The 101,770-nt window shown below is 53.0% G+C and overlaps 3 protein-coding genes across 20 annotated transcripts; all 3 read left to right on the top strand.

Moving 5' to 3' along the window:
* The first annotated feature begins 684 nt into the window (after window positions 1–684).
* On the top strand, window positions 685–10,949 carry Epn3 (epsin 3). 4 transcript variants are annotated; one of them, XM_006247201.5, is made up of 10 exons: window positions 685–1,095; window positions 4,075–4,754; window positions 5,612–5,730; window positions 6,441–6,521; window positions 6,714–6,842; window positions 7,676–7,763; window positions 8,181–8,450; window positions 8,578–8,694; window positions 8,787–9,020; window positions 9,111–10,949. In XM_006247201.5, the coding sequence occupies exons 2-10, from the start codon at window positions 4,214–4,216 to the stop codon at window positions 9,437–9,439; spliced, it is 1,908 nt and encodes a 635-aa protein (XP_006247263.1). In that variant the 5' UTR covers window positions 685–1,095; window positions 4,075–4,213; the 3' UTR covers window positions 9,440–10,949. The 4 variants fall into 4 exon arrangements, with proteins under 4 accessions (XP_006247263.1, XP_006247265.1, XP_006247264.1 ...); XM_006247202.5 differs by lacking the exon at window positions 685–1,095 and adding an exon at window positions 2,334–2,589; XM_006247203.5 differs by lacking the exon at window positions 6,441–6,521 and having other exon boundaries at window positions 688–1,095.
* A 3,505-nt stretch (window positions 10,950–14,454) lies between these two features.
* Spata20 (spermatogenesis associated 20) lies at window positions 14,455–22,399 on the top strand. Of its 2 annotated transcripts, none has more exons than XM_006247200.4 (16): window positions 14,455–14,616; window positions 15,804–15,983; window positions 16,083–16,147; window positions 16,258–16,412; window positions 16,487–16,630; window positions 16,744–16,945; window positions 17,311–17,441; window positions 17,529–17,633; window positions 17,848–17,922; window positions 18,020–18,229; window positions 18,312–18,504; window positions 18,735–18,903; window positions 19,157–19,368; window positions 20,390–20,589; window positions 21,825–21,905; window positions 22,078–22,399. In XM_006247200.4, the coding sequence occupies exons 2-16, from the start codon at window positions 15,859–15,861 to the stop codon at window positions 22,246–22,248; spliced, it is 2,238 nt and encodes a 745-aa protein (XP_006247262.1). In that variant the 5' UTR covers window positions 14,455–14,616; window positions 15,804–15,858; the 3' UTR covers window positions 22,249–22,399.
* Window positions 22,400–26,879: 4,480 nt separating this feature from the next.
* On the top strand, window positions 26,880–94,920 carry Cacna1g (calcium voltage-gated channel subunit alpha1 G). 14 transcript variants are annotated; one of them, XM_008767986.4, is made up of 38 exons: window positions 26,880–27,898; window positions 34,857–34,968; window positions 35,159–35,292; window positions 35,618–35,715; window positions 37,619–37,778; window positions 38,857–39,157; window positions 39,323–39,415; window positions 41,218–42,001; window positions 43,724–44,103; window positions 58,372–58,523; window positions 59,208–59,393; window positions 59,486–59,600; window positions 59,681–59,836; window positions 62,824–62,892; window positions 64,495–64,579; window positions 64,659–64,855; window positions 69,469–69,900; window positions 70,795–70,895; window positions 71,010–71,133; window positions 72,871–72,939; window positions 73,119–73,303; window positions 74,204–74,330; window positions 75,869–75,994; window positions 76,851–76,940; window positions 77,407–77,599; window positions 79,845–79,898; window positions 84,526–84,677; window positions 85,398–85,507; window positions 86,221–86,354; window positions 86,605–86,675; window positions 86,772–86,850; window positions 86,949–87,070; window positions 87,374–87,727; window positions 88,421–88,564; window positions 90,204–90,338; window positions 91,740–91,917; window positions 92,155–92,324; window positions 93,457–94,920. In XM_008767986.4, exons 1-38 carry the CDS (start codon window positions 27,657–27,659, stop codon window positions 94,186–94,188), a joined length of 7,146 nt encoding a protein of 2,381 aa, XP_008766208.2. In that variant the 5' UTR covers window positions 26,880–27,656; the 3' UTR covers window positions 94,189–94,920. The 14 variants fall into 14 exon arrangements, with proteins under 14 accessions (XP_008766208.2, XP_008766207.2, XP_008766209.2 ...); XM_008767985.4 differs by having other exon boundaries at window positions 77,407–77,620; XM_008767987.4 differs by lacking the exon at window positions 79,845–79,898 and having other exon boundaries at window positions 77,407–77,620.
* The last annotated feature ends 6,850 nt before the right edge of the window (window positions 94,921–101,770 follow it).

Raw genomic sequence — 101,770 nt, 5'->3', positions numbered from 1 at the left:
ACCCACCCCAGGTCTGAAGAAAACCAAACTAAAGCACATCTATTTGCAGTGCTCCAAGAAACTCCCACAAGTACAATTTTCCTCTCCCCATTCATTCCCTTTTGGGACCCTTGTTCTAAGTCAGAAGTTTTGAGGCTTTGGTCTGCTAGATCCCTTCCTCAGGTCAACCGGTGAGGCCAAACTGTGCAATGGGGGGAGGGGGGGCGCCACAACGTTTCCAAACAAAAAACGGCCTGAAGATTCCCTGCTCCTTCCTGGAACAAAGGCATGTGGGACTGTGGAGTAGGTGAAGGGTAACAGCAGGGAAAAAGAATGCACTGCCTGCTTAGATCATCCTGGGGTTTGTTGTAACAACTGCAAAAACTGCTAGGCTGAGGGTCTCTGGGAGCAATGGAGGAGTAAGGGCAGCCAGTAGCTTGGGAGTAACCAGAAGCCAGAATTCATACTGAGCTCCTGAGCTTTCAGCACTTTGCAAGTGAGATAGGGAAGGAGGTTCAGGCCAGGCATGATCCTCCCGTACGTAGTAGGAGAGGCAGAGTCCTCAGGCCCCCAAGACCAGCCCCAGGGAATGTTCTGTCTTCTACTTTAATGTCCTCCTGACTTGGAGGGTTAGGGCTGGTAACCCTCTCCCACTTCTAGCTGAGGCAGGGGAAAGGTTAACTCACTGCAGGGTGGTTGTGGATGAGCTCCAACTCTGTACCCCCTGGGGTCACCGGCTGACAAACAGGCCAGCCTCCTCCCCTGAAGGCACCGCCCGGCAGACTGCAGGAAGGGGTTAAACACGCCCGCCCGCCCGTCATCCTGTGTCCTGTTACTGCTGAGGCAGACCTGCCTGGCCAGCTGAACAACTTTCCTCCCGAGAGTGCTGGCCGGCAGGAGTCGAAGAGGCAGCCGCCAGAGGCTGAGCTGCAAACCGCTGGGGGACCCTGCGGTCCTTCAGAGAGCTCTGTGCCTCTCGGTCGAGGGTGGGGCTCCCGGGACCAGGGTCTATGGTGGATGGCTCTGGAGCTGCTCCTGAAGCGGTGCCATCTCCCTACAAGTCAGAGGGTCACTGCAGAGGCTGCTGGGGCTGGGGCGAGGGAGCCCACTCTGGAGGTAAGCTCCCTCCCGCGCCGCGGTGGCGCCCTGCATGAAGGCGGGGGCTAGCGTGGGCTTAGGACTTAGTCTCTTTCCCAACCTTTAGAGGGAGTAAGGCAAGGCTGTGAAGGCACCTGGAGGCTTCTAACCTGCAACTTCTCTACCTTCCTATCCCCCAGAAAGGGGACTCAGGGCCACCTGGAGATTCCTGGTAGCATTTCTCTCAAATCCTGGTATATCTCTGTATTTGCACCTTTAACCTCAGAATGACCCTTTAGTCCACTGCTCCCCAGGACACAGCCAACTCAGGTCTGATGAAGCCACAGCCTAGGACTAGCTAATATCCAGTCCCCTATTCCCTCTAGCAGCAGGAAGGACACTGCCACTCCTCCATTGCTTACTCTGGACCTGATGGGGACAGAGGATGGGGAGGGGCGCTGGCTGATGGGGTGCACACATACTTTGGCAAATTCGTGCATGTGATTGGTTCTTTCCGTCTCTCTGAACCTCCACCCTGGGGATGCCATCTGCTTCCTCAGTGCTGACTTTTAGGAATCTCTCCATCCCCCACGCTGGCACCCTTCTGGATTTGTGTCCTGAGAAATCCCACTGCTCCAAATCTCTTTGGGAACCTGCGTGTAGGTGGGAGTCTATACTCTGTGCCCGTTCCCCCCTCCCAGACCACTCCTCTGCTAGTAACCTCCTGCCTTCTTTCCATCTCTGAAGTAGCCTCCCCAGGTCCTGGCTGGCTTCTCAGTGTCCTTCCCTCCACCTGGCAGGGTCTGGCTCAAGGTCACTGCAGTAATTCCATACCGGCTGCCCAGGGCTGCCGCTGCCGCACTGCCTTATCGACAGCTGGGTTTGTGTTTCACTCCTTTTTATCCCTGGGCATATTGTGTTCAATAAAACCTTCTGCTTGTAACACCACTGGCAGGGCTCCCAGCCGCGCCTCCTGCCTTCCTTCCCTCCCAACTTAGGCTTCAAGCATGCTCTGGGACCTCACCCTGGTTTTCTTCCTCCTTAGTGTGTCCCTACTGGGTTAAACTCCACGAGAGTCTACGAATGGCCAGGGTGGAGTCTCAGGCATCTCCCTGTGTATTCTTCCCTCAGTTCTAGCAAAGGTGTGTCCACAGTGTCCACCTTGCTCCTAGAACAAAAACCCAGGTAGGGCCGTGGAACCTACACAAACGGTCCCTTTGCCATGGAGGCTGGTTGTATCCACCCTGGCGAAGTAGGAAGGCCTAGGAAGCCAGGCCCAGGTAGGGTTCTGGTGGAGTCAGGATGTCTGATCTGACTGGTTCTGCCAATTCCAGCGGCCAGCAGGGAGGAGCGAGCACACCAGGGCAGGCTTCATGCACAATTATTCCCCATCTTGACTCTGCCACTGCCAGCCCGCCCTCCCACTGGGGAGGTGAACACAGGCCTGAGTCATTAACGAGGGGGAGGGCAGGAGTTTAACAAGTTGTGGCTGTGGCATTCCCACAGAAGGCCAGCTGGACAGAAAGACGGAAGGTAGGCAACACTATGGGCCAGTGGGGATCCAATTTCCACACAATCTCATCCTTCCTTTGGCTCAAGATTGGGACCTGTGAAGACTTGTGGGTACTTTGAACTGAGTTGATCTTGTGTGCTGTAAAGACAAACGACCTATATTCGTCCTCCACTCAGGAGGCTGGGACAGCCAAGGCCCAACAGGGTAGGGGCTGGAGGGTGATCTGGGCAGGGTATTATATGGGTATAATCTGGGCAGGCTGACAGGAGGTGAGGAGGTCATGGAGAAAGGGGAGTCTATGCTGATCCAGCTTCTGTGTGTGTGTGTGTGTGTGTGTGTGTGTGTGTGTGTGTGTGTACATGTATTCATGTGCAAAACTCTATTAGTGCCATGTGATGGCAGAGGGCTCCCACTTTGGGTTTCTGGTAAGCACACCCTCTCTCTCCAGGGGGGCTCTTCTCCACTTTCTGACACTGTGAAAAGACATGTGACGATCCTCCTTCTGAGTCTGCCTCTATTGGCTATCAGAGGTCTTCTGTACGCCTAAGGTCTCAGTTTGCTTGGACTGCCCCTGCCCTCAGGGAACTTCCATTCTGCCTGAAAAGGCGGTTCTGAGACAAGTAATTAGATGAATTAATTAGCAAACAAGGTGACACTGACAATAAGTATTGAATTAGTCTCAAGGAGACCTAGGTGTTGTCAAGGCTCGGCCCTGCCACCTACTAGGCCCGTGACATAGGCGGGTCACAGCAGCCCTGTGTGTGTGCCAGCAAGGGGTGGCTGAGTCTCTGGAGAGAAGCGGCCTTCAAGGCATGCTCCTTCCCTGGGCTGTCTGATCAGGCCACACACTCCTGGCCTTGCTGGTCCCCTCCATCTTGATTTTCCCATTGTACCTCTCCCCGAGTGCCGCCTCCTTTAGGAGGTATCCCAGTTTGTCCCTTGCTTGTGCCTTATTGTTCCTGAGCATCTGTGTTCTGTCTCTAGGATGTGGCTGCTCCACAGGCAGATCGTGGGAGTCAGAAAGGACTCCCAGGACATGAGTGTTGAATGAATTAAATTATGAAAGGTGACCATCTGAGGAAAAAAAGGATGAAGGGCTAAACTGGAAAAGCTGTAGCACACATGGAGGGGGAGACAAGTATACGCGGGAGGGAGAGTGACAGTCCTAGTGTCACTCTATGGTCCTCGAAGTCACACATTCAGACCTTCAGGTGGAGGGAGGAATGCCCCTACTTAGCAGCTCTGTGATCTGGGGGCATCGCTGACAGATCATCTGAGTCCCACTGTCCCCATATGTGGCTAGAGAGAGGGGTTGATGTCTTGGTCTGGTGGTTGTATAAGATAAGCATGGCAAACAGTGTCCATTGGATCATGAGTGCAATACGAGAAACAAAAGTTGGCCAAAAGCTGTCCCTGGTAGCGAGGACACTCTGGCTGTGCCATGCTTGACAGAGTAGACAGTAAGGAAGCCGCTGACCCTGAATTCTAGATCCTCTCTTTTGCAGCCCCATGTGGAATCCAAGGACACAGCCGCCCTGCTGAAAGCAAGGCGGCCCATCCTTCGAGACCGTGACTTCAAGACGGTGGCGCTCGGCCCTCTACCTCCGACGGGGGCGGGGGCCGCCCACCTCCAAGTCCCCAACTATGACAACCTCTGCGCTCCGACGCCAGGTGAAGAACATTGTTCACAACTACTCTGAGGCCGAGATCAAGGTCCGTGAAGCCACCAGCAATGACCCCTGGGGCCCACCCAGTTCGCTCATGTCAGAGATTGCTGACCTGACCTTCAACACAGTGGCCTTTGCCGAGGTTATGGGTATGGTGTGGCGGCGGCTCAACGACAGTGGTAAGAACTGGCGGCATGTATACAAGGCTCTGACACTGTTGGACTACCTGCTCAAGACGGGCTCGGAGCGAGTGGCACACCAGTGCCGTGAGAACCTCTACACCATCCAGACTCTCAAGGACTTCCAGTATATTGACCGCGATGGCAAGGACCAAGGCGTCAATGTTCGTGAGAAGGTCAAACAGGTGATGGCCCTTCTCAAGGACGAGGAGCGCCTGCGACAAGAGCGAACCCATGCTCTCAAGACCAAAGAGCGAATGGCTCTGGAAGGCATGGGCATTGGCAGCGGGCAGCTGGGCTTCAGCCGCAGATCTCGGGGCTCCCCCTCTTCTTACACATGTGAGTAGGCCCTGATGGGATGGCTTGGAGAGTGTGGTGGTGGTGATAGGCCAGCTGTAGTCATGACTCTGCAACCAGGAGCCTCAAGATAGTTCCTTACCTCAAAAGGTGATTGGATCCATTCAGATAAATAATGTAATGTGAAAAGCTGTGGAGAGGGTGGCTTGGAGGTCAAAATGCAGGCTCTGGAGTTGCATACCATTCATTCTGTTCCTTCCAAGCCGAGTGGCTTGGGCAACCAGCTCCATAGAGATACACCTCCCTCCCTGTATTGTATGATTTGAGGAATGAATGAGAGACAACCTGAATGCCCTTGACCTTTCTACTCAGAGACCCAAGGTTCTGTAAACCCCTGCCACTCGAGGGAATTGTCCTTGAAAACAAGGGTGGACGATGTTGAAACCTTTGTCCTGATGGCTCCCCAAAAGTGGTGGAGGCCTTTGTGACCTGAGGAACAACAGAAAGGCTCTCCTTCCATAAAGCCCATGATGGCCTGCTTGGAGCTCCGAGGCTGTGATTTTGTTTGATTAGTAGATCCCTTCCTCCTAATCCCTGTGGCCCCAAACAGGCTAGGGTCTTATTGGAACTGCTCAAGAGCTGAAGTCAGGGACCTGCATTAAGTCCTGACTTGGGACTATTGCCAGGTCCCCTGAGATGGTGTCTACTCCTTGTCAAGGTGGCCCTGGCATCTAGCAGTGCAGTGGAAAAGTCCACAAAGGGGTGTCCAGTGTACTGCCTGGCTCACGAGTGCCTGAAAAGCCACTCTCCTCTGGCTCACTCTGTGAGCCCCAGCTTCCCAGCAGGCAGAGAGGGGAGCGTGGGTACTGGTGTGCTCACAGACCCCACACTTCTTGCAGCTGCATCCTCGTCCCCGCGCTATGCCTCAGACTTGGAGCAGGCAAGGCCCCAGACTTCTGGAGAAGAGGAGCTGCAGCTACAGCTGGCCTTGGCCATGAGCCGTGAAGAAGCTGAAAAGGTGAGATCTGAGACTGTCCAGGGCACCTATGGAGGAAGGAAAGGAGGCTGGTGTCCACTAGCCTCCATTTGGGCTCTCTACCCTGGACCTGGAGACCCACTCTAGCTCCCAAGACAGCACAGAGCCTGTTGGTGTTCCTGGTCTGTCCCAGTCACAGACCCAACCTTTGGTGTTCTCAAGCAGGACCCAAAAGGGCGGTGTGTAGGGGATCTATGGTGTATCTTAGGGGCCTGCTATCTCTTGGTTTGGGAGAAGTGTGGGCTGCCGACACCTTCTGAGAAAACACTGTGTCGATTGCTCCTTCCCGCCAGCCGTCTTTTGGAAGGACAGGGACAACACCTCTGATACCTCATTGTCCTTGCTATTACCTCGATGGATCCAGATAGAGCAGGCAGGAAACATGTATGTCTCTTACATGGATGGGCTATGGAAGTTCTCAGGGTACCCAGAAGAAAAAGATAGGTGAGACCTGAGACTGTACAGGGTGGCTGTTGAAGGAAGGAAAGGACTTCAGTGCTCACTAGCCTCCATTTGGGAGGCTGATTCTTAAGCTGCACTTCAGACCCAGGCAGGGAAACAGCCACCCTTTCAAAGCCCCTTGAGCAAGGGGCATTTCCGTCACCATGCCACGACCGGCAGGACTGTGCTGGCACTCTAGCCCTCGGGTGAGAGCACTGTTGCAAGTTCACTCCTCTCTTCCTCCCTCACAGCCAGTCCCCCCAGCCTCCCACAGAGACGAGGACCTGCAATTGCAGTTGGCTCTGAGCCTGAGCCGGCAAGAGCATGAGAAGGTAGTCGTAGAGAGGCCGAGTCACCTGGGCCATAGGTGCTGACCATGATTTGGTGCTGGTGAAGGCATTGGTGGCAGTTCTAGGGGGCACTAATCACTTCTCTGCTGCTGCTGCGCTCACCCGGGTACCTCCCACCTGCTCTCTGCTGACCCCAGTCAGCGGTTCCTTCATACCTTACCTGTCGTTCTGCAGGGGGGGAGATCCTGGAAGGGAGATGACTTTCCAGTGGCCAATGGCGCGGAACCTGCTGGCCAACGTCGACGGGACAGAGAGCCCGAGAGAGAAGAGAGAAAGGAGGAGGAGAAGCTGAAAACTAGCCAGGTAGAGAGTGGGTTGGGGATTGGGGCTGCCCGGGACTGGCATACCTAAGCTGGCACCTGTGCAGTGTGCAGAGCAGAGCTTTCTACAAACGCTAAATGGGGAGTGAAGGTAGCAGAGCACGGCAGGGGCTGGGGACTGAGCTGAAACAAAGGGCACGTCAGAGTCGCGGTGGACACTCCTTGGTCCACCTGCCACTTAGTGGCTTGGGACACTACTGGCCTCAGTTTCCCTTTTTGCACAGTAGGTGTTTTGGACAGTTCCAGCTCTCCTCTTGTAGAATCATATGATGCTGTGAGTCTGGCCCTAGGAGCTGGTTCAGCACATGATGCTAAAAATATCTCAAGTTCTCTGGGAAGGGGAGCAGGTGGCCACTGAAAACAAGACAGCCTTGCATGCTATTCATGCTGCCCCTGGGGTACTTCTCCATCCTTCTTCTCTGTGTCTATGGTGGCCATTTTCTCTTGGGTACTAGCTAAGGAAAAAAGTCATTGAAAAAAAGATCTGTCTTGACTACCCCTTTCTGTTGGCCTGGGATCTATCCCAGCTCTGTGTCCCTGGCTATATAACTTCAGGCAAATCGCCTCCCCTATCTGGCCTTCAACTAGTTGGTTCATCTGTAAAATGAACTACCTCACAAGAGTGTTATGAAATGGGGCACTAGATGGATGAGGAAATGTTTTATAAATAGGAAATGCTGATCAGAGGTGAAGGGTCATTAAAAGATGCTTGTGGAATGAAGGAGGGGCATGAGCTGGCTCCTGGCCACAGGTCAGGCCTCCCCTCCCTTCAGGCCCCACCCACTTCTGAGCCATGGCTGCCTCTCCACTCCACAGTCCTCCATCCTGGACTTGGCTGATGTCTTCGCACCTGCCCCGGCCCTGCCTTCCACACACTGCTCTGCTGACCCATGGGACATCCCAGGTGGGCATGCAGGGTTCCCAGATTGGCCCCTAAGAACCCTGCTTCCTCCCAGCCACTTGCTGGCAAACTGCCTCCTCTCCATCACTTAGGATCACTGTGCTGCCTCTAGAATGGGATTTTTGAAGTAAGGGCCAGGGGAGCCCACCTGCAGATCTTAGCTCATGAGAGGCTCAGCAGAAGGCCAGGCTGCCCTCACTGGCTAGGCAAGCCCTGACTGAACCTACATTCCCAGGATTGCAGATCCAGGCTCCTGGCCTCGTTAAACATGGGCTTGAGAGTGCTGCTTCCTCAAGTCAGCATCCCATGTGTGAAGCGGGTACCACATCACCCAACCTGGTCTGGGCAAGTGGGAAGGCCCTTGAACGAAGGGTGGGGAGGGTTGGGATAATAAATGTGCTATCTTTCTCTCCTTTCCAGGTCTCAGGCCGAACACAGAGCCAAGTGGCTCCTCTTGGGGACCCTCTGCAGACCCCTGGTCTCCAGTGCCCTCTGGGAATGCCCTGTCCCGAAGCCAGCCTTGGGATTTACTTCCTACTCTTTCTTCCTCTGAGCCCTGGGGCAGGACCCCAGTGCTGCCTTCTGGACCCCCCATCACAGACCCCTGGGCACCAAGCTCCCCTACCCCAAAACTCCCCAGCACTGGAGTGGACCCTTGGGGGGCCTCTGTGGAGACGTCTAACACCTCTGGTAAGTGGAGGGCTTACGGGGGTAGGAAGCTGGGGACTTCCCTTTCCCTCCAATCCAATTACAGTGAGACCATTTCCCAGACGCATCCTTATCCTTTCTTCTAGCTCACTCCCTTTCTTCTGGCTAGCTCTAGGTGGTGCCTCGCCCTTCGACCCATTTGCCAAACCTCTAGAATCCACAGAACCCATGGAGAGCCGGGACAGTGCCCAAGCCCTGCCCAAGGGAAAGTCCCCCAGCCCTGTGGGTGAGCAAGAGGCCGGGGAATACAGTTGCTTGGTCCAGGGGCGCCTCTGCCCTCTTCCTTCCTCACCGCTGAACTGATCAACTCTCTTCTAGAGCTAGACCCATTTGGAGACTCCAGCCCCAGTTGCAAACAAAATGGTGTGAAGGAGACTGAAGCTCTTGACCTGGGTGTGCTAGGAGAGGCGCTAACGCAGCAGCCAGGAAAGGAAGCGCGCCCCTGCCGGACTCCAGAGTCCTTCCTGGGCCCCTCTGCCTCTTCTTTGGTCAACTTGGACTCACTAGTCAAGGCACCCCTGGCTGCAAGGACCCGGAACCCCTTCTTGACAGGTAGAACACCCTGGCCTGGTGTCTGGGACCCCACGGGGCCGCCCCTCTCCCGCCATTGCCAAGTCCCTATACTTTATCCTCTGTCCTCAGGTCTGAGTGCTCCGTCCCCCACTAATCCGTTTGGCGCAGGCGAACAGGGCAGGCCGACCCTGAACCAGATGCGCACCGGCTCCCCTGCGCTGGGCCTGCCGCCGGGAGGACCCGTCGGGGTGCCTTTGGGCTCAATGACCTACAGCGCCTCCCTGCCCCTTCCGCTCAGCAGCGTGCCGGTCGGCGCGACCCTCCCCGCCTCGGTCAGCGTCTTCCCACAAGCGGGAGCCTTCGCCCCGCCGCCGGCGAGCCTGCCTCAGCCGTTGCTGCCCACGTCAGACCCGGTGGGGCCATTGCCCCCGCAGGCTGGCACTAATCCCTTCCTCTGAGACGCTTCAGCGCCTGCGCGCGAGGCCCCGCCTCCTCGAGGGCGGATCCTGCAAGTTGAGCATTGGATCTGTGGACCCCTGACAGATCCTGAAACCAAGCTAGGGACTGACTGCATCTTGGGATCGAGGACTACGCCCGCCTAATAAAGACTGGAATCTACGTCCTCAGCTCTTACCAATGGACTTTTTGAGGGGTGTGGCAGCTGGATCCGGACCCCAGCACCTATTATTACCTGCTGAGACAGAAACTCCTTGACAGTCTGAATTCCCTCAGAGTCCTCTTAACCCCCATTCCCCTCTCTTGTTGGCCTGGTGCCCTCCTCCTACTCTCTCATTCATTCAGGCATTCGTCCATCACACGCGAAATATTCCTAAAGTAAGGGGTGACAACATTTGCTCATTCTTTGACGCGCTATGCACCTTAGGCAGAGAATTTCACCCAATCATATTGCAAGGAGCCTCGGCGTTAACTTCAGCGTTTGTAAGGCCCTACCTATGCTGAATATGCAGTGCTTGTCCAAAACTGGGTTAAGAATTTCAAAACAGAGTTGATAAATCTGGCGACACATAAGGGTGATCCCAGCATTTAAGGGGGTGGAGGTAAGAGGATCCTGAGTTCAAGGCCAGCCTGGGCTCAATATTTTTTTTTAAAGATAAGGCAGAAGAATAATAAACTAAAGGTCCAAACTTCCCAGGTAAGGTAGCACAGGCCTTTCTTACTACTCCTGTTTAATGGCCAACGGAGGCTTTCAAGAGGTACAGTGACATGTTCTAAGTCACAAAGCTGGAGTAACATGGGTCTGGGATTCAGAGTCAGACAGTATGGCTCCCTGGGGAGGATCAGGTTTAATTCAGCAAACACTGACTAGGCTGTCTTGGACAAAATGCTGGGTTCACCCAGGATGACTGAACCCACACCTTCCAGGAGCTAGGAAGACAAAACGGTAGTAGACAAGCCAGTAGCACTGAATATAGTTGTGGCACAGCCAGCCACGGGAAATATCTTATGTCTGACTGAATCATCTTAAATTCAACTCTGCCCCTGTCCCTTTCCTGAGGGCTGAAAAGACCAACCTTGGCCATCAGAAGTCTTGATCTCTGTGGGGTTATTGCAGGGTTTAGGAAACCAAATGCAGACAGCACCTGGATTTCTGCCTTGAGGGTTACCATGGCTACCCATGTGTGCTCAGGACCCAGGATCTGACCTGGCAGACAGCCTAGTCTGGCTTTGCTCTCTTTGGGGTCACCACGAGCATGTGGACTTCCTCAGCCTGAAGCACCATAGCTGGGGAGAGGTGGCCCAGTGTCACTGTCCTTCCTAGGTACATGGGCAGGAGCTGTTGTGGTTGTACGGGGGCGAGGCAGCCACAGGGCTGCTGCAGGTAGGAGGGGCAAGAGCAGCTGCTTAAAAGCTGGGCCTGCCAAACTCTGCTCCAGGGCTGAACTTAATGATAATCGCTTGGTAATGAGTGGTTAGTCGCTCTTGAGTAAATGACTTCACCTCTCTGTGTCTATGCCTCTGTTTCCTTCTTTGCAAGAATTCCTTCCTTGTTGGGTTGCTATGTGGATGCTCCCATGACAGTTGAGCATCCATCCCTGTCTGCCCTCTGCTCCACCGAAACCCGGAAGGTTCAATACTCCTTGGCCCCAGGGCTCTGCTGCCCCATACCTCTGCCCCTCCTCCCCCGAGCCCCGAAGAACAGGTTGGTGGCCTTGCTTCCTGAAGTTATAAGGCTTACCTTCCTCCCAAGACTGGCACGCTGTTCTGCCCTGTCTGGGGCAACCACTCCCCATTCCCAGCATGCTTTCCTCATGGCTCAGCTCTCACCCCAGTTCCACATTAACTCCCTGATCCCGGATCTCTCATCCATCTCCATCCATGTCTGCCATCACCCCAAACCCTTGGCACTCACGACAGGGCTCTCTGTCTCCCCTGGGAACTGCTTTCCTGGCACTAGAACATGTCCTTTTTTTTTTAAGATTTATTTATTTATTTCAAGTATGTGGGTACACTGTAGCTGTCTTCAGACACACCAGGAGAGGGGATCGGATACCATTACAGATGGTTGTGAGCCACCATGTGGTTGCTGGGAATTGAACTCAGGACCTCTGGGAGAGCAGTCAGTGCTCTTAACCGCTGAGCCATCTCTCCAGCCCTAGAACATGTCTTATACCCCCAAGCCTGTGCCCTTATCCTCAGACTCCGTGTTAGGAGTCCCATCTCTCTTCTAGGCCTTCAATTCACTTTCTTCCAGGCAGATCCTGCTTGCCAACATACAGCCTCCTTGGCTTCATCTGTCTCAAAACCAAAGCCATTGTTTCCTTCTTTCCCATTTCTCAATGGTGGGCCGCCTGTTCTCAGCTTGGTATCGCTAGGACTACACTCACCAGGTCCAGCCCAGGGTCTGCTAAAGCCAGAGAACATTTGACTTCTCTGTAGGCACTTCATTATGTGTGTGTGTGTGTGTGTGTGTGTGTGTGTGTGTGTGTGTGTGTGTGTGGTCTGTGGGTGGAGTTCAGAGGACAACTTCACATTCATTCCTCAGGTACCTTTCACATTTTGAGACAGGGTTTATTTTTTTCGTTTAACATTTCATTATTTTATGTACATTGGTGTTGTGCCTGCATATGTTCGAGCACTACGTGCATGAGTTACAGTTGTGAGCCACCATTGGCCAGGGGCAGGATTTAATGAATCCTCTGGAAGAACAATCAGCCCTCTCAACCAGCAGACCATCTCTGTAGCCCAAGAAAAGATTTCCTCTTGGCGTGGAACTTTGCCAGGTAGACCAAGCTAGAAGGCCACTGAACTCCAGGCATCCAGTCTACCTCTGCCTCCTGCCTCATCACTGCTGCGGTTATGCTGTTGCTTTTGTTTTCTGTAGGTTTGTGGGGATGGAACTCGAACCCTCACATTCATGAAATGAGCACTTTTATTGACTGAGTCCATCCTTCCCCCCGACCCCCTTATTTTAGATGAGGTCTTTCTTTGCAGCTCAAATTGACCTTGAACTCGTGCTCTTTCAGTCTCAGCCTCTAGCTTCATATCTCCTTAGCTCAGCACCGAGATGTACAGGTATGCGCCACCATGCCTAGCTGCTCTTAAGATCCCTGTAGCTCTGCTTCTAGGATGCTACAGTGTCTGAATTTATGCATGGGTCCTGCCTGCCTATGCTGTCATGATTCAAGGAGTATGGACCTGAGCTCTCTTCTCTCAATATGCTGCTTTGTCAAAAGCTCTCCACATAGAAAATCCTTTTCTCTTTCCCAACAGCCTCCCTTCTGTTCATCAAGCCCTTACTCCTTCCATTCTGCATGCAGGTATTCAGACCGACAGACCCAAAAAAGACCTCTGGACCTCCTATGGCTCCATCTTCTTCAGAGCAAGGCCTTACCCTTTTATGTTAACTGACACCCCTCTCCTCAAGGTTCCCTTCCTCTGCAGTTTTACCCCTATCCCCCAGTAAGACAGGAGGCTCCCTGTCTCTCCTGTGTGCTGCCATGACCCCTTCGTTAAACCTGCTTCCATTCTTTCCCCGTTTCCAGACCTAAGAGGCTACTATCCTGATTAAAATGGTCTGGGCAGCAGTGGCGCACACCTTTGATCCCAGCACTCGGGAGACAGGGACAGTAGATCTCTGTGAGTTCAAGGCCAGCCTGGTCTGCAGAGCAGGTTCCAGGACAGCCAGGGCTACACAGAGAAACCCTGTCTTGGAGGAGGGGGAGGGCCCAAAAACAAACAAACAATACACCAGGCAGGCAAGCTCCTCAGCAGCCTCCTCCCTATGTCATTAGGAGCTCTCCTGCTGAGGCATGTGTAGCATGTATAAGGCCCTGGATTGCATCCCCAGCAATGCCTCCTCCTCAGAGTTCACCCCCTGTCCCAGACCTAGTCCTGCCCACTCCTCTAACTTCCATGGCCGGCTAGTTTTATGTCAACTTGACACAAGCTAGACTGATTTGGAAGCAGGGAGCTTAGCTGAGAAAATGTGTCCTCATCAGACTGACTTGTGGGCAAGCCTGGGGTGCATTTTCTTCACTGATGATTGATGTTTGAGGGTGATCAGTGCCTGCCACCCCTGGGTTAGTGGTCCTATGTACTAGAAGGCAGGCTGAGCAAGACATGGAGAGCATTCCTCCGTGGCTTCTGCTGCAGTTCCTGCCTTGAATTTCAGCCCCGACTTCCCCTTTGATGATGGACACAGGACTGTGATGGGGAAGTATAAGGTGAAATAAACTCCTTTCTCCCCAAGTTGCTTTTTGGTCATCGTGTTTCATCACGGCAATAGCAAGCCACGCCAGCTCCTATCCACATTCATTAGCTATCCTTTCACTCTACCCTCCAGCTGTGCTAGCCTTCTACTGTTCTTCAGTCCCAAATCCCTCACCTGCTACAGGACCTTTACACAAGCTGTTCCTTCTGCTGCTTCTCTCACTTCCTGCAAGTTCTCTCTCATTCTTTATAGCTACCCCTCAAATAGAACTTCCTATGCAGAGCTTTTCCCCCATGTCCCTTTTACAGGATCAAGTCTCTTGCTAGATTATACCCGTTCACGGTACTTGTCACAGTGTGTAGACAATTCCCTAGTTGTGAGTAAAGGGTAGGGAGGAGCGTATTGGTGTTCAATGCTTGGCATAGTAGTAGACAGCAGAGGACACTAGGCACTGGCTGAGTAAAATGAATGAACCAAGCAAATAGAGCATGAAGTAAGGACACATTGGCTCAGTGTCATCATTCAGAAGGCTTCCTGGAGTGGGTGGGTTCTAAGGAGGGCCTTGAGAGCGGTAGGCTGAATTAAGCAAATCCTGGCCGAGCAAATCCTTCAACGGGAGCCTCATTTCCCGCTTGTAAAAGGGAAAAGAGCTAGCGAAAGTATTGGATGCTGTGAGGGTCCCTCTTCTTGCCAGCACTTTAAATGGAACCCAGTTTATTTTGCTCGAATTTTAGGCGCTGAGACGGTTGGATCTTCAAAGGCACGGCAGTATTTCCGCGCTCTACCGCCGAGCGGCGCTCGGAGACCAGCCACAGGGCCAGAGACTTGGCGAAGACCCGGCTCCGGGTCCGCCCTTTGAAGCCTATAGCCCGATTTGGAGCAGTCGTACTGAGAGTGTGGGACTGTCTGGGCCCCAACCTCCGGTCACCCCACTGTGGGGTTGGGCCCTCCCGTTAGCCGAAGGTATGGGCTAGTCACTACAATATGCCTGGCGCCTGCGGGGGGTTGGGGAGGGTCTTTCAGGCACGGTGCCATGTCTGCTTGGATCCCTCTGCATGAAGGCTCCTTTTCTTCCCCCTCCCTTCTTATCTGCTGCAGTATTGCCAGATCAGGCTAGCTCTTTGACTACCTTAACACTACCTCCAGAAAGCCTTTCTAGAATGACGTGTTGTCCACAGACCCCTCTCTTGAAGCACCTTGCATCCTGTTAGAGTCTCATGTTGCTGCACTGGCCTGTTATTATTTAGCTGAGTTCCCAGGTTGAACTCCCTAAGACAGGCCTATTTGATTCTGAGTGTTCCCCCTTTCCCTCTTTTCTTTTTCTTCTTCTTCTTCTTCTTCTTCTTCTTCTTCTTCTTCTTCTTCTTCTTCTTCTTCTTCTTCTTCTTCTTCTTCTTTTCTTCTTCTTCTTCTTCTTCTTCTTCTTCTTCTTCTTCTTCTTCTTCTTCTTCTTCTTCTTCTTCTTCTTCTTTTCTTCTTCTTCTCCTTCTCCTCCTCCTCCTCCTCCCCCTCCTCCCCCTCCCCCTCCTCCTCCCCCACCCTCTTCTTTCTCATCTCTCTTCCCCTCTTTCCCTCTCTCTCCCCTCCCGTGTGTGTGTGTGTGTGTGTGTGTGTGTGTGTGTGTGTGTGTGTGTCACAAGACTTGGTCCTTCAGAGTGCTCCATTTGGAGCTCTTGGCTAAGTAGTTCCTGCCTACTTCTGGCTGTTCCTCACCTGGTCCAGTCCTGGACCCAATTCCTTTTGATCTATCTAGACACTGGCAGTAGCCACTCCCTTTCCAGGTTACCCTCATGCATACTAGGGATGCCTGCAGTGCAACCAATCCAGGGAGGGGCCCTCCGTGGGTGATAGAACAGAGCTGGATGGACCATTCTACTCATTATGACCCTCTCTGACCTCACAGATACCCTTCCTACCGCCAAGTCCGAGAAGCTGGGGGAGACTAACCTGGCAGGGAGCCCCCAATGAGCCACCATTCCCCACCACCCCCAAAACATAAGGGGGAGCACAAAGGCCACGGTCTCCCCCGTGGTTCAGAAAGGTGGGCTGGACTGGGAGTGGAAATCTTTGAGTTTGGGTGACCATTAAGCTGATTTGGGAAGGTAAAGGGGAAGTGGTCTTCATTCGTGTGACCTATCTGCCCACATTAGGGGCAGCTCCTCCCGGGACAAGGACCGAAGTGCTTCAGTTAGTAATTCTGTGCCCATGCCTGCTGGAGGAAAGGCAAGTCGGACTAACTGTCCTCCACCTGCACCTCAGAAGACTGCCAATCGACTGATCAATGAGAAGTCTCCATACCTCTTACAACATGCCCACAACCCGGTGGATTGGTGAGCGCTATCCCAGGGTTTCCCTTGAAGCATCTGGGGTCCCTAATCTTCCAAGACTCCCTAGGCTACTGAGTGACGTCTTCTTCATGTTGGGTCTAGGTACCCCTGGGGACAGGAAGCCTTCGACAAGGCCAAAAAAGAAAACAAACCAATTTTTCTCTCAGGTATACACCCACTGTTACCGGGATGGGGTTTGGGGACAGGCAGGGGGTTGGGGCGAGTCCTTTGGGTCCCGGGGTCCTCTTTCTGCCCTCCTGTCCCTTTTCTATCCTAGTGGGGTACTCCACCTGTCACTGGTGCCACATGATGGAGGAAGAATCCTTCCAGAATGAAGAGATAGGGCACCTGCTCAACGAGAACTTCGTCTCCGTGATGGTGGACAGAGAGGAGAGGCCAGACGTGGACAAAGTGTACATGACTTTTGTGCAGGTGAGACAGCCCTGTGATGGTCTTGTCACACCTGTGCATGGCAGCTCCCCTGATCCTGGCCCTCCCTCTTTCAGGCCACCAGTAGTGGAGGAGGCTGGCCAATGAATGTGTGGCTGACCCCCAGCCTCCAGCCATTTGTTGGGGGCACCTACTTCCCACCAGAGGATGGTTTGACTCGAGTTGGCTTCCGAACAGTGTTGATGAGAATCTGTGATCAGGTGGGTGGATGCCAGGGAGAAAAGGTACCAAAGTGCAGGCTGAGGGACTATGGGGAGCCCCCCCACCCCACCCCATGTGTACTGACCTCCACATGTGTGCTCACCTCCTCTAGTGGAAACAGAACAAGAACACCCTTCTGGAAAACAGCCAGCGTGTCACCACAGCCCTGCTGGCCCGATCTGAGATCAGCGTGGGTGACAGACAGCTTCCGCCCTCCGCTGCCACCATGAATAGCCGCTGCTTCCAGCAGTTGGATGAGGGATATGATGAGGAGTATGGTGGCTTTGCTGAGGCCCCTAAGTTTCCCACACCTGGTCAGTGACCTCTGGCCCTGCCCTATCTAATGACCATCTAACTTAGTTAAGTGACCCAGTGCCTTTGGTCTCTCTCTCTCTCTTTTTTTTTTTTTCTTTTTTTGGGTTCTTTTTTTCGGAGCTGGGGACCAAACCCAGGGCCTTGCGCTTCCTAGGCAAGCGCTCTACCACTGAGCTAAATCCCCAACCCCATCTTTGTTCTCTCTTGTATGGCTGGGTTGCTCTCTGGTCCCCTGTGGGCCAATGGTATTCTGACCTCTGACTCAGACAATGGCCTGTGTCCTCTAAGTGGATGGTAGAAGTTCCCATCTTCCAATCTGACAGATACTGCCTGGCCCTCTTACCCTCTCCTTCCTGCTCCACAGTGATTCTGAACTTCCTGTTCTCCTATTGGCTCAGTCATCGGGTCACCCAGGATGGCTCCCGAGCTCAGCAGATGGCTTTGCACACCCTGAAGATGATGGCCAACGGAGGCATCCGGGATCATGTGGGGCAGGTGAGGGCAGGCCAGGTTCCCTGGAGGGGCAGCAGGCCTAGTAACAGAGACTGAGATCAGACTAGCCTAACATCCTGCCTGGCCCAGGGCTTTCACCGCTACTCCACGGACCGACAGTGGCACATTCCTCACTTTGAGAAGATGCTGTATGACCAGGCACAGCTCTCGGTGGTCTACTGCCAAGCCTTCCAGGTGACTTTTGCCCCTAACCTTAACCCTGGCTGCCAATCCCAAGGTCTTCCAGGTAACTGTGACTTCCTCTTAATTTCAGTCCAGAATTCCTTCTCACGCTCTAGACACCTGGGCTTCCCTACGCCCCACCCACTTTCCTGGGAGAGTATCCTCTATGAATCTGAGCCCCACCTCCCCGCCAGTGACCTTAACTTACAATCTCCACCCCCCTCAGATCTCTGGCGATGAATTCTTCTCCGATGTTGCCAAAGGCATCCTGCAGTATGTGACCCGGAATCTGAGCCATCGGGTGTGTGTCCAGTGAGGCAGGCATACCTGGGTGCAGGAGGGCTTGAGGTCTCCATTGCCTTTAAGATGATGACTAGCCAACTCTCCTATCCTCACAGTCCGGAGGCTTCTACAGTGCAGAGGATGCTGATTCTCCCCCAGAGCGGGGCGTGAAGCCCCAAGAGGGTGCTTTGTATTTGTGGACAGTCAAAGAGGTTCAACAGCTGCTCCCAGAGCCGGTGGGGGGCGCCAGCGAGCCTCTGACCTCAGGCCAGCTCCTAATGAAGCATTACGGACTCAGTGAGGCAGGCAATATCAACCCCACTCAGGTGAGGACTTTTACAGACCCAGAGAAGGACCCCAGGCCCACCAAGTACACGGGCTCCTTCTGACCACGGCTGTTTCCCTCAGGATGTCAACGGGGAGATGCACGGTCAGAATGTTCTGACCGTGCGGTACTCACTAGAGCTGACGGCCGCCCGCTATGGCCTGGAGGTGGAAGCTGTGAGGGCGTTGCTCAACACAGGGCTGGAGAAGCTCTTCCAGGCCCGGAAACATAGACCGAAAGCACACCTGGACAACAAGATGCTGGCTGCCTGGAACGGTGGGGTGACCCTCTCTGAACCTTAATTCTACTGGCCACGCCCCTTCTGTCTCCCCCCTCCTTTCTTCATAGGCCTTTTCAATTTTGATTTAGAAACAAATAAATGGAGATTTAGAGAATAATTCGCCTGGGCTTGGCACTTGGAGCCACCGGGTGGGGTGGAGTGGGGTGTGTTGCCCCAGAAGAGCTCTGGTTGACCTCTTAACACCTCTGACCTCTCATTCCTCCAGGCTTGATGGTGTCTGGTTTTGCCGTGGCGGGGTCTGTCCTAGGTATGGAAAAGTTAGTCACCCAGGCCACCAACGGTGCCAAATTCCTCAAGCGGCACATGTTTGATGTGTCCAGCGGCCGCCTGAAGAGGACATGCTATGCTGGCGCTGGAGGAACCGTGGAGCAAAGGTGGGAGGTGGGGGATGGGCAGACCAAGAGGCCGTTTCCTTGTGTGATTCTAGCCCTGTTCTGCCCTTTCAGTTGACTGCTCAGTCACTACTCTGCTCCCTTAACACTCTTGGGCCCATTGGCTCTTTTGGGAAATAGGCTAATGTAGCCACAGGAGAAGTGGGTATTGAGGATTAACGGAAAGAAAGCACGAGAAGTTTCTTCTTGCTTTCCTGGGCCTGTCCTCAGACTTCCTTCTCTCCTGTACCCTTAGCAATCCGCCATGCTGGGGTTTTCTGGAGGACTATGCCTTTGTGGTGCGGGGCCTGCTGGACCTGTATGAGGCCTCACAGGAGAGCTCTTGGCTTGAGTGGGCTCTGCGTCTGCAGGACATACAGGACAAACTCTTCTGGGACTCCCACGGTGGTGGCTACTTCTGCAGTGAGGCTGAGCTGGGGACAGACCTGCCTCTTCGTTTGAAGGATGGTCAGTGCTGGCCTTGGGCCCTTGGTTCGGGCTGGCGGCAGGGCATTGCAGAGGAAAATACTTGTGTAGTGTTAGAGTAAACAGCTCACGTGGGGCTGCTAGCTTCATGTCTTTATTCTATGTGACTTTGGAGGTCTCCTGATACTTCTGAACCCGCTTTCTAATATACAAATGAGGGCTAGAAGCACTCAGAGTTCCTCAGAGTTAATGGAGATGTCCTTGTAGTTTTCCTGTGAGCACGCAGGGGTATCCGAAATCCACAGATTTAATTTGTTAGGCAAGAATGACTTGGTCTCTGCCTGAAGGAAGCTTACAACATGTGGTGGAGATAGTGCAAAATGTTTCGTCACTAGAGCTTTGAGAATACAGTAAACCTGTGACAGGTGTCAGCCAAGAGGATCTGTGCTGTCGGGGAGGCACTTGGAAGAGACTTAGGCAGAGGAGACAGTTTAATGAGAGAGCCCTAGGGGTTAGGTGAGTGTGGAAAACAGAGAGACCAGAGAGGAGGTGCACATGCTGGGATAAGGAAGAGAGAGCTTAGGGCACTGAGAGGGTCTGACTTGCTCTGGCTTGGATGTAAAGCGGCCATTCTGACTGTTGTAGAGATGAACGGAAACTGGGAAATCAGGGTGACCCATTAAGAGAATGCTGACTTTTAGGCTTGGGAGGTACTGTTGAAAGCAGCCAGGGGTAGCCCATGAGATGGGGGACAGGAAAGGATTGGGAGCTGTTCAGGCAGTAGGCCAGCAGGATGTGTAGAGGAAATAGAAGAGGGGAGGGATTTGGGTGATGCCTCTCTGGCCCTGGCAGTCGGTAGTTAGACAAAGGCATCAGCCGTGAGGTAGGGAACCTGGATACCCACGGCTCCACGGCTTAGCAGGAGAGAGGGGCTTGTGAAAAAAAAATCAGACCATATGAACTTCCTCATCTTATCCCTGGACCCCAAAACCCAGATTCAGTCTCAGACAGGGCCCTGAAGCCCAACAACTATCCCTGTATACCTCCTCCTATGCCCTTGCAGACCAGGATGGCGCAGAACCCAGTGCCAACTCCGTGTCGGCCCACAACCTCCTCCGGTTACACGGCTTAACCGGCCACAAGGATTGGATGGACAAGTGTGTGTGCCTGTTGACAGCCTTCTCGGAGCGCATGCGCCGAGTCCCGGTGGCCTTGCCTGAGATGGTCCGTGCCCTCTCAGCTCAACAGCAGACTCTGAAGCAGGTAGGGAGGAGATAAAATGTGCACTGAGACCAGGCCAGGAGGGAGGCTGGTGATGGAACAAGCTATAGTAGCCATGAATGGAGCTCCAGGGCTGCTACCAAAGCTCACTTATACGTATGCAGGGGTCTCCGCTCTGGGGGGTGGAGGTGTCTGTGGGAGGGTGGTGTCAGGGGAGACAGCCTGTGAGGGCTTGTCATTGGGCTGTTTGCATATAAAGGCAAAATGGAGAGGCTAAAAGATGGGTTCCTGATGGTCTGGCGGCTGGTGAAGTGTTTCTCTGTAAAGTTCTGCATGTCAACCTGATTATTTCTGTCCCTTTGTGGTTTATTGCTATGTCAACTCTTTTGTACACACACACACACACACACACACACACACACACACACACTCACACACATACTTTTTCTGGTTTATGTGCTGGTATGGACTAGAGGATTTGCCTGTGAATATTTGTGTGTTCCTCTGTGGGTGTATGTTTGCATGTGTTTATATGTGTGATGTCTGCTATGTGTGCATGTAACTATGCCTATTTGTGTGTTGTGTGCCATGCAGTGTAGCAAGTCTTCTGGACACCCCGACCTGTATTTGTATGTCCACTGCAGTGTATGACATTGCCACTAATGTGCATTCCTGGTGTGTGTGTGTGTGTGTGTGTGTGTGTGTGTGTGTGTCTGTGTGTGTGTGTCTGTGTGTGTGTCTGTGTGTGTGTGTATTGTGTATGTCTGTGTGTGTGTGTGTCTGTGTGTGTGTATTGTGTATGTCTGTGTGTGTGTGTCTGTGTGTGTGTGTCTGTGTGTGTATTGTGTATGTCTGTGTGTGTGTGTATCTGTGTCTGTGTGTGTCTGTGTGTGTGTCTGTGTGTGTCTGTGTGTGTGTCTGTCTGTGTGTGTGTCTGTGTGTGTGTGTCTGTGTGTGTGTATCTGTGTCTGTGTGTGTGTATCTGTGTCTGTGTGTGTGTCTGTGTGTGTGTCTGTGTGTGTCTGTGTGTGTGTGTCTGTGTGTGTGTGTGTCTGTGTGTGTGTGTGTCTGTGTGTGTGTCTGTGTGTGTGTGTGTGTGTGTGTGTTTTGTGTGTTTGCACTTGTGGAGCTTTAAATCTGTTGAATCCTCCTGATAGCTGAGGTGAGTCTCTTCCCTTTTTAGGAATTCTGGGTGGGTGGAGGATGGGGAAGGTCTGGCAGGTTTGGGGACTAGCTTCTCTCTTCCTGACACTGGATGACTTTCCTATACTGGACAGATCGTGATCTGTGGAGACCCTCAGGCCAAGGACACCAAGGCCCTGCTGCAATGTGTCCACTCCATCTACATTCCTAATAAGGTGCCCACCCCTGCAACCTTGTGTTCACTCTCTACCTCCCTCATTGTGTCTCCCTACTCAGCTCCCCACATCCTTCCTTTTGGAGGTTTGGGGGATAGGTCACTTCCCGCTGGGCTCTGCAATGACCAGTACCCTGTCCCAGGTGACACTTTGTGCTCTGCCAATATCCCAGGTGCTCATTCTGGCTGATGGAGACCCATCAAGCTTCCTGTCCCGTCAGCTTCCCTTCCTGAGCAACCTTCGACGAGTAGAAGACCGGGCCACGGTCTACATATTTGAGAACCAAGCCTGCTCCATGCCTATCACGGATCCCTGTGAACTACGAAAGCTGCTACACCAATGACTGCCCAGAACTCTCCAAGCTGGGCCAGAGGCTATGCCAAATCTATAGCCACCCCTGGGAACCCTGCCTCCAGATGATCACAGCCATCGTTGTGGCTCCCCCATGGACACCTTACTCACCATGAAATAAACCTAACAGTGTCCCGTGGTGACTTCCTCTTGTGAGGGCCTGATGACAGCCGCCTGGGACCAGCCTTCCCATGAGAGTCCACAGGTGACTCTTTTCTCTCCTCTCCTTGCCCTGTTGCCTTCCATCTGGTCACCAGGCTAATCTTGCCTCTGTCCACGATTAGTCAGTTGTCCAAAACCCAGGATCAGAACCAGGGTAAGGACACGGTGTGTACTAGCTCAGGAATGGTAAGGCCCTGCTAGGAAATGACCTGCCATCTTTTCCCTTGCCTCTTTGTTTAAAGCTAAGGAAGGGACAGGGGCTCAGTATAGACTTTAATGTTTAGCAGAAAGATATGTAATTAACATTAATTAATGTTTCCATGCAATGTAGTATATGCTGTGGAAACCGCAAGTACCAGGACTAAGACTTTTCTTTGAGGTTCCCATCCAACCCCAGCATCACTTCAGGAGCTCACACTCTGCCTCTTCCTGCAGGATGGTCTGGGAAAGGGCTCTCTTGCATGTGGAACATCTGTTGTGTTGGAAGTCCTTCCCCAGATCCACTTGACTCCTGCTACAGAGGAAGCTGGCACCTTCCTGGGACCTCCTCCTGCCCTTTGAATGTTGGGAGATGCTCTTAAATCTCACCCTTGGCAGATGAATCTCCACATAGCTGTCATCCAGGAAGGGTGGAGCTTGGAGAGATGCTTGGAATGAGAAGGTGCAGAACAATAGGGTTGTGAGGTTGCACAGAAACTGTCTTTTTGAGATCTACTGAGCCTGAGCATCCTGCTAACCTCCAAGTCAAACAACACAGATAGCCAGAGGAAGCTTCCAGAGAGACAAAGAAGAATGGATGGGTTGGGGTGGGGGTACTGCTAAGGAGATGTCAGTAGAAGGGAGGAAGGGAGCAGAAAGGAGAACTGGAGACACGAGATTGTCACACATACACATCTACCCATGGTCACTGGGACCGGAGTTGTCTCAGTCTGGGCAGCAGGCCCTTGGTGCAAGCCACCAGCCCATCTGGAGGGGATTAGCACTCTGGCCAATGAGGTCAGCTGGCCTCTTTCTTACTGGAGCCCACTCAACCTTGCCAGCAAGTCAAAGCCTGGACACGTGGAGCCTGGCTTGGGGGCAGCAGGAAGGGAAAGTACAGCATGGTGAGACACAGGTGGCCATTTTGGCAACCCTAACACTATATTTGGAACGGTCTGGGCAGTTCATGTAGCCCTCTTGCCTGTGGTCTCACCGACCCTCACGAATGAAATGGTGAAGCAGGGACCTTTAGCCTACTAGGGATGGCTGTTGGAGGGCCAGAGTTCGTAGGAGTCTAGCCTGACACCCCTCAGCGTACCAGGTTCTCCCTGGGACCTTCAGAATGACGACAAAGATCACTGAGGCTGCTTCTTGCCAGGAGGTGGAGACAGGGCTATGAAGGAGAGTGCATTTGGTGTTTTCCTCCACCTGCCTGCCTTTTGCATCTCTCATTTCCCTTCCACTATCAGTCAGGAACAGGGCTGTGATATCTTGTAAATAGATTCAGAAGAAGGGATTACTTCTCCCAGGTAGGCTGGGCTAACATGACCCTTACTGGATATGGAATTGATTTAAAAGTCCCACAACATCTCTTCCTCTTGGCAAGTGCCACTTTACCCTCCTCCTCTGTGTCCTCTCTCCTGTCAGCAGGGCTGTATTAGAGCATCTAGGGCCTAGGGTCTTCTTGGTTTGGGGATTATCATTTCATTTCCCTGAGCCCCAGATTCTTTAACTGAGAAAGGGAAGTTTCATTTGATTCCCAGAGATATGGAGGTGACCAAATGGAATGGTTGCAGCGACCCCAAGTAAAGAGTACCACAAATGGGTGATTGATTTTGTTCTTAAGGGAACCAGTAGTCAGCATGAGAGGGGCAAAAGCCAGAAGGCTGCAGGGGCCTGGAGGGGCTTGCTCAGCAAGGCACATCAAAGATTCTCCAGCAAACTTGGAAGAGAGTTTGGATCATATAGGTCTAACTTGGTGGGAAAACAGAGGCACAAATAAAGGAATTTTTTTTCCTTCCTCTCCCACTTCCTGGTCATTCATCTAAAAAACTTTTTTTTTCACTACGTGCCCACTATGGATCAAACACTAGGCTAGGACATGCAGCAGGGAATACAGCCTAGGGCAGAGAGAAGTCTGTGCTCATCTCCCCTGCCCAGGCTTCGTACTGTGTGGTTTCCCACCTTCGACTGGTTCAGTACTGTCTTCAGTATCTCTGAACCCATCGGCCACTGCTAACGACCCCCAGAAAGGAAGCCAGCAGGAAGGGGTGCCTTGGAGTACTGGGGTGCAAAGCTTCCTATCTTCTCTTGCCTTCGTCCTCCCTCCTCCCACTCAGGTAGCAGATAGGGTCCCCTGATGCCCTAGGCTGTCCTAGATGGCAGATTTTCCTAAGGTTGCAAATCCAAGGAAGTAGGTCTCGATTTTTCCAGCTGGTGTCTGCCTGTCTCTTTTCTTGGTATGTTCCAGAACAGGGCAAGCCTGAGGATGAAGAGATGGACCACCCTGACCACTGGAGAACTGTGGGGCAGGGCAAGCCTCTGGTCTCACATAGTCCTCTGCTTTAGAGACTGGGTTATAAGAGTTTCTACCTCAGGCTGCCAACCCTAAGGCTTCAAGATGGTGGTCAGAAGAGCAAGCCCATGTGCTAGACTGAGGATACACAGGAGGGAGAGAAGATGTCAGATTCTAAAAGCAAGCCATACATAGTTCCTCTATCCCAGAAAAGGACTCTGAGTTCAAGATTGGCGCCTCACACTCAGAATGAGAGCAGAGACTCTCTCCAGGAGAAACAGGCACTTAGGGGATACGCTCATTAGCATGAAATGCAAACAGGACTGGCCTCATTTGCACAACTCAACGCTGGGATTTGGCAAAAGGGCAACCAGGAAGGTGACAGCACAGCAGCAGCTCTGCCCTCTTCACCCCATCTTGGCAACTGGCCAGAGTGGGAGCTGACACGGCCCCAAACCCAAGTCATGGTGCCAGGAGGCCTCTGGAGGATGTGTGGGTGGTGCAACTTTTGTCAGGGAAGAACGCCTGGTAATCAGGGGCTGCAGGAGGTGATCCGGTCCATCCCTCAGCTTTTCCGCAGTGGCTTGTGCCATTCCTGAAGTCTACCAGGACTACGGATCCTGTCGTTCTGTCGTATACATCCTACGCAGATTGTAGAGACATTTTCCCTGCGTCTAACATAAACGCTTCCCCCCCCTCCCCTCCCCATCACGTTCAGAACTCCAGTGGCGCTTGCAAGGCTCTCTGGCACCCACAGCCTTTGGAGACTGTAAGGGAAATAGAATCGACTGAGCCCCTGAACATAGTGAGATGAGGCTGGGCGAAAACCAGGGTCTCCATTTGCGTGTGCCTGCCTGGGAGACACACAAGAGTCAGCACCACTCCCAGTACAGTGTGAAGAGTAACTCCAGGAAGAATATCTCCCTCTCTCTCTCTCTCTCTCTCTCTCTCTCTCTCTCTCTCTCTCTCTCTGATACTTCTCTTAAGGCATATTGGGAATCAAGGGGAGAAACTGAGGCACAGAGTGGAGTTTTGCAGGACGAAGTTAGTAAAGCTCAGCTCTATGTGTCATTCCTTCCAAACACTCGAGGTCCACAGTGGCCTTCGCAGGCTGCTGCCACGTTGGGGCTGCAGGTTATCCAGGCTCTGCAGTCTGGTGTCATGCCTGGAAGCTATGCTTTCCCCATGAAGCCCCTGAAGGGAGTCTCCAACCTTCAGAGATCTCTAGAAGCAGATGATGCTCACACCATCAGTGAGAAGACCTCCGGGTTAGGGTTAGGCAGGGTCAACGTCTTAGAAGTGGACCAAGGATCTGGACCAGCAAACACTCCCAGACCACGCCCACCCCTACCTTTCTAGCCACGCCTACTCTTCCCAAACAGACCCCTTCCAGCCTGAAACACCTGACTCTTCTTCCCTTTCGCCAGTCTGACTCCCAGGTTCAAGCAGGAGGTAGGTTATTAAGCAGGTGGAGAGTCGGATTTAGCTGTGGGGTCCCGGTAACACCCCTAACTCCTGTGATTCCTGTCTTCCTTCTTTTCCAGTCCTGCTTAGACTAAGGTTCTGACTTCTGGCTGCTGTCCAATTTGAGGGTCCTGGACAAAAGATGTCAGAGGCCGGTTGGGCTACCCCAGGACTCGACGCCAAATACTTTGATTTCTCGAGGCTCCCTCCCAGGGGAGTCCCAAAGACCCCAGAGGCCAATAGGAAAGTGGGTTCGGTCTGGACAGTCGTCCGATTGGCCCCAGCCTTCGGGTGCGAACCCAGGGGCAAGAGGAGGGTAGAAAGGCGGTCCTGGTTTTGGGGTGGGAACCGGATTCCAGCTGTGGTTCTCTCCCCCGGTACTCCCTCCCGCACTGGCACGGCGGCCGACCAATGGAAGGGCGGCTCTGGACCGGTGATGCACGGCGATTGGCTGTGAGGTTGGCTGGGGAAAGGCGGGGCCGAGGCTTGAAGTTGGAGTGAGGGATCCAGCTGTGGTGTGCGCCGGGCTCCTCGCCGCCGCTTTCGCTCGTTCTCTCGCTCCGCGTCTCGGCCGGAGGAGGAGGCAGTGGCGCCGGCGACAGCTACGGCAACGGCAGCCACGGCGGCGGCGGCGGCAGCGGCGACATCTCCGCCTCCACCCCCGCCCGGGACGGCCCCCCACGGTCTCCCCGCCCCTCCCGGTCCTTTAGCCCGCCGAGGGGCGGAGGAAGGAGTCGGCCCCCACCCCCTCCAAACCCACCCCCAAAGAGATCCCTCCTCCCCTCCCCCCCCCCGCCGTCTCTGGCGCGGAGCCGGGACGATGCTGACCCCTTAGATCCTGCTCCAGCTGCGCCGAGGGAAGAGGGGGCGCCCCTCCCCGGACCCCCGCCCTCCATCGGGTGGCCCCTTTTTTTTCTCTTCCTCTCGGGGGCTGCTTCGCCGAAGGTAGCGCCTGTTCGGGCAACCGGAGCCTGGGCGCGAAGCGAAGAAGCCGGAACAAAGTGAGGGGAAGCCGGCCGGCTAGTCGGGGAGCCCCCGGGAACCCAGGGGAAGCGGGACTCTAGCCAGGCGGGGCTTCCCTGAGACCCGGCGCCCCGCGGGCAGCATGCCCCTGAGGGCAGGGGGAGCTGAGCTGAACTGGCCCTCCTGGGGACTCAGCAAGCTCTCTAGAGCCCCCCACATGCTCCCCCACCGGGGTCCCCCGGTTGCGTGAGGACACCTCCTCTGAGGGGCTCCGCTCGCCCCTCTTCGGACCCCCCGGGGCCCCGGCTGGCCAGAGGATGGACGAGGAGGAGGATGGAGCGGGCGCCGAGGAGTCGGGACAGCCCCGTAGCTTCACGCAGCTCAACGACCTGTCCGGGGCCGGGGGCCGGCAGGGGCCGGGGTCGACGGAAAAGGACCCGGGCAGCGCGGACTCCGAGGCGGAGGGGCTGCCGTACCCGGCGCTAGCCCCGGTGGTTTTCTTCTACTTGAGCCAGGACAGCCGCCCGCGGAGCTGGTGTCTCCGCACGGTCTGTAACCCATATCCTTCGGGGCACCGCGATGGGCCGGACTAGGGGGGTCCACAGGGGGGCGGGCCGTGTCGCCAGAGGGGACCGAAAGCTAGGTGAGTTGGAGAAGTGAGCCTAGACTGTGAACAGTTGAGTGGGAGACTGCTAAGGAGGGGAGGGGGCGTCTGAGTAGAAGCGGAGACTGGTGGGTACCCCAGACGAGCCCCACCTCCGAATACACACACCTCAGTCATCCTTGAGCGGGGGTGAGGGGTGGAGGGTTTAAATCCAAGCTAGGAAAAGAGAGGAGAGGTGACCCTCTGGTAAGCAGCTGGATGCTCTACAGATGTGGGCAGAGGAGGGTCGTCATCCTCCAGATGTGGGCAGCTTCAGGAGCCTGGGCTTTCTACTCCGCCAGCCCGCCCGCCGGCGGGTTAGCGAGCTGGGTTTGGTTTTCGAGTTTGGGGGCAGGGGTGGAGAGGAAGCTGCGGGGACGGAGGAGGGGAGACCGCAATCTCCTGGGGTTTCCTTATGCCCCCGCCCCAAAGTTTGCGGCGGATTCTAGGGTCCAGTCCCCCTACCTAGTCCTTAAGGCTGAGGTTTTTACTGACCTAGCGGGAAACAGGGGTGGGGGCAGGTCCTACCCCCCAACACCCTCCCAATCCGCGGGTTGGAGGCACAACAAGGAGATTTCGGCGGCGGCTGATGTCAGGGGTGCAGAATGAGAACAAGATGTGGTGAAGGGGGAGCTGTCTACCCCCAGAGCTGGACTGGAGCCCCTTTCAGAGAGAGCCCAATGCGGCCAGCGCCCTCCCCACCTCAATTCTTTATCTGATGTTGAGTGCTAAGGTTGGGTTGGGGAGTTTTGTGCTGGATTTTTTTCTAGTGTGTGTGGGGGGGGGTACTGACAAAAGCTCCGGCAAGTGGGGGATGGGATTAAGCTCGTCCACACTACGCCTCCCCTTTCACAAATCAGAGTGTTCCGGCTGATGGCAGACCAGGTATGGGAAACCGCAGTCGACTGAAAGTGTTGGGGGGACCGGGAGACTGCCAGTGTGTGTTCATTAAGGAGGGCTGAGGTCGAGCTCCCCAAGCCTACTCTGTGGATGGGTTTTGGGAGCGCATGCCCAACATTCCAGGCAGATGAATTGTGATCCTCACCCTCACCTCTGCTTAGCCTGGCGTGGTCAGGGAACCCCTGGTCCTCTTAAAAACCCTTACCATAAAGCACTCACTGGTTTGACTGACGCCCATCTCTGGGGTACCAGAAAGGTGGGGGCTGGCTGTATGGCTATCCCAGTGCTGATAGCCTCTTCTGATTCTCTTCCTCTAGCCCAGAGAATTCTCTGGGAGACCCCAGGTTTACCCTGTAGCCTCGGAGAGCCCAAGTCCGGCTCTGCTTTGGAGCACAGGGGCAGGGGAGAGCTTGATGCTGCCCTCTGCAGCCGCTGCCTCTAGTGCGCAAAGCAGGATATAAGCTGAGTCCCCCCCACCCCCTGCTCCACACTCCTCCAGTCCTGAGAAGCTCCCCTCATCACCCCTCCCAATCCTTTGCCCCTAGAGCCTAGGGGCTCTGAGGACTGTGGTCTCCCTAACTGCTATCTTGAATTATGAGTCTCTGTCCCAGGGTCTCCTTCTCTGTGGCAGAGATGGAGATGAGAAAAGAAGCCCTCATCTCCACTCCTAAGCACATTATGAATGGGAAACCCCTAGCAGTCCCTACCTTCTCCTTCTCAGGAGTCCTAGGGGTAACCTCTCCCTTCAAATACCCCCTAAAAACAGACCTCTGGCAAGCATCTCTGCCCACTTGCCCTATCTCCAGGTGGAGGATCTGGAGGTACTTTCCTGGAAGGAAATAAGTGACCAGGCTTGCACGAGGGAAAGAGGTGGGAGTCTGGTGTTAATCTTGAGATTGGGGGGCAGGCCCAATCTGGGGAGTCATGTGTGGTCCTGGGTGTGTGCCATCTATGTCCCTAAATCTAGACTAGCTAGTTGAATATGCCGAGAACAATTTCTTGGTAAAGGGGGCTACCTGGACTTTTACCCCCATTTTCCCATCCGACCCAAGTCACAAGGACAAGTATATTTCCACCACCAGAGAAGGACTCTGAACTGCCCCCTGAGCCTTAGCCCTCTCCTTCCTCTCTTTTGGGTATCTATAAGACTTCTGTTGGCTTCAGGAGTTCCCAATGTAGGTCACGAAGACATTGGTCCTGAGGGGCCTGACAGGCTTCCCCTCCTCAATTAACTGAAGCAGTTAGCCTTTTTCTCGACATACTTTTCTTGGCCCCTTCCTCTTGCGGCCTCATTAAAAGGCCAGATTTCCTAGAGTGGAGATCTAGGTGTAGGTAGGATGTGTGTGTGTGTGTGTGTGTGTGTGTGTGTGTGTGTGTGTGTGTGTGTTGTGGAGGGAGGAAGAAGGAAGGACACAAAAGTCTATGTTCCTCTACTGGGGTGATCAGGGACATGGGCCCAACCAGCTCCCTGGCAAGCCACTGCTTCCCAGGTTACAGGGACCGCTGGCCTTTGCAGTGTGTTTCTTACAGTGTGAGGGCGTGCGTTTCCCCTCCCGGGAAGGAGTTCCTGAGCATTCCCTCTCGGGTTGTTGTGTCACATCTGGAAGTTTGTGTAGGAGTTTCTCCAAGCTCAGAGCCCAGCACAGCTTTTTCTCATTTGGAAATCACAGGCTGGCATTTGGGATGGAGGAGTGGGAGGGGGGCCAGAGAAGGAGAGGGGAGCCTGCCAGGAGTTGGGGGAAGGAGGGGGGGGAGGCCTGAGAGACAGGAGTCCTAATGGCTTCCAGAAGTGAATGTGAGTGCGGGACTATGCGTCACTGTGTGTGTCCAAGTGTGTGTCTCTAGAAGGGAGGAGGCCCTAGGAATTCCTGTAGTCTCCCTTGCCATTGTCCCAGTGCCCCAAGGCTTCCGATTCTTCCCAAGGGAGGGTTCTCCATTGGGTTCCCAGAGGGGGGGCACATAAGAGGGTTGCTTGAATCTCATATGTTCCCTCATCCGTCCCATTTCCAAATCCTCGACCATCCAGAGAAGGTTCTGGGGAGAAGAGCTGGGGCAGAGAACTGAGTAGAACTGGGGTGGGGGCAGAGGATCTTGGGTAATCTGTCCCAGATTCTCCTTTCTTCTGGGTCATATAGACTCCTCTGCACGTACTCTGTTCCACTGCTGGGGGACTCCCCATCACCCCTAGTGCCAGTTGGAGTCATTCCTGGGATTACCCCTCCACCCTGGCCCCCCTTCTGCTGCTCCCGCCCCAGCTCTCACCCCGCCCAGCCTGCCTTAGCTGGGATGGTGACAGACACACTGCTCACACATGCGCGCCCAGACACACACACACACACACACACACACACACACACACACACACACACACCAGTCACAGAGTTTGAATCAGATTTCTGGCCTATTTCCCCTCCCAAAGATTCCAGTGGCCCTTTCTCATGTGTCTCTGTGTCTCCTGTCTCTGTCTCTGGGTGGGGCTGGCTGCCTTTTGGGCAGGCTTCAGTTTTCAGTTCATTTGGAACCCTCTTTCCCCACACACCCACACACCGGAGCTGGGGGCGCATAGGGAAACAGGGTAGTTAGTGGGATGGGGCCATTGTTGGGGATTCCCCTTTTCTGAAGAAAAATAAATGAGCACAGGCCCTCAAACTAAACCCCTGGACGTTTTCCGCCCTAGGGAGCATGAGATCCCATAGACTACCAATCTCTTGGTGGGGTGGGTGAAGCAAGGACCTGTGCCCCATCCCCCAACTCTTACTAGAAGGCCAGAATCCCTGGGTCCAGGCCAATTTCCTCCTCAGTTTTCCTTAGTCTCACATTTCCAGACTTCTGGGAGGGAGAGAGGCCTGCTTGCCGTCTGGGTTCACACCCTGGGCCCAGGGCCTTAGATTTCTAGTTGCCAATAATCTAGGCAAAAGCTCTATCTAGATAAAAACCTATGGAGAAGACTCATTTGTGGATATAACATGCTCTATTTCCCTCTCTTTCCCAGGAAAGAGAGGAGGGGGAGGGATGGTAGAGAGGTCTGCTTCTGCCATTCTCTCTTTCTCTGCTTTTGATGGTGGGTTGTGGGGAGGAGAAAGATCCTCCCCTCTCCTGCTCCCACCCTTTGGGATCCACTCCAGCCCGGACAGTCACCATAGCAACAGTAGACATGTGACCGCACAGGTCTCTCATAGTCACTATGGCAACCAGTGTCCCCCGTTCCCTTGGTTACCATGGGGATCTGTCACATGGTTTTTCCCCCAACCTGATAACCTGTGGGTCTCCCTGCTTCTCTTTCCTTGCATAAGGACAAGAGAGCAGTCTGGGCAAGGGGAGAGAATGTGTAAGGGGGTGGGGGGTGTCTCTTCAATCACCATGGCAACAAATCCACACCACCTGGTGACACATTCTCCTGTTGTTATGGCAACAGAAGAACATCACACAGTGACATACTGCCATGTTGCCAAGGAAACAAGCCCCACCCTGGGAAGGGTGAAAGATCCCCCCCTTTAGATATTCCTCTACTCAGGTTGTTCTAGATTTGCCTGTCCTTTCATACTTATCTACAGTGAAGGGGAAGCCAGAGTACAAGGAATGTGCCTGGGTGCAGGCTGGATTGCCAAGGAACCTGGAGAAGGGGATTTGGTTAAGAGCCAGATATGGGGTTGTCTGGGGGCAGGTTCTGACTATCAGAGGTCCCAGACTGAGTCTTTCTGGGACAGAAGGGGGACGCAGTTCTTCCAAAGGTCAATTCTGTTCCCCCTTACATCACTGTCATGAATCTGTCACTATTCAGGGAAACATCAGGAAAACATGAATGGGGAGGCACATCTGGCTTCTAGATAGGCAGATGACTGACTGACAGGCACAGTGGCTCATTCATTTATTCCTGCTGGGCACTGGCCATTTGCTCGGGACTGCATGTCACTCTGGGCTTTGTCGCTGCTGTTAAGGATGTAGTAGAGTACCCTTACCTGCCAGGAGCCATAACTAGCACCGGAGAAGAGCCATGAACATGGATGACTTAACTAGGTAGAGTCACTGTCACTGGATGTCCAAATAGATACCCTGGAGCCCTTCTCCCCCAACGTTGTTCTCAAGGGCCTGCCCCTCCTAGGCCCTGTCTGTCCTGCAGAGGAGAATGGGCTAGCTTGGGGAAAACAGACTAGTTATTAAGGGTAATTGTGTCCTTTCCTTTCCAAGTGGTGGCTTCCTCCCTTTCCCCCCTTTTTCCAGAGTGACCCCTGGCTGACCCCCATTCTGGAGAGAGATCTATTGGCTACACTCAGGGCTACAGTCAGGAAAACAGCCCTGTAGAAACACTTTCATTTACTCTGCTCACCTACTAAGCCTCTAAACCTGGCATTTTATTTTATTTTATTTTATTTTATTTTATTTTATTTTATTTTATTTTTACCCTTTTTTTTTCTTTTGGTGTTTTGAGACACAGCCCAGCCCTGGCTGTCCTGGAACTCGCTCTGTAGAGGAGGCTGGCTTTGCACTCCAAGATCTGCCTGCCTCAGCCTCCCAGGTGCTGGGATTAAAGGTGTGCATCATACTCTCGTTCTTTTGAAGGATGGATAGTAGGAAAACTGAAACATCTTAGGACTTCTAGGGTGCTAGGCGAGTGGTGATGGGGATGTGAACCCAAGAGAAATGAGCCTGGCTAAAAAGAAGGGGGAAGGCTTCGAGGTGGCTGAGGGAGAAGTCAGGGTTGGAGATTCAGCACAGAGGTGGGTATACTGGAAGGCAACCTGCAGGCCCAGTTTTAGTTCTCTGAACTTCCCTGATCATCTCCTCATTCCCAGTCCAGAAGAAGGCAAAGACAGGAACAGCCCAAGGGTTCTAGGCACCGAGTAGAGGGCCGGCAATAGACAGCCACAACCCCTTCCTCCTTCTTTTCTAGACTCTACTCGTCTCTGGTTACTTTGTTCTTTCTACCTCACCCCTATTTTTCCATGAGGAAACTAGGCTGTCTGGTTGTATATCAGTGGGGTTCAGGGCCTAGAACCTTCTTTATCCAGAGGGATCTTGTATAGTCTCATGCCAATGGGCTGAAGGTCAGCCACTCAACAGAGCTCATGTAGAAAGGCCCAGGATTTAGAAAGAACTTCCTCTGCTCCTAGCTGCTTGGGTTTAGAAGGTACGAGAGATATGGTGGCAGGCCAGCCTCATGTATGATCCTACTGTCCGCTCTGTATAGCTAAAGCTTGTACCAGCCCAGGCTCTGGCATGGGGAGTAGTTTTGATCCAAAAGGCATGAATGTGACAAAAGGCTGAGGACTTTGAGAAGCTGGTGGTTGAAGAGAGAGCCTGGGGCTCCCCTGAAGTGTTGGGGATAGGGGAGGGGGGCTGAAGATGTAGGCTTCCTTGTCTGGTACCAAGGCTCTCATGAGCCCCTGCCTATCTGAGTGTTTGTAGTGTAAGGAAGGTGACAGAATAGACCACAAGTTTGGAAGCCTCAGGCTCATCCTGGCATCTTGAGCGATTCTGGCACATGACTTGGCTTCAGCTCTCTGGGTCTTGCTGTCCTTGGGTTGTGGGGAATAAAATGATCCACCCTGGATGCCTCACGGGGCTGTTGTGAGCAGCCTTTGTCGTCGTCGTGGCATTGTGCGAAAGTGCGTGGTAAACTGTAAGGCAGGCTTAATCCGACTGTAGGTTTGTGTAACACATTCGCATACATTATCTCACTTGCTTCTCACATCTATCCGGTGAGTGAGGAGGATGAGATTCACAGCAAACTCACGGAGCCTGGCATTTCCACACGCACCATCGATGCTGTTCCCGACACGGCTTGTGCAAACCGCCAGGGGAGTCATGGCTTCCTCCACCTTACAAATGAGGAAGACGGGATTGGAGGGATAAAAGACCTTCCATCTCACCTCTTGTGTTTCCAAAATCTCTCAGGGGGTTAATGCACAGGTAGAAGCATTAGTATTCTCCGACAGCTCAGGCTCTGGATAACTGTTTCCTTGACGCCCGATACGTGGTTCGAGCGAGTCAGTATGCTGGTCATTCTTCTCAACTGTGTGACTCTGGGTATGTTCAGGCCGTGTGAGGACATTGCCTGTGACTCCCAGCGCTGCCGGATCCTGCAGGTGAGTGTGTGTGTGTGTGTGTGTGTGTGTGTGTGTGTGTGTGCGCGCATGCGCGCGCGCGTGCATGTGTGTTTCTTAGATCTTAATACCCTGAACTATGTTCTACCAGAAGCCCAACTGGTGGGCTCTGGGTGGGAGGGGTGTCCCCCCCAATCTCCTCAGTTTCTTCAGCCCCTCCTTTCCACTGTAGGCCTTCGATGACTTCATCTTTGCCTTCTTTGCTGTGGAAATGGTGGTGAAGATGGTGGCCTTGGGCATCTTTGGGAAGAAATGTTACCTGGGAGACACTTGGAACCGGCTTGACTTTTTCATTGTCATTGCAGGGTGAGGGCTTTGGCTAGGGCAGAAGAGTAGTGGGTTGATCTCCTGCCTCTCTGGCTGTCCAGTCAGCCAAGGCTGCCTGCTTGCAGTGACCTGGCCTTTCCTCCGAATCTCAGTCTTCCTTTGGGGTCAGAGGAGACTGTCATTGCTTGGGGTGGGGGTGAGGGTCCTTGCCCCTTAGACAGAGCTGATCTTCAGCCTCCCTTGGCAGAGGAGAGGGGAGAGTCCTAGGTCATTCTGCCACCTCACAGCACAATTCTTCACTGGCTTCTTTCACATGAACTTGGCCTCAAACTCAAAGGGCCTCCTTCCTGGCCCCTCCCCACAGGATGCTGGAGTATTCGCTGGACCTGCAGAACGTCAGCTTCTCCGCAGTCAGGACAGTCCGTGTGCTGCGACCGCTCAGGGCCATTAACCGGGTGCCCAGTGAGTGACCCCTTAGCCCTCACCCCTGGACACAAGGCCCTCAGAGGAAATGTGGCACAGGCATCATGACCTAACAATTTGAAGCTGAGACAGAGAAGGGCGCAGTAAGGACCCAGTTGGAGCCCCTAGCCCTGGTGGGAAAATCTCCCCTCCCAGTCATTTCAGCCAGTCATGCTTTAGACAGAATCTTAGAAACACCTCAGATGACCCCTTTCTAGGGTAATAAAGATGGGCGGGGACCAGTGGATCCACTGTCAGACCCGCAGGAGGGGACACAAAGTGCTAGTGGCTGTCTCTCAAGACAAGGCCACTCCATGCCTTACACTCCAGTCGTAGTTGCATTCCCCCCTCCCCCAACCCCTTTCCAACTCTTGCAGTGATCGCTGGGACCATTATCTAAATTAAACCGCATTGGTTTCTGGAGCCAGCAAAGGTTTGGCAGCTTCAGCTCCCTTGCTGTCCTGCCCCTCCTCCTTTGCAGGCCCCCTTTGCAATTCCTCAACCTATACATGCTGCAGAGGGTCCCCACCGGGGCCTCAGGAGGGAGGAGGGGGCACTATGCCTGACTTTATGCCTGATGTTGCAGCAGCCATGTGTGTGTGTGTGTGTGTGTGTGTGTGTGTGTGTGTGTGTGTGTGTTGCAGATATCTCTGGGAGGGCAGAACTGCTGAGTGAGTCTGGGGTGGGGCAGGATGTGTGGCGCTAACGGGGATCCAGAAGAGGGGCGTGGCTGGCCTCCTCTCCCAGGTGACAGCCACTAGATTTATAGACCTCAGACTAACCACTGCTGTAATTCCCTTAATGCAAGCCCTGAGGAATTGATCTCAGTTGGATCTCTGAGGAGCTGAAGGGGGGTGGGAAGAACTGAAAAGAAGGAGGGCCGGCTACAACAAGGTGGCTGTGGCCATCAAGAAGGTTAACCAGTTGCTGGTGTGCTGTCGTTTAGACCTTTTGCCCTGGAGAGAGCAGGGCCCACACAGGCTACTTTGGAGGTCAAATAGGCCACTAGAGATCCACCAGTTTGACCAGGGCTTAGGCGCTCTGAGTCTTCTGAAGGCTAGTTCAAGTATTCGGGCTATTGAGTACCAGAACTGAAGTGAGGTGAGTGGGTCCCTAACAGGCTTTTATTTGGAGTTGGGGGTACGTAGTGGCCTTGACCCTGGAGGCAGGGAATACTCCCAAAGAGATAGAGTTATGTATGTCTCTTCAGACCCCGATTTCAAGATCAGGACCCGGCAGGAAACAGAGACACAGAGAACACAGATGCGGGCCTAGGGGATGGGGGTGGGCTCAGAAGCCTGGTTAAGTGCTGGTCATCTTGTCTGCCTCTAGCCTGCCTCTAGGTCCCAGCTTAGTTCCCCCAGTGGCCCTCTAGGGGCATCATTTAGGAAGGTCAGGTGACTGTGTCTGGTGAGAGAAGGAAGTGGGAGGTGTGTGTGTGTGTGTGTGTGTGTGTGTGTGTGGTGTGTGCGTGCCAGCCAGTGCCTTTTGGAGCAGGATTTGGAAGCACATAAACCTAAATTTAAGTCCTGGCGCCTACATTGAGCAGTTCTCATCCTGAGCAACTCACGTCACTTCTGCGAGCCCCAGGCTTCTCATCTGTAAATTGGGGGTGATAACAACAGCCCCGTGGACAGTGGGAGGATGAGGTGGGACTCAGAACTTGGGAGGGCTTTGGAAAGCACGGTTTCTCCAGCTAGGTGGTGGTGGTAACATACGACAATTAATATAGATGGACCAGTGCTGCCCAGGAGGGTTAGGGGTGTCCGCCAGTCTCCTCTACAGCTTAAACTGAGCCTTTGCGTCACACCAGGGGAGCGTCTTGGGGAGGGCTGACAGCCTGTGCCACTCAGCCGAGCTGGGACACACTGGAGCCCGCAGCATGGCCCCTGTGCTCCCACAGGCATGCGCATTCTCGTCACATTACTGCTGGACACCTTGCCTATGCTGGGCAACGTCCTGCTGCTCTGTTTCTTCGTCTTTTTCATCTTTGGCATCGTGGGCGTCCAGCTGTGGGCAGGACTGCTTCGCAACCGATGCTTCCTCCCCGAGAACTTCAGCCTGTGAGTGCTGGGGCCGGTGGGTGACGGACTGGGGGGCTGTGGGCCTCTCGTAGCCCCTGGCTTCCTGTAGCCATGGATACACGCGGTCTCAGAGCTGTCATTTGGCACTCACCGGAACAACCTGGGGCGTTTTAAAGTCCCGATGCCCAGGTGCCCTTCCAGAGGTGCCCCGTTGCCTTGACCTGGGGTTCAACTTGGAGTTAGGCATTTTTAAAGTGCCCCTTCCCCTGATCCCCAGAAGCCAGCCACATAGTGCATGTCTTTAATCTCAGAACTCTGCAGACAGAGTTGGGTGGATCTCTGTGAGTTTCGGGTTGGCTTAGTTTACATAGTTCCGGGCCAGTCAAAAATATTTAAGTGAGACCTTATTACTACATAAGTGAGACCTTGCCTTAAAAGAGAGAGAGAGAGAGAAAGGAAGGAAGGAAGGAAGGAAGAGGGAGAGGAAGGGGAAGGGAAAGAGGAAGGGAGGGAAGGAGAGAGGAAGGGAAGGAGGGAGGGAGGGAAGGAGAGAGGGAGGGAAGGAGAGAGGGAGGGAAGGAGGGAGGGAAGAAGCAGCAGGCTCCTTAAGGGCTGGGGATATAACTCGGTTGGTAGGGTGCTTACCTAGTATGCATGAAGTCCTAACTTTTATCCCCAGCACTGCATAAACCGGTGTTGTGGTTCATACCTGTAGTCCCAGAACTCAGGAGCCAAAGACGGGAGGATCATAAATTCACAATCATTTGGCTATATAGAGTTTGAGGCTAGACTGGGGATACGTGAGACTACCTAACAAAGAAGGAAGGGGTGGATGGAAAAATAAACTTCCCTGTGATCTTGACTTGCAACAAAGTTGGAAAACCACCTCCCTAGAATTCAGGACCTCTGGACTCTGGAGTTCCTGAGCAAGGCCTCATATCCTCCCAGCCCTCCCATCCCTACCCACAAACCCCTGCTCTGTCCAATCCCCTCTCCCGAGGTGGGTCTGACCTACCCTCTGTGTGCCTTAGTGCAACCACAACAGCTTTCTCTTCCTTGGTGTCTCTATGGCGGATCCTACTCCCCAGCCTTACCTCTGTCTCCCATCCCCCTGCAGCCCCCTGAGCGTGGACCTGGAGCCTTATTACCAGACAGAGAATGAGGACGAGAGCCCCTTCATCTGCTCTCAGCCTCGGGAGAATGGCATGAGATCCTGCAGGAGTGTGCCCACACTGCGTGGGGAAGGCGGTGGTGGCCCACCCTGCAGTCTGGACTATGAGACCTATAACAGTTCCAGCAACACCACCTGTGTCAACTGGAACCAGTACTATACCAACTGCTCTGCGGGCGAGCACAACCCCTTCAAAGGCGCCATCAACTTTGACAACATTGGCTATGCCTGGATCGCCATCTTCCAGGTGGGGCCACGTGGGCCCTGGGGCATTGCCCAGAACAGTCACAGGACACTGTACAACCTGGGAGTGCTCATCCTCGGGGTTAGGGTGGTGGCTAGGGTAGTGAGACAGAAGGGAGGAGGCCTTAGTGGTGCCAGCCAGGGTCAGCCGTCTCTCTTGCCTCCACAGGTCATCACACTGGAGGGCTGGGTCGACATCATGTACTTCGTAATGGACGCTCACTCCTTCTACAACTTCATCTACTTCATTCTTCTCATCATCGTGAGTGACTCCTCCAGCCTTCATGGGAGTTGGGGGGGGTCATGGGGACAAAGGTGGAGGCAGAGAATAGATGGGAAGTCCCATAGGGGTGGCAGCCTCTGCCATACTGTGGGAAGGATGACGGGTAAGTCAGGAGAAATCCAAGACCAAAAAGCCAGACTCTACCACCCGCTACTGTTAGGACATTTTGTAAGTCGTCCTCTTTGAGGCCCCCATTCCCACTGACAGCTTCAGACTCTTCACTGGTACAGTGGGGAAACCCACTCTGCTAACCATCGTGTCCCTTAGGGAAGCTCAGAAATGGCCAAGTATAGATCTGTCTTTATGAGCCCTAGGGGACCACTGTCGGTATTCGGTTGGAGAAGAGAAAGACATTCGACACCCTGAAATGCTTACAAGCAAGGAATCATGCACCCCAAATTCCAATCAGTATTGAGAAATACTGAGAGGTCTCTCCTTCCTTCCAGCTCTGAAATGCCAGGGCATTATGAAGGCAGAAGACAGGCCAAAGCAGCATCATTTAATCACTTTAATCACTACCAGTCATAGAAGATGCTTTCATGGCTACCACTTACAGCTGATATTTATTGAGCACTTACTGTGTGCCAGCTGCTGCTTTCTGCACTTCCTGGGGGCTGGGTGTTTCGTCCTCACCCTGATCTTGTTGCCACCTTTGTTTTTCAAGCAAGGAAAACCACTGTCCCTCATTTATCTGTCCCCACCATGTGCTTTGTCCAAGCCGTGGATCAGTCTTGCCAGGAAGGGTTGTCAGTGCTAGTGTGGCTGTTCTTCCTCGTACTCCTGTGAGGTGGGCGCTTCAAGGACTCTGGCTTCTAAGCGAGAACTCAGAGCTCTAGAGGGTTGGCCACTGGCCCGAGACTTTGTAGGAAGTTGGGACGAGAGCTGAGATGTCAGCTCCAGGTTACCATCTCCAAGTCTGTGTCACCAAGAGGCCAATGCAGAGCCAGGCGGAGGGTCAGCCACTGAGAGGAAGAGCCAAGCTTGGCTGAGGACCTGTACCATCCCTGACCATTACCACAGGGGTGAAGCAGGTACCTCAGGCAAGTAAACTTCTTCATCTGGTAAATCGTTGCTGTCCTCAGGAGTGCTTGGGTGGGGGAGGGGTAGACAGGGACATCAGGGGCCTACTTTCCACCCTCCCACACACCTCCTGAAAATTCTTCCCAAACAGCTCTCTGGAATCACACTAGTGAGGCTAATTATCATAATTACTAGGACATGAGCTAGAGGGGGGGAAAGAAGTCCGCTTCGTTAGCACAAATATTTATTTCCATCATTTAGGCTTGTTGTCTAAACAATAGGTTACCCAGGGTTCTGGGGGAAACCGAGGCATAGAGATGGAGACGGGGGAAGGATGGGCAAGGCAGAATGACGGGCTTGCCAGTCTGTCAGGCCCTTCTTTTCAGACGAGGGTATTGTTCTGTGGGTAAGAGTCCCACCCGAGGTCATGAAGCAAGAATGGATACCAGTGGGAGAGTCATAAGAAATCTCAAAGGGTTAATCCAAGATGAAGGCTATGTGTTCCCAGTATGGCACCCATTTCTACAGCATTCTCTCTTAACGGGAACTGGGGAGATGCCTTAGGGTCTTCATGCATACACATTTAAAGGCAGGGAACTGGAGGATATCGGCAAAGTACGCTATCCCAGCAATAGTAGGGATAAGGCCTGGACTGTTGCAAACCCCATGCTTGGCCCCCAAGGACTCCACTGATTGTGGCAGCTGGCATGGAGTTTCTCTTTTCTTCAGGACATCTCCTCTTTCTGTCCCCACCCCTGCAGGTGGGCTCCTTCTTCATGATCAACCTGTGCCTGGTGGTGATTGCCACGCAGTTCTCCGAGACCAAACAGCGGGAGAGTCAGCTGATGCGGGAGCAGCGTGTACGATTCCTGTCCAATGCTAGCACCCTGGCAAGCTTCTCTGAGCCAGGCAGCTGCTATGAGGAGCTACTCAAGTACCTGGTGTACATCCTCCGAAAAGCAGCCCGAAGGCTGGCCCAGGTCTCTAGGGCTATAGGCGTGCGGGCTGGGCTGCTCAGCAGCCCAGTGGCCCGTAGTGGGCAGGAGCCCCAGCCCAGTGGCAGCTGCACTCGCTCACACCGTCGTCTGTCTGTCCACCACCTGGTCCACCACCATCACCACCACCATCACCACTACCACCTGGGTAATGGGACGCTCAGAGTTCCCCGGGCCAGCCCAGAGATCCAGGACAGGGATGCCAATGGGTCTCGCCGGCTCATGCTACCACCACCCTCTACACCCACTCCCTCTGGGGGCCCTCCGAGGGGTGCGGAGTCTGTACACAGCTTCTACCATGCTGACTGCCACTTGGAGCCAGTCCGTTGCCAGGCACCCCCTCCCAGATGCCCATCGGAGGCATCTGGTAGGACTGTGGGTAGTGGGAAGGTGTACCCCACTGTGCATACCAGCCCTCCACCAGAGATACTGAAGGATAAAGCACTAGTGGAGGTGGCCCCCAGCCCTGGGCCCCCCACCCTCACCAGCTTCAACATCCCACCTGGGCCCTTCAGCTCCATGCACAAGCTCCTGGAGACACAGAGTACGGGTGAGAGCGTGGGTGGGTGTGCTGGGACCCCACAGTTGGAGGCTGGGTGGTAACTTAGAAGACTAGGAGTCCGAGGACCCAGAGCCTAGGGTCCAGTTTCCAAGTCCTCACACTGCCTCTTGTAGCCCTGGCATCTTCCACCAATCCCGTTACTTCCCTTTGAGGCCTACTTACTTCATCCGTTCAAATGGGAATTACGAAGATTGTATATATTAGGGATAATGAGAGCGGTCACACTTGCACACCTACCATGGGCTGCACTCTATGCCTCTGGCCATAACACCTAACCACTGCTGCCTGATGGAATGCCTGTCACATGCTTTGCAGGCAAGATCTGCTTGAGTCCCCTGGACAGGTTGGTAATAAGCTTACAGGCAACCTTGCCGAATGCACAAGAGAAAAGGTGGCTAGCAGTGTGAGCTCAGGACCATCTGATTCTGTAGCCCACCCCGTGTCCTTTGTCCCAAGGCTTGGGGGCGGGGGAGGGGAGATGGTGAGTGCCTGTGACAGACTGGAGCCTCACAAGGTGACGGCTGTGAACAGAGAGACCTGACGCAGGAGCAGCCAGTGCTGAGAGCAGCTAGCCTGTGGGTAGAGCTTCTGCGACCTGGGGGAGTAGTGATGCTTGCCGCTTGTGGGCGGGCTACCCGGGCAGACATAGCCTGGGGCCTTGTGTTTCAGGGAGGATGTGGTGACAGAAGGTAATGGGATAAGTGAGATGTCCCCTGGGTCCAGAAAATGTCACCACAGAACACAGAGAGAAAGGTTTTTATGCTAGCTCTCCCACTGCCCTGCCTTGGGTCGTGGGCTGGTCACATCCTACACACAGGCTTCCACTTTCCACTGTATAGTAGGTGAGACCATCACTACTGTGGGAGCTGACTGATGTCCTGTGGTATTCAGATGTCATTCCGTGCCTACTAGGGTCAGGTCTTGAGCCAAGGGCCTCCTCACATTTCCTTTATCTGTGTGGTCTCAGAGGTGCCACTCATTTCTTATATTCTGTGACGAAAACAGGAGTTAGATGGAAAGGGGATGCATCGGGGCATGTCCCTGTGTGTATTCAGAACACTTTTGATATATGTATGTGTGCTAGTGTGCGTGAAGGAAGGGGAGACTCCATGTGGGCATGTGTATATGAGGTTACAAGTGTCTGATTTACATGCATTTGGGTATGGTGCTCCTTCCTGGTGTGTACATATGCACATATGTGCGTGGGTCTGGTATAATAACTTTGGATGGCACCAATGTGCTTGGGTACATGTGTTTGGAGTTTGTTGTGGTGTACAAATAGCATGGGCCCACTATACACGCGCAAAGTATGTGCATGTAGTGTGTGCGTCTATGTATCTGGTATGTGTGATAAGACGTGTGGGTGTGTGGGGTGGGTGGGTCCCAACGATCCCCTGGGAAATGCTACTCAGCACTGTGTGGGTGCAGACCTGCACTGCAGGGAAGGGGAGATGGTCTAGGTTCCTAGCAGAAAGCTGTAAAGAACCGCAGAGGACATGGTGGCTACCTCTCTCTCAATCCTAGGATCCTTAGAAGTGACCATCAATAGGGTGCTATTGACATTGGGGTATTTTGTTATTCAGAAACGCCCCCATTCCCTAAGTGCCTAGCACACCTATCACAGGAGCCCCAGCCTCCCTCCTGCAGGGTCTACATCCTCTTGGGACAGGCAGCTCCCATGAGCCTCTAACGCCTACTCTTTTGTTCCAGGAGCCTGCCATAGCTCCTGCAAAATCTCCAGCCCTTGCTCCAAGGCAGACAGTGGAGCCTGCGGGCCGGACAGTTGTCCCTACTGTGCCCGGACAGGAGCAGGAGAGCCAGAGTCCGCTGACCATGTCATGCCTGACTCAGACAGCGAGGCTGTGTATGAGTTCACACAGGACGCTCAGCACAGTGACCTCCGGGATCCCCACAGCCGGCGGCGACAGCGGAGCCTGGGCCCAGATGCAGAGCCTAGTTCTGTGCTGGCTTTCTGGAGGCTGATCTGTGACACATTCCGGAAGATCGTAGATAGCAAATACTTTGGCCGGGGAATCATGATCGCCATCCTGGTCAATACACTCAGCATGGGCATCGAGTACCACGAGCAGGTAGGGATGCGGCCCAGGCTGGCTCTGAACAACCGCTTCTTCCCCTAGGGTTGGCTCCTCTTTGTGACCGGGAGAAGGGGATGGAGAGATGAAGTGATGGGTGGGGTCTCTAGAGGGTGAGCACGGTGATGGTCACCTGCTTTCTGAATGTGGTGGTTGCCCGGGCAGGCACAGCTATGTCCTGTCTGGGAAGGCTTCTCAGAAGAGGGAGGCTCGATGTGCATACGTAATGAGTCTTGGGTCTCTTGGTCTCTTCTCTTGGAGAAGGCAAGGCAGGCAAGGGGTATGTTATCTCAGTAAGTAAAGGGTGACTAACAGGCAGGAGGACCATGCAAATAGAAGTGAGGAATGGATGGTATTGAACAGCCAGGGAGAATATCAGGGTGCAGCAGACAAGGCAGTCTTGGCTTGGCCTCAGGTCAGAACCTTGCTGTAAACCAGGGTGGCTCTAGCCGGGCAGCTTGAAATCAGTGAGTCTGAGGAACTGCTCCAAGGAGGAGGGTGTTTAGTCAGGAGAAGAGGAGGCTCAGCGGGGACGGTGAGCTGTCTTCAAATATTTGGAGGACTGTCATGTGGAAGAGGGACGCTTGTTCTGTGAGTTGATGGCTGCCAGCCACAGTACTTTGGCGGAGAGAGGAAGCTACCACTGAGCTGTACAGGTGGAATGTGTGGTCGAGTCACGGGAACCGCGCCGGGCTGCACGCATATGCAGGGCCGTCTGAAGAAGTCAGCCAGTAGTGCTGCATGTAGGGCCTCTTGTGTTATTGCCTCTTAATGCTGTTTGTCTGGAAACCACCCCGAGGTAGCAGCGAGGGAACTGACCACCAGAATCTCACCTTTCCTGGTTTGGAAGTGAGCATGTGCACCCCTCCTGCCAGATCCCCATGCTGACACAGAGGCATTGAGAGCTTGTGGCAGTTGGCACGCGAGTGGAGGAGGAGTGTCTCAACCAGTATGGGCTGAGCCAGGGGTGGGGGTGGGGGTGTGAAGCCAGGAAAATGTTCACTTTTCAGAGGGTTTTTGAACCCCCGTACTCTCACCCCACCAACCCCTGCCCTGCAAATGTCATGTGCATCTGCCTCTTCCTTGAACTTCCCTGTCTGGCCAGGCACACCCCTCATTTTTCACATCCGTTGGCTTCATTCTCTCTTGCTTAAATAACCCAGTGTGGAGCAGCCATGCCTTGCACTGTTCTTCCCCTGTGTCAGCGAGGTGTGCGTGGAACCACACACCGGCTGCAGTGCCAACGGGTGGCCATGCATGGCACTGGGTGGGCGTGTTGTGTCTGGGCCTCGTGGGGTGTGGGCATGTATGCACACGCCAGGCTCTGCCAGCCTCCAGCAGAGAGGTGTTCTACTCTGCCAGGTGGCTGGGGGAGGATGGGGACAGCATTTTTCCCCTTCCGTGACTCAAGAGATGGAAACCTCTAACTTCTTTACCTCCTTGGATCCCCTGGCCTGAACTGCCACTCCTCTGTTTCACTCAGCACCGGTTTTGGTTAAGTCCCTCTCTCCCAAGGGAACACATTTTTGCTGCCCTCCCCTCCCCACTGGGGAGTTGCACCCAGCAGTCCCTGCCTGGCCAGATGCTGCTGGTGGAGGCTTTGACTGCACTGGGAGGAAGCTGACTCAGACAGGCCGAAGACAGATGAAGCTGCAGCAAGAGGGCTTTCAGTTAGATGTCAAGAAGGATGCCCCTTCCGAAGGAAAGGAAAAGCCATTAGATGAAGTGCTTCCCGCAACTCCTTAGCCACGTTCTGGAGGAAAGAAGAGACAACCCTAGCTCCTCCTTAACCCTCAGTAATAGGAGGCCTGCATCCTAAGCTGGCAGCATCTGCTGTAGGGGATAAGTTTGTCCTAGAACCTGGTAGCTGAAGGCCCCATGGGGGTGAGTAGGAGTCCCCAGCAGGCTGGGCGGATGACTGGTTGCCGCTTGGCAAGCTCAGAGGATAGGGAGGGTGTCATAAAACTCCAGAAGCTGCCATGGTCCTGTGCTTGCAGGCATTGTGGCGTGAATGTCCCGCCATCTGGGCGCCTGTGCAGGCTGAAGGGGGTGCTGGGAAGGAGGGTGAGGATGGATGCAGGACTGAGAGATGCAGAGGGACTTGGGGGAGAAACAGGGATGGGAATGATGCAGAGAGGGCAAACTGGAACCCCAGGGAGAAGGGGGCGGACGAGGCTGGGGCAGGTGTGGAAGGTGAGAGAGACAGAGACCGAGCGCTTTAGAGAGACTGAGGAAGGCAGAGAGGAAAGACACTGAAGACAGAGACAGAGGTCCAGATTCGAAGGAGGACAGGGGCAGGGAGAGGGAGCGCAGGCCTCAGGTGGAGCTGACTGGAGGAAGGAAGGCTCTGCAGACGCTACTGCAGTGGCTCTTGGGCCCCAGGCTCCGGCTCTCCCCACGGGGCTCTTAATGAAGTGATTGTATCCATCAATTCTGGTATTGATCAGCTTGGGGAGCCCTGGGGAAGGGGTTGGGGGCTCAGTGGCAGTCCTCCCTGCTCCCCAGGCTCCCACTGCTGTCTGCCTTGCTGCTCAGTGTGGCTGCTGGAGACAGTGCCCTTCCCCTCCACCTACCTCTCAGTGAGGGAACTTCGTCTTCTTATACCCCCAGACCCTCAAGTTTGGGATGTTCTTCACCTCGGCACGCTCTTCTGGTTCCTCTACCCCTTAACCACTAGCCAGCAGTACTGGTGCGAAAGCCAGAAAGATTAGTGAGAGGGACAAGGACACAAGAGGAGACCCCAGCAAGAAAATAACATGGTGACTATAAGATGAGCAAAGAACTCTGTTCTCACCACTGGGGGGAGAGGGTGCAGGGAGTACAGGATGGTGAATTATCCATCCATCCCTCTCATTTTATTCCATCTATCCAGCCATTCACCAATTCACTCATCTACTCACCCACCCATCCATCCATTCTCCCAACTACTCATCTATCTATCCATCCATCCATCCACCCACCCATTCATCCATCCATTCATCCATCCTCCCACCTACCCACCCAACCATCCATCCATCCATCCATCCTCCCACCTACCCACCCAACTATCCATCCATTCATCCATTTACCAACTTACTCATCTATCTATCCATCCATCCATCCATCCTCCCACCTACCCACCCAACCATCCATCCATTCATCCATCTACCAACTTACTCATCTATCTATCCATCCATCCATCCATCCATCCATCCATCCATCCATCCTCCCAACCACCCACCCATCCATCCATCCATCCATCCATTCATCATCCTTCCACCTACCCACCCAACTATCCATCCATCCATTCATCATCCTTCCACCTATCCACCCAACCATCCATCCATTCTATCATCCACCAACTCACTCATCTATCCAGCTGTCCATCCATCTGTCTTTCTGTCCATCCATCCATCCATCCATCCATCCATCCATCCATCCATCCATCCTACATTCATATCCTTTGTGTCAGACTTGGGATTACACAGTGGTGCTAGTAAATATTTAACAAGTTACCCTCAATAAAACAAAATAAGCCAGGTCTAATGGTGCTGGCCATCCCAGCTGAAGCAAGAAAATTGGAAGTTCAAAACCAGCCTAGACTATTTACTGAGATTCTGTAACAACAACAAAAATCAAATATTTAGGGTTTTTTTTATGTATGTGTATGTGGTTGGGTGGGTGTTTGTGCATCATATATGTTCAGGAACTCATGGAGGTTAGAAGCTCCCTTGGAACTGGAGTTACAGGCCATTTTGCGCTGCCATGTGGGTGCTAGGAACCAAACCCGTGCCTTTGCAAGAGCAGTGAGTGCTCTTAGCGACCGAGATGTCTTTCTAGTCTTAAAAAAAAAACTTTTTAAATAATAGAGAGCTGAAAATATAACTCTAGAGTTCAGTGCTTGCCCAGCCTGCCTTAGATCCTAGGTTCAAACTCTGGCACTACAGAAACAAACAAACCCAACCTAACCGACCCGTTCCCGTGGGGTGAATGCTCCCACCATGGCCGAGTGGAGCTGGGAAGGGACGGAATCCAAGCTGAGTCTGGGTGCCCAGTGTAGTCATCCAAAGCTGCATGGAGGGTGAAGGACAGAGGTACCAGCCACTAAATGTAAATGAGTGGCCACTGGATATGGGCTAGATGAACAAGTGGCAAGATATTAGGTTGGGAAAACTCAGGCCAGATCCTGAGAGGTGCAGGAAGGAGTCTGACTTATGCCAATAAGTTCTTAGCAAAGATTTTTTAAAAAATCAGCTTTGTGTTTCAACAAAAGCTTCCTGGAAGCCATGATGGAGTAAAGGTGAAAATGACAGGGGAGGTTGCTCCATGCTCTCTTTTTGTTCCTAGAGACAGAGGAAGGGACTGGGGAGAGCCCACAGGTCACTGAATCTTCAGACTCTGTAACAGGGAGCTAAATAGGACAGCAAGGATGACCCCCAGCTTCCAGTGGAGCAGGGCCTTGAGAAGATGTGCCTGGGGGCCATTCTTATCTTTCTAAAAAGAAGTGGCCCTGTGCCCTGTTGTCCCACCTGGGTTCTCTCTATGAGTTGCTGTCTTGGAGTCACAGGCTAATTGTTCTTTCTTGGTTATGAGTCTCAGTAAGGGCAGGTGCCAATGTTTTGTTTAAGGAGCAGGATGGCAGCATATAGGGCTGGGGGACTTGAAGAAGAACAGACAAGTCTGGGGTAGTTGGCCTTTTAGGCCAAGAAAGGACAGGATAGGAACAATCCTGCTTGCCACCAGTGTCTGGACCCATCTTGTCACTGCAGATGTATGTCCAGAGAAGGTTTCTATTTATGAGTGATGGAGATTGGCCCACAGTAAGGGAAGAGATGGTGAGATGGAGGTGGGGCCCACATGTGGCTTGCCTAGACCTTTGAAGGGGGTCCCACACTCCTTTTCAGCTCTGATGAAAGCTGGGGAACACTCTTGTTAGACACAGACATGGCACATAGCTATTCCAATGTGACATTTGAGGGCAAAGCTTTGTGGATGCCTTCTACTTGGGCCTGGCCTTTGACTCCAGATAGGGGCTGTTGGCCTAGCAAGACATGGGGTGAAACTTTTTTGATGGCCAACCTGCTCTCATATTTTCAAGGGGTCTTGGATGAGGACTAAGTAAGTAAGAAGGTACCGTTCTGGAGCTACTAGGCTGAGGGGTGCTTGTGTTCTCTCAGGGATCCCCTGGCTCTAGGCCTCCCCATTTCCACATGGGTGAACATCTTGGACATGACCCACTGGGAGAATCTAGAATGACAGAGGGTGGGACAGAGCCAAGTGTATGTCCTTGGTCTGTTTCAATGTCCCAGGAGCTGAACTCCAGGGACAAAGGAGAAGAGCTTACACCTCCACAACAGGTGAGGGAGGTGGTATTAGAAAGGGGCAGGATGAGGGCCATCCAGTGGCTTGGAAATGTACTGGGTAGCATATAGGGCACAAGGCAATCAAGGCAGGAGTGACGGGGATGCGACAAAGACTCTAAGGGAGACTGAGCTGCCAGTAGGTGCAGGCCTGGTGGGGGATGGGGAAGGGAGCTCTTCATCACTCAGATGACAGGCAAGGAGAGCCTCATGCCAAGGGCATGGGTGAGAGAGAACAAAGGTGGGCAGGTCTGCTATCCTACTGGCTGGGCCTTTAGCCCTGGCACCTGACTGTCGGGATGCATGACGGGCAAGCATGACTCCCGATAACTCTGAGGTTCCGAGGCAGAATCTCCAGGCAAGATGGAGAGGGAGAGGGGGAAGGATCATGTTCGAAGAGAAGGTGAAGGGTTTGTTTTAGATGTGTTGAGTTTGAGATGGCTGTGGGCCATGAGGAGAGGGATATCAGGCAGGCTGTCTGTCTGCACGAGGAGCCAGGAGTTAGAGGGCACTTGGTTAGTGTCCTCTACACTCTGGTGACAGCTGGAGGGTGGGGAGTGAGGTGATGGAGGGAACATGGCAAGGGGAGGGTGTGGGCCTAGAATGAACTCTGTAATATGTCAGCTGAGGGGAAGTAGACTGAGAGAGAAGGCAGCCCCTAGAGAGACAGGAGAGGGCTGCATAGGGCCAAGGAAGCTAGGTGCAGGGCAGGAGGGATCAATCCTGGATGGGTGCTGCCAAGGCAATTACTACCAGAAGGACTAGAAAGATCCTTGAGAGGGGTTGGGGATTTAGCTCAGTGGTAGAGCGCTTGCCTAGCAAGCACAAGGCCCTGGGTTTGGTCCCCAGCTCCGAAAAAAGAAAAAGAAAAAGAAAAAAAAAAGAAAGGAAGATCCTTGAGAGGTGGAGCAGGGACTTGTTGGTGAATGTTCAGAGAGCTCCTGTAAGTGGGCAGAGCTGGAGAGAGACTTATGAGAAATGACAGGGAACATTGATGGAGGGAATCCTAGTGCAGGTGGGAGAGGGAGGGGGTGAAGGTGCAGGCTGACGGTGGGAAGGAAACTTGGGAAGGCCAAGTTTGGGACAGAAATGAAGCCCACATGGGAAAAGGAAACTGTGGATCAGGCATAACACAAGTCTGGAGCCGCCCAGCATGCATGAACTGTTTGGTCAGCACAGTTCATGACTCTGACTTCTCCACTCAGCGGTTCAGGATACAGCAGAGAGGCAGGAACACCGACCAGGACTAATCCGAACCAGGGACCTTCTGGGCAGGAGTCTTCTGAAGCCCATAGCATGAGAGTGGCTTTCAATAGCCTACCATGGGCTCCAGGCCAGAAGTTGACCAGGAGGATGAGAAACAGAACAGTTCTCCCTCCCTTCCTCATTTCCTGCTTTCTTCCTTCCCATCCCTTTTCTCTTGTTGAGAGTTTCACTGTGTAGCCCAGGCTGGCCTAAACTTACTTGATAGCTCAGGCTGGGCTTAAACTTGTGGCAATACTCCTGCCTCAGCCTCTTGAAGACTGGGGTTACATGTGTATATCACCATGTGTGTCTGGTACAGTCTGAGGATAGAACCCAGGCTCCACACATGCTAGACAAGCATTCTCCTTACTCAGTCCTTCCAAACCCACCACCTCTTCTTCTTCTTCCTCTTCCTCTTCCTCTTCCTCTTCTTCTTCTTCTTCCTCTTCCTCTTCCTCTTCCTCTTCTTCTTCTTCTTCTTTTCTTCTTCTTCTTCTTCTTCTTCTTCTTCTTTTCTTCTTCTTCTTCTTCTTCTTCTTCTTCTTCTTCTTCTTCTTCTTCTTCTTCTTCTTCTTCTTCTTCTTCTTCTTCTTCTCCTCCTTCTTCTTTCTTCTTTCTTCTTTCTTCTTTCTTCTTCCTTTTTTGGTAAAAGATGGGTTCCCTTGTTGCCTGGGCTGACATAGAACTGAAAATGTGGCTGTAGCTGACAATGACCTTGAGTTCTTTATCCCTCTACTTCCTAAGTACCGAGATTACAGCATGGGTCAGCCTGCTAGGCTTGAGGCTCCAGAATTTTAAGTGGTAGGGGCCTGGGCTGTCTGTCTTGAAGCTCAGCCAGCCCTGGTAAGGCTAAGCCTACCTGGCTTGTATTCACTTGGGAAACTTCTAGTAGCTGGAGAGATGGTGGAGAGGATAAGGCTAGCTGCTGGCTCCATCGATAGCTAAGGGGCACAGGGGAAAATAGAGTGAGGGTGCTGGGGGTGAGCTGCACAGTGAAGTGCTATGAGAGGCTGAGAAGGGAGGGGCAAAGCCATAATCTGTATGCAGCTTGCGAGATTGCTTGAGAATTCCCTGCCACTCTACTGTCACCCTGGCTTCTCACACCCTCCAGAATACTTGCCTTTTGCTAACTCAGGCACCCTCATCCATCCCTGCAGCCTGCTTAGACCCCAGCTCCTGGGAGCATGAGTTGGGAACAGCCAACTCAGGGTTGAGGTTAGCTGAGGAGTCCAGATTGGTGAGCGGAATCTTTTAGGATTGGTGGAGCTGCCAGGTGCTAAGGAGATGGGGCATGGGACACAGGAAGCCTGGAGTGGCTTGAGCCAGCCTCCTTTTAGCCCTGCTCTGGCTTCTCCACCTTTCCCTGGGAAAAGCACATCACTGTCTGTCAGAACCAAACTGGCTCTCAGGCCTCCTGCCGGGACAGCTGCAGTATCTCTTAATTGGTCCTCATGTCCCCTCCAAGCCATCTGCATGCTGCCTCCACTGCAGCCAGATTAATCTCCTTAATACACAGTCCTGCACATCTCCTCCCTCCCTTCAGAAGCATCAATGGCGGTGTTGTGGGCCAAGGCTGGTCCAGCTTGGGTTGTGTTTGGAGGCTGCTCTCCCTGTGGGCCTCACGGCCTCATCCTCTACCATCTCACTCTCTAGGCTTTGGGTCTCAAGTATGATCCCCCATACCCACCCAAATACACACACACACTCACACACGCACTCACACCCACATTTACACACATTCACACACCCACACACTCACACACTCACATACAGACACACTAACACACACACTAACACACACTAACACACATACTCACACACACTCACATTCTCACACACACACTAACACACACACTCACACACACTCTCACACACACTCACACACACTCACACTCTCACACACTCTCACACACACTAACACACACACTAACACACACACTCACACACACTCTCACACACACTAACACACACACTCTCAAACACACACACACTCACACATACTCATACACACACACTAACACACACACTCACACACACTCACACACTCTCACACACTCTCACACACACACTAACACACACACTCACACACTCTCACACACACTCACACACACACTAACACACACACACTCTCAAACACACACACACATTCACACATACTCATACACACACACTAACACACACATTCACACACACACTAACACACACACACACTCACACACACACACACACACACACTCACTCATACTCACACGCTCCTTCCTCTGCCCTTTGTGCTTCTGCCGCACGCAGATAGGGGTGTGTACTCTTCCAGAGTGCCACCTGCACTGGCCCATTGATGAAGTTGGTTTGGAGCTCCATTATTGGTCCTAGCTTTTTCCTGCTGAGCTGCAGATGGTCTGTCCTGTCATGTTTTGAGAACTGTCTGCACCCACAGGGCCACCTGAACCTGGGCCTGAGCTTCAAGTCTTCACGGGCTTGAACTCACCCGTTCTGTAGAGTCGTCTCATCACAAGGTGGTAGCTCTCTGTCTAGCACGAGAGATCCCAGGAGGTCCAAGCTGCTGAGGTACATGCCCAAAGTCACATAGGTAGAAAGATTCGGAATTGGCAGGTCTACTGTCTTCAGGTTCTGTCCCACTTTTATATCAAGAGTGTTCTGTCCACAGAGGGCACTTTAAAGCACCGTCAAGGGAGATGCTATAGTAGCAGGCAGCTGACCCAGGGTTATAGTTGCTACAAAGTGATGATCAAGACGAGGACAGGTTGGGAAATGAGGAAGGAAGGACTGTAGCTAGCGTCAGCACAGAGCGGAGGCCTGGGCCTCAGGGGCAGAAGCTCCAGCTGCCAGCTGACTCTCATGCATGTATCTACCTGGCCCTGACATCTAGGAATGGCAGTGAGTATCTAGCCAGAGACCTGAGAAAAGGGATTTGAAGCCGGGACATCAGTGGGGGTATGTGTGTGTCTGGAATCTGCAACCCTGCCACCGGGGCTGTGCGTGTTCTGTGTGGACTTTCTCTCAGGGTATAGGGGGAGTGGTATCATGAGAAATGTGCTCAAAGTCCTCTCCAAAGAAGCCCATACCCTCCATCAAGTTCCTCCATGTCTCCAAACCTCAGTTTCTCCAGGCCCTCTCCTGTGCCTCCATTCCTTGTTTGGTTGAACAAGAGTTGAGTAGAGAGGTTTTGAGTAGAGAGGAAACGAACTCTGGGAGGTCTGTAGTCCACTGGCACAGTGCTGGGTCATAGTAGAACAGGTCTCCACCTAGGCCTGTTCGAGTAATCAGAATTGCGACTGCAGTCCCTGGGGCAACGTTGTTACTAAGATTGTGTCCCTGTGTTGTCCTGTGTTGGCAAAACATTCCCAGCCTCTGATTTAGTAACTTGGACAGACCTGGCATGGAGGGGGATTGGGGGGTGGCGGGAGCCGTTGCTGCTGCTGCTTCTTCTTCTTCTTCTTCTTCTTCTTCTTCTTCTTCTTCTTCTTCTTCTTCTTCTTCTTCTTCTTCTTCTTCTTCTTCTTCTTCTTCTTCCTCTTCCTCTTCCTCTTCCTCTTCCTCTTCCTCCTCTTCTTCCTCCTCTTACTCCCTTTCCCCTTCCTCCCCTTCCCCTTCTTCCCCTTCCCCTTCCCCTTTCCCTCCTCCTCCTCCTCCTTCAGCTGCTGCTGCTGCTTCTCCTTCTCCTAATTCTTCTATTTCTTTTCTTCCTCCTCTTACTCCCTTTCCCCTTCCTCCCCTTCCCCTTCTTCCCCTTTCCCTCCTCCTCCTCCTCCTCTTCCTCCTCTTCCTCCTCCTTTCCTTCCATGGGTCACCGGGGAAATGAATACTGGCTTCTGGAAGAACCCTAGGCCTAGCCTTCTATGCAGGAGAGTGGCAAGACTGACACAAAGTGCCAAGTCCACAGTCTACCTACACCAAGCATCCTAGCTTCTCCAAAGCTGCTGGGCAGAGTGGGGGTGGGGTCTTCAGCCTTTTCTGCCTCTCCCTCTGGTAAAGATCAATAGCACAGCCTTCCAGGGGTCCCCTGCACCTCCCCCCTGAGCGAGCCCCTTGCTATGTACTGATGAGCTGTGTTTGTATGTGGCCCCTAGGCTGTTGCCTATGTAGATTGCCTAGGGCTCCAAGGATAACTTCCCACTGGATGAAACCCGTGTACACACAGTAGCTGTTCTATTAGGGACCACTGTTGATGCAACCGTATCAATGATGTGGTGCTTGTAGGGCACAGTGGCCCAGCACTCAGGAGACTGAGGCCGGAGGTTTGTCAGTTCAAGGCCAACCTGGGCTACATAGAGAGAATCCCCCCCTTTTTTATTAATTCTCAAAAAAGCTCTTGAAAGCTACTATGCTTTCAGCTGCTCGCAGAAAGGGTTGTACGTTTAGATTCTTAGTAGTACAAATTGAATTCTCTTTTTTTTTTTTGAAGTATAGATTGAATTGTCTTATATTTACTTAAAATGTTTGAGACCAGGAATGTTTTAGATTTGGGAGTATTTCTATGTACATAATAATATCTTTAGGCAGGGGTCTATGTCTGAGTTCACTGACGGTTCATATATACTCCTTACACACACTGCCTGGTTTAAAAATTATGTAATACTTTTAGTATACTTGTGCTTTGATTTTGTCTCATTTTGTGGTTTTGTTTTTGTGACAGGGCCTTATTATGTAGCCATGGCAGGCCTGAAACACTGTGTAGACCAGGTTGGCCTCAAATCTACCTGCCTCTGCCTCTGCCCCTGCCCCTGCCCCTGCCCCTGCCCCTGCCCCTGCCCCTGCCCTTGCCCCTGCTACTGCCCCTGCCCCTGCCCCTGCCTCTCTGCCTCTGCCTCTCTCTCTGCCTCTCTCTGTCTCTCTGCCTCTCTCTGCCTCTCTGCCTCTCTCTGCCTCTCTCTGCCTCTCTCTGCCTCTCTCTGCCTCTCTGCCTCTCTCTGCCTCTCTCTGCCTCTCTCTGCCTCTCTCTGCCTCTCTCTGCCTCTCTGCCTCTCTGCCTCTCTGCCTCTCTGCCTCTCTGCCTCTCTGCCTCTCTGCCTCTCTGCCCCTCTGCCCCTCTGCCTCTCTGCCTCTGCCTCTGCCTCTGCCTCTCTGCTTCTCTCTGCCTCTCTCTGCCTCTGCCTCTGCCTCTGCCTCTGCCTCTGCCTCTGCCTCTGCCTCTGCCTCTGCCTCTGCCTCTGCCTCTGCCTCTGCCTCTGCCTCTGCCTCTGCCTCTGCCTCTGCCTCTGCGTACTAGGATTGAAGGTGGATGCTGGGGTTGAAGGCATACACCACCATGTCTAGCTAGTACACTTGTTTTGACTATGACCTATCACATGGGTCAGTCGGGAATGTCTACTCTGGGCATCACATCGCTATTCAGAAAGTTGCGGGTTTTGGATCTGGGGACTTGGCTTGGATGTACTCAATTCGTATATTTGCTGTGGCATTGCAAATGGGTCTCATGTTACTTTCAGGCCGGCTCATGTTTACACACAAGTCCACAAGTCTCTAGGAGGTGCGTCACGTGCGCAGCCCACCAGATGTCTGGATCCATGGGTCCCTTCCTGTCTCCGTGGGTTTGATCTGAATCCCCACTGCTTACTGTTATTGGAGCTGGGGTGATGCGAAATTGGGCTCCTTCTCTGACTCTTCCTGCCCTCTGCCTTAGAGTACATTCCGACTTCCCCTTAGCTTTTTCTGCTCCCCTGTAGCAGAGGCAGAGGAAGGTTTTTAGGTAAGTGGCAGGTGAAGCCACTAAGAGCCACCTGTGAGGCACTGCAGCAGTATGTTCAGAGTCCAGGGTGGAAGGCTGGGAAAGGGAGCTTCGTAAGTAGGGCAGGCTCACTTGGGAACTGGATTTTGGAGTGCAGAGTAGGGTCAGAGGAGATCTGAGCCCTGGGCTTTATCTGCACTTACAATGGCCTCTTCCCTGCCTTCTGCACTGTGCCAATACTGGAGGGCTAAAGGTCCTGTCTCAGTGTGGCCCTATTAACTAGATCTGGTAGTAGCATCCTCTTGTGCCTCCACTCAGAGCTTGTGAATCAGACACTTGCTCAAGATCCGCCAGGGCAATAGAGAGCCAAAAGACTCCCCCGATAGCTGCTTAGCTGGCTCTCAGACCCTCGGACTTGCCTTTAGGAAGAACCCCATCATGGGCTGGAAAGTGTATCTACTGCAATTCTCTCCCCCCAAGTCCCAGCCCGCTAGAGAGAGGCCCTTTCCTTCTAGCTCTCTAACCTCCTCCCTCCCCTACCCAAGCCGGTCACACAGATGGGACCATTAAGATACGTTTGATTGCTCCCAAGACCTGGCTTCATGTTGGACAGCCAGACGAGTCATCTGGGTAAACAGGAGGAGGTGTCTGTCTGATGGAACAAGAGCCTCACTCGTTTGGCTGTTTCTTTTAACCCAGCTTCTCGGGCAGCTACACTGTACCTTCCAGGTTGCCGTTTGCCTGTTGGGTGGGCAGTGCCTCCAAGCTAATCATATCCCTCCATACCTGTACTCCAGCCCTCAGCCAGGCCACGCATCTCCCTCCTCCCCCAGCCAGAATGACAGCTCGTCTTTCTTATCCCTCCCTCCCTCTCCAGGGCTCTCCTGGGAGGCCCATTCACCCTTCGGAGCTCATTACAAGTGCTAGCTCTCTACAGCCTTTCTCGGCATCGGTCCCCCCCCTCATCTTCTTGTCCCGAGCTTCCACATTTTCTATCTGGATCATTTATTTTGGCACCAAGGCAGGTTCTAAGGTCCCTTGTGGTTATTCAGCTGTTTAGTGAGTATACAACTTGTTTCTAGCTAGACACAGGGCTCCTGGGAGGCGTATTTTTACAGCTCTTTCAATGCCTGGTACACTGCTAGGCCTACAACGGGCACTTCGTACTGGAGGGAGGACACTAGTGGGCTGGAACAAACAGACGAGATGGCTTTTGTCATCTGTTCCTCTGAGGGCCTCGCTAGCATGCATCCCTGCTCCCATCCCAGACCTTGGGTAGGAACATAAAAGGAATTACCTCCGGTGTTTTACAGTTGGCCAGAGAAGTTGGGAGTCTTACTGAAGGTCACAGAATGAGTGGCAGGGCGGGCTGAGGATTAGCCCAGATACCAGCAGGCACAAGCTGCAGATGCATCCTCGTTCTGGGGCTTGCCCTCCTGCTTACTGACACATATGGGCCCAGGAGTGTGCGCATTTGCAATGTGTCTGGGAGAAAACAAGCACAGCCTTTGATGTTTGAAGCAGGTTGTCAGGTGCATGGAGTAGCTGTGGAGCTCATGGAGTAGCTGTGGAGCTCATAGAGTAGTTGTGGAGCACATGGAGTAGCTGTGGAGCACATCTGTATGTAGAGCCACAGGGCTGGGTGTGCACATAAAGCCTTGGCCAAAGCCCTCTGATGTCATTTAGTGTTACCTTGGTGACCTGGGCCTCAGTACAGGAACTGAAAAGTCTTAGACCTCCCAGGAGAAATAGCAGAACTTACACAGTAGCCCCTAAAGAAATCTGTACTCTCAGGACCTGAGATCCTGACTCACGAATGAGGCCTGTGGGGTCCGTGTGTCCCTTCCTCAGGATGGCTGTCTTTGAGTGCTTTCTTCCTCGATTCTCCCTAAGACTGCCATTTCTGCACCTCCTCTCCCTGGGGCCCCCGTGTTCAGGATGACTGGGATATAGGGCTTGGGTGAATCTGCTGCTACATACCCCACTGCCCTCTAGCCCGAGGAGCTCACCAACGCCCTGGAAATCAGCAACATCGTCTTCACCAGCCTCTTCGCCTTGGAGATGCTGCTGAAACTGCTTGTCTACGGTCCCTTTGGCTACATTAAGAATCCCTACAACATCTTTGATGGTGTCATTGTGGTCATCAGGTATGACTGCCCCTTCCTGCTTCTGTCTGAAAGAGTGCCAGCAGGGACGGCTTGGAGTGAGGGACGTGGCCTCAGTGCTTCATCCCTTTATCTTCTAATGGGCCTCCTCACCTTGCTCTCCTCAAGCCTGGACCCCTTCTCCATCTGCTTTCCCTGCATCTAGCTCTTGTCCTCAACCTTACCCAGGTCTGGGATGGATGAGGATTGGAGCTGGCTCTCAGGTGGAGTTGGACGAAGAGGTACAGATAGCTCCTTCCCCTCCTGCAGAGTGCTCGGAAACCAACTCAGACACCCAGCAACTTACTTTAGGGTTTCCAAGACCTGGAAAGAATTCCATCCCCCACCTCACCCCCCGGCCCAGGGCCAGAACTCCTTTATTGGTTTCTGGAATTGGCTTTAGATTTTATTAGAAGAGAACAAAGCAAATATTCCATAACTCCAAGCTCTAGCTATGGCAGGGTTTAGGGAGAGGGCTGCCTGCTGCCAGGATGCAATGATCTCTGACTGGGAGCGGAGGTCAAGCGAACTGGAGCTCTCGGTCACCTGGATTTTCAGCTCCTTTGAAGCCAGAAAGGCTTCTCCGAGCTAGGCTGGGCAGCTTGGTCTCAGATGTCACCAATGGGTCCTCAGAAAGGGAAGCCAGGGATAACGGGCGCAGGGACTCAGGCTGCCTGCCTCCCACAGTGTGTGGGAGATTGTGGGCCAGCAGGGAGGTGGCCTGTCGGTGCTGCGGACCTTCCGCCTGATGCGGGTGCTGAAGCTGGTGCGCTTCCTGCCGGCCCTGCAGCGCCAGCTCGTGGTGCTCATGAAGACCATGGACAACGTGGCCACCTTCTGCATGCTCCTCATGCTGTTCATCTTCATCTTCAGGTGAGCACACAGCTGGCCAGGACTGGGGTGGGGTCAGGGGCAGGATCACAGGACCCTGACCGACCCTGTCTGGGCCCTCCCTGTGTCTCCAGCATCCTGGGCATGCATCTCTTTGGTTGCAAGTTCGCATCTGAACGGGATGGGGACACGTTGCCAGACCGGAAGAATTTCGACTCCCTGCTCTGGGCCATCGTCACTGTCTTTCAGGTTTGAGGGTCACAGGGCAGGGGTGAGTCAGGGAGGGTAGATGTCTAGTCAAGTCCTGACTCCTGTCCCCCTGCCCGCAGATTCTGACTCAGGAAGACTGGAATAAAGTCCTCTACAACGGCATGGCCTCCACATCGTCTTGGGCTGCTCTTTACTTCATCGCCCTCATGACTTTTGGCAACTATGTGCTCTTTAACCTGCTGGTGGCCATTCTTGTGGAAGGCTTCCAGGCAGAGGTAACCCCCCTCCCTGTCTATTTCACCCTACTGAGGGATGCCTGCCTCTTCTTCCCTCTGCTGCTGACTATGGGGCCTGAAAGATCTTGCAGGCAGTAACCACTGGACAAAGCCAGGGTGGGCCTGGGGTGGGAGGTACTTGGCCTCATGAAACCCGTCATCAGAAAGCCATGTGGGCTATAAGTTGACAGCTTATATGACGCTCTTTCAGCCAGCTAGGCCCTTTCCTAGAAAGACATGCCGAATTTGGGGACCTATGTAGCTGGACCCTAGAGCATGGGTTTTAATGGGACATCTGGAGAGGACCCATCTGGGCTGAGGGATGTGGGAGGTTTATGCGCAAGTCATCTGAGAGCAGGCTGAGCCGATGAAGATGCCACCAGAGCCCCAGGCAGGGCTGAGCTGCCCAGGGTGAGAAATGAGCCCAATTAGCTGCAAGCATGGCAGAGATGAGCGTCCTATTTCCAGCCCAGACTCCGTCACCTCCGTCACAGGCAGCGTCATCAATTAATATTGATTCGCATTGATCCTGCCCCGGCTGTGCCAGGGCAACACTTTCTGTCCCCAAATCCTACCTCCTTCTCCTTCAGCTCTGCCTGCCTTCCCACCCAAGCTCCCGTCATCCCAGCACCTCACACAGGGCAGGTTGACCCAACCTAGAAATGCACCAGGTTGGGCCCAGAGAAGCTCTTGGTCCAGTTCTCGCTGGGTGACCCGGATGGAAACTCCCGCTGCGGCCTTGTCTATAAATACCCAGCACACGGTGGAAAAACAAAAATCTATTTTCTGACTCTTTCCCAGCCTTGTGAGGGAGGGCTGTTTCCCCTGGGCCCGGTTGGGCTGAGAGGGGGGTGGGTGTTGGGCACTAGTGGCTGCAGAGGAGTCTGCCCCTCGCTGGCCTCTCTCTGTTTCCATTTTAATTGTGTAGTTATCCATTATCACATTTCCTCCCTGCTGGGTGGTAGCAAGGGCTGCCGGAAGTGCATATGTGGTGGTGTGTGAGAGAGGCTTTAGTGATGGGTGGGTCCCTCTCGATGACAGAGGGTTGTTGGCACTCACCTTGCTGTAGGACACTTTTTTGAGGTTTCCCTCGGACCTGAAGAGTTGAGAGGTACCACAGGATTTTCCCAAGAGCCTCATGATCAGCACTTAGTTGCCGGCTGCCTGCTGGAATCAAGAGTTGAGTGGGGATGGGTCTCTCCACCCCTTCCAAAGGCAATTTATGGGAGCTGAGTTTACTCTCAGGCAAAAACAAATAATAAATAAATTCCTGAGGGAAGTGGAAAACACCTGAACCTATAATCCCTCTCTAGCTATCATGGTGGACCTAGCAGTGTCCCGTGTAGATAGACCCTTCCCAATAACCAGCTTTCACAAACACCTTGTTATATTGAGTGCCGCTGAGCTGTCCTGGTTGCTAGGCAGCAGCAATGTCTGAGTATGGGAATAGAGCTGCCAGGTCCTTCTGTCTGGCCTGGTCACCCTGGCCCTGCTGGGGGCCTGAGAGCTTTTCAGCATGGGAATGATTGACAAGGGCTTCACAGGAGATCCCTTCCTAACTCTTTATAGCGTAAGTGTCCTTGCTGGAGAGTGTCATCTAGGGCCTGGTGCCTTGAAGGGCTGGATTGCTTCAGGTATGGTGTGCAAGAGAGAAAGGATTTTAAGGTTAACCTTCCTCCATGGGGGGAGCTGAAGCTGTGGCCCTTAGGGGCTGGACCGGCCGCTCCACTGTCCTGTGTAGGGTGTTATTAGCTACCTGTCCTTACCATTGTGGGGTTTCAGTGAGCCCCGTGGTCGCGGTTGGGGTTGTGATGGCCTGAAATACTGTTTTGTTTCTATGAATAAGACAGCCCACCTCAGTGGATGAGGTAGCTGCCCCATTTTGGTGGACCTCAGCAGGAGACCTCAAGGGATAGCCCTCCTGTGGGTCTTAACCTCCTCCCAAGAGTGGGTAAGGGGGTGGCTTCGGGGCAGAACCTGCTTGGCTCCTGATTTCCTGATTCCCAGGGGGTAGTGCCCTGAATTCCTGTCTATTTGTCATCCGTGCACTTAATTAGATGAGCCAGCAGCAGGCCCTGTGTGTAGCCATTAATTGATACTAAGCAACATCATGGCCGCTATCCCACTGTTGCTTGTCATTTCACATCCGACTCTGGGTACATGCATCCACTCTGACTTGAATGGACTGAGCCGAGAGGGCTGAGAGGATTAGAACTGATGAGGCTCTGTTCCTCATCGAGGCCCTGTCCCCAGCTTTACTCACTTCCCCTTGCTACCTTCTCTACCATGCCTTACTTACCCTTGCTGCCCCTTCCCACACAAATACCTCAGGACAGCAAGAGGGGAGCTGTGTTCTCAGCTGGAGATGAAGGACACAGCCCACCGTCTCTGCCTCTGTACAGTGTGGGGCGGTTGCTTTAACTTCTGACTTCAGGGGCCTGCCCTGGAAGATGCTTGCAGTGGTGTCTTCTCCCACCCTGCAAGGAAGTGAGCTATGTTTCTAAGCAGTTTAAGGCTGGAAATGGTGGTGCACACCTAGAATCCCAGTGCTTAGAGGGCAGAGGTAAGAGGATCACTCACGAGTTCCATTCCAGTCTGAGCCGTGTTAGTGAGACCCTGCCTCACTAACAAGAAGTCAAGAGCTGTGGATGTAATACAATGGTAGGACACTTGCCTGGCACTGACAAGGCCATGGTTGTGATTCCTAGCTCCATGGAGAAGGTGTAGCAGTGACCACTCCTACAAGGACGACTGGAGGACTTGATCCTCCATGACCTTGTCTTACCTTTGTGGCTTTCGCCTTCACCCTTTGGATTCATTTGGGCCTGGGGGCCCCCCGAGGCTGAATTCTGGAAGGCTGTCCTGTCCCGCTCTCCCTACCCAGTGTCTCTCATCTCCTTTTCTTGTCTTCTTGGGACATTGCTGATCTTTGAAGGCGTGAGAGCCTGTGAAGAACAGCCCTCCCCTGCCTCCCCCTCTCCCTGTAGGAAATCGGCAAACGGGAAGATGCGAGTGGACAGTTAAGCTGTATTCAGCTGCCTGTCAACTCTCAGGGGGTAGGTATGCCATCACGAGTCAGCATGCCCCTGTGCCCAGTGCCCCCTCCACTCCGCCCGCCCCTGTGTCTCTGTGTTCCTGTTCATGCTCAGCTGTTGTGCAACCTGTGGTCGCCGTGGTGGTCATTGGTGTTGTGAGGTTTGCTTTGATTTTAAGTCCCTTCCCCCCCCCCGCCCCGCTTGAGGACACGGAAGGGAGGAGCTTCTTTGCCTCTGCCACATCAACCCACAGAGGGCACATTCCCATCTCTGCCAGGCCTGTAGATGGGCCAGAGAAGGAAGGGACTTAGAATCCTCTATGTGCACGTGTATGTGGGCACCACATGTGTGCCCGCCTGCATCCGGGTTCTGCAGGAGTCTGAAACATCCAGCCCGAGTGGAGTTAAGACCTGTGGTCGTAGAACATATTCCCTTTACTCCTTGCCCTGAGCCCTCATTGGAGACCCCCAAAGACACCTCAGCTCATTACAAGTCCTTGGAGGACATAAGGACATAGCTCTTGTCAGAATGTAAACACACTTCAAATGTACCTCTGAGTGTCTGACCACCGGTCCTTGAATCAAATCCTGCCAGCCATATCAGAGCATGTCCCCCCTTTTGGTCCCTCATGCCAAACCTGTCCTCTCTGTTTCCTGCACTGACACTAGAATTTGGGGCGAAGCCAGGCTTCCCATGGGACCCCATAGTACTGTGCATCTCTAGCAGTCCCCTGGAGATCCCACTTGATAATTAAAGACCTCGTTAGGGATGTAAACTGAGTTAATGAAAGTGATCCCCTGAGATGCCAATTATCCAATATTTATGCCCTTATCAAAAGTAGCAATCAAGTATTTTTTTAATAACTTCTTAAGGAGAAGTGTATAATTACTGGGAAACCTACTGACCTGCTAAGAAGGAAGTAAAAAAATCTATCCCAGAGACAAGAGAGAGAAGTAGAGATGGGGCCAGGAAGGAGCTGGGGTTTGGGGAAGGTGGAGGTCAGAGGTCAGAAGTCAGAGGTCAAGGGACTGAAGTGGCATCTTTGTACTAAGTTGCTCTGGCTTGAGAGAAAAGTAGAAATGGGGCCAGGAAGGAGCTGGGGTTTGGGGAAGGTGGAGGTCAGAGGTCAGAAGTCAGAGGTCAAGGGACTAAAGTGGCATCTTTGTACTAAGTTGCTCTGCCTTGGGTCTTCCTGTTTCCTTCACAGATCCATAAGTTTGAGGTTCAGGGAGGGACATTCTGAGGAGAAGGGAAAGGGCCTTGAGTAGGCTTTTAGAATTGAGGCTGCAGTGGCCATCTCACCCTGGTTTTAACCCCTCTGGCCACTGCTTCTTCCCTGAGCTAGTCTTGGTGCCAATCCAGCCAGGCTGCTTGTGCTGTGGGCCTGGGTTATCCACGGCCTTTCCTAAGGTTTGGCTGGTGGGAGGTAGAGGCATCAGCCATGGGAAGCCCCAGGCCCCCAGCCTGGGTGGTCTGGCCTGTCCCCATGCATGCCTCGTATTGTGGTTGCTGGTTCTTGTACTCTGTGTGTGGTATGTTTATGTGGAGAGAGGGAGACCTCAGTCCATGCTGGTGACACCTACCTGGCCAGGGTCCTAATGGCCCACTGTTCCCTGATCCTAGGGAGATGCCACCAAGTCTGAGTCAGAGCCTGATTTCTTTTCGCCCAGTGTGGATGGTGATGGGGACAGAAAGAAGCGCTTGGCCCGTGAGTAGTGGTCCTGAGGGTGCAGCCTCTGACCTTTGGACCAGCCCAGATGGACTCAGAATCTCCTTTCTTCTTTCAGTGGTGGCTTTGGGAGAACACGCGGAACTACGAAAGAGCCTTTTGCCACCCCTCATCATCCATACGGCTGCGACACCAATGTCACTACCCAAGAGCTCCAGCACAGGTGTGGGGGAAGCACTGGGCTCTGGCTCTCGACGTACCAGTAGCAGTGGGTCCGCTGAGCCTGGAGCTGCCCACCATGAGATGAAATCTCCGGTAAGGAAACTCACGCTGGTGCCCCATTGCAGGAGATTAGCAGCACAGCAGGATGAGGGGCTGAAGGTAGGCAGGTCCAAGGAGACAGCCCCTGGGACACAGGCTGGATGGAGCAGTCAGTGCTAGTGAAACAGATAGGTGACAGAAAGTCTTAGCCTTGGAGGTTAAAAACAAACAAAAAAGCATTCTAAACCAGCCTCTACTGTTCTCTTGACCTTGGACAGGATTTAGCCTTTCTAGACCTCTTCTATAGAGCAAGGGTGGGGCACACATTTCTCCTTTATATTTAATCAGACCCTAATTTAGCTCCTGGTACCAGGCTAGATTCTGCTGCAGGTATTGTGGACAGTAACTGGTCTTTACTGGCCCACGACTGTGGGAGAGGAGGTGTCATTGCGTCCATTTTACAGATGGGGACCTCAGTCGCAGATGACTGAATGAACACAGAGCTGACAGACCCAGCTCCTCCCGTGGGAGACTGGCCTGTGCTTGCATTGTCCTTACTTTTTATTTCCAACCGTCATCTTTAATTTGTTACTATTTTATCTGGCATTTTGAAAGAGTCTCACCACATAGCCCATGCTGGTTTTGAACGTGGGGTCCCTCTGCCTTAGTCTCCCAGAGTACTGGGATAAAAGATGTACACCACTCCTGAGCCAAGGCTTTATTTATTTTGGTTTTCTGAGACGGAGTCTCACTATGCAGCTCTGGCTGTCTGGAACTCACTATGTAGACCAGGTTGGCCTTGAAGTCACAGGGCTTGACCTGCCTCAGCCTCTGTGTGCTGGGATTAAAGTTGTGTGTCACTACCACATCAGCCAGCTAAGACGTTGCTTTTAGTGGACAAATTATTGTATATATTTATGTAGTAAAATGTGGTATTTGATGCCTGCAAATATGGAGCAAATAAGTAAATAAGCAAATTAGTGCATAAAGCACCTCATGTACTTTCTTTTATGTCATTATATTTAAAGTCTACTCTGTTTGCAAATTTGAAAAACATGTTAGGTGGGGGTGGGGGTGCAGGCCTTTAATCCCAGCATTCAGGGAGGCAGAGGCAGGTGGATCTTTGAGTTTGAAGCCAGCCTGGTCTACAGAGTGAGTTCCAGGACAGTCAGGGCTACACAGAAACCTGTCTCAAAAAAACAAACCGAAACAAAACAAAACAAACAAAAAGCCAAAACCAAAAACAAGGGGGTTGGGGATTTAGCTCAGTGGTAGAGCGCTTGCCTAGCAAACGCAAGGCCCTGAGTTCGGTCCCCAGCTCAAAAAAAAAAAAAAAAAAAAAAAAAAAAAAAAAAAAAAAAAAAAACCACCCCCACCCCAACATTAGGTCATTGCTGTTTGTAACCACCATGCTACTTTAGGTGTGCTCCTGTGCTCTGACTACTGACATTTCGCACCATTAGATCAATAGCCTCCCATTCTCAGCCTCCCAAGCTCCATGAATCACCATTCAGCTCTTCTATACATTCAGCCCTTCTGGAATCCAAATCATGTCATGGAGGGACCCTGCTTCTCTGTGCCTGGCTTGTTTTATTTAGTATCCTTTTCTTCAAGGTCACTCATGTCAGCAGTGATAGGATTTCCTTTTTTCCATTTTTTACTATTTGTATTTAAGTGTGTGTGTGTGTGTGTGTGTGTGTGTGTGTGTGTGTGTGTGTGTGTAAGACAGAGGTTAGTGGTGGATGCCTTTCTCTATTGTTCACCACCTTAACTTTTGAGATAGGGTCTCTGGCTGAAATTGGTGCTTACTGATGGTCTAGACTGGCTTGTCAGCAAACTTGGGGGGTAATTTTGTCCCCACCCCTGACCTCAGTGCTCGAGTTACAGGTATATACAACCATACCTGGCTATCAACGTCAGGCCCTCATCCTGTGTGGCAAGGATTTTACCACTGAGCCATCAACCTTCCTCTTTTTTTTTTTTTTTTTTTTGTTGTTGTTGTTGTTGTTCTTTTTTTCGGAGCTGGGGACCGAACCCAGGGCCTTGCGCTTCCTAGGTAAGCGCTCTACCACTGAGCTAAATCCCCAGCCCCAACCTTCCTCTTTTTTAAGGCTGAATGCTGTGTGTATGTTCCATGTGTTCTTTTTCTTAAAAAAATGTTTTTATTTCTATTTTTACTTATAAATATAAATATCTGAGTGCATGTGTGTGCAGCTTTGTGAGAGAGCGAGACAGAGAAGTAGAGAGACAGAGAGAGACATAGACTGAGAGAGAGTGAGAGCAAGCAAGAGAGAGATGGAGTGAGAAAGAGGAAAAGAGAGAGAGGGAGGGAAGGAGAGGAGAGAGAGGGAGAAAGAGAGAGTCAGAGAGAGACAGAGAGAAAAGCAGAGACAGAGAGACATAGAGAGAGTGAGAGCAAGCAAGAGAGAGATGGAGTGAGAAAGATGGAGAGGGAGGAAGGGAGGGGCGAGAGGGAGGAAAGGAGAGGGAGAGAGGGGGAGGGAGAAAGGGAGAGGGAGGGAGAGAGAAGGAGAGAGAGAGAGAGAGAGAGAGAGAGAGAGAGAGAGAGAGAGAGAGAGAGAACAGTGCCCCTAAGTTCAGAAGAACATGTAATATCCCTCCTGGAACCAGAGTTACAAGTAGTCGTGAGCTGCCCAATTCAGATGCTGAGAACTGAGCTTGGGTTCTTTAAGAGTATTGCAGGCTCTTAACCACTGAGCCGTCTGCGTAACCCCATTTTTAAAATCCGTTCAGTTGCTGGATACTTTGCTATTGTCACAGTGATGCAACAAGCACGAGCGTACATCTGTGTCTTTTGCATACTGATTTCAAGCCTTGTCTGTGTACCTAGTAGCAGGATTGCTGGACTAGATGGTCGTTCTATTTTTAGGGTTTTTTTAAAGATCTCCCCTATAGTTTTCCATGGTAGCTGTACTAATTTATATTCATGCCAACAGTGTGCAAATGTTCCCTTTTCTCCACTTGGACAATAGCTATCCCAACAGGTGTAAGCCATTTACTGTTTAAGTTGTATTTCAGGGGTTTGGAGATGGCTCAGTAGGCAAAGCGCTTGCCACACAAATATGAGGACCTGGATTTGAACCCATGATACACAGACAAGTGGACATGAGAGCATTTGTCTGTAATATCCCAGTTCCTGTGGTGCATGGGAGGCAGACACAGGAGAGTCGTGGACTTTCACAGGCTAGCTGGGTACACAGTGACAAAGAATGAATGATCCTATCTCAAGAGATGGTGGAAGTTGAGGATCAACACCTGAGGTGTACTATGACAAACACACACATACATTATACATACACACCCGTGCACACAGATCTCATACACACGCATATCATACATACACACCCATACACACAGATCTCATACACACACACATATACATACACACCCATACACACAGATCTCATACACACATACATATACATACCCGTGCACACAGATCTCATACACATGCATATCATAAATACACACCCTTACACACAGATCTCATACACACATATCATACATACACACCCATACACACAGATCTTATACACATACACATCATATGTACATATCCTTACACACGGATCTCATACACATACACATCATACATACACACCCATATACACAGATCTCATACATGCACACACACATATACATCATACATATATACACACCCTTACACATAGATCTCTCTCTTTCTATCTCTCTGTCTTGCTCTGTCTCTGTCTCTGTCTGTCTGTCTGTCTCTCTGTCTCTGTCTCTGTCTCTGTCTCTGTCTCTCTCTCTCTCTTTCACACACACACACACACACACACACACACACACACACACACACACGAAAGTGAGAAATAAACCTTTAGTACTTCCCGAAGATTAGCATTACTAAACATTTCCCATGTATTTGCTTGTGGTTTTTCTCTTCTTCTGAGCTATGTCTATTCATGTCCCATTTGCTTTTGTTGTTTTCTTTTCGAGGCAGAGTCTGGTGTTAGCTCAGGCTGGCATGAGCTCGGTGTGTAGCTAAGGATGACCTTGAACTCCTGGCCTTCCTGCTTCTGCTTCCCCCCACAGGCCGACACCATCACACCCTGCTTTCAATTGGATTGCTTTCTTCAGTGGTTCTCAGCCTTCCTGATGCTGCAACCCTTTAATTCAGCTCATGTGCTGACCCCCACGCGTAAAATTACTCTTTGATATTTCATAGGTCTATTCCTGCTACTGTTGTGAATCATAATGTAAATATCTGTGTTTTCCCGTGGCTTCAGGTGACCCTGTGAAAGGATCATTCGACCCCTGAAAGGGTTCAAACCCACAGGTTGAGAACCACTGGCTTTCTTGCTATTAAGCTGAGTTCTTTCTTGTTATTTTATATTGACTGTTGGTGATGCCAAGACTCATCTCACCAGCTAAATGAAGAACAAGTGATATTTCTGAATCTGCTTTAGAGATGAGAAAAACGGAGGCTCAGAGAGGCTTAGTAACTGGCCTCTAGCCACACAGTTTAGTAGGCTGAAGCCAGATCCAAATCGAGGCTCTGGATTCCAGACACACCCCCAGTTAGCATCTCTTCTCCAGGGAGGTTCACGGGATAGAGGTACCCATGAGAAATGAAAACCCTTGCAGCCTCCCCTGAGATCATTTCTCTTCTGCTCACCCTGCAGCCAAGTGCCCGCAGCTCCCCGCACAGTCCCTGGAGTGCGGCAAGCAGCTGGACCAGCAGGCGCTCCAGCAGGAACAGCCTGGGCCGGGCCCCCAGCCTAAAGCGGAGGAGCCCGAGCGGGGAGCGGAGGTCCCTGCTGTCTGGAGAGGGCCAGGAGAGTCAGGATGAGGAGGAAAGTTCAGAAGAGGACCGGGCCAGCCCAGCAGGCAGTGACCATCGCCACAGGGGTTCCTTGGAACGTGAGGCCAAGAGTTCCTTTGACCTGCCTGACACTCTGCAGGTGCCGGGGCTGCACCGCACAGCCAGCGGCCGGAGCTCTGCCTCTGAGCACCAAGACTGTAATGGCAAGTCGGCTTCAGGGCGTTTGGCCCGCACCCTGAGGACTGATGACCCCCAACTGGATGGGGATGATGACAATGATGAGGGAAATCTGGTAAGATTCCCGTGGGGGCCCTGTGACCCCTCACCCCGGAACTTCAGAGAGGGCAGTATAAGGGAGTTGTCTCAAGGGATGTCCATCCTATAAACTGTCAAGCTGTCCTGGGAGCAGCCTGCCTCTCTCTCTCTCTCTCTCTCTCTCTCTCTCTCTCTCTCTCTCTCTCTCTCTCTCTCTCTCTCTCTCTCTCTCTCTCTCTTTCTCTGCCACCCTGCAGAGACTCAAGCCCTGGTGCTTGTGTCCTGGGCTGTGCTCTGCTGTCCTTGGTAGATATGAATGGTTTCAGGCAGATGTGTATGAATCTTTCATGGCCCTCCCCCTGTGACTCAGGAAGACCCATCACTCATCTTTCTAAAATGATGTCTCCCCTCCCCTCCTGTCCCCCTTTCTCATCTGAACCTCATCACAAGCCTTGACTTACAGCACGTCCTCAGCCACTTACTCCTCCCCCACCTCTTTCACCACCCCCCTTTGCCCTGAAAATAAGCACAAGGACAGGGACACAGGATGCAGGGTTAGCACTCACACAGGGTCCCTGTCTCCTCGGCCCAGGTGTATCTGAGCAGACAGCTGTGATGAGTACAATGTTTGATTATTGATGCAGTTTCCAAACCCAGCAGGGAGAGATGGGAAGAAAGGCAGGGAGCTGGGCTGGAGGCTGGATGGGAAGAACACAGAAGAGGGTAGAGGGAAGGGGCTGGGATGCAGGGCCAGAGGGCGGAGATGAAGGAGGACGGATGCTGGGGGGTTGGCGTGTAGAGAGCCAAGGGGTGACTTTAAAGGTAAAGGAAGGGGCTGGTCCTGAGCTTTGGAAGGAAGCTGCTCAGATAGAGACAGACTTTGAAGGCATGGGGGCCTGGTCCCACTAACCCCACAGTGTTCCTTCCATAGAGCAAAGGGGAACGCATACAAGCCTGGGTCAGATCCCGGCTTCCTGCCTGTTGCCGAGAGCGAGATTCCTGGTCGGCCTATATCTTTCCTCCTCAGTCAAGGTCTGTTCTGGTGCTATCAGGGGATGCTGGCGATGGGGTCCTAGTGCAAGGGAGCAGGGGACAGTCTGCGGTAGTCCCCCCTTCCCAGACTTTACCTCCCTATCCCTGGGGCAGGTTTCGTCTCCTGTGTCACCGGATCATCACCCACAAGATGTTTGACCATGTGGTCCTCGTCATCATCTTCCTCAACTGTATCACCATCGCTATGGAGCGCCCCAAAATTGACCCCCACAGCGCTGTGAGTCAGAATATAAACGCTTCTGTTGAGTTCTGCTGAGGGCCAGGTTCCTCCTGAGTTAGCACTCAGGACAAACCCTCAGGAGGTGAGAAGGCCCACACTGTCTCCAGTCTGCCTGAGGTCACACATCACAGACAAGGCAAAGGGACAAACAAGAGCTCCCTTTAGGTGTCCTGGCTCCATCTCTAAGATGCCTTCTGTGTCCCCTCCGGCCTCAGTTTCCCTTCTACTGACATAACATCTCAGACAGACACTTCATTATCTTCTTAGCTACATATATATTCCTCTGAGCCTTCCCGAGGTGAGGTTACACCTCAGATTGATCCTGTGTGGACTGAACAGTACTGGTTTCCTGTGTCTGGCCAGGAGTCTCAGTGTCACTGTGACTGGTATATTGCCAGGGTATGTAACACACACACACACACACACACACACACACACACACACACAGACAAGGTGGGGGGAGAGGCACATGCACACACATACAGAGAGAGAGAGAGAGGCACACACACACACACACAGAGACAGAGAGACAGAGACAGAGAGAGGCACACACACATACACACACACACACACACACACACTCATGCACACACCAAGGGTAATGCAGATCTGGGTGGAAGAATTGCTCTTTGCTCCTTGAGATCCTACCAAATCACAAACAACTAGTCTTTCGGGGAGCCTAGGAGGTTAGGAAGTATGTTGGTCATGTCTGCTTGGCTGTGAATCTTTCAGTGTGAGAACAGCATAGGCCAAAGGTTTTAGAATTAGACATTATTATTTAGTATTAGTATTCTTCCCCAGGGCCTCAGTTCTTTGGATGGACCCACCTGGTTCTAGGTACTGACTCTCCCAGCCTGACGTCAGAGCCCCTCCCACCAATAACAGTTCAGATTCTAGAAGGATATCAGGGATGGCCCTGTCTCCCCTCTTGGCACTCTGCACCAATGGCCTGGAGGTGGTCAGAGGTCCCCCCGCTCTTTGCTTTCCCCATCTTTATTTAGATGTCAGAGCTGCTGAGGCTGAGACATTAGGATGTCTCCCGATAGCTCAGGAGAAGTTGGAGAAAGCCTAACCATTGGAAGGGCCTACCTACCAGGACTTGGTGGGTGGGTAAGAGACAGCACTGGGGATCTCCTTCCTGGGCTGGTGTCCACCCCATACACCCTGACGTTGTCTCTCCACCTTTCCACTCAGGTTCTGTCTCCAACTTTGTCCCTCCATCCTCCTGTCCACACACACATGTCCGATATTGCTGACCACCCCTCAGGGATGACCTCAGCCCATAAGTACCAGGGCAATGGGTCGCCACGCTCAGCATAAATATGGTACCTGGGGTGGCACAGTCTGTCCCCGTGTCCCTCAGCCTGCCTACTGCACCATTTCTGGGGCTCACAGCAGGGAGGCAAGTGAGTTGGATAGAATGGCAGGCAGGTTGGAGATCAAGTTAAATCCTGCTCCAGTTTCAAGAAAGAAATCAAGGAACTGAGGACTCAGACAGCTACAACATATAGCAAAGGTTCATCTCCTCAGGGCGGGGGCAGAACTTTTCAAGTGAGGCCTGAGATGGTATTGTGAGAAGGGGGCTGAGGAGGGGTGGGGAACAGTAACTCTTTCTGTGTCAGGTATCTGAAGCTGTTTTGACATCATGCAGAGCAGGTCTGACCCGTGGATCAGCCTCTTTCTCTCTCTCTCTCTCTCTCTCTCTCTCTCTCTCTCTCTCTCTCTCTCTCTCAGGAGCGCATCTTCCTGACCCTCTCCAACTACATCTTCACGGCAGTCTTTCTAGCTGAAATGACAGTGAAGGTAATGGGCAAGGTGGGGGGATGGGAGTGGGGGGGACAATGGTTTGGAGCCTCTGACCTCCGATGGGGGTGGGGAAAATAGAACTGGTAGAGGGTAGGAAGGTTGGGCGGGGTGGAAGGCGAGTCTGGGGGACTGATGGGAGAGTGGCTAGTGCCAACGACAGTGGTGGTGGTCCCCAGGTGGTGGCACTGGGCTGGTGCTTTGGGGAGCAGGCCTACCTGCGCAGCAGCTGGAATGTGCTGGACGGCTTGCTGGTGCTCATCTCCGTCATCGACATCCTGGTCTCCATGGTCTCCGACAGCGGCACCAAGATCCTTGGCATGCTGAGGGTGCTGCGGCTGCTGCGGACCCTGCGTCCACTCAGGTGAGCTCCCCCGCCCCCACATGCCTTTGACAACCAACACCCTCAGAAGGGAACAAAATCCCCTGCATACCCTAGCTCCTGGCTATGACCTCATAGTTCCGTGATCCACTCCAGACAACATTCCTGCTCCGGTCATGTCCTTCCAAGTTGCACAGCCACTGTCAGCTCTGTGCACCCCTTTCCAGTGTGATACACTTTCCAGTCCGACTCTGCTCTGACTAGCTCTGTTGGGAGCACAACATAATGGCTCATAGGGCCCGTGTGGTCTCCAACGGAAGCTTTCCCATAGAGTCCCCTCAGGGTGATGTTCTTGCCTTCCTTGTGAATGACACATTCTCCTATTATCTTTCCTTACTTTCTGCACCCCTCGGGGATTACCCACTGCTATTAACACTTCTCCTAGCAGGGGATAGACCTTCTCTAGTCAGGCAGTCCCAGCCTCCTAACTCAGAATTTCTCCTGAGTAAGGATGATACCAAAATAATAGAGTTGCTTCTCGGTCTGGAAAGATCCATCTCCTCTTGCTTGTTCCTCCCGGCATGCCCCTACTACTGTCTCCTGGTTGTCACCACCCCCATCCTGTCACACTGTGTCCCTGGGTGATACCTCCCTTGTGTCGAGCCCTCTCCACTCCAAGCCTGATCAGGAAATACACTTGACAGCCTGAGAGAGGAGGGGGAAATGTAGGAGCTGCAAGTGCCTACTTGGAGACTACAGAAGGGGGAAAGTTCTCTCGGTGGGGACTCCATGAAAAGGGGGCTTTTCCGTGTGGAACGACAGCAAGCTAAGGTGGTGGGGGAGGGGCCAAGCAGGGCAAGGGCTAAGGGAGTGGGAGGGGCCTAGCTGGGCAAAGGCTATGGGCATGTCTGAATGTTCACCGTGGGTCCCTCTGCTCTCCAGGGTCATCAGCCGGGCCCAGGGACTGAAGCTGGTGGTAGAGACTCTGATGTCATCCCTCAAACCCATTGGCAACATTGTGGTCATTTGCTGTGCCTTCTTCATCATTTTTGGAATTCTCGGGGTGCAGGTGTGCGGGGGGGGGGGCGGGAATGGTTGCTGGGGATGTCTGAGAAAGACCTAGGAGACTCCTCTCTCTTCTGGGCCCCGGGTTAGGCTACTGCCACCTTGTTCCAGATAAAAATAAACAGTGAGTGTCCCTTCCCTCCAGGGCGTAGGCTTCAGACCCCTTTGCCTGCTTGGTGTTGGGGAATCTTTTCTAAGGGGCCCAGTTTTGCAGGCGCATCAGGTCCATTGGTAACTGCAGTCTGTTGTCCCTGTGCTTTGGCGCTGTGTACTTCATTACACATCTTGGTCTGCTCTGGGTTCTCCTCCCTTCTCTGCTTCTCTGAGTAGGGTGGGCTGAGTGCCAGGCCTGGGGATCCAGAGCCCAGACAGCTGGGCCAGGTTAACAGAGTGCTGGCAGGCAGGCAGGCGGGTGCAGACCCCAGACAAGGCAGGAAGTGGGGGCTGCCTGGGAAACCTGGCTTCTGGCCCAGCATAGGAACTTGGCTTTGGAGGAAAAAGAGCCGCAGCAGCCTGCAGGGTTCAGCAGACATCTCAAGGGACTGGGGAGCCCCTCGGGCCCATCTTCGTCTTCTAGTGTCCCCACTCCAGCTGCGGGGTAGACATCTGGCTGCCGGGCAGTGTGGGAACTCCTGGGTGGTTGCTGCTACTCTCTCACTCCCTCCTCCTCCTGCTTCTAGAATACCCACTATGCCCTGGGGAGGGGCTGTTCCCTGGTTTCCTAGAAATTCTCTAGCCTCAAGGACCAGGCTACATTTGCCAAAGCCGTGCAGAGCCTCTCTGCCCCACCCCCATCCCATATGTGGTCTAGTGCCCACCCCTTCCCCACTTCCCTTGGCTTGGGAGAGTGAGCCATTGTTGAATTCAATCCCATGGGTTTAGGTTTGTCCTAAATGGTTCCCTCACCCCCCCACCCCCCCACCTTCACCCCCACCCCGCTCCCAAATCCTCTTGTCCTTCAGATCCCTTCCCTACCACCCCCGCAGCAGTCATGGCCTGGTCTGTCCTGGAACAATAGTAAACATTCTAGACAGACCCATATTTAAGACCTTTTCTGCCAACTATGGCCTTAGTGAGTCTCTGAGTCTCAGTTTTTCTTTCTCTAAAGTGGGGCTTATAATCTTTGTGCCTCATAGTTATTATGAGAGTTAAATGCCTAGTTTGGTGTGGCCCTCAGACTTGAGCATCCATCAGAATCACTCAGGATCCTTGTTAAAAGACTGTGGAGCCCACACTCTAGCACATCTGTCTGACCCAGGAAGTTGGGGTAGGCTAAGGGAGCTTTGCTCTCGGACGATGTATTTGGACTTCTCTTCCCCACATCTGGAGCTTCCCTGACTAGGTAGAAGGGGAATGACGAACTCCCTCCTTCCAGCTTGTCTTCTCTGTGGGAACAGGAAGAGGGTACCTATAGCTGAGCTTCCTGTCAGGGTTTCTGGCTGACACCAGAGGTCAGCATCCTAGTCACCTCTCCAGACTCAGAGCTTGGCTGGGATTGGGAGCCCTGGGCTTACTCTCTGTCTCCCACATGTGTGTGCCCAGCTCTTCAAAGGGAAGTTCTTCGTGTGTCAGGGTGAGGACACCAGGAACATCACTAACAAATCCGACTGCGCTGAGGCCAGCTACCGATGGGTCCGGCACAAGTACAACTTTGACAACCTGGGCCAGGTGAGGGACATGTTTGGGACGGGGAGGAACTTAAAGGTGGGGACACACATACATCCCCAGTAATGTGTTCGAAGACAGCTGAAGGTGGGCAACCACAGAGACTGGCTCACCATCACCGAGTCCCAGAGCTAGCGTGCCTGCACACCCCAGTGAGCCGACCACAGAGGCCTGTAGCTCTACAAAGATGAAAGAATGGAGAATCATAGAAGGGGGTGGGGCTGGCCCAGGGTCACAGTGCCACATAGTAGAGCGCTTGTGAGGTTGGGAGCAGGCTGCTTTGGATATGAACCCTGTCAATGTCACTGACAGTTCAGTGACGATGGGCAGCTGAGGTGGGGGGCGGGGGCGGGGGGAGCTCCATTTTCCCATCCGGAGAATAGGTCCATGCTACTGTTTCCTTGGGGTTTGTACATGTATAATGTATGAAATATGTATGTGCTTACTTGATGAGGGTTCATGTTTTTCCTCCCGAGTTGTGGAAATGGGTATGTAGACAGTGAAATAGCAGTGCAGTGCAGAATGGTACTTGCCTACCATTCATGGGGACTCGAGGTCTTCAATCCCCATTACTACACATGGAAAACAAAGTAGCTGGTTCTTGCTAGGTTGCTTTGGTTTCTAGACTCCTAGGGCCTTAGGATCTTCCCAGCCTAGATGAGGTCAGAGACTTAGCCATCTCTCCTAGCATCTGACCAACCTCGGGGGTTCCTGAGACAGAGTGTTCCCTGGGGACCTGGAATAGGGACCCCAAGCTGCTGTCAGGAGGTGCTCTGATGGAGTGTGGTGGTAGCTTGACTACATATTCTAGGTTTCCAACGAGTCTGTTATCTCCTCTTGTCTCCTCCCCCTCCCCCAGGCTCTGATGTCCCTGTTTGTGCTGGCCTCCAAGGATGGTTGGGTTGACATCATGTATGATGGGCTGGATGCTGTGGGTGTGGATCAGCAGGTAAGGTGGTGGGAACGGTTCTTTTTGGCTTCAGGTCATTCGGCCTGGGCTGGTTACCGAGTGTAACCAGGCCCCCGTGGGTCAGAAGACCATGCTGCAGCTTGCTGCGGGCTGTGTCTGTAGACCTGCAATCACTTTTTTTTTTTTTTTAAGATTTTTTTTCTCCCCCAAATGATGGGTGACCAGTTAAAAATTGTTAAATGTGGCATGAAAAGTCTGAGGGATTGAGAACACTGGGCTCCCATTCCTTCAGGGCAGGAGTCAGCCAGAATAATAACAACAACAAAAAACCCAGCTGCTAGACAGAGAATAGCCAATCTTGCCTGATGCCACCTCATTCCAGCCACTCACCTGTCAGATCCCTGGAGCTAACTCAGTTTGTACCAGTGCAGCCGAAGTGGGCAGCACCTGAGATGGCTCCCCTATCGGGCTGATGTGACCCCATGGTCTCCCTGCTCCCCACCAGCCCATCATGAACCACAACCCCTGGATGCTGCTATACTTCATCTCCTTCCTCCTCATCGTGGCCTTCTTTGTCCTGAACATGTTTGTGGGCGTGGTGGTGGAGAACTTCCATAAGTGCAGACAGCACCAGGAGGAGGAGGAGGCGAGGCGGCGTGAGGAGAAGCGACTACGGAGGCTGGAGAAAAAGAGAAGGAGTAAGGAGAAGCAGATGGCCGGTCGGTAGTCTTTCCACATCTCTCTGGGTCATGCTTGACCTTGGCCTTGCGACTGCAGGGGGTTAGGAGCTGGGGTCTGGGGCTGGGAGAAGTGCTCCTGCCCTCCCCCTCATCTCCTTTCCTCAACAGCATGTCCGCCTTTAGAGCCTGCATGAAGCAGACCAGGTTAGCCCCCATGGGGAAGGAGCTGTCCCCCAGGAGGCTCCCTAGGTCTCGGCCTCGTACTCCCCAGAGGATACCAGGTAGAAATGGACAGTCGGCATCTCGGCATCCCTCGAAGGAGGGAAAGCAACCTGACCTGACACCACACCTCCCAGTACTGGTGTGTGCAGTGACTTAGGGACTAGCCTAGGTACAAACCCAGATCAATCTAGCCTGTCTTCTGACCTCTAACTTTCTCGGAGGCCATAGCTGCTCAGCCAGGGCTCAGGCCGACCTACAAAGAGGCAATAATTGAGATCGGTCTTAGGAACCACACCCTTTTCCCTTTCTCCAGCAAAGCTACATGGCTCCCTGGTGGTTGATGGTTTCTTGCTGAAGAAGAAAAAGGAAAGAAAGAAAGAAAGAAAGAAAGAAAGAAAGAAAGAAAGAAAGAAGATGGATGGAAGGAAGAGAAAGGAAGGAAAGAAAGAAAGAAGGAAAGGAAGAGGAAGGAAGGAGGGAAGGAAGGAAGGAAGGAAGAAGGAAGGAAGGAAGGAAGGAAAGAGAACCTAAGTGTGGTAGCACAAGCCTACATATAATCAGAGCTTGCAGAAAGCAGAAACAGCGGGATCGAAGGTTTAAAGCTAGCCTGGACTATATAGTGAGTTTTAGGCCAGCTCGGGCTAAACAGTGAGACCCCCTCCCCCCCTGTCTAAAAAGCTAAAACCCAACTGGAGAAAAGGCCTTGGTAAAGATTCACACTCACGGGGTTGGGGATTTAGCTCAGTGGTAGAGCGCTTGCCTAGCAAGCGCAAGGCCCTGGGTTCGGTCCCCAGCTCCGAAAAAAAGAAAAAAAAAAAAAAAGATTCACACTCACAGGAAAACCAAATTATCACTCTGGGACCCAAGACCCCTCCAGGCCCTCACCCATGCTCCCAGCATCCCTTGCACACAGTGCGTGCGGCTTCATGCCTCTCACCTTCATGCTTTGCCAGGGACAGGCTGAGACACACGGGAAAGACACAGAGCTGGGAGGAGAAGAGAGCAGCGCAGTAGCTGCTTTGTTTCTGGCATGTGTGCAGGTGTGTGTGCACCTGGCTCCCACCCTCGGGAGTTCCTGTCTGTCTGGTTGCTCTGTCATCTCCATGCCTCTCTCAGTCACAGCCCACGTCCCTCCACGTATCTATCTGTCTGTGTGGGTTTCAAAGCCTTTGTGTGTCTCCCTGTGTCTCTCCCTGTTTGGTCTGTGGGTTTCCCTCCTCTCCGCCCGCTCGCAAACCGTCTGCCTTCCGCCGATCGGATGTGTGCTGTGCTCTGAGTTTCCCCTGGGTGTGTGGAAACGTGAGTACCACCCAATGAGTTGGGGGCTCCGTGTCTCCCTTGGCTGCCTCTCCTGCTTGCCTGTGGCAGGTGCTTGGAGGATGGGAAGAGTGCGGAGGAGTCACAGTGGGACTGGGCCAGAGCTGCTCCAGGAGGATGTGGAGGGGGACGCTGGCCCCCAGGTGGCCATGAGCAGGTGCAGCTCTCTGCCTCCCACGGGCACACCTTGCCTTCCGTAGGCCTCGCCTCTTCCCAGCTCTGGGTTGGGGTCTGGTTTTGGCTTCCCTTAGACTCTATGGCTGAGCAGGTACCCTGTCTCCAGGGCCACGCACCCACTTCTGCTCCACCCACCGCGTACCCTCTGCAGTGAGCAGTCTCAACAAGGCATGCGCACATGCCTTTTTTTGGCAGGAGGCACTGTGGCCCCTGCCCAACCAGCTGGCTCCTCTTCTGGGGTCTGTAGCTACTCAGGTGCAGCTGAAACCACAGCGGGGGTAGGAATGGACATCTGTTCCCATGACAGTCTGCCTGTCCCCCTTCCAGTACCTTCCTTCCCCTGTGGCCCTGGCGAGTTGGCTGAAACTTTTGTCTTCTTTGGGTGCCCCAAATCTGGGCTTGGGCATTGAGAACCAGCCGCTAACGCTCAACACATCCCATGTGTAGGCAGAGTGAGGGTTGGAACTGAGGGGGAGCGAGCTGCTGAGGGGCCCTGCCCAGCGCGCCTGGTCCGGTCAATGACCAATGTCGTGTTTCGTTCTTTTAGATCTAATGTTGGACGATGTAATTGCTTCCGGCAGCTCAGCCAGCGCTGCGTCAGGTACTGCGTCTGGGGTGTGGGTTCATGCGTGTGGGGGACGTGTTCTTTGCTCCCTCTCCATGGTTCAGTGGTTCTATCCTCTAGGGGTAAAGGGCTGAGGGTCCTCGGGCCCCCACCCCCAAGAAGGCAGGGCCTAAAGTGTTGAGTCTGCGTCGCACCCGTACCCCCCATAGGCTCCATGATAAGTTGTGTGGAGGTGAGGTGGGCCTGACGCCCTCTGGATCAACAGTTCTTGGAGGTCTTTTACAAAGGTCCTAGGCTTCTGCTGTCTTGGTGCCTCTTCCCTGTTCCCCTGTCCCTCACCATTAGCTTAAGCTGCAAATCCCTCTGCCTTCTCTAGTCTGAGGGAGAGGGAGTCTTTGATCCAAGGGAAAGGATGAGAGGGGCAGCGAGGGGAAGGATTTGTTTTACCAACGTAGCAATGAATAATTGAACCAACTCATTAATAGTCATCACAGGGGCCACATCACCACTGCGAACAGCAGAACGGCAGAAACTGGGAATTGAAAGACCGAGTTAGCTCCAAGCTCCTCACCCCAAAAGCTAGAGACTTGAGGACAAGTTGAGTCCTTACCTCCCAAAGCTGTGTATCTCTGAGAAGACTTCCCTGTGCCTGCCCCTGGCCCTGTGCCTCACTCTGTCTCCTAGTCCTCTTACACTGCTCCCCAGAGGGAGGCTGAAAGGATCAAAGTCTATGGCAGGGCTGTGGGGCCCCATCCCATCCCCTGACATCCCCACCTGGTGGTTTCCAGGCTGTTTATCCCAGGATCCCCCTTCTGGCCTCCTCCTGCAGTTTGGAAGACTTGAAGTGGAATGTCGGGGGAACGGTTGTGCTTCCCAATTTTTTACTAATCAAAAGCACATTTAATTGCTGATCAGAGCTTCTGAGCTGCAGAAGGTCACACTCTAACTGACGCTGAAGAGAAACTGTGTTGTCATTTGTCTGCGGTTGGGGGGGGGATGTCTTTACATGAGCAAATGTATAATTTTTTTTAAGCCTTGAGAAATTTTATTAAGAATGAAAGGCCTTCCACAGGGCTGCTTTCTCAGCTGTGGAAGGCTTGAGGTTTCAGCCTGGGAACCTCTGACTGGACCATTCCTCACTGCCCAATTCAGGCAGGCGCCATCCTGAGGGGATGGACGTTGGGCCTGTGAGGGCTCAGAGACTCACTCAAGGAGCACTCTGAGCCTACCGACCCTCATCTATTGCCACGGTCCTGAGCTACGGCATTTGACATTGAGTAGCATCTCCCTGGGGTCTCAGGAGTCTCTGGGTGGTTTGTGTCTCTGTTGCTAGTATCCCTGTGTCTGTGTTGGACTGTTTTCCAAATTTCTGACATGGTAGGGGATGAGGGAAAGGTGGGAGAAAATTGTCTTCAGCATAACCCTTCTGAGGTATTGAACAGCCGATTTGAGAGGAGACTGAAGAATATACACCCTCACCTTTAACCCTAAACACTACCCAAACACATGGCTGGTTCACCGAGGCTCCTCCACCCAGGGACTATGCACGTATAGCCACATAATACCTATGCCACAGCACACACTGGCCATTCTCATCCTGTACTTTTACCCAGGGACTCCTGGCCTGCTCCTGCTGGCACATGTATTCTTCTCTTAGGTTGTAACAATGACCCAGACTCTAAGCTGGTCCTCAAAACATCTTTCATTCCTCCTCTCAGAACCTGGAGTTCATTAGGGTCTATACCAGAGCTTGTCAAACTGTGAGTAAGACTTACATGGAGAGACAGGACAAGACATCCTGGGACTCACCCTAAAGGTCACCCACAGGGGTCTTGGTCCTGAATTTCTAATAGACTCCCAGAAGCTCGGGTACTAGTATGCCAGTCTACCTCCCATGGTGACAGGCAGGAAGCCAAGTCTCTCATCTGGGTTTTCTAGGAGTCAAATGTGTAGACACCACTTCCTGCTAACACACCTTCGTCCACCCTTCTGTGGCCAGCAGGAGGCATCTCCTGGCCCAGGGAAAAGGGAAAAGTTGGATTAGGGAGAGACACTGGGCCTAAATAGTTAGGTCTGAAGGGAGAGATTGGGGCTGCTAGGTGACAAGACCAGTCCTGTGACACTTGACCTCTAGCACCAGCTTCACTCCCTCAGTCATCTCTGACCTCCATCTCCACTAACCCCCTCTGCTCCCCTTTCCCCCAACCAGGCCAGGAGGATCCAAGGCAGCATAGCTTTTGCTGTGGGAGCCTGTAACACTGCTAAAAGCCGATTTCCTACCATTTTCTCTTGGGAACCTTCTGCCCTGGCTGTGCCTTGGGCTCCCTGTGACCTCTGCTAACTCATTGTGCCTGTTGCCCTCATCCGCAGGCCCCTCCAGCTCTCCTCATTTGTCCCTGGGCCTCCCTAGGGGCCTGGGGCCCTTCCCCTACTGTCTCACTCTGAGATCTACCCTACCAAAGGCAGCTAATACTACTAGAAAGGGGTGATCAGGCTGGAGTCTTGCTGTCTCATTCTGGTGCTGGGCCATGGGCTTTCTGGGTCTCTCTGGCCTCTCTAGTTGATTTGGTGCTCTTTGGACCTGTGTTTCTAATGGACGGTTTCCTTGATGCCTTGATGCCTTTGATCTGGGCTGGGGGCTGTAGTTAGAAGGATATTTGGGACCTGGAGCTCCGAACAGATGCCCTGCCTCAGCCATGCCTCCCCGCTCCTCTGAGTTGCCTGGAGGGTCCCTGGCTGAATACGAACCCCACCACCATCACTCAGACTCCTGAAGCAAGGCTGGAAGGCAGAGTCCATGGTGATAACCTCTATTTGGCCCTGATGTGCCTACAGTAGTCAGGTTGGGATAAGGGGGGTTGGGGGCTGGGGGAACGAGGGGGCTTCTCCCTTCCAGCCTCCCCTCAACATTGTCTCAACTAATAACGGGGCTAATAAGGAGCCGCTTCTTCTAACCTAATTGCATTCAAACATTTTAGTTAATTCTCCATTCATATTTTAGCATAATGGGATCGGGTGTTCTCGGCATTTATGGAGATTAATGCAGAGAAAGAGTTCCGGCTGCTGAGGCAAAACAGGGCGACTAGCGCCCTCTGGTTCTCATGGTACTGAAGGAAGGAAGGAAGGAAGAGGCCTTGGCTGGCCTAGCCACCCTCCACCATCGGGTGTGGATGACCTGTGGGCTCATGGCATCCCTTGCCTCTGGCCTCTCTACTCCCCATATTCTTGGGTGTCAGGAAGGCCACCTGAGCAAACAAAGCCACACTTGGCTGGCCCTCTCTGAAAACAAAACGATGACCTCAGGCACCTCTGAGGTGCACCTGGCCTTGTTGCCTCTGTGCCCTGGTTATCCACACCTCAAGGCCGATGTGGAGAGGGGTAGGTGGGCTTGCAGATTAGCTGCAAAGCCAAACCCGCCATTTCTGGGCACTCTTCTTCCTTTGGCTTTTGGTGGGGACTCACCCCCCCCAGGCCAGTCCCTGCCTCAGTTTACCTCTCTTTGAAGGAATCCTCTGCATGGGAAAAGATAGTTGTATTTGAGCTGGCCTGGGCCCAAAGCTTTTTGTCACCCCTGGGCCAGTTGGTCCCCGGCATGGTCCTCAGAGGCTGTAGGCCTCCCTCGCTGGCTTCTGCAAAGACCTACTAAGAGGGAAGGGCTGTCTGGGACCTGAGGCTGCCCACAATTTCCCGGTGAGGGTTCTCTTTCCTCCGTGCAGCTTTCTCTGAGACCAATCTGTTGGCATATTTCCAGATAGCGTGTCTTCACTTTAGCCTGGCCCTTACTCCAGCACCTAAAGGAGGGTCCCCTGAAATCTGCCCCCAGATTTCTCTTGCCTGTTTGGCAGGACTACCTTCTGGTACTGTGACTTTTCTAAGTGGTGGGCTAACTACAAGAAAAACACTATGCCTATGACAGATCTCAGACAGCGCTTCCAGCCCAGCCTGCAGTGTCAGGCCGCCCCGATACCCAGGGTAGGCTGGGTACTCATTAGAAACTGGGTGAGTCTGTGGGTGCCACCCTCCTAGTTTGAGTCTGGGACAGGGCAGAGACCTGGCCCTCCGCCTCTACCCTCCCCACACGAAGCTGTGGGAAGTCTGGGGCACTGTCCTCTGTAGGCTCTGTGGTAGGTCAGCAGGCAGCCAAGATGTCCAATTTCCAATCTCCGGTCCTATCGCAAATCCGGGCTCTGTGTAATCCCTTCGGCGGCCCTAGGGGCTGAGCCTGGAGAAGGCTTTGGAAACTTCGCCTCCGTAGCTGGAGCTCCCTGTGAGCCCGATTAGATGGGGCCTTTCATCTTATTGATCCACTTTGCTGCTGAACATGGAATCAAAGGTCGTAAGGGGCTGGCGTGATTTAGAGGTTGCCCGAGAATGTGGGCTCACCCAGTGTCTAATGTGGAGGAGGGGCTTTGCATGCCTCTGTCCCATCCCACCCTGACTGCAGGCAGTAGAACAGATGCTTGACAGGGGACAGGCCAAAACAGCCAGCCCCTGCATAGGGCAGCAGGGGTGGGGGTGTGTGTGGGGGGTGGGGATTGGGATGCTGGTGACCCGGAATGTTTCAGCACTGGTGTAGACGCTGGCAGCTGGGAGGGGCTGCGGGTGGAGGGGCGCGGGGGATAGTGCCTGATGTTTGCTCTACTCTCTTTCCTGCCCCCACCAGAAGCCCAGTGCAAGCCCTACTACTCTGACTACTCGAGATTCCGGCTCCTTGTCCACCACCTGTGTACCAGCCACTACCTGGACCTCTTCATCACTGGTGTCATCGGGCTGAACGTGGTCACTATGGCCATGGAACATTACCAGCAGCCCCAGGTGAGAGGTATAGCCTCTGGGTGCCAGGCAAGTATAGCTACATGGGTCCTTGTACTTGCCACCATGTCCTTAGAGGTGGGTATCACATTTGTTTTGAACAGGAGGACACTAAGTCTCGGTAGGTTAGTTGGCTAGGAAGTGGGGAACAAGTACATTTTTTTTCTTTTTCTTTTTTTTTTGGAGCTGGGGACCGAACCCAGGGCCTTGCATTTGCTAAGCAAGCGCTCTACCACTGAGCTAAAATCCCCAACCCACGAGTACATTTTTATTGAGCATCTAGCATGTGTGGCTTTGGGCCTTGGAAAGTGAAGAAGACAGACTGATGTTTGCTTGCCCTTCGAGTCTCAGATTCTAGTAAATTCTCAGACCCCCCCACCCCAGACTCATCTGTTTCCAGTCATCCCTCTCATCCACCTTCCCTGACAATCTCCATCTGCACAGGGCAGAGGCTGACCTGATCGTGAACAAGCATTCTTCCAGTCTTAGTGTCCTGTGCCTTCTGGCACATTCTCCTGTGTGTCTCAAGGAGAAGTGAGACGCCAGGTTTGAATAGTCATGGGATAGTGGCCAGGGGTCAGCCATCATGGTTGGAAAGGGGGAAAACAGGCTCCCTCAGCTTCACCTTACTTCCCGGCTCTGGGAGGTATTGTGATGGAGGGGTGGGGCGGGCTTCAGCCTTGGGCCTAAGGAAACCCTGCCTCTGGCCCCCACCCCTGCCAGATCCTGGACGAGGCTCTGAAGATCTGCAATTACATCTTTACCGTCATCTTTGTCTTTGAGTCAGTTTTCAAACTTGTGGCCTTTGGCTTCCGCCGTTTCTTCCAGGACAGGTAAGAGCAGAGAGAGGCCTGGGAGAGTAGAGAGTACGTAGAGATGCGTCTCCTGGGGGAACCAGCCAGGCTGCCTTTGAACCTGAAGACCTAGCTTAACTCTGGGAGTCCAGCTGCCACCCTGGAACCGAGGGTGATGGTGGTCACGGTGGTCACGGTGGTCATGGAGCCAGGGCTGACGGGATGGGAGGGATTCAGGGTCCAACAAGGAAGGGCTTAGAGAGCTTTGGCAGCAAGAAATCACCATAGCCTCGGATGGCAGTAATGCCACAGGGTCCGGCTTGGAGCTGCTCTGCCTACTGGATTGGAATCCTAGTCACTTAGTGACCGGTGACTTTGGGTGTGCCTCGGTTCCCTCGTCTGCAAAATGAACGCTACCCTGTCCGTGTCAGAGTTGTGATATGGATATAAAGCTCTTAGAACAGCACTCCGCTCAAAGTGAACAGATAAACACCGAAAGCAAAGACGGATGAGGCCAGGCGCCATGATGGCTCATGCTTGGAGTCTCTGCATGCTGCAAGGCTCAGACAGGACGAGAGTTCGAGTTCAGTTTGAGAAATATAGCAAAATACCCTACCGGGGGGAGGGGGGCAGGGATAATGATTAGAAATGAAAAGCACAGGCCCTTCCCAGAGCTAATTTTCTGTGCCACCGTGGTGCCGTCCCCCATGCTCCCTTCCCCCACTCAGGGAGCTGCATTCCCGATTTTCCAGGTGGAACCAGCTGGACCTGGCTATTGTGCTTCTGTCCATCATGGGCATCACACTGGAGGAGATTGAGGTCAATGCTTCGCTGCCCATCAACCCCACCATCATCCGTATCATGAGGGTGCTCCGCATTGCTCGAGGTAGGTCCAGCACTCGTGCCTGCCTTCCCCTGGTGATCGGCTTGCACAGGGAGATGGAGAACCAGATGGTTATGGGGATGGCTCTGGGTTTCCAGGGCCTTTCTCCCAGCCTGTGTATTAAAGGCTTGCCCAGCATGAGTGGGCTGGGATATGGGTGAGCCATCCCACCAGTTCCAGGCCAGCCTGGCTCTCCCAGCTACGTGATGGGGGACCCGGCGGGGCCAGCTCACAACACTGTCCTGTTCTGCAGTTCTGAAGCTGTTGAAGATGGCTGTGGGCATGCGGGCACTGCTGGACACGGTGATGCAGGCCCTGCCCCAGGTAGCTGGGAGGTGGGGTGGGCAGAAGGGCAGGGGCCTCAGGGAAGCTGGCTGGAGAGCCAGCAGCGTCTTTTCCGTGTCTTTTCCTCTCCTCCAGGTGGGGAACCTGGGACTTCTCTTCATGTTATTGTTTTTCATCTTTGCAGCTCTGGGCGTGGAGCTCTTTGGAGACCTGGGTGAGTTGAGGTTTAGGGGTGGTGGAGGAGGCAGGGGTGGAGAGTAAGAGGCATCGTGAGACTGACATGGTTCCCCCCCCCTTCCCTCCTTCCCCCAGAGTGTGATGAGACACACCCTTGTGAGGGCTTGGGTCGGCATGCCACCTTTAGGAACTTTGGTATGGCCTTTCTGACCCTCTTCCGAGTCTCCACTGGTGACAACTGGAATGGTATTATGAAGGTGAGAACCTGGAGGACAGGGACCCCTCTCGGGGCTGCTGGAACAACAGGGGGGGCACCTAGCCTCTGATGTAAGAGTCTTGGAGAGGATGTATTGGCCATGAATAAAAGCCATTGTCGCCCGTGTCAGAACACTCTGGGCTCTTTCCTCAGGACCTGCTCTGCTTCACTCATCCTTCACAGCACCAGGACACTGATGTCCCTTCTTACCCAGGGCCTTCTCCCTCAGGACTCTGATATCCCACGATAGCTCCACGGGCTGCCTTCCCCACCCTCACGCCTCTGCCCTCCACACCTCCCACAGGACACCCTCCGGGACTGTGACCAGGAGTCCACCTGCTACAACACTGTCATCTCCCCTATCTACTTTGTGTCCTTCGTGCTGACGGCCCAGTTTGTGCTGGTCAACGTGGTCATAGCTGTGCTGATGAAGCACCTGGAAGAAAGCAACAAAGAGGCCAAGGAGGAGGCCGAGCTCGAGGCCGAGCTGGAGCTGGAGATGAAGACGCTCAGCCCGCAGCCCCACTCCCCGCTGGGCAGCCCCTTCCTCTGGCCCGGGGTGGAGGGTGTCAACAGTCCTGACAGCCCTAAGCCTGGGGCTCCACACACCACTGCCCACATTGGAGCAGCCTCGGGCTTCTCCCTTGAGCACCCCACGGTGAGCAACTGCAGCCCTTCTAAAGGGCCACGTGCGGGACAGGAGAGGGACAGGGAGGGCAGGGCAAACAGCAGCTCGGTGGGGACATATAGGAGCCCAGCAGGCCCCAGGGCTTCCCCTCCATGCTCCTTGCCCCTCTTACCTCCATGTTGAGGGGCTAGCTGTCAAGTGCTCCTCCCCAGAATGACTGCCCATATTCTCTGTATACTATACTGCTGGCCACCCACTAGCAAAGCCGTGGCAGTCTTCCTAGCTCCTCTAGCCTGGTGTGGCTTCCCCTTCAAGGCTCCTAGGTTCAAGGCTAAGTTCTCTGTTTCCTTCATGTTTCTTTTTTACCCTTACCTCTTTCCTACGTGCTCTCTTACCTTCCTGACTCCCTCCCATCTCCCCTTCTTCTCCTCTTTATTGTTCCCTCTCTCCTGTGGACACTGACTATTCCCATCCCCCACCTCTCCTTCCTCCTGCACCTTCCCCGTGCTCCTCTCTCATCTCCCTGTTGCTGTGTGTTTGTATATGTGTGTGTGTTTGTGTGTGTGTATGTGTGTGTGTGTGTGAGAGAGAGAGAGAGAGACATGGGTTCCACTTCTACTCTTCCCACCCCTTTCCAATCCCCCCAACCCTGATACTTATTGTTACCCCTCTGACCCCTGCTCCCCTGGCTCTCCGGCTCCCCTTATGGGCTGGTCCTCCCAGGACAGACAGCTGTTTGACACCATCTCCCTGCTGATCCAGGGCTCCCTGGAGGGGGAGCTGAAGCTGATGGACGAGCTGGCAGGCCCAGGGGGCCAGCCCTCTGCCTTCCCTTCCGCCCCAAGCCTGGGCGACTCCGACCCACAGGTTACTGTGCCCTGTCACATGCTCCTTCCTCTGACCCTGCCGAGTTGTGCCATGCTGTGCTGTGCTTCTGGGGTGGCTGGGGGTGTGGCCCGCCCACCGAGTACCTAGAGAAAGAGAAGCTGTAGGGCCAGGTAGTTGAACACTGCAGCTGGCAATAGGCAGTGGGGAGGGTTGTCCAGGCTCTAGGAAGTAGGAGGGATTCATAAGAAAGATGCTGGAAGAGAGCAGAGATAGGGCAGCGGGATTTGAGGGGTAAAGGAAGCTAGGTATCAGGTCTAGGTGAGAAGATCCCCTGAGGTTAGTGCAAGTGGCCATGGGACCCACAGAAGGACATGCTTTAGCTAGTCTGATTGTTGTGTGCAGTACTCATCCACACTCCTCTGGTAGCCTTGTAATCACAAAGTCCACTGGACGTGATGAGGGCTGTCATAGGCAGTTTCCCTATTCTGAGGGAATAGAAGTGAATTCTGGGACATAGACGTGAAGTAGGGCTTGGTTTCCTCGCCAAATGCAAATCCCTTCCCAGAGCTCCTAGGGTGCTCTTCCTTTCCTAGGAGCAGCTTACCCTGAGCTGTTGCCTTCTTGGTCCCTCCAGCTCTGCTCTCCGCCCCCACTAAATACTCCTTCAATACCCTACCCTCACCCCAGGTCAGGGGTGTGGACTACAGCTGAAGCCTAGTGGACACACAACCTGCTGGGAGAAGGGGTAGGCTCACAGGTTCCTAAGCAGTCTTTAGCCTGGTAGGCAATTGACAGTGGTTTTCACATGGTAAAGACCCGTGCTTCTTGTTAGAATTCAGTCTCAGACCTAGTAATGACCTAGAAAGGGAATCTAGCTAGTCTCTTCCCCAGGCTCCCCCATTCCAAGCTAAGCTCACCGGAAAGGTGGAGGGAGGGGAGATGGGATAGGACAGTGATCAGAACAGCCCACCCAAACGCCACTCACCCCCTAGGTGAAGCTCCTAGGTGAGCCAGCTAGATGATGTGGTGGCCCAAGTGCGCCCCCTTCACACTAGCTGGGAGAGCGCTTCTCAAGGCCCACATTGGAGAAGGGGGAGCAGGCTGCAAGGCAGGCGGAGGAGGGCCCATGAGGGGAGAAGCCAGAATCTGGGGGCAGGCCAAGTCCTGCTAGGCTTTTGGAAGCGAAGAGAATAGGCAGAAAACAGCCATCAGACTGGTGGCATTGTCCCCAGCGTGCCCCCCCACCCCCCGCTGCCATGCCGCTCTGTCTGCAGAGAGGAGACGGGGCTTTGCTGGCCTTTCTCCTTTTTATTTTGTTTGTTTAGTATCATCTTTATGAGAATGGAAGCCCTCTCCTCTGCTCTCTCCCTGGGTGCTGGTAGTGTGGGAGGGGGCTGCTAAGATGCCCGGGGTATCTTTAGAATGTGTTTCTGCGTCTCTTGGTCTCTCTGCTTTGCCAGTGTTTGCTCTGTCTCTTTGGTGCCTGCCACAGACTCTCTGATCAGCACAGGGGGTTGAAGTGGGAGAGGGGAGGGGCCGTGGGTATATTGGGCGAGGGGTGGGGAGTGAAACGGGATGCCTTCCTCCCAGCTTTGTGCAAAGGGGAAGTGGGGGGGCTGCGAGTGTGCCCGAGTGTGTGTCCTGGTTTCTCATGCCTGCTCATCTCTCTCCTGTCTAGATCCCTCTAGCTGAGATGGAGGCTCTGTCTCTGACGTCAGAGATTGTGTCTGAACCGTCCTGCTCTCTAGCTCTGACGGATGACTCTTTGCCTGATGACACTCACACACTCTTACTTAGTGCCCTGGAGAGCAATGTACATGCACACATACATCCCTTGCCGCTCCCTCAGCCTGGGCTCGGCTGGCCGCAGGGCTCCATATCTTCCTCCCACTCTGGGTCCTGCCCAGAGGCATTCACTTGTAGGCACCAAGTGCCCTAGCCCTTGCTGGCGTGAATTTTTCCTTTTACCCTTTGGTGGATAAAGGAATTAGATAAGAGAAAACTAAGACCCTGCTCAGAGGGGTCACATGAGCAGCCGTGGTGACAGGGTTATTCTAGGAATGACAGCCTAAAACAGAAGTGGCTTGGAAGCCAGCTTCTGTGTTTGGAGCCCTGTACCAGCCAACCCTCCCTCCCTGCTCCCTCCTCCTGCCTCTCTCTCGTGAGACTCACTAGTGTCCTGGGTGAGACCCATATCTTTGCTGTCACCACCATGCCTTTCCCCCCGGGGAGTCTTCCTGTTTCCTTTGGCTGTCCCTGTGTGTCCTTGTGTCCAGTCATCAACAAGCTCTGGGGGCTTTGGTACTTTGACCTTTATACCCTCCTCAGTTTCCCTCTACCCCCTCCCCCAACAGTGAGCAGCCCCCCTCCTCTCACAGATTGCCTTCTGGTGTGAGAGCTGGGCCAGCTGAGGCAGGCTCTGGATCAAAGTCTGGGAGGGGCTCTAGAGGGTGTGGCTGGTTGGAAGGAGTGGGTTCTGGGGTTGGGAAGACAAGACTCAGACTCTATTCAGCACAGCCATCTTGCTGGGACTGAGACTAGCTGAGCCCATGGGCGGGGAGGGGCTTTGCAGCCATCCCCGAGATGGAGTAGCCTAGGGAAAGGAATTCTAAAGAGGGAGAGAAACTGTTTGTTTCTGTCCTTGGTTTCCTATTCCGGGGTCCAGGACTGATCACTGCCTTTCTTTAAAACAGGTTTCCCAGACCCACTCCCACCTCAGCCTGTCCCCTGAGTTCCCAGTGCCCGAGACTTGCTACCCTCTAGAGTCTCAGTGTGGTTAAAGTAGATCCTCAGACTAGTGTGGGACATGCCCCTTGTGTTTACCTGTTACTTAATCCGTGTGGATCTAGCTCAGGCCTGTCCCCTGTTGATCTCTGGGGTAACTTTCTGACTCTCTAAGGAGACCACATGCAGTGCTGGGGGCTGCTCTCTCTTCGCTCACCCCTCCTCGTTCTCCACCATCCCCAGCCCAGAGGCTCAAGGGTGATCCTGTAGGCATGCTCTCAGGGTGGGGCCTTTCCACTCCTTCCTCCTTGTCTGCAGAGACTCATTGTATGCCTTCCCATTTCCTACCATGCTCATACCCATTACCTTGGCCTAGGAGGGTGTGGAGGTGGGTGTGGGTAGGTGGGGCTTAGTTCCCCGCTGTCTAGCTTTTCCTCAGCTACCAACCCCATCTGCACGCTCCTCACCCCATCCCCTGATCCTTTTGCAGATGGTACCCCACCCCGAGGAGGTGCCAGTCCCCCTAGGACCAGACCTGCTGACTGTGAGGAAGTCTGGTGTCAGCCGGACGCACTCTCTGCCCAATGACAGCTACATGTGCCGCAATGGGAGCACTGCTGAGAGATCCCTAGGACACAGGGGCTGGGGGCTCCCCAAAGCCCAGTCAGGTACCAAGGCTGGGGTGAAACAGCTTAGCTCACACAAGGAGAGCCAACCTTGCCTAAGACCAACAAAAACAGTGTCTCTTCTTTTGAAGAAACCCTAAGCTAAAGGGAGATACCTAGACTGGAGGAAGTAGCTTTCATCCCAGGGCAGTGAGGGGGAAAGACCCCAATGGGAAGGAAGACCTGAAGGGAAGCATCAAAGACAATCTCTACTCACCCTTCCGTGTCCCTTCCCTACAGGCTCCATCTTGTCCGTTCACTCCCAACCAGCAGACACCAGCTGCATCCTACAGCTTCCCAAAGATGTGCACTATCTGCTCCAGCCTCATGGGGCCCCCACCTGGGGCGCCATCCCTAAACTACCCCCACCTGGCCGCTCCCCTCTGGCTCAGAGGCCTCTCAGGCGCCAGGTAAGCCAGTGTGTGCAGGGTTGGACCCAGGGTGGGGCTCGCCCCTCGGAATTCCTATGCTGTTGGTAATGACCAGAGTCGACTCTTTGATTCTTCCAGCAAATGTATACCGCATGCCAAGTGATAGAGCCTAGGGACTAGGGACACGGTACTGGGTAAAGGAGAAGTCATCGGAGCTTGCCCCCCACCTCATGCACACACCTTGTTTCACGGAGGAGGCCTAGGGTCCAAGGTTGTTGCCAGGGCAACCGACATCCATTGGAGGTGGTACCCGGGTATCAAGGCTCCCAATCCCAGACCCAGAGCTTCCACCAATTCTTCACACACTGGGCTAAACTGAAGGACACAAGGCAGGATCTAAGTGTCTTTATTTCCGAGCAATCCTGAGGTCCACCATCCATGAACCAGACAGAGACTAATGGAGCCAAGTGAGGCTTGTGTGCCTTGCGTTGATGTCTGGGTCTCCTGATCACAGATAGAGGAATATCTGTCAGCATCATGTTCTTGGGGAGCAGGCAAGATCCCTCTTCCTTCAGCCACTTCCTGCTGCTAGGCACTGGGACACAGTCCCTGCTCTCTGAGCTCAGTGGACACACATGCCACCAGATCACTGCAGCCCCAGGTTATAGCTGCGTGGTGCTTGTGTGAGTTGTGTGAGCGCAGAGGAGACAAGGGTTGGTTTTCCTTGAAGTGGACTGCCATGTGCTCATCACAGAAAACCCATGTTCAGCAGAACCAGGGATACTTGTCGTCAGGAAGGGTATTCAAAGCCAAGGGACTTGCTTGCTGCCTTGCTCTCTCTCCCTAAAGGCTAGAGGCACAAAGGGGCCAGTTTGGGAAACAGAGCTGGTATGTATGAGTTCTTTCTGGTGCCCCAGGGCCCAAAGACTGCACAGAGTTCCTCCTGCAGATTTAGGGAAATGGAGCAGGAGGATAGAAGAAAAATTTGGTGGTTGAAGGGTGGTCCACAGAGCTCAGAGGGCTTATACCCCCCTTCTCTCAATAAGAGAAGCTAATAGGGCGGTCCTGCAGCTTTGTGGGGATTAGGCACAGCGACATGACAGAAAGGATAAAAGAGAATCCACGTTGGAAAGGAAATCCCTGGGCTGAGCCCTGCTTCCACTCCCTACAGGCAGCAATAAGGACTGACTCCCTGGATGTGCAGGGCCTGGGTAGCCGGGAAGACCTGTTGTCAGAGGTGAGTGGGCCCTCCTGCCCTCTGACCCGGTCCTCATCCTTCTGGGGCGGGTCGAGCATCCAGGTGCAGCAGCGTTCCGGCATCCAGAGCAAAGTCTCCAAGCACATCCGCCTGCCAGCCCCTTGCCCAGGCCTGGAACCCAGCTGGGCCAAGGACCCTCCAGAGACCAGAAGCAGCTTAGAGCTGGACACGGAGCTGAGCTGGATTTCAGGAGACCTCCTTCCCAGCAGCCAGGAAGAACCCCTGTCCCCACGGGACCTGAAGAAGTGCTACAGTGTAGAGACCCAGAGCTGCAGGCGCAGGCCTGGGTCCTGGCTAGATGAACAGCGGAGACACTCCATTGCTGTCAGCTGTCTGGACAGCGGCTCCCAACCCCGCCTATGTCCAAGCCCCTCAAGCCTCGGGGGCCAACCTCTTGGGGGTCCTGGGAGCCGGCCTAAGAAAAAACTCAGCCCACCCAGTATCTCTATAGACCCCCCGGAGAGCCAGGGCTCTCGGCCCCCATGCAGTCCTGGTGTCTGCCTCAGGAGGAGGGCGCCGGCCAGTGACTCTAAGGATCCCTCGGTCTCCAGCCCCCTTGACAGCACGGCTGCCTCACCCTCCCCAAAGAAAGACACGCTGAGTCTCTCTGGTTTGTCTTCTGACCCAACAGACATGGACCCCTGAGTCCTACCCACTCTCCCCCATCACCTTTCTCCACCGGGTGCAGATCCTAGCTCCGCCTCCTGGGCAGCGTTTCTGAAAAGTCCCACGTAAGCAGCAAGCAGCCACGAGGCACCTCACCTGCCTTCTTCAGTGGCTGGTGGGGATGACGAGCAGAACTTCCGGAGAGTCGATCTGAAGAGAACACAGCCCTGGAGCCCCTGCCTCCGGGAAGAAGGAAAAGGAGAAAGCCCAGTGTGGCCAAGGCTCCCGACACCAGGAGCTGTTGGGAGAAAGCAATACGTTTGTGCAGAATCTCTATGTATATTCTATTTTATTAAATTAATTGAATCTAGTATATGCTGGATGTACGACATTTTGTGACTGAAGAGACTTGGTTCCTTCTACTTTTATGTGTCTCAGAATATTTTTGAGGCGAAAGCGTCTGTCTCTTGGCTATTTTAACCTAAAATAACCAGTCTAGTTATATTCCCTCTTCTTGTAAAGCACAAGCTGGGAGCGTGAGTGTATTACAACCCAACGGCGGCCCATCTTCAGCAGGAAGCAAGAACCATTTTGGAAACTGTCATGTAACTTACTTTCTCCTTTAACCTCGTCATCGTTTTCTGTAGGGGGAAAAAAAACAGAGAAAAAGAGAAAAAAATGAGTTTTACAAATGAAATGGAACCTTTTTATATATACATACATACATATCTATATATCTATATAAAATAAAGTAATTTTCCAAAATAAAAAGGTAATCACAGTCTAGAGTAAAAACAAAGGGGATGGAGAGATAGGCGTGTTTAGATGACCAGGGAGTCCTGGAGATGGGAAGTGGGTGGTGGGAGGGAAGATTCGGGGTTGCGGGGTGTGTGTGTGTGTGTGTGTACGCGTGTGCATTGGTATATATGAGCTTTATGTTTGGGAAAGGAAGAGCTCAAATGCCCAACTCTGGAGGGCTCCATTCCTGCTCCTCCCCTGCAAGCAGAGGGAAGAGACCCCTGTGCCTGGGAGGGCTGGGAGATGGGGGCTTCTGTTTTTCTATCAGAGCTTTATCGCATCCTCCGAGCCAGGCAGCTCAGAGATTGTGAGTAATTCCAGATTAATTCTTATTTCTGCTGACAGCTATCAGCCGCGCATTGAAAGCTAGAAATTGGGATAATGAAGCTGTTTTGGTTAATGGGACCAGTGGAGGCTGGGAGGCAGCCTCAGCTGCTGCCGATGGAAATCAAGGGGCTAGTGGGGGAGGGGCGAATGCTTCTGGGTTTTCCTGCCCTATTCTCCCACCCCAGCGTTTGCCTTGCTCTGACTGGGCGGTGACCTGAGGTGTCTGGGCTAAAGCCTCTTGCCTTAAACTCCATCTATCTGCCTGCTGATAAGATTAATCTGTGTAAACAGAGCAGGTTGCCCCCACCCCACTGCCCCAAATGCAGGGATGGGGCCGGAGTCCAGAGGAGACCTCCTGAGGAAGCTGAAGGTTGGTGGTAGCCAGAACACTGAGTTGGGGAGCTGGCTCCCTGAGGGGTGATAAATGATCCGATCAAGGTGCTTACACGGTCTGCTGCTGTTTGCCCAGTGGGAGGGAGCCAGAGGGGGGAGGCCACCAGTGCAGGGGGGCCAGGAGTGGAGAGCCACCTGTCCTAGAGCCACCTTTCTGGTGCTATGGCTGGCAATAGTCTCTAGGTTGAAGTTCTCATTGCCAAAAAGGAGTAACCATAGACTCGGCCAGCCTCTTCACCCATCAGCTATCACAAACATCTGTCCTGCCCCACTTCCATTCGCTTGAACATCCCTGCCCTTTTAAAGCCAGGGGTGTGTGTGTGTGTGTGTGTGTGTGTGTACACTCATGCTTTGGCATAGAAATCAAACCCGGGGTTTTTATGTATTTGAGGCAGTACTCTATGGACAAGCTGCATGCCCACCCCTGGATTGGATTCTCGAAACCTCCACGACATCCCTCACTCACAGCCCCCATTTGCACAGGCAGCTGGGAGCCCACAATGCCAGGCTGCTGGCTACTGGGAGGCTGGAGTCGCAGGCGTCCATCCTCTGGCCTATTTCCTAAGCCGAGAGAGCTTTTCTGATTGCTCTTTTGGGCAGAAATGATACCACTCACGGAAGCAAACACCTGGTTTGATCTCCCTGGGGTATATGAAGCCGCCAAGCTCTGATCCCTCTAGCCCTCTCGGATGGAGAAAGGGGGTGCTTGTACAAGCTGGCTTTTCTTTCTTTGCTTTTCTTTCTTTCCTTTTTTTAAGGGAAGCTGTACAAAATTCCTAGAGTTTTGCCACCTGGATCCAGAGATTAAGCTTTTATATTTTGGTAAAATTCTGTAGCTGTCTGTCCCTTACGGGTGGGAGGTTTGGGAAGGGGGAGTCTGGGAGATCCCCCCCCCTTCTTCTTCTCGTGGTTAGAAAATTCTGTGTCAAGGTGAAGCAGAAGGCTGAACCCTCTCCCTCACCCAGACTTTCCTCATTACCATCCCTGCCTCTGTAAACACACAGCAGTGCAGCAATATTGTAGTGTCACTTGAGGTAATGCATAGCATGCCTAATTCTTTCTACCATCCTGTTCCCCTGCTCCTCTCCTCCCAGTAATGACTAAAGCAGCGTGAGGAGGGCCACACTGAATATGCTTAAGGGTTGCTCTCCCGGGATCTACTGTGATCCACCGGCAAAGCCCCCTTCTCCGCTCCAGGTCCCACCTATGGACCTGAGAGCACTTCTCTGGCAGGAAACAGTGCCTACATAGGGACACCTGGGTGGGGCTCTGGACATATGAATGGCAGAATGAAGGTAGATATCTGGGGTGGGGGAGAGTACTGTGGTTCACTCTTCCGACATTGTATAAAGTCTTTGTCGTCAGGCTCAGTGACGCATGTCTGTAATCTCAGCCCTTGGGAGACGGAAGCAGGGGGATCAGGATTTGGAGGTCATCCTCCACCAACCACGTAGTGAGTTGGAAACCAGCCTAGGCTACAATGATATTCCCTGTGAAAACCAACCGACCAAAAACCCACCATCAGAACAAATAACAGCGGCGATGGAAAGAAACCGGCGTGTGTCATTGCACAGGTTTGAAAGGAGAGAAGCAGCAGTTGCTGGGACTTTAACGGTGCACGGTGATCTTGGGAAAGAGCGGCTGGGGAGCAGTTTTTGGTTAGGTCCTCCAGGACAGGGGCTTCTGAGACCAGGGTAGCGGGGCATGCCTCTGGAAGCAAGAGCATCTATCTCCCTGGGTGCACCGCCTTCATTCTTCTTCCCAGGGTTCAAAGAAGAAACTGTGTCAAGAGCACCAGGCCTCCACCTCAGGCTTGGCTGCTTCAGTTTCCTCCACCCCCAAGGCTCCAGGAAAAGGCCTGTCTGGGGGTGGGGAACTGGGGGAAAGGAGTGATCTGAGCTGGTGCTAAAAACAAACCCAAGGCTCACACGCAGTCTCTCGATCCTCCAAGTGCTAAAGCCACGGAAGCACCGGGCTAGCATTGCCCCCCGCCCCCATACAGTGGCAGCGGGTTCAGAGAGGTTAAGGTACTTGCCTGAGGTCGCACAGGCAGAATTTGGCCGAGTTTGACTCTAGGGCTGGCCTTCTGCGGCTCACACCACCTCGGTCCCTTCCCATCGAGGAGGGAACGGGTAGTGATAGGAAAAATCCATGCTTACAAAATGAAAAGAATTTGAAGGAAGGCTAGAAGGACCCTTCCTTGAAGCAGTCACATTGGGTTTGTAGAGATATACTTGTGTTCCCCATGTGACACAGTGAGCTAGAGAGGTCCACAGATTCCCGCCTGGTGGGATACTAGCCTCTAACATGATCCCAGCCACAGGGATCGTGGAGGATTCCTCTGACGCTGGGTGATTTCCAGGAACTCCAAGCCGATGCAGGTTCTGCAGTCACTCCAGGTTTCCAGGCAACACCCTTCCCAAGAATGGCTCTGCCCTTTGAAACCCTGGCACCTGCTTGCCTCAACCACCACTGTCTCCACCCTTCTCCTTTCCTGTCCCCACCTGGGCCTCTGCCCACTTTCCAAATAAGCTTCAGCTTCACTTTCACCGGCTTTCCCATCGCGGTGCCCTACTGTCTCCCATTCTGAGCAAGCAACCTGCCCCACCTTTGGGACAGCCATGTAGTGAGGGCATCAGACACCAGGTGGCAGCACAGAGCACTTTCCGCTGGTGCCACCGGGGGATTCTTTTGAAGAGGGATAGATCCAGGAAGAAGATATAAACCCTGGTGGATCCTTCCACAGACAGAAGCACTGTGTAGCCCCAAAGAGGAAGCAGCTTACGTTGAAGAACTTGTCTGTGTGGAACCTCAGATTAGAATACACCATCTGTGCACTGGGGAGCCACAGCTCATTAGAAAGGGAGGGTGAGCCCCCCGGTACCAGTGATGTCCCCTAAGGCCACTGAACTAATCCCAGACAGAGGTGGCATTTAGGATAGGGGACTTAACTCTCAAAGCAAGTTTAGTTGTCAACTGATCCCACCTATAGGGCAGGATAAAATGCATCAAGGAATACGCTGCCCGGGGCTGGGGATTTAGCTCAGTGGTAGAGCGCTTACCTAGGAAGCGCAAGGCCCTGGGTTCGGTCCCCAGCTCCGAAAAAAAAAGAACCAAAAAAAAAAAAAAAAAAAAAAAAAAAGGAATACGCTGCCCAGTAAACTCCAGGAGCAAAGTCTGCCTCAAACCTGACACTCTGCATGCTTTAGTCCCATCCCAGCACATGAGCTTACTTGAGGCCCACAGGTCCTATTAATTATTACTTTGAAAACTCTGGAATCAGATGCAGTAGCCAAGCTCTCACCTGCATGGCAATTAGATGAGGAGCAGGCTGGGCAAAGGGCAGCCTTGCTGAGACTGGGAGGGGACCAGGCAGCTCCAGCTGGGCTGAAGTCTGGAGGAAATAGAGCTGCTGCTTGGGAAGCCAAAAGTGGGAGGCAGGGCGTGCTCTGGAGCCTAATTTAGGGCAGTTCCCAAACTTGAGGGGACTGTAAAGGAGCTATTCAATGAAGTGGGGGTCACATTGCTGTTTCTACACTGTCCCTTTTGCTAGCTCCAACCTGCCACACCCAGAGGCGCATTTCCTGGGCCTAGGTCTCCCTGTCTCCTTTGCCTGTCTTTCTAGCTCCTGCTGTTGTGCCCACTCTGGATTTGCCACCATCTTCTCTTGATGTTTTCATGCCAGGAAACGCCTGATGCTGGACTGCCCCACGATGCTCACTGGTGGGGGAGAAGTGGCGCGAGCATCACTCGTCTAGCTTGGAATCATAGCCAGGTGGAAAGGCAGGATGAGGAGGCCTGGTCATCAGACTGTGTTCCTCTCTAGGCCTCCACTCAAACCACGCGGCCCCCCGTGGCTCCTCGTATCTTGGTTCTGAACACTGTAATGCAGAGTGGCCCTTGCTCACTTTGGGGACTGTTCCTGTGATGACACGTGGCCTCACCACCTGCCTTCTGGGGAGATGGCGTTCTGAGCAATGCTCCTGTACAGATCAAACTTTCACCCAACCTGTAACAGTTTAACTGTATTTTCTGAGTTTTATTTATAGCTATGTACTCACTCCACTACAGGCTGTGCATTCAACCTGTTCAGAATTAACCCTCTAAGAGTGTGAGCTGCTTATATTCCAACGTGCCGTGTTCCCTATTTCCCCTTTGGGACTCTCTCACGTCCCTGACTCAGAACAATGGATGTGGATGGAAGGTGTGGACCGTCTAAGACCTTTCTCGGGAAGCAGCAAAGCACTGAGAGCAACATCCCTCCCTCCCTCTCCCCCAGAAATTTGTGGGTATAGATTCATATCATCTGATTGTGGCTTCGTGTGCTGTTCTGAATCAGTAGGGCCAGAACAACCGTTTCCTCCCTATGAGAATTCTGTAGAAGATGAGAACAAAGACTCCTCGCTCTTTTTCATTGCTGGATTTATTGTGCTGTTCAAAAGAGAGGATGGCCTTTGTCCAGATCGTGCATTTGAGACTCTCTTAGGTTGGGTTACTCTCTTTCAGACTAGGCTTCTCTTAGATTAGACTACAGTTAGATTAGGACAGTAGAGACTGAAATAGGAGGCCCACTCTTGGGTAAAGGACTGTTGCGGTAAAATTTTAAAAATGCTTTCTTTTAACCCGCACTAGATCCAGCACTGTAGTGCCTCACGACGTCTGTTAGACATCTTCATCTCTGTTAGCAAAGCCTCTCACCTGCTCTGCTCCGTCCCATATCACACTGCCGATGGCTACTCTCTGAGCCTGGCAGCAATGTCTCTACCTGTCTAGTTCCCAAGGCAGGTTGCCACCATGCCAGACATACACATCCCAATTCCATGGCGGCCCAGTGTCTCCAGCCACCACACACTCTCTTGAACTCAATTAAATTGCCACACAAAAGAACACCATAACCTCCGATCCAATTGATAAGATATAATTACCCACCCAGACATCCAAAGCCCTGTACACATCCATCCCTTAAGAATATTCGTAACAGCCTGTAAATGTGTAGAGAGGAATCTTTTTTTTTTTTTAAAGATTTTATTTATTGTAAATGAGTAGCTGTCTTCAGACACACCAGAAGAGGGCATCAGATCTCATTACAGATGGTTGCGAGCCACCATGTGGTTGCTGGGATTTGAACTCGGGACCTGTAGAGAGGAATCTTAACGCCTGCCTCCATCTTCTCTCAGCTGCTCCCTCTCCTTGCTCCCGACTCCTCCTCCTCTCTAAAACTTTTCTCCTGCCCATCCTTCCTTCTCATCCAATGACAGGCCTCGTTCTATCTTGTACTTGCCTCCGTCCGCATAATGACATCATCCTACAAGGGCACCAAGAGCTAGTCTTTAATCTTTTATATGGCATGGCCACATTTGGAAGTCTTGCAGGAGGAAGCATTTTTTCTATTGCTGGGAAAGTCTGGGGGCAAAGGCAAAAGACAGCAAGCAGTCCCAGCCACCCGCTTGAGTTGGTGAGCAACAAGTTCACTTTTCGATAGGTGCAGAGCAAATTGGGCTCCTTTTTGTCAGCCTGATTTAGTCTGGGGAAAGCTCTTGCTTTCCCTCTAGGGCATTCTCTGTCCCCTGAATTTTGAGCTCATGCAGAGCAATGATTGATTCTAAGAATCAGAGCTAAGATGTCTTCAGAACAAATTTCTGAGCTTTTAAGAATTCTTCTGAAGTGTTGTCCCTGGTATCCTGATAGAGACTTGGGTAGGGCAGGGTGGGCTTGGTACCCAATTGTGCTGTGCAAAAGACAAGTTCAATGGAAATATCTAATACTTCAGAACCAAGTCAGGTGAGCTGTATTATCAACAGAAAAGAGGGGGAACTTCTGGAAAAATTACTACCTACTAAAATTCTTGTAATCCCTCAGCCTAAATTTCTGCCAATTGGTAATCCATATTCACAAAATGACTTCCAAAAATGTCTTGAAGAGGTTGGCGTCTCAAACAGGAGAATTCTTAACCTCATACCCCATCTTTAGAGAAGACAATTCCCAGTCATGAAGGGTTCTTGTTTTCTTGCTTAAAGATTTTCTTTTTAGCATTAAAGAGAATGGGGGCCAAGGCCATTTCCCCAGGGAATAATAGGTGTTATAGCAAATATTATGAAATAAC

This window comes from Rattus norvegicus, chromosome 10, assembly GCF_036323735.1.
Source record: "Rattus norvegicus strain BN/NHsdMcwi chromosome 10, GRCr8, whole genome shotgun sequence".
NCBI classification, from domain to species: Eukaryota; Metazoa; Chordata; class Mammalia; order Rodentia; family Muridae; genus Rattus; species Rattus norvegicus.
Note: the sequence above shows the minus strand (reverse complement) of the source record. Positions and strands in the feature narration are given on the sequence as shown.

Bases quoted from the DNA above. Each gene is read 5' to 3' on its own strand.
- Spata20 (XM_006247200.4), top strand. From the start codon at position 15,859: ATGCCTGCTGGAGGAAAGGCAAGTCGGACTAACTGTCCTCCACCTGCA. The intron at 16,946-17,310 runs GTCAGTGACCTC...CCTGCTCCACAG, and splicing joins CCCTAAGTTTCCCACACCTG to TGATTCTGAACTTCCTGTTC. The intron at 20,590-21,824 runs GTAGGGAGGAGA...TATACTGGACAG, and splicing joins AACAGCAGACTCTGAAGCAG to ATCGTGATCTGTGGAGACCC.
- Cacna1g (XM_008767985.4), top strand. From the start codon at position 27,657: ATGGACGAGGAGGAGGATGGAGCGGGCGCCGAGGAGTCGGGACAGCCC. The intron at 62,893-64,494 runs GTAGGTATGCCA...CCCTGATCCTAG, and splicing joins TGCCTGTCAACTCTCAGGGG to GGAGATGCCACCAAGTCTGA. The intron at 69,901-70,794 runs GTAAGATTCCCG...TTCCTTCCATAG, and splicing joins ACAATGATGAGGGAAATCTG to AGCAAAGGGGAACGCATACA.
- Epn3 (XM_006247201.5), top strand. From the start codon at position 4,214: ATGACAACCTCTGCGCTCCGACGCCAGGTGAAGAACATTGTTCACAAC. The intron at 5,731-6,440 runs GTGAGATCTGAG...CCTCCCTCACAG, and splicing joins GCCGTGAAGAAGCTGAAAAG to CCAGTCCCCCCAGCCTCCCA. The intron at 8,451-8,577 runs GTAAGTGGAGGG...TCTTCTGGCTAG, and splicing joins GGAGACGTCTAACACCTCTG to CTCTAGGTGGTGCCTCGCCC.